General features: G+C 49.5%; 1 protein-coding gene across 1 annotated transcript; it reads left to right on the top strand.

Annotated features, from left to right (window-relative positions):
• The first annotated feature begins 53737 nt into the window (after positions 1-53737).
• On the top strand, positions 53738-133769 carry STK11 (serine/threonine kinase 11). The gene is made up of 10 exons (XM_056844341.1): positions 53738-54033; positions 69693-69776; positions 72803-72892; positions 74736-74868; positions 76484-76620; positions 78003-78130; positions 97112-97169; positions 112332-112525; positions 129624-129856; positions 133656-133769. The coding sequence occupies exons 1-9, from the start codon at positions 53744-53746 to the stop codon at positions 129830-129832; spliced, it is 1323 nt and encodes a 440-aa protein (XP_056700319.1). The 5' UTR covers positions 53738-53743; the 3' UTR covers positions 129833-129856; positions 133656-133769.
• Positions 133770-134430: the final 661 nt, after the last annotated feature.

Here is a 134430-nt window from a genome sequence, read left to right as displayed (position 1 = left end):
AATGAGACAGGAAGCCCAGGTCTCTATTAAATCCAGGAGAATTCTAATGCAGGAGAAGTCTAATTCACTCTTCACTACTTAAGGATAGATGGATTCATATGGATGGACTGCACCTCCGTGGGTGTTAAACTGGGAGGGGGCGTTACTTCTTCTCCCTCCCACCAATTCAGAATTAGCCTACCACCAGCATAATTTCCACCCGCAGGAAGGTTGTACAGCGGGGTTCCAAACCACAATTACCCCACTTGCAGTCCAAACCAGTGCAGTCGATTCCACCCTTTCCACAGTGGGGAGGGCCCACGGCTCAGTGGTAGAGAACCTGCTTGGCATGCAAAAGGTTCGATCCACGGCACCGCCAGTTAAAAGGACCAGGTAGGAGGCGATGGGAAAGACCTCTGCCTGAGACCCTGGTGAGCTGCTGCCGGCCTGAGCAGACAATGCGGAGCTTGAGGGACCAACGATCAGATCCAGTATTAGGTGACTATGTGTGTCTGACCTCACTCTGCTGCCAGTTTTATTTACCCTTCTGCTGAGGAGCTCAGAGTGGTGCAAACGGCTCGCCTCCTTTTTCCACGCCGCAGCCGGCATAGAAAGGGTTCGGAAAAGGGTGGGAAGCCACTGCCGGAGAAACAAGCCCTCAAAGATTTAAGTGACGTTAGGCCTTAAATCTCGTGCTTGGCTCTCTCCCAAAACATTCAACACCGGTTTTTTTCTTTTACGAGCAGAGCAGCCTTTTTTTTTTAATGGCACTATAAAAACGATAATATACTAGCTGTTAAGAGATGTCAGTTTGTCACTTTTAAAGACATCCAGAATCTTTCATGCACCTCTGGAGGTGGCATCATAAATATTTCTGTGTGTGTGCGCGCGCTACTTTTTGGGAAGTGAATGCTTTTCTGAACAGGAGCCCCATGTTCCCCTCCCTGGGCTCCACCAGGCTCCCTAGAGAGCATGCGAAGTGTCCCAGGAGGCAACTGCGTACGTGCGCTCTGTGCAGAATTTGGCATCTCAAGCAGGTTTTGGAAACATGCAGACCCTGCCTGGGGAACTAACCAACGAAGAGCCAGCGTGGTGGAGTGGTTAAGAGCAGTAATTTGGAGCGGTGGAGTCTGATCTGAAGAACCGGGTTCGATTCCCCACTCCTCTACATGAGCAGTGGATGCTAATCTGGTGAACCGGGTTGGTTTCCCCGCTCCTACACACGAAGCCAACTGGGTGACCTTGGGCTAGTCACAGCTCTCTCAGCCCCACCTAACTCACAAGGTGTCTGTTGTGGAGAGGGGAAAGGAAGGTGATTGTAAGCCGGTTTGATTCTCCCTTAAGTGGTAGAGAAAGTTGTCCTATAAAAACCAACTCCTCTTCTTCTAACTCAGGGATGGGGAACCTCAGGCCCGGGGGCCATATGCGGCCCCCGAGGACATTTTTTGTGGCCCTCGGGAGCTCCAGGGCCCCGCCACAGAGGCGCAGCACAGGGCGGCCCTCCCTAAGGGTGTTCCTGGGGCCACGGCTTGCAGGGGCGCTGCAGCAGCCTTTGGACCTCCTCTCACCGACTGACGGCTGTTGGTCGCCGAGAGGAGGGGGAGGGACGCTTCTCCCAGGGCTGCCCTCTATAGCCGCAGCGTGCAGGAACGCCAGGGCACACTGTAAGCCCCTCTTGCTGCCTGTTGGCTGTTGAGCAGCAAGAGGGAGGGGGGGGGAAAGGCCCGCAGCTCCCGGCGGCAGATCATGTGCACAGGAGCCGATCAGGCTTGGGGGGGAGGTTTGTGGACTCTGGGGGTGGGAGGGCAAGGAGCCTGGGGCCAGGTTGCGTGGGGCCGGCGTGTGTGTGTGTGGAGGGGGAAGGCTTTTCTCGCTCCCTCACTTTCTGTCTCTTTCTTTGTCTGTCTCCCTCCGTCCTTTTCTTTCTCCCCCTCTTTCCATTTCTTTCTCCCTTTTCTTCTTTCTCTGTTTTCCTTCCTCCCTCCCTTGCTGATCGACTGCGGGCTGCGCCCCCCTGGCGCCTCGTTTGCTCGGGCCCACCGCTGGCTGCCCTCCTGCCTGGGGGGGAGTGGGGCGGCTTCCAGGCCTTCTTTGCGTGGCCTCCCCTGGGGTTCCAACCTCCAGGTGGTGGCCGGAGACCTGGCAACCCTAGCCTCTCCCCCCCCCACCGGGAGATCTACACCTGGTTTGGCCCCCGAATGATGTTATAAATGTGCAAATGGCCCTCGGCAGGAAAAAGGTTCCCCACCCCTGTTCTAACTGGCAGCCAAAGGAGATCCTTGGCTCTGATCCCGTCCACTAGAAAACAGGACTTGGAGAACTGGCTTCATAGGCCTGGACGTCTAATGCAGGGCCTTCTGTTAACCAGAGGGTAAATCCTTTCTGCACAGCGGCTTAGAAGAATAAATTATGCAAAACGGCTATATATGCAAAAAAAAACTTTGCATAATTTATACAGGCTGCAAAGTAGACGGAGGCGTTTCTCTCCATCCATCTCCCATCATGCTAGAAAGGTAAATCCCGATTTACTGTAAATTCTCTTCCATTGCGATGGGGGGAGGGGGAAGCACAGGGGAGACCTGTTGCTTCCAGGGGAGACGGTTGCCCCCGCCCACTTGAAGCGAGCCTCCCCTTTGCCCCTTGCAAGGTTGTGGGGTCTCCCTGAAGTCCCCCTCCTTGACCCCAAACCCTCCACCTCTCTCTCCCCCTCCCCATGGAGGAGGCTGCCGGAAAACCTCAGGTCTGTTGCTTGTGAGTGACCAAGAATGACTAAAAACACCTCTTTGTCTCACAGTGCCTGTGGAACTCACGGCCACAAAGAGGGGGCAAGGGGCCAGAAAAGACCAAGGAAAATATCTCGGGTGGGCAGGCCTAGCGATAGCTATCAACCAAGACCCAGTGTGTTGTAGAGGTTAACAACGGTGATGGACTCTGATCTGGAGAACCGGGTTTGATTCCCCACTTCTCCACAGGAGCGGCGGATGATAATCTGGTCAACCGGGCTGGTTTCCCCACTCCTCCACATGAAGCCAGCTGGGTGACCTTGGGCTAGTCACATTTTCTCAGCCCCACCTACCTCACAGGGTGTCTGTTGCGGGGAGGGGAAAGGAAGGCAACTATAAGCCTGTTCGGTTCTTCCTTAAGAAGTCGGCATATAAAAACCAACTCTTCTTCTACGGAACCCCCATGTGCAGGTGCAGTCTACCTCTGATGACATGATACCAGGGCCGAACAATAGGAGGTGGGGAGACGCGGACTGCATGACCTTGCTTTGGGCGCTGCTGGCGGGACTCCGCCGAACATGAAGAGCCGGACTCCTGGGTTTAATCCTGTGTCGGAGACGCTCGACTCCAAAATCACTCCAGCCATCTTTTTAAAAACTTCCTTTTTAAAAAAGAAAAAAGGAGGAGCCGCTGTCTGGTCTCTCCCCCCCCCCCCCACTTCCCAAGTTTGAAGCAGCTTTTGATAGGAAATCTAGAGCCAGAGATTCCCGTAAGAGCTACATGCAGGACTTCCCTTACATACGAAGGGTAACTTATTATGAAGGGTATAAAATCAATAGTGGGGGGGTAGAGAAAGAAATCCCTCCGCCTCCTTTCTGCATTATCCATGTTGCCTTCTCCTGCCGAGAATTGCTAAGATTTTGCTGCAGTACAGTCTGATTTTCTTTGGCTTAGTTTGGTTCCTTAGGAGGGGTGGATGAGAAGAAAAAATAAACCCCCTTGAAGAAAGAGAGAGGCAGCCAAGATCAGGCAGCAAAAGCCAGCGTTGTGTAGTGGTTAAGAGCGGTGGACTCTGATCTGGAGAACCGGGTTCGATTCCCCACTCCTCCACGTGAGCGGTGGACTCTGATCTGGAGAACCGGGTTCGATTCCCCAAAAAACCAAAACGCAGAATTTTAATTTTATTTGGGGGGCGGGGAAATAGCCCCGGCACGGCGGCCGACAGGACGAGAGAAGGATTTCCCCCCGTTCAAATCTCAACCGCCCCAAACTCACTAGGCAGTTTCAGGCAAGCGGATATCTCTGCCTTGGTCTTCCCATAGGCAATAGGTGGACAATACTGGTCTACCCCATTAGGCTGTTGTGCGGATTAGCTCAAGATAGGCAAAGCTACTTTCATCACTGCCTAAATAGGAAACTGAGTGCCGAGGTTGAAATCACAGAATTACAGTATACTAAGGTTTTTATTACGTTTCAGAATGTTTTTAAATGTGTTAGATTGTTTTATTTATATTCTAAGTTTATGTACATTTAATTGTGTTGGTAGTCGACCTGAGCCAGGCCTGGCCAGGGTACTGTGGGGTATAAATAAAACCTTCTTTTTATTATTATTATTATCTGAACACACTCAAAACACAATATAAATGCTAAATGTTGCTATTTTACCAGCCCCCATGCTGACACATGCGGCAGATTTACACCCCAGGAGGGCCTCATCTCTTTACAAAGTCCTTTTGGCCCCACCGGCTAAAGAAGACTCGTATTCAGATCACAAGCGGCCAGAAAAGTGGAGACAACCTTGGTTTGAAAGAAGAGCTGTGTGTAGTGTAGTGGTTAAGAGCGGTGGTTTGGAGCGGCAGACTCTGATCTGGAGAACCGGGTTCGATTCCCCACTCCTCCTCATGAGCAGCGGAGGCTAATCTGGTGAGCCGGGTTGGTTTCCCCACTCCTACACATGAAGCCAGCTGGGTGACCTTGGGCTAGTCACAGCTCTCTCAGCCTCACCTACCTCATGGGGTGTCTGTTGTGGGGAGGGGAAGGGAAGGTGATTGTAAGCCGGTTTGATTCTTCCTTAAGTGGTAGAAAGTTGGCATATTAAAATAACCAACTCCCCCCCCCCCAAAAAAACCCAACACTCCTCCACATGAGGCCAGCTGGGTGACCTTGGGCAAGTCACAGCTCTCTCAGCCCCACCGACTTCACAGGGTGTCTGTTGTGGGGAGGGGAAGGGAAGGTGCTTGTAAGCCGGTGTGATTCTTCCTTAAGTGGTAGAGAAAGTCGGCATATAAAAACCAACTCTTCTCCTTCTTTTGAACATGTGAACATGTGCGCATATACACACTTGGAATGGAGCAGACTGACGCATCCCTCCTGTCTCTCTCTGATCTGAAAGCTTCCCAACGATTTCATGGGGATGTCATGTTTTTCAGCCAACCTTCTCAGGAGGCTGAACTCAACCCGAGATGAAATTTTGAGGCGAATGCAGGACACGGACAGCAGCTGACAACCTTCCCCTGCAAAATTTGGAACCACCTCGGATATGGGGGGAGGTTACAGAGGACCAACAGGAGTAGAAAGATGAGGAGTTGGGGGCAGTTGATACAACTCAGCAGAGAGCATCAGATCTGGGAGACCAGTTCTGTGCCTTGTTGGCTCTTGAAAAGCTGAAATGCTTCTCTAGCCTGGACGGGGGTGGGGGAGTTCTCATTTAGGACAGGGGAAGGAGGAGGAGGAGGAGTTGGTTTTTATATGCCGACTTTCTCTACCACTTAAGGGAGAATCAAACCGGCTTATAATGATCTTCCCTTCCCCTCCCCACACCAGACAGGTAGGTCGGGCTGAGAGAGCTGTGACTAGCCCAAGGTCAGTCTGCTGGCTTCATGTAGAGGAGTGGGGAAACAAATCCCATTCAACAGATTAGCCTCCGCCTCTCATGTGGAGGAATGGAGAATCAAACCCGGTTCTCCAGATTAGACTCCAGCGCTCCAAACCACCGCTCAACCACTGCGCCATGCTGGCTCTCCAGAAGCCCCAAAGGCAGCTGGTAGCCCTGCAAACACAACCCAGCTGGCTTGTAGCATTCTAACCACTAACCTGCGCTTCCCTGTTTAAAAAAAAAAAAGGATTCCAAGTCGACACCGAAATATGATTCCCCTGGGGCCGGATCCAATTACTCGCGGCACATTTAACGGGCACCAGTCGGCTTCTAAAGAGGCAGCGTTTAATTATCTGCATTGATAAGCTTCTGGCTGACTCTGATAGATGGGCCCGCCAGCACTACAACGGAGAATTCCTGACCGTAAGGAGAGCCCTGCTACAGGATAGAGCAACCAAAATGATCGGGGGGGGGGGGGGGCTGGAGCAACTGCCCTATGAGGAGCGGTTAAAACGCATAGGACTATTTAGCTTGAAAAGAAGGTGGTTAAGGGGAGACATGATACAGGTCTATAAAATTATGCATGGTGTGGAGAGAGTGGACAGAGAGAAGCTTTTCTCCCTCTCTCATAATACCAGAATACAGGGGTCATCTGCTGAAGCTGGAGGATGAGAGATTCAAAACAGGTAAAAGGAAGTATTTCTTCACACATCACATAGTGAAATTGTGGAACTCCCTGCCCCAGGATGTGGTGATGGCTGCCAACTTGGAAGGTTTTAAGACAGGAGTGGACATGTTCATGGAGGAGAGGGGCTATCCATGGCTACTAGTCAAAATGGATACTAGTCATGCTGCATACCTATTCTCTCCAGTATCAGAGGAGCATGCCTATTATATGAGGTGCTGTTGAACATAGGTAGGATAACGCTGCTGCTGTCGTCTTTTTTGTGGGCTTCCTAGAGGCACCTGGTTGGCCCCTGTGTGAACAGACTGCTGGACTTGAGGGTCCTTGGTCTGATCCAGCAGGGCCTTTCTGATGTAGATAAGCAATCTAACCAACATCTTTGGCACAACCTTCCCCCCTCCCAAACCCTAAATCATAATTATGCACGTTAAGCCTATTTGCCTTCCTGACACTTTCATTGATTCATTGAACGTATAAAGCAGCCTTATACAGAGTTGAAGCATCAGCCCATCTAGCAAAATCCTGTCAACAGCTCTGCAGAATCTTCAGTCAACCGAGACCCCCTTACCTGGACATGCTCAGGATTGAACCTAAGAACATCTGAAGAGCCCTGCTGGATCAGACCGGTGAGGAGTGCGGGGTGTGTGTGTGCATGTTTGCGCATGTGTTCTAGGGTGAACCTTCAGCTTGACACTTATTCTGTCACACATGAAGCTGCCTTCTACTGAATCAGACCCTCGGTCCATCCAAGTCAGTACTGCCTACTCAGACCGGCAGTGGCTCTCAAGGGTCTCAGGCAGGGGTCTTTCACATCACCTACCTGCCTGGTCCCTTTAACTGGAGAAGCTGGGGATTGAACCTGGGACCTTCTGCATGCCAAGCAGAAGCTTTTCTACTGAGCCACAGCCCTGCCCCTGTGGGTGGGAAGACAGCATGTGCAAAGGCAGGCAGGAAGCAGGTGTTCTTGCATTTTACAGTTTTCCAGAACAGCAGCGGCCAATCAGAAGCTAGGCGTCAGAGGCAGCATACAAGTGTGCTGTTAAACAAAAACTCACAGCCCCCACAATCAACAACAACAAAAACACCAAAAAACGAATTCGGAGGGTAAGAAACACACACTTCCCCGCTGGCACTTCTCTCTTTGGCAAACAGAAAGCAGAAGCAAATCTTGTCGGGTAGCAGCCAAGAGCCAGCAAAAGAAGAAGAGTTGATTTTTATATGCCGACTTTCTCTACCACTTATGGGAGACTCAAACCGGCTTACAGTCCCCCCACAACAGACACCCTGTAAGGTAGGTGGGGCTTAGAGTGTGTAACTAGCCCAAGGTCATCCAGCTGGCTTCACATCACCTACCTGCTGGTCCCTTTAACTGGAGATGCCAGGGGTTGAACCTGGGACCTTCTGCATGCCAAGCAGATGCTCTGCTACTGAGCCACAGCCCCTCCCCATGGTTCTCCAGGGTCTCAGGCGGAGGTCTTTCACATCCCCTCCTCGCCTAGTCCCTTTAACTGGAGAAGCCGGGGATTGAACCTATGACCTTCTGCATGGCAAGCAGATGCTCTGCCAGTGAGCCACAGCCCCTTCCCTAGCTACACCCAACGGCCGGCCAGAAGGCATAGTGAGCACTCCTCTCCCAGAGTAGCAAAACCAGAATTGGGCAAAATTGTAAAGAACATAAGAAAAGCCATGCTGGATCAGACCCAGGCCCATCAAGTCCAGCAGTCTGTTCACACAGTGGCCAACCAGGTACCTTTAGGAAGCCCATAAACAAGACAACTGCAGCAGCAGCACCCTGCCTATGTTTCACAGCACTTAATACAATAGGCATGCTCCTCTGATCCTGGAGAGAATAGGTATGCATCATGACTAGCATCCATTTTTACTAGTAGCCATGAATAGCCCCTCTCCTTTATGAACATGTCCACACTCCACTCTTAAAGCCTTCCAAGTTGGCAGCCATCACCACATCCTGGGGCAGGGAGTTCCACAATTTAGCTATGTGTTGTGTGAAGAAATACTTCCTTTTATCAGTTTTGAATCTCTCACCCTCCAGCTTCACCAGATGACCCCGCGTTCTGTTATTAAGAGAGAGGAAGAAAAGCTTCTCTCTGTCCACTCTCTCCAAACCATGCATAATTTTATGGAACTCTATCATGCCTCCCCTAAAAAGCCTTAAGCATCTTAACTACTCCTCATAGGGAAGTTGCTCTAGGCCCGAGCTCCATAATGCAGAGGGAACGCGCAAATTTGGGTACCGTGCATTATTTATACCCGTCAGCTCCCTGGGTTTCCCCTTGCGGTGCAAAGTACACGCTGGCCGTGCTCCTTCCGCATCAACATTAAAGGTGGCAGAAGGAGAACTCGGCTAACCCCTGCCTGGTTCCAGAGGTCAGATCTGGCTCGCAGCATGCCCCTGCGGCTGCCCAGACCAGCCTCAGACCTGCAGAGCCAAGGGAAAAATCCGCAGGCAGACAAGGGCGGGGAGAAATGGAGAGTGGCGTTTGCTCAAAGAGTTTAAGTATTTGTTCGAAGATTTCTAGCTGCCCGGAAGGTGACATCACTATAACGAATTGGGGTATATAACCCTAACACGTGTTTGAGTAGAAGATACTATAGGCCTCGCTGGATTTATTAATATCCCAGCGAGTTCTTTTAACAACTTTGTCAGGCCACAGGGTAACATTAGCAAGGATACATTTTGCCAGATGCTGGAAAGGAACAAACTCTCCAAACTTAAATGGTTGGTTCGACAAAGTAAGGAAGATCTATGTGTTGATTAAATTAGCTGTCTATCAAAATAACAAAAACAAAGAAGAATTAGATGGAATATGGAATCCCACAATATCCAGAATGGAGAACACGCTTAAAAGTCTAGATTCTGTTGGTGGTGGTTCATAGATTATTTAGAATGTTATATGTACTGCAGTCCAAGCTCTGCTCACGACCTCAGTTCAATCCCAACAGAAGTCGGTTTCAGGTAGCCGGCTCAAGGTTGACTCAGCCTTCCATCCTCCCGAGGTCGGTAAAATGAGTACCCAGCTTGCTGGAGGTAAAGGGAAGATGACTGGGGAAGGCACTGGCAAACCACCCCATAAACCAAGTCTGCCTAGTAAACGTTGGGATGTGACATCGCCCCATGGGTCAGAAATGACCCGGTGCTTGCACAGGGGAACTTTACCTTTTATATGTTTTATACGATTTATAAGTACTGGTCGATGTTTGTTCGGAAATAAGTTTGTTTTTAATGCTGTATTATTGTTAATCTTAATAAAAAAAAATTTAATAACTTTGTCAGAGCACATTATCTCAAACCCAGCTGGTGGCTTCAACTTCTCGCCAAAAGGAACTGTTAATTCTGTGTGCAGGGGTAGATTATCACTACCCATTGGCTCTCTCACTTGAAACCTGGTACAAAAGGGTAAAAGTTGTGTGTGTGTGTTAAGTGCCGTAAAGTCACTTCCGACTCATGGCGACCCTATGAATGTCCTCCAAAATGTCCTATCTTTGACAGCCTTGCTCAGGCCTTGGAAACTGAGGGCTGTGGCTTCCTTGATTGAATCCATCCATTTCTTGTTGGGTCTTCCTCTTTTCCTGCTACCCTCGACTTTTCCTAGCATGACTGTCTTTTCCAGTGACTCCTGTCTTCTCATAATGTGACCAAAATACGATAGCCTCAGTTTAGTAATTTTAGCTTCTAGGGTTAGGGGAAGGTTAGGAGAAATCAAACAATAATCAATGACGCTACCTCCATTCTCATTTATACAGGTGAGTCCCAACATTCTTTAAACCCATTCAGGGTAATAAATCCTATTTTAAGTATAGTATGGAAAAAGATCTTACCCCCAGCATTCATTCTGGAGTCTTTAGAACACCTATCTATGATTAAAAGGTTAGGAGCGTCAGCATCCGCCCCACATAAAGAGAATAAGATAGACTCATTAGAGTGGCGTTAGCTTTCCACTCCAGAGTAAAGCTAAGCCAGCAACCGTCGCCAAAACCCCAAGGCAGGTAATCCAAAGGAAATCCAGTTCCTCCAACACAATCCATGGCTACTAATCAAAATGAATACTAGTCATGATGCATACCCATTCTCTCCAGGATCAGAGGAGCATGCCTATTATCTTAGGTGCTGTGGAACACAGGCAGGACAATGCTGCTGCAGCCGTCCTGTTTGTGGGCTTCCTAGAGGAACTTGGTTGGCCACTGTGTGAACAGACTGCTGGACTTGATGGGCCTGGGTCTGATCCAGCAGGGCTTTCCTTGTGTTCCTTATGAGTCGCGGTGGAGTCTGATCTGGAGAACTGGGTTTGATTCCCCACTCCTCCACATGAGCAGCGGAGGCTAATCTGGTGAACCGGATTTGTTTCCACTCCTACACATGAAGCCAGCTGGGTGACCTCAGGCTAGTTAAGCTCTCTCAGCCCCACCTACCTCACAGGGTGTCTATTGTGGGAAGGGGAAGGGAAGGTGATTGTAAGCCGGTTTGATTCTGCCTTAAGTGGTAGAGAAAGTCGCCATATAAAAACCAACCCTTCTTCTTATGGAGGACAGGGTTATCCACGGCTACAAGCCAAAATGGATACTGGTCATGATGCATACCTATTCTCTCCAGGATCAGAGGAGCATGCCAATTATATTAGGTGCTTTGGAAAGCAGGCAGGATAATGCTGCTGCAGTCGTCTTGTTTGTGGGCTTCCTGGAGGCACCTGGTTGGCAGCTGTGTGAACAGACAGCTGGACTTGGTTGGCCTGGGTCTGATTCAGTAGGGCTTTTCTTATGTTTTTATGCTCCGTATGCCAAATAACTTTTGCTGGTCGAAGTGGAACCTGCATCAGGGCACCTGCCTGGCCTCTTCAGATCATTCTTTTTTTCTTCTTTTAAGTGTTTGCATTCCAGGGCTGACCCTTGTAGCCAAACGCTGCCTGAAGGCAAGGCTCCACATGCCTATGCCTTCCGCAGGGGACTCTATTGTGAGAAAAGAAACCCAAGCCTCCGGTACTCAGCGGAGCGTGAGTCGCCCCGGTGTTCTGCTGAAGCAGCGCAAGTCAAGCGCATGAAAAATGAGGAGATAAAACCTGAGCGCCACAAAGCCAACCCTTGGCGACTTTTAATGCCTAGAGTATTGACAGCTTGTGTTAAAAGGTGTGGAAGGGGCCTCGTAGATTTATGCTGCCAATAAAAGGTGCGATTTCCCCCCCTCTTTTTCCCCCCCCCCGCCACAGATGTCACTATCGGTCCTGCTGTCAAACTCCTTCATTAATAGAGAGATTAAGTTTTGCTAATCACAAAGGTTCAAGGAAGCTCTCTGGCTTCCGTGAGCATCACTCAAAGGCCATAGAAGAAGAGGAAGAAGAAAAGGAAGAAGAGGAAGAAGAAGAGTTGGTTTTTATATGCCGACTTTCTCTACCACTTAAGGAACAATCAAACCAGCTTACAATCACCTTCCCTCCCCCTCCCCACACAAGACACCCTGTGAGGCAGGTGGGACTGAGAGAGCTTAAAGAGAGCTGTGACCAGCCCAAGGTCACCCAGCTGGCTTCATGTGGAGGAGTGGGGAAACCAACCCGATTCACCAGATTAGCCTCCGCCACTCATGGGGAGGAGTGGGGAATCAAACCTGGTTCTCCAGATCAGAGTCCACCACTCCAAACCACCACTCTTAACCACTATACCACGCTGGCTCTGATGGATCTGAATACTGTAAAGAGGTACAGGGTTGTTGTTTTTAGCAAGCTAAGCATTCTTCTAAGTCCCTGTTGAGACCCAGGAACCCAAATCGTCTGGGCATAAGCAGGGAACGGAGGCCAAAGCCTCCTGGTTGTTTGGGTTCCCCAGCCCCAACACCAGGCCTGCAGAGGCAGGTTGAACACACGGAGCTGCCCTTCCACTGAATCAGACAGTCGGTCCTTCAAAGTATTGTCTACTCAGACCAGAATCGGCTCTCCAGGGTCTCAGGCAGGGGTATTTCACATCACCTACTTGCCTAGTCCCTTTAACTGGAGATGCCAGGGATTGAACCTGGGACCTTCTGCACACCAAGCAGATGCTCTACCACTGAGCTACGATCCTTCCCTCAAAGGTTGTCTCCAAATACTTGGCCACCTTGGCTTGTATCCACAGATAGACCTCCCCCTCCTCTATGAACATATCTCCTCCACATTTAAGGCCCCCGCGCTAGAAGATATCACTGCACCCTGCAGCGATGAGTTCCACATGGCAATGGATTGTACAAAAAGGTGCTTTTCCCTGTCCACTTCATGGGGTGCTTCCCAAGCTCAAGGACTTTGAGGAGGAGTACAAAAAGCTCCCCGACTCCATCCCCGCCGGTGAGTGGGGGACACAACTGACCCCAAGCAGCCAGGACTGCTGCCAGCGCATCTTCCAAGAAAGAGCCGAGCGCAGGCTTGACGTTCCGATCAAATTAACGGGAACAATCCACATTTATTTAAAAAAAAATATGGCCCTTTTCAGTGCAAAAGCAATTGCAAAAAGTAGCTTTAAAAATGCAACTACAATGTATAATTTAGCATTTCAAAAATATACTCCGAAGGCCATCAGTAGACTACAGCCAAGCTGGCAGAGGGCAAGAAGATACAGCCACAAAAACGAATAAAATCCAGAAGCAACCACCCCCATGCTCCAAACAAAGACCTGAACTAACATCTAGCCTCACAACAAAATCCAAAAGTGGCACTCAGCTTCAGCCAAAAGCTTCATGACGTGGGATGGTTATACAGTAGGCTTTCAAAAGGCGGAATGGGATGGCGATAGGCAGACATCATTGGGAGGGAGTTCCAGTCTCGGTGCACAACAGCAGCAGGATCACACAAGAAAGATGGCGGCTGGCCTATCGGCCTAAACGGAAAACCACGTGTTAAGGCTTTTGACAAGGTTCCCCATGATGTTCTGATGGGTCAGCCAGAGGACTGTGGACTGGACCCTAGGCTAGTTGGCTGGATAGGGAACTGGTTGCAGAACTGCACTCAAAGAGAGGTTGTCAGTGGCATTTAATCTGAATTGAGGGAGGTGTCCAGTGGGGTGTCACAGGGTTCGGTTCTGGTTCCCGGTACTTTTCAATATTTTTATAAATGACCTGGATGAGGGTGTGAAGGGACTACTCATTAAATTTGCAGATGACACCAAACTGGGAGGAGCAGCGAACACATCAGAAGATAAGAGACAGAATTAAATGAGATCTGAACACACTGGGGAGGGGAAGGCGATTGTCAGCCATTTTGATTCTTCCTTAAGTAGTAGACAAAGTCGGCATATAAAAACCAACCCTTCTTCTCTCCCCACAATAGACACCTTGTGAGGTAGGTGGGGCTGAGAGAGTTCTGAGAGAATTGTGACTGGCCCAAGGTCACCCAGCTGGCTTCATGTGGAGGAGTGGGGAAACCAACTCGGTTCACCAGATCAGACACAGCAGCTGTTAACCACTACACCACGCTGTCTCTCAAGAGCAATAAACCAGGAAGGGGGAGTAGCCATAAACCGGGAAGAGGAAGGAGCACACCTGATTCTTTATGGTCAGGGACCCAAAGTGAAATGTTAGCACCTGCCCCACACACACCCTTTACTTCACAAGGTAATAGCTTCTGTGCATTCCCATGTGGGGGGGAGGGGGAGAAAGAGAAGTGGTCCACTTGCAGTAAGAGCAAATCTGAACACAGCCCCTCACATTGGGTGCCCTGATCTCACAGAGAGCGCAGTACATCTCTGCAGAGAGCACACGGGGCAGAGTTCACACACCCTCCTACAAACCATCAGGGTCAAAGAGAAGGGCACAGAGCCAGCGTGGTGTAGTGGTTAAAGTGTCAGACCAGTATCTGGGAGACTCAGGTTCGAATCCCCACTCGTGCCACGGACGCTCCCTGGGTGACCTCAGGCCAGTTACTCTCTCTCTCTCTGCCTAACCTACCTCAAAGGGCCGTTCGTGAAGATAAAATGGAGAAGAGGAGGAGGATGTAAGCGGCTTTGGGTACCCTTGGGGGAGAAAGGTGGGGAATCGATTAAATAAATATGGGTGTCAGCCCCTTCCCAGACTCGGGTGTGACAAAGATGCTGTGAACCCTCAGCTTCTCAGGGGCGCGGCTAAGAAAGAGTGCAAAATCGAGAAAGAACAAAACAAAACCATGTGACTATTTTTAAAAAATGAGGCCTGATGAAGGGTTCCGTGGAACTCAAAAGCCTTGCACAATTATTATGCATCATCTGGGTTGGCCAATACGATTGCATGATCTCCGTCTCTTTTCTAGCTGAGAGAAGGAAAACCTTCTTGCCACAGATCGGGCTATCCACCACCCGTTACCAAGCCGATCACATTTTTCTCCAGGCCTGACAAAGCAAAGCCCTGCCTTTACCAGCCCTCCTGATCCTCCGGTGGAAGAAGAACAAGAAGAGTTGGTTTTTATATGCCGACTTTCTCTACCACTTAAGGAAGAATCTGTGACTAGCCCAAGGTCACCCACCTGTCTTCATGTGGAGGAGTGGGGAATCAAACCCAGTTCACCAGATTTAGAGTCCGCCACTCATGTGGAGGAGCTTCATCAACCCTGGTGAGACACAGTGGCCCTTCAAGGGAAGAAGGGGCTCTGTTGCCATGGCAGGGCTGGGGGCCGCATTGCCCCTTGCCCCAGAGCAACCCCAAAACGCTGCGGCATCGAGGTGAACCCAGGAAAGGGACAGATTCTAGACTCCACTTGGGAACAGGATTTCTGGAACTCACTTGCTACAGACCGGTCCGGTCCCCTTCCTGCCAAAGAGAAAATTCCTCTCCCCCAAAGAAATGCATCTTTACAAATGCGGCCGCTTGCTCACTCTCCGACGTCGTCACTATTCGAGGTTTCACAGAGCGGGAAAATCCAAATATCCTGCGGCACTGAATTTCGCAAGCCAGCTGTGTGGCGTGTGAAGAATAAGTTCCTTCTGGTTCAGCTGGAGTCCGCTGCCAATTAATTTCCTATCCTTCCTAAAGAGCAGGCCAGAACCTCTCCGAAACACTTCAGTGTCTGCTGCGAGTCCAGGTTCATGGGGTTGTTTTTTTTCTTTAGCAAAGAAAGCTGCTTGGTGACTTTTGATGGGCTTTATTAGCAGTTTCCTCCCCCCCACCCCACAGTTCAAATTCCTAACCTATGCAGCATGCAAAAATCCCTTGCAGAGAAGACCTCCCCAGGCAAGCAATCGGTGCCAAGTTGGCTGAAATATCTAGGGTTTCATGCCCTGCCCCACGGCTAAGCAAGATTCACCGGTTTTACTTGTGCTCCCTGGCTGTGAGAACCGCAGAAGTGATTCCTGGATTTCTAAAATGAAGCCCAATGGTTCCAGTCAATGCCCCTTTCCTGCCTCATCACTGGTACATGGCACGCCAAAGCAAAAGCACTCTGCACATGCACTGAAGAGCTGTATTTTTAAATTAATGTTCCAGGGCCAAGGCCTCAAGGTAGCTGCACACATCCCCACGGAAAAAACAGAAACACAAAGAAATCACAGGCAAGAGGAAGGAATTCATAGAATCACAGAGTTGGATGGGACCACCAGGGTCATCTAGTCCAACCCCCTGCACAATACAGGAAATTCACAACTACCTCCCCCCGCACCCCCAGTGTGACCCCTACTCCATGCCCAGAAGATGGCCAAGATGCCCTCCCTCTCATGAACTGCCCAAGGTCATAGAATCAGCATTGCTGACAGATGGCCATCTAGCCTCTGCTTAAAAACCTCCAGGGAAGGAGAGCTCACCACCTCCAGAGGAAGCCTGTTCCACTGAGGAACCGCTCGAACTGTTAGAAAGTTCTTCCTAATGTCTAGGCGGAAACTCTTTCGATTTCAACCCGTTGGTTCTGGTCCGACCTTCTGGGGCAACAGAAAACAACTCGGCACCCTCCTCTATATGACAGCCCTTCAAGTACTTGAAGATGGTTATCATATCACCTCTCAGTCTTCTCCTCTCCAGGCTAAACATACCCAACTCCTTCAACCTTTCCTCATAGGACTTGGTCTCCAGACCCCTCCCCATCTTCTTTGTCCTCCTCTGGACACGGTCCAGCTCTCCATTAAATGAGCAACTGACGGAGCCCACAAGATACAGCAACCACCTCAGCAACAATGACTTTCAAAAACTATCAGACGTTCCCCTCAGGACGACAGATCTGTCACTGGGGTTTTGCTGTAACAGGTAAATGGAACCTCCATGCGTAAAGGTAGTATCCCATGAACACGCACACAAGGCCAACCAGGAAGAGAAGACCACTGCTTTCTGGACAGGTTTTGAAGGTAGCTGCACACATCCTCACAGAAACACAAAGAAATCACAGGCCAAAGGAAGGAATTCTCCACAAAACAAGCAACTGACGGAATCCACTACCACAAAACACAGCGACCGCCACATCAACGATTACTTTCAAAAACTATCAGACGTTCCCCTCAGGATGACAGATCTGTCACTGGGGTTTTGCCGTAACAGGTAAATGGAACTTGCATGCATAAGGGCAGTACACCTCCAACAAACACGCCTACAAGGCCAACCAGGAAGAGAAGACCACTGCTTTCCGGACAGGTTTTGCGGGCTTTCCAAGGCATGGGTAGGAAACTGAACGCTGGACAGTGTAATCCAGCAAAGCCATTCCGACATTCCCTAGACGGGTCTTGCTCCAGGCAAAGGCTATCTAGCAAGGTGGTGAATATGGGGACATTCCCTAGACAGGTCTTGCTCCAGGCAAAGGCTATCTAGCAAGGTGGTGAATATGGGGCGGCGTCGGCAGGTCCCCACCCACGAAAAATACCCCTAGAGGATGGGTGCCAGAGGGTGCCCTCTGCCAATGCCATGCTGCTCCCGGCTCAAACAGCTGGCCCGCTGCACCCCAGAGCTGACAGCCATCAATCGGCAGGTGCTGTCAGGCTCCGCCACGGGCCCCTGGAGTCCAAAGCCGCGCCTCCGGCCCCAGGCAATGGTGTGGCCTTTTTCTTTTTTTGGACCGCACTCCAGGAAGTGACTCAGAATAGCTGCACCTTTCGGGTATTCCCTAGAGAGTTCCACTGACTATGAGTCCAAAGAACGAGCGTGAAAGAGGGCCCGGCCAGGAGGAAGCAGGAGACAAACGGATCCCAGTCCAGGGGGAGAAAAGGGGAAACTGCACAGGAGATAGAAAACGGGGAAAGGTCACAACATTCCCATCGCGGAGGAAATACCCGTTTAGGTGGCTGCCCCTGTGGAGTTCAGAAGCCAGAAAGTGACTCGTAGCCCCTTCCTCAGTCTGCGAGACCCCGGAGTCCGCACGGGGATGAAAGGTTTCGGCCCCCTAAACCTCAAAGGTTTCCCTTGAACGAACGAGGGAGACAAAAGGGGGGGTAACGCGATACCCTTAACTCGGGCAGGCAGTCAGCGCCTTCGAAATGTGAGACCAGCTCCTAATGGTCGCACCTAACCTTATATAAGGTGAGGATCCCACGGATTCCTCTTGCGCCCAATGCACAGGGAAGAGCTCGCTCCAAAACTGGGAGGTCCCCACTGCCAAGGTGTTGAGGACAGCCGGCCCATACCTAACCAAAGATTGCAAAGCCCTCTGGGATCTCACCCTCCCAACCCCACCCTCCCTATCAGTTCCATAAAATGCAACTATTTCTCAGATCAGGGAGAAGCGGGGGGGGGGGGAGCTCTCAAGTCAAAGGGGTTTTGTTTGCCGGATTAAGGCCGGCCCAGCCTCTCCCCACTATAAGAAATAGCTGCATTTTTAGGACTGATAGGCCAGGAGGGAGATCTGAAAAGCACACAGTTTGTTTGCTTGAGCACGTTTCCCGCTGGGCTCCTAGAATGGTCAGTTTGACCAAGGATGACCCAACTTCCTACGGGACCCAGACATCTTGGTGCAGCAAGGGAAGCCGTTGCCCCCCTCCCAAATCTGCCCCACATTCGAGAAAGGGGGTGAGGAACCCCTCAGGATCCTAGGAGATAAGACAGAAATTGTCCCCTTGAAGCATAAACTGCATCCTAAACAAGTTTGAGGTAAGGAATTCCTAAGGAGAAACCAGTGGAGGGAGAAGCCTCTCCCCCCCATTTTAGTTTGTAGCCCCCAATATTTAAATTCTTTCTCTCCCCCCCCCCGCCCTCCCAGAAGACAATCAAGGTAGGGAAAGACAATAGAGGAAACATGAATAGAGCGAGAACTGGAAGGGAAAGAGATAGGAACGGAAGAGGGAGGGATCATCCCTCCACCCCTGACTCTGCAGTGATCAATCCACTAGGAAAATTCACCAAGGAAAAGGAAGAAAAGTTGAAAGAGAAGCCCCCCCCCCCCGCATTGCGAAATCCAAGATAGGGGTGGAAAGCAAATCAGGAGAAGCGGCGCGTAGAGATCTGAACCCAGATCCCCACACTCCAGTCTTACACACTAAGCCCTACACCCTACTCTCCCCGCTTTGAAATTTGGGGGGTAGGGCCTCAATGAGGGGGGAGCACAGAAGATCACCCTGACTGTTCACACCCCCTCCAGAATCCACCTGTACAGCATCTTTATTTTGCCCTCCCTCCAAAGAGATCAACAGCAGCCCCTTTCTTTCTTACCCTCACAACAACCCCGTGAGGTAGGCTTGGCTGGGAAAGTGACTGACCCAACGTCACCCAACAAGCTTCAGGGCAGGGGAGGAAGAGATTTGAACCCAGAGCTCCCTGTTCCTAGCCTAAACCCTGCAGTGGCACTCCCATATCCCCCCCCCCATGTTTGAAAAGCAGAGGAGAGGGCGGAAAATGCAGGAGGGGGGTAGTGCTTTCCCCTATGCCTCTTCCAGGTGGGGGAGGCACCCCAGGGAGACAGAAGTAGAAGCCAGAGAACAACCCCCGCCCCCCAAAAAAACCCTTGTCCATCAAGAAAGTGGAAGGTATTATGTTGGGAGGCAAGAAATTGAGGAGGGGGGACAGGGGATCATACGACCCACTCCCCCCAATACCAGCCTTTTACCCCCCAATGCCATACTTACACTCCCCAATTCCAGCCTTTTACTCCCCCCCTCAATACCAGCCCCAATACCAGGAAATTATGTTTGGAAGCAAGAAATTGGGGGGGCAGGGGATCATACATCCCACTCCCCCCCAATATCAGCCTTTTACCCCCCCCCCAATACCATGATATTATGTTGGAAGGCAATAAATTGGGGAGGGGGGACAGAGGATAACAACCCACTCCCTCCCAATACCAGCCTTTTACCCCCCCCCCCCAATACCAGCCCCTAATACCAGGAAGTTATGTTGGGAGGCAAAACTTGGGAAGGGGGGGGAGAGGATCATACAACCCACTCCCCCCCAATACCAGCCTTTTACCTCCCCCCAATACCAGGAAGTTATGTTGGGAGGCAAAAATTGGGGAAGGGGGGGAAGAGGATCATTCAACCCACTCCCCACCCAATACCAGCCTTGTACCTCCCCCCATACCAGCCCCAAATACCAGGAAGTTATTACGTTGGAAGGCAAGAAATTGGGGAGGGGGGACAAGGGATAATTCAACCCACTCCCCCCCAATACCAGCCTTTTACCTCCCCCCCTCAATACCAGCCTTTTACCTCCCCCCCCCCAATACCAGGAAGTTATGTTGGGAGGCAAAAGTTGGGGAGGGGGGAAGAGGATCATTCAACCCACTCCCCCCCCAATACCAGCCTTTTACCTCCCCCCCAATACCAGCCTTTTACCTCCCCCCCCCCATACTATGAAGTTATGTTGGGACACAACAATTGGGGAGGGAAGAGGATCATTCAACCCCCCCCCAATACCAGCCTTTTACCTCCCCCCATACCAGCCCCAAATACCAGGAAGTTATTACGTTGGAAGGCAAGAAATTGGGGAGGGGGGACAAGGGATCATACAACCCACTCCCCCCAATACCAGCCTTTTACCCCCCCCCTCAATACCAGCCTGTTACCCCCCTACCAATTACAGGAAACACGTAAATAAAACCAGCTCCCATTTCCTATAAGAGAGAACCACAAGCAAAGGGCGAGGAAGAGAAGAAGTCCCACCAAGGACTGGAAAGTTTCTTGGGGGGAGGGGGGGGAGCAGAAGTAATCCCCCCTCCCGCTTTAACACCCACGGGAGGGGCACCTCAGGGCCGCCCCCCCCCACACACCCTCAGGTGTAGGGAGTGGGGGGGAGGGGGGAGGGGGGAGGGGGGAGGGGGGAGGGGGGAGGGGGGAGGCCCCGATTCTTCCTGGGGGGAGCATTCCCTTCCCCCTCCTCCCCCCTCCCTTTCCCCACCGGGGGGGTCTCTCACCTCGTCTCCCCCCGCCGGTGAGAAAGGTCGGGGCTCCGCCGCCTCAAGCCTCCCGGCGTCGCTGGCAGGACTGGCTCTCGCCCACTTCCGGGTTCGCCGCCGCCATCTTGGACTTCCGGCCAGGCCCCGGCCCCCACAGGGGGGCGGGGCCGCGCGCGCGCCCGGCCGGTTCCGGCTTCGCGTTCGGGGGAGCCGCCGGGCACCCGTAGAGGCGCGGGGCGGAAGGCGCAACCAGACACTTCGGGCGTCGGAGCGACCGAGCTTGAGGGGCGGCGGCGAGGGGAAGCGGGCAGCCTCTCAAGCGGCGGATAAATGCAAAAAGGGCGTTGCAAGATTGAGGGGAACAGACATAAGAGAAGCCCCGCTGGATCAGACCCAGCTGCCCATCAAGTCCTGCAGTCTGTTCACACAGGGGCCAACCAGGTGCCTCTAGGAAGCCCACAAGCAAGACGGCTGCAGCAGCATTATCCCACCTGCGTTCCACGGCACCTAAAATAATAGGCAAGCTGCTCTGATCCTGGAGAGAATAGGTCTGCATCATGACTACCATCCATTTTGACTAGTAGCCATGGATAGCCCCGCCCTCCATAAGAACATAAGAAAGGCCCTGCTGGATCAGACCCCGGCCCATCAAGTCTGTTCACACAGGGGCCCAACCAGGTACATCCAGGAAGCCCCCAAACAAGAGGACTGCAGCAGCATTTATCCTGCCTGCGTTCCACAGCACCTCATAGAATAGGCCTGCTCCTCTGATCCTGGAGAGAATAGGGATGCATCATGACTACTATTAAGTTTTAGTAGGAGCCATGAATAGCCCTCTCCTCCATAAGAAATGCCCTGCTGGATCAGACCCAGGCCCATCAAGTCCAGCAGTCTGTTCACACAGTGGCCAACCAGGTGCCTCTAGGAAGCCCTCAAACAAGACAGCTGCAGAAGCATTTTCCTGCCTGGGTTCCACAGCACCTAATAGAATGGGCATGCTCACTTGATCCTGGAGAGAACAGGTATGCATCATGACTAGTATCCATTTTGTCCAGTAGCCTCTATGAACATGTCCACTCCCCTCTTAAAGCCTTCCAAGTTGGTAGCCATCATAAGAACATGAGGAAAGCCCTGCTGGATCAGACCCAGGCCCATCAAGTCCAGCAGTCTGTTCACACAGCGGCCAACCAGGTGCCTCCAGGAAGCTCACAAGCAAGACGACCACAGCAGCATTGTCCTGCCTGGGTTCCACAGCACCTCATAGAATAGGCCTGCTCCTCTGATCCTGGAGAGAATAGGGATGCATCATGACTACTATTAAGTTTTAGTAGGAGCCATAAATAGCCCTCTCCTCCATAAGAAATGCCCTGCTGGATCAGACCCAGGCCATCAAGTCCAGCAGTCTGTTCACACAGTGGCCAACCAGGTGCCTCTAGGAAGCCCTCAGACAAGACAGCTGCAGAAGCATTTTCCTGCCTGGGTTCCACAGCACCTGATATAGTAGGCCTACTCCACTGATCCTGGAGAGGACAGGTATGCATCACGAGTAGTATCCATGTTGACTAGTGGTCACGGATACCCCTCCATGACCTACCTACTCCCATCTTAAAGTTATAAATTCCAGGCATATGTCCTCCTGCCCTTGCCTAGTCAACAAAGCCGTGCCTCCCTCCCGTTGCCCTTCAACTTTTCCATAAGAACATAAGAAAGGCCCCACTGGATCAGACCAAGGTCCATCAAGTCCAGCAGTCCGTTCACACAGCAGCCAACCAGATGCCTCCAGGAAGCCCCACAAACCAAGACGACTGCAGCAGCACCGTCCTGCTTGTGTTTCACAGCACCTAATCGAATAGGCATGCTCCTCTGATCCTGGAGAGGACAGGTATGCAACATGACTAGTAGCCATTTTGACTAGTAGCCATTGATATCCCCTATAAGAACATAAGGAAAGGCTATTCTGGATCAGATCCAGGTCCATCAAGTCCAGCAGTCTTGTTCACACAGTGACCAACCAGGTGCCTCCAGGAAGCTTACAAACAAGACAACCGCGGCAGCATTGTCCTGCCCGCGTTCCACAGCACCTGATATAATAGGCGTGCTCCTCTGATCCTGGATAGAATAGGTGTGTATCGTGTCTAGTATCCATTTTGACTAGTAGCCATGGATAGCCCTCTCCTCCATGAACATGTCCGCTCCCCTCTTCAAAGCCTTCCAACTCAAAAGATCAGAGGCCACCCCTCCAAGCCACTGCTTTTAACAACTACACTATGTTGGCTCCCAAAAACCAACAGCAAACCCAGGGAGAAAAACAACCGGTAGGATACCCCAGGGTTCACGACCTTTAAAATAAATCCTACAATCATATGAGAGATTAATCACAATTTCCTGTGGGGGAAGCCACTGGCAGGCAATTCAGCCACCAGCTGCTGACGACAGTCAAAAACAGAACAAGGCGGGAGTCTGGCGGCACCTTAAAAGATGAGCAAGTTTTTTATTCTAGCAAAGGCTTTCATGAACTAGAGCCCCCTTTATCCATGGGCCACTCACACACACTCAGCCCAGCCTACTGCAAAGGGTTGTTGTGAGGATAAAATAGAGCAGAATATTGTAAGGCAAGTTTGATTCCCACTGGGAAGAAAGAGGGGGGGATAAGAACATAAGAAAAGCCCTGCTAGACCAAACCAAGGCCCATCAAGTCCAGCAGTCTGTTCATACAGAGGCCAACTAGGTGTCTCTAGGAAGCCCCAAAAAAGACGACCGCAGCAGCATTGTCCTGCCTGTGTTCCACAGCACCTAATAGAATAGGCCTGCTCTTCTGATCCTGGAGGGAATAGGGATGCATCATGACTAGCATTCATTTTGACTAGCAGCCATGAATACCCCTCTCCTCAATGAACATGTCCACTCCCCTCTTAAAGCCTTCCAAGTTGGCAGCCATCACCACATCCTGGGGCAGGGAGTTCCACAATTTAAGTATGCGTTGTGTGAAGAAATACTTCCTTTTTTCTGTTTTGAATCTCTCACCCTCCAGCTTCAGCTACAACCCCACGGTCTAGTATTATGAGAGAAAGAGAGAAGCTCACTTGGAGGGGCTTAGATAATTTTTGAAATGCATTGGGTTTCTCATAGGTCAGGATACACTTCCACTCCACAGCTGGCTTCTCTTGGGTAGAACAACGTAGGCTGGCCTATGAGAAACCCAATGCATTTCAAAAATTATCTAAGCCCCTCCAAGTGACATCATAGGAGACGCTAGATTGAAACAAGATTTATGATTTCCACCTGGGTATCTCAGCTACTCTGCTATCTCGGCTCTTTCATGAGAAATACCGAAAGCATACTTGGTGCCTGACCATATTAGAAGACACACGCCATCCCATGTGGAAAAGCAACAGGCATGCCTCTTCCAATCTGCTACCAACCCCTTGCAGTTTTTGCAAGAACTTTTACTAAAGAGTGGTTTCAAAAATAAATTTTGAATATGCTGCTTAATTATCAGGGGTACTTTGTCTAAAAATGTTTTTACTCCATCAATTGATTCAACAGTGCCGTGTAATTCAGCACCAGTACAGAAGTTTCATGTTTGTCTTGTGAGCGGTATCTCCCCCCAGTAGCCCAGACTCACGGCTTGGCAGCTTGGTTTGGAAGATGTCAGCCTCTAACAGACTTCCCAGGGCAAAGGTGGACTTGGCCCATGAATAAAACAGAAGCATTGTTCTGATAGTGGCTGAAAGGAGTAATTGGAAACCCAGCAGCATCAATAACCGGTGAGGTTCAATTACTCTCAATGCTAAATGGTGTGTGGGGGGGGGGAGACCTCTGTGCTTGGACAGAGAAAAGGATTTTTTTTGTTAGGGGCACCTACTCCTAAGTAGCACCTTAGAAAGTCTAAGCTCTTGAGACTCACTAAGGTCGTTTATGAAAGAGCTCCAAGGAAACAGGAAGCATTTGAATCCCCGCCTCTTTGCACGCTGCTTTGTAATTGGCTGTGAGATAAACCAAGCTTGTATGTCCCGCGCTTTGCCTTATGCACGGGAATTTCAACGGGGTTGAGCTCACAGGAGAGGAAAGAATCGGGTTAACAGAGGAACGGGAAGTCCCGGGATTTGCAAGGGCTGGCAGCGAGGTCATCTCTAATGGATGGAAAACTCATGCATGACTCCAAGGAACAACCGAGACAGGCCAGGGATGAACATGAGAGAAAGTACCCATGCATAAACACCGTAAGGAAGATGATGGTTGAAACGCGTTCGGTCTTTTATTTATGCATTGTAAATAAACGAGTATTTTGTATTTACTTAAACATGGATAGTATTTTTACTATTCCCGCTTTTGAAATGCGCAGCAGACATGCAAAGGAGGGATGCTGGTTGCTGTCGTTCTCTGCTCTCTACCCTGGACCTCCAGGAACGCCTGTGGTACTCTAACACTATCGGTGCCTCCAAATCTTGTGCCCTTTTATTTTCTTCTCCCCCCCGCCCCGCCACGTCCCGTCCCATCAAATCACACCTGACTTATAGTGACCCCTGCTCAGGTTTTCAAGGCAAGAGTCTTCAGAACTGGTTTGCCATTGCCTGCCTCCGTGTCACGACTCTGGTATTCCTTGGAGGTCTCCCATCCAAATACTTGCCAGTATCAACCCTGCTTAGCTTCTGAGATCTGACGAGATCAGGCCAGCCTGGCTATCCAGGTCAGGGCCTTTTAGATTACACTTCAAGAATTTTGCTGTGAGAGACAGGATGCTAGACAAGATGGGCCACTGGTCTGATCCAGCAGGGCTCTTCTGATGTTGATATATTCTCTTCTTAAAGTCTTGGCTTCTGTGCCCCATTGCTGGCTCTCCAGAGGAACTGGTTGGCCGCTGTGTGAGACTGGTTGGCCACCGGTCTGATCCACAGGGCTCTTCTGATGTTCTTCTGAAGGCCTCGGCCTCTACGCCCTTTTGTTGGCCCTCCAGAGGAACTGGTTGGCTGCTGTGAGAGACAGGATGCTGGACTGGATGGACCAGCAGGGCTCTTCTGAGGTTCTTACCACTTCATCCACTGACCTGCCTGGGTCAGCTCTGCCCACCTAAGGTTCCCCATCCCCATCTAGGTTTGCCAGCTCCAGGTTGGGAAATACCTGAGAGATTTTGGGGTGGGAGCCGTGTTTGAGGAGGGGAGGGACTTCAACGGGGTATATTGCCATAGAGTCCACCTTCCGAAGCAGCCATTTCCCCCAGGTAAACCAATCTCTGTCACCTGGCGATTGTAATGCCCAGATATAAGGGCTGGTATAAAATGCTATGTACTCATATGCACACACATGGAAGCTTTGGGGAAGTTGGCATCCGGGGCCATGAACCAAGAAATCATGCTCTCTGTGCCTGGTACGGCTTTTCACCAGTAGAAAGCTCTGAATTACCTTCATCCTTAGGAATGTGTTTTCTACTTCCAAGATCACAAGACCTACTTCCAAGATCACTTGCTTAGAGACGCCTTCGGGCAATATCTATAGGCTATGCTAATTAGAGTGGAGTAGACACCTAATGTGCATTGGTGCTTTTGTGTATCAATCTGCTTGTCAGCAGCCATGGGCCTGCCCCATGCGAATGCATAAATGATAGTAAGCTTCCTTTGTTTCTCTGGTGAGTCACTCTGCATCTTATTTGTGGGTTATTTCACCCCAGGGTCTCTGTTTAGCTAAAGAAAGGTTGCTTTTAACCTCCTCCTAGTTGTCTTTATTGGACTCTATAAGACAACCAGGCACTTCACGATCAGTTGTAACAGCAGGACATCTCCACCCACCACCTGGAGGTTGGCAACCCTACCCCTGGCAATTCTGCCCTAATCATGCTTAAGTGGTCTTGCAAAAGAAAAATCCCTTAGCTGCTAAGGCTGCACATAGCAAGGTGTTCCAAGGATGCAATATCTTAAGGAAGTGCCAACTTCCTGAAGGAAGGTAAGTGAGCCAAGAATATACAAAACAATTGTTCTTGTTCAGTTCACAGTTTTTAAGCACTAAGAAAGTGACCCTAAACAGGTCTATTCAATGGGGTTACTCCCAGGATAGTGTTCTTAGGATGGCACTGTAAAATACATGAATACAACAGGCAAAGCACATGCAGAAACATACGGGGAGGAGAGAGACGCATGACAGTCTTTGTCGGGGTGTTCTTAGGGGGCACTAGCGTTGCCAGGAAAGGTTAGGGTTGCCAGGTCCCTCTTCACCACCGGCGGGAGGTTTTTGGGGTGGAGCCTGAGGAGGGCGGGGTTTGGGGAGGGGAGGGACTTCAATGCCATAGAGTCCAATTGCCAAAGCGGCCATTTTTCTCCAGGGGAACTGATCTCTATCAGCTGGAGATCAGTTGTAATAGCAGGAGACCGCCAGCTACTACCTGGCAGTTGGCAACCCTAGGGGCATCCCAGGTTCAACTGTGGTCTTACCTGGTAAGACAGAGGCCCCACCTTTTCCCTGCTGGTGGCTGTTTTCCTTCTCGGTCTCAATCAGCGGGGAACAAACGCAGAATCATCACCTACACCTGGCAGGTTTTTCTTTCTCTTTTCCTTTCCAACTCCCTCCCCACCCCTCCTGGCTTTCACTTTCTTCGTCAGTCCAAAAGCCAGAGAGCAAGTCAGCAATAAAAAAGGTACAGTTACAAGATGATATATATAAAAAAATGGGTAGGGTTGCCAGGTACCTCTTTGCCACCGGCGGGAGGTTTTGGGGGGCGGAGCCTGAGGAGTGCGGGGTTTGGGGAGGGGAGGGGCTTCAACGCCATAGAGTCCAATTGCCAAAGTGGCCATTTTCTCCAGGGCAGTGGTTCCCAACCTTTTTTTGTCCAGGGACCACTAGGACTTTTTTGTTCGGTGCAGGGACCCCAAGGTTCAAAATAAAAATTCCGAGAATTTGAAAATAAACTTTAATCATAACTGTTAAACATTAAACTTAGAATAATATTTGAATATATTTTTATAATAGAGAACTTTTAATTGAAAATATTAATTTATAATGGGTTTATAACTTTGTTTCGCGGACCTTAATTTAGTTCTCACGGACCCCTGGGGGTCCGTGGGCCCCCGGTTGGGAACCAGTGCTCCAGGGGAACTGATCTCTGTCGGCTGGAGATCTGTTGTAATAGCAGGACATCTCCTGCCACCACCTGGTGGTTGTAGTACAAAATTATACACAGACACCAATATGCACAATGAGTATAACGAAATGCACAACGAGTAAAGCAAAATGCCAAAATGTATTGTGACAGTGGCCCAACGGATCTCCCGGTAATAATTGGCATCCAGACTGCTAGGGAAGCTGGGGCAAGGAATGTCTACCTAGCTACAGGCTTGCTCTCTGTGTGCTTTAAGTAAGTGGGTTAAGAGTCATGGAGTGTCAGAGTGAACGATAAACAATGATAGGAGAAACTGGAAGAAACAGCAACTGTACTGAGTCGCCTTTCTGTCTGTAATACAATCAGATACGTACAGAATGTTGATGTGCTGTCATAACTTGAATTTGGATAAATATCCTTTCCTCAGTACAATCGGGACTCAGAGATTTCTGCCCATTAGGGCCTCTGGGTCGCAGCTGCCAGAATAAACTGTTTCCTTGAAATAACGGTTCGGGTCTCTATTTCCCCCACGGACCCCTGTTTACTGCTACATTATTACATGACAAAGGGCAGAAAGGCTGCCAACTATATACAAAAGATAAGTCCCAATAATTATGAAAGTCCCCTGTCTGTTAGTCGCTCTCCAATATTCTTGTTTTGCAGGTGAAGGTTAGAGACTTTTCAATTAGATGTATTCTGATGTGATCCCATAACCAGGGAGGAAGAGGAAGATGGCCGTTTCCAGTTCTTCATCGGTCCCTCTTCATATCCATTTTGTATCTCGTATTACAAATTCTAATCCCTTCTTACGACAACTTGCAAAGATTCTCAGCTGGATACAGTAAAGCTTGCAAAGGTTCCAAGATCGATATTGGTTTCTGTGTATAATTTTGTACTACGTCCTGACACACACAGAAGTGTCACTTTGGATACCACCTGGAGGTTGGCAACCCTAAAAATGGGACAGTTCTGTTACCTAAGAACAATAGTGTGTGCAGTTGTCCTGGCCACCAGGTGGGAAAAGTTTTTATATGCCGATTTTCTCTACCACTTAAGGAAGAATCAAACCGGCTGACAATCGCCTTCCCTTCCCCTTTCCACAACAGACACCCTGTGAGGTAGGTGGGGCTGCGAGTGTGTGACTACCCCAAATTCACCCAGCTGGCTTCACGTGGAGGAGCTGGGAAACCAACCTGCTTCACCAGATTAGAGTATGCCGCACGTAACCACCGCTCTTAACCACTACACCACGCTGGGAGGTCCTGAGACACCAGTCCCACAGGGAGGGTCTGTCTCTGCAGGGCTTGAGGACATATTGTTCTCCTCCTCCTCTTCCGATGAAGACTCTTCCTCCCATGCTAAACTCAGGTGGCCTATGACCCTTGTATTACCTAAGTGGGCATTTCCGGCACTTAAAAGAGCCAGCATGCCGTAGTGGCTAAGAGAAGTGGACTCTAATCTGGAGAACCAGGTTCGATTCCCCACTCCTCCACATGAAGCCTGCTGGGTGACCTTGGGCTAGTCGCTGCTCTCTTAGAGCTCTCTCAGCCCCACCTACCTCACAAGGTGTCGGTTGTGGGGAGAGGAAGGGAAGGATTCTAAACTGGTTTGAGACTCCTTTAAAGGTAGGAAAAAATCGGGGTATAAAAACCAACTCTTCTTCTTCATCGGTCACTTCTGCACTACTCTTACATATGCAAGTAATAGAGAATGAAGTTTCTTACATGTACTAGAGAGCCAGCATGGTGTAGTGGTTAAGAGCGGTGGACTCCGATCTGGAGAACCGGGTTCGATCCCCCACTCCTCCACATGAGCGGCAGACGCTAATCTTCTGAACCAGGTTGGTTTCCCCACTCCTCCACATGAAGCCAGCTGGGTGACCTTGGGCTAGTCACACTTCTCTCAGCCCCACCTACCTCACAGGGTGCCTCTTGTGGGGAGGGGAAGGGAAGGTGATGGTAAGCTAGTTTGATTCCTCATTAAGTGGTAGAGGAAATCAGCATATAAAAAACCAACTCTTCTCCTTCTATTTCTGCTACTATGAAGGTTGGTGCCTCTGAGCTGCCCCATTGCCCTTCACCCGCTTAGTAAAGCAAGGAACACTCAAGAGAAAGACCGCCGAAGTCAGCGGTTCTGCTGCCCACCCAAAGGGAAAGTTTGCCTGCTGAGTTCCTCTGAAGCAGACCTCGCAACGCTACACTCCAAGCACAGTTTTGCCGGTCAACGCCGCTGTTTGCCCAGACCGGGCCAAAGATCAGAGGAGCATCCCCACAACTCTAGGAGCTGCTTCCTGTTTTGCTCCACTTTCGGAAATCCCCGAACTTTCTAGCCCACAAACCAGGGGCGGGGAAGGAGGCGAATATAATTCTGCCTTGCCTGGCTTCGGTGGCAAGGGAGAATTCCTTTACAAAGGCCGCAGAGATTAGATAACTTGACAGGGATTGTTCTGCGTGTATGTATATGCGAGAGGGTGTGTGCCTCTTGCACACATAGGTGTGGGTGTGTACATTTTCCCCTGCATGGCACACCACTTTCTCAAAAAGGAGCCGTTGCTCAATCGCCTGGGGAGGAGGGAGATCCCCAGAGGGGCAGAGCAGACTTTCTGTGACCAAATTCATGTGAACCGCTGCTCTCCAGGTTAGGGTTGCCAACCTCCAGGTAGTAGGAACACGAAAAATATTAGCCTGCTGTAATGGGACTGTATAATCAATAAACAGCTGAAAGGCTATAATTGAAACAGTGATGTATATTATACGCAACAAAATTAATGTATTAATGAGTCTTAACACAATCATATACATACGGTATGTTCATAACGTGTGTATAAAGTGTAAAGTGCCGTCAAGTCACAGCCGACTTATGGCGACCCCTTTTTTTGGGTTTTCATGGCAAGAGCCTAACAGAGGTGGTTTGCCAGTGCCTTCCTCTGCACAGCAACCCTGGTATTCCTTGGTGGTCTCCCATCCAAATACTAACCAGGGCTGACCCTGCTTAGCTTCTGAGATGTGACGAGATCAGGCTAGCCTGGGCCATCTAGGTCAGGGCATGTATATAACATAAACACTAATAAATTTCCAGCAAGGTTCAAAGAAGATATCAGTTCTATAATAGTCCAAATCAGTTCAGCTCTCTCATCAGTGTATATGCCGTCACCATTCAGTTGTAAAACCCAAACATAATGATGATGTTCCACAATGTCCCTTCCAAATAAATCAAGTAAGGGAATAGAACCCGTCAGAAAGATCCTACAGAGATCCAGTACTCTTCTGTTTCAAAATCCTTCTTCAGGGTGCAACACTAGCTGCCTAATAGCCTGGTCCATGTTGCTGGGGTCCAAATCGTCCTCGACTATAATCGACTATTATAGAACTGACATCTTCTTTGAACCTTGCTGGAAATTTATTAGTTTTTATGTTATGTACATATGTATATGATTGTGTTAAGACTCATTAATACATTCATTTTGCTGTGTATAATATACATCACTGTTTCAATTATAGCCTTTCTGCTGTTTATTGATTATACAACCTCCAGGTGGTGGTGTGGGATGTGTAAGATTTTAATTAATTTAATTCTAGCATATTAGAAAAATGTTATTTTTCTATTATATTTGTAAGCTGTGGTTATTTATATAAGTCAGTAGAAAATAGTCCTGTCTAACTTAAACTGAACAAAGCAGGTGATCTTTCGTATCTGGTACAGAATATCACCAAATAACAGATGAGATCATATACATGTGACCACAAAATGAGATCAGAGTTAGGGTGGATTTGAAAGGAGGAGATATTCAAATCCTCTTAGAACAAAGAACTCTGGAAAAGTATAAATATGAGGACTAGGCGGAGTCTGTTAGGAAACTTTCACTTTTGAACCCGAAAAGGGCTGAAATGTTTTCCTCTTTTGCCTGGCAAAATAAAAAAAGCTTTTTTCTCCCTTTGCTTCTTAAACCTGGTGTCGTCTCTACTTTGTGATAATAAATCTGGTCACAGAGGAGAGTGTATATTTACATCCAACAGATTTATGGCACCCCAGATGGGACATCTGGTTGTCAATTGCTCACAGATGACGGGTGTCGAAGTTTTGTAGGACAGGTGCACCCGGCGATTTCGCTGGTCCTCAAGCTTGGCAGACACAGCATCTGGGGGTGAGTGCAATTGCAGAGTCCCACTTTTAAACCGACCCAGGAGAAGCAACGGGCTGGAGGTAAGAAACCGCGGAAAGGAATTACGGGACCTTAATGGTGGGGCAGATCTTAGAGGTAAGCCCTTCTAAGAGGAGAAGGCAGAAGCAACGCCACCATGGATAAGGGGCTCAGTGGGACGCCACTGAGTTGGAATGGTAACGGGGGCTGTAACAGAGGGTTCAGCCAATGGTATTTTATTGTCAGTGTGAAAAGCAAGAGCAGGGATTGTGGAATCCTGTGCTGATCCGGAATTTTTCCAGTTGCCTCCAGGGCACTGGAAGAGGTAAATGCCTAGAAAAGGGAACGTAGTGTCTTGTCTTGTCCAGCGTGATTTATGTTCCCTCTTTCTGTGAAATATTTTATAAAGGGTTATGTAATTATTTGACAAATGTTAACGTGTTTATTTTTTTATGGGGCCAGCCTGAGATACTGGACGGCGTCAGCCAAAAGGAATTTCCCTCCTCCCTTCAAACTGTGTTGCCGAAAGGAAATCAAATTGTTTGAGTAGTCTGGTTTTGTTGTGTGTGTTGTTGTTGTTTTCTGTTGAAAATCTGTTCTTTGCTGGGAGAAAAGTAATCTGGTTGTCTTCTTTCTGAGGAAGAGACTGGAAGAGAAAAGATCCCCCATGCCCCTCCTTTCTCCGCTTTAAAGTGTTTCTTTAAAACTTCTTGCTTCTCTGTTCTTTTTTTCTCTAGGTTTTTTTAACAGACTGGTCGTAAATCAAGGCAGCAATTTTGTTTTGTTAACAAAAGATCCTTTCTTTCTCTGAAGTTTAAAATGTGAAACAAAATTAAAAAAAAAAAAAGGAATTTTAAGTTAACTCTGACTGAACCAGCCCTCTTGCTGAACGCAGGAGGAGGGGTCAAGTCAAAAGTGTTTGGAATTTGGAAAGCAGAGTCTTGTGAACTGTATAAAACTTTATAAGAAAAGAAACAGACTGGAAATGCTTACAAGGTGGAAAGGCAATGTGTATTAATATGAGGGAATAAGTAAGTTATGAGAAAGTTAGAGCATGTTTTGAGTGTGTTGTGAAGGGGCAAGTGTTTTGGCTTAAGAGGGCTGAGGAAAGGTGTTATGTATGGTTGGGAAAGACTTTAAAAGAGGAAAGCAGAAGGGTTTATAAAGAGAGAGGATAGTTATGGTTATTCAATGAGATGGATATTGGTGATGCTAGGTGCCTGTTTTCTCCAGGGACGGAGAAAGCATGTTAATATATTAAGTGTTTTAAAACACAGTCAAATTAAAGCCAGGGTATTATTGAAGGCTTTCACGGTCAAAGTTCATTGGTTCTCATAGGTTATCTGGGCTGTGTAACCGTGGTCTTAGAATTTTATTTCCTGACATTTCGCCAGCGGCTGTGGCCGGCATCTTCAGAGAAGTAACACTGAAGGACAGTGTCTTTTTATTTTATGTTTTTCTGTTTTTATGTTGTTATAACATAAAAGTGGCATCATTAATAAAAAAAAAAGGTATATATATATTATTTGTAAACGAATGCTGTAAGTGCAAGATGACAATGCAGGCCAGTTGAACATTTCACCCATACAGGTAACCTTTGACTGGGAGCGTAAATGCCAGTTAAAATTACCAGTAGTACAGCAGTTGCTGACAAATGGGAGACAACCACCCTATTCTGGCATTGCCAAAGCCAGGTAGAAAAGGAAAGAGAAGAGGATGGAGATTAGTTGAGGATTTAAAGGAAATTAATGAGATTGTTCAACATGGGCATCCAATGGTGTCAGATCCTCACACTTTCCTGTACACCCCATCAGGACACCATGTATGGTTTAGTGTGACAGATTTGAAAAATGCCTTTTTAGCATTCCACTGGATGCCAACTCTAAGGACCTGTTTCTCCTGAGGTGAAAGAATCCAGATAATCTCTGCAAAAACAGAGAAGCTGGTGTTAGAGGGAGCGATCTCATTGCTGAATTTCTTAAGACAGAAAGAATATAGGGTCTCAAAAGAAAAAACTCCAAGTAGCCCAAAGGGAAGTAATTTATTTGGGACACAAAATAACACAGGGAAGACTATTTATCGCATGCCACTCCCTCAAACTAAGAAACAGCTAAAGTCCTTCTTGGAAATATTGAAATTTTGTCGTGAGTAGATAAAAGAGTATAGTAAACTAACCAGAGACTTTATAAAAATATGCCATGATGAGGAACCAGAAGTATTGTAGTGGGAACGTGAAAATGCACATAAGTAAAAAGAGCTGAAGCAAGCTTTGATGACAGCACCAGCTCTGGGTATCCCTGACCTGCAAAAGGAGGGTTGCATGGCGGGGGTCCTCACACAAACTTGTGGGCTAACTGAAAGACCTGTAGCTTATTTATCAAAACAGCTGGATCCAGTGGCACAAGAGTGGCCTCCATGCTTGAGGGCAGTAGCTGCAACTGCCCTGGCTGTGAAGGAAGCAAAGGAATTGACTATTGAACATCCAATCAGAGTGTTTTGCCCTCATGCAGTGACTATTTTGTTACAACGGAAAGGAGCCAAATGACTTACAAAAAATCCTGCTAGTCTGCTGCCTGTAACAACTGACTGTCTACAGACTGTAGATATGTGCACCATGGCACGAGTAGATGAGCCTATCCACAACGCAGATCTCGAAATTTGGATTGATGGATCTTCTCGAGTGGTGAGTGGAAAAAGGCAGAGTGGATACAGCCTGGTGACTGAGTGCAAAGTGCTTGAAGCAAAGCCATTACCAGCGTCATTTTCAGCACAAGCAGCCGAATTATATGCATTGAACCAGGCCTTACTTAAAGCAGCAGGTAAGACTGTGAACATTTATACTGACAGCAAAGATGCTTTTGGAGTTGTACAAGCATATAAATACATCTGAAAAGAACAAAGAGTCCTGACAGCTAGTGGGGAGCTGTAAAGCATGGAAATTTGATTTTACAGGTTTTGGACAATATTTAGTTACAGGTGACAATAACATCAAACTGGACATACCAAGGAGGCCAAAGGAAATTGCAGAGCTGATGAAATGGCAAAAGTGACTACAGCAAAATCAACATCCTGTGATATGGTAATGACTTTAACCCCAGTTTTTACACTACCACCTACAGGGCCCTGCACTGAAGAAGAAAAGGAACTGGATGGCAAAAGTAGGGACTACAGAAACAAGAGGGGGGTGGTTGAAAAAAGCCTAAGGGTACACATCACACACATCCTCACACAATTACACTAGAATAGTCATCTGGGAAACAGGGTTAGCAAAAATATTCTTGCAATCATACAATGGAAAGGGCATCTATCAGAAAACAAAACACATAACAAAAGCATGTAACATATCAAAGGGTATATGTAGACAGAGGGGGTTATTTGTTAGGGAAGTTATAGAACAGTTTAAAAAAAAATGAAAATAAAATATAGTTTTTACATGGCTTGGCGACCCCAGTTATCAGGGACAGTAAAAAAAGAATGAATCAGACCCTAAAAAGAGATGTTAATTAAAATTTGTGTAAAAAAAAAACTAATTTAAAATGGTCAGATGTATTGCCTATCACACTGACACGCATCCGTATATTAGCCCGGGGGCCACACAAGTTGTTGCCCTTTGAGGCTCTGTATGAATGTCTCTTTTAGCATTTTTAAAATCAGGGAACACCCAATAAAGAGGTTGGAAACAGATATATGAAAAACTATATAAAAACTTTAAGTGCAGCTTTGAAGGAAACCCAAAAACTGGCTTGTGTTGTACAACCTCTCCCCCTAAACTCTGTTGTCCATTCTTTTTTTAATAGGAGACTGGGTGTTTGTAAAATCTTAAAAGCATACTACTCTCCAGCTCAGGTAGACGGGTCCGTTCCAAATTCTTTTCACCACAGATGTCGCAGTGAAGGTAAATGGAAAGGAAGGCTGGGTCTATTAATCCAGATGCAAGAAAGTGCTACCACCGTGTGAGGCCGAGATCAGAAGGGCAGTAGATGACGTCGTGGCAGCCAAAGCCACTGCAACTGGAGAGAGAGCTCAAGTGCAAGAGGCTCGAAGTGGTTGGTCGAACCTGCAGGCGAACTTAATTTTTATTCAAAAATCAACAAGACTTATGATTGAAAACTTGGAAACCAGAGCACAATTGTTAGCTAAAGAACAAGAGTAGATGTTTGAAACTCTTTTAGAAAGCCATTTTGATGTATTATTTGGTCCTTTGGGTTAAGAAAAAGTGGCTAGGGAAACATTGTGTCTACATTATTGTTTTAAAATTGCAAGTTAATATAATAGAATGATCAAGATTCAAAATAATTTTGATTTTGATCATGAGGGGGGACTGTGGGATGTGTAAGATTTTAATTAATTTAATTCTAGCATATTAGAAAAATGTTATTTTTCTATTATATTTGTAAGCTGTGGTTATTTATATAAGTCAGTAGAAAATAGTCCTGTCTAACTTAAACTGAACAAAGCAGGTGATCTTTCGTATCTGGTACAGAATATCACCAAATAACAGATGAGATCATATACATGTGACCACAAAATGAGATCAGAGTTAGGGTGGATTTGAAAGGAGGAGATATTCAAATCCTCTTAGAACAAAGAACTCTGGAAAAGTATAAATATGAGGACTAGGCGGAGTCTGTTAGGAAACTTTCACTTTTGAACCCGAAAAGGGCTGAAATGTTTTCCTCTTTTGCCTGGCAAAATAAAAAAAGCTTTTTTCTCCCTTTGCTTCTTAAACCTGGTGTCGTCTCTACTTTGTGATAATAAATCTGGTCACAGAGGAGAGTGTATATTTACATCCAACAGTGGCTGGGGATCTCCTGCTATTACAGATGATAGAGATCAGTTCCCCTGGAGAAAATGGCCGCTTTGGCAATTGGACTCTATGGCATTGAAGTCCCTCCCCAAACCCCGCCCTCCTCAGGCTCCGCCCCAAAAACCTCCCGCCAGTGGCGAAGAGGGGCACATCTCTCTCTCTCTCTCTCTCTCTCTCTCTCTCTCTCTCTCTCTCTCTCTCTCTCTCTCTATCTATCTATCTATCTATCTATCTATCTATCTATCTATCTATCTATCTCTATCTCTCTATCTCTATAGATAGATCTATCTATCTCTCTCTCTATCTCTCTCGATAGATAGATAGATAGATAGATAGATAGATAGATAGATAGATAGATAGATTGATTGATTGATTGATTGATTGATTATTGGCACACGGAAACATTTGAAGTTTGAAAAAAGAATATGAAATGGGGACTTTACCGGAAGCCCATTGCGGTTTATAACTACTCCGTTGCCTGTGCATACTTACCAGTTGGATGTTTGGACTTTTGGCCTATTATAACTCGACTTACCTTTTAGAGAAATTGTATACTTATACTTACCTTTGGGATACTGTAACTGTGAATTTTGTTTGATTTTTGTCTTTTGCTCTTTGAGCACGTATTTATTCTTATAATTAAGGTTGTTCCTTTTAATAGACCTAATTGCATTTCAGTTTGAGTCTGAGCTTTTATTGTTAGCTATACAAGTGCATTATTTTTATTCCTTGCCTTCCTTGTGTACTTGGAGCCAGTTTTTGATTACGGTACTCAGTACCTGGAGGTTGGCAACCCTAAGGAGTATGGCGCACAAAACTGTGATCTTGTGGCCCTGGAGTTTAATTCTCGTCTCGCATGGTAGACAGTGGCAAGCCCGGAGGAGTCTCCAGTATCCCACATTGCCGAGGGCTGCCTGTCAGGCAGGGGGGAGAGGGGGGGATGCTTGAGCTCTGGGAGGGTCTCTGGGAGGGAGGAAACCAGAGGGGAGAGAGGCCAACCCAACCAGTTTTGCTGGTTTCGCTCCCCGCCCTCCTTTTCCACCATAAATAATGGAAACTATTTACAGTTCTGCAAGGTTTCACAGGCAAGCCTGAAGGGCACCTTTAGATGGGGAGGATAAAAATATACTGCAAATCGATGAATGAACAAGGCAGGGGAGCCAGGGAGGCCTCAGGAGGAGACTTGCCAAGTTGTTCCCAACATGAAGAGGGCTCCGTCTCCGAAGGGCAGTGAATAGCAGGCCTCAAAGAGGCATCGAATCATAGACTTGGAAGGGACCACCAGGGTCATCTAGTCCAACCCCCTGCACAATGCAGGAAATTCACAACCACCGCACCCCCAGTGACCCCCACTTAGGGTTGCCAACCTCCAGGTACTAGCTGGAGATCTCCTGCTATTATAACTGATCTCCAGCCGATAGAGACCGGTTCACCTGGAGAAAAATGGCTGCTTTGGCCATTGGACTCTATGGCATTGAAGTCCCTCCCCCCCCCCCAAAAAAAACACCGCCCTCCTCAGGCTCTGCCCCAAAAATCTCCAGGTATTTCCCAACCTAGAGCTGGCAACCCTACCCCCAACTCCATGCCCAGAAGATGGCCAAAAAAAAAAAAAATCCCCCAGGATCACTGGCAAATTTGGCCTGGAGGATAATTGCTTCCTGACCCCAAAGTGGCAGTCAGCATTTCCCTGGGCATCTTCAGGACTGGCTCTGAATGCCACCATCGGCACATGGGAAATTGTGTGGCCGGACATCTTTCCACTGCCCAGTTTTGCAACCGGTCTCTTGCCCGGTCACCTATGATGAGCAAAATAACGTCCCAGCAGGAATGTTTTCGAATTGGAGTGGACATGTTCATGGAGGGCAGGGCTATCCATGGCTACTAGTCAAAATGGATACTAGTCATGATGCAACCCTATTCTCTCCAGGATCAGAGGAGCAGGCCTATTATATCAGGTGCTGTGGAACATAGGCAGGACAATGCTGCTGCAGTTGTCTTGTTTGTGAGCTTCCTAGAAGCACCTGGTTGGCTGCTGTGTGAACAGACTGCTGGACTTGATGGGCCTGGGTCTGGTCCAGCAGGGCTTTCCTGATGTTCTTATGTTCTTAAGGCTGCAAGGTTTCCTCTCCCCGTCCAACCCAACCTTCCGATGCGCCCCACGCAGCCATCTCTGCCGGCCCGCATTCTCTCCATCGCTCCAAAGCAGGGGCTTGTGCCTGGAGACCCATTTTTGGCCCCCCGCCCGGTCCGAGTCTTCTGGAAAGGGCCAGCCCACCGAGTGGGAAGCAATACCTTTCATGGGATGCCGGTTCCCAGAAGTGGGAAGGGCCAGATCGATTGGACATGGCTTGCTTAGCTTAGAAGAAATCTGAGCAGGCAGGAGGCACAGCCTGGGTGAGGGTGAGAGGAGGAGGCAGAAAGCGTCCTGGGGGGTGTTTTGCATCAGCTGCAGCTGAATTCCCCCCCCCCACTCCTCCTTCTCCCCAGAGCCAGCCTGTCTGTCTCTTGCAAAACCTTTGACGGATAGCTGTCTCTGCAGAAGGAAGGCTGAAGGGTGGCGAAATTACTTTCCCAAGCTGCTGGCATTGGATTATCAGGCCCTCACCAGAGCCCAGGCTGGATTAACATGTTGCAATTTATTGTTTTATTATTTACATTATTTACCTCCTGCCTTCTCAGCAGAGACCAAAGTGGCTTATATCCTTCTCGTCTCCTTAGAGTTGCCAACCTCCAGGTGCTAGCTGGAGATCTCCCGCTGTTACGACTGATCTCCAGCTGATGGAACTCGCATCCAGGACAAAGGCTTTTAAGGTGTTTTCCACACGTTTCCTGGACTGGGTGCGATAAGCCTCAGAAATCTGTTCACCTGGAGAAAATGGCTGCTTTGGCAATTGGACTCTATGGCATTGAAGTCCCTCCCCTCCCCAAACCCCACCCTCCTCAGGCTCTGCCTCCAACATCTCCAGGTATTTCCCAACCTGGAGCTGGCAACCCTAATACGCAGACCACATTTAGAGCTGGAGAAAACAGCTGCTTTGGGGGGTGGACTCTACGGCACTGTACCCCATTGAGGCCCCTCCCCAAACTCCACCCTCCCCAGGCTCCACCCCCCAAATCTCCAGGTATTTCCCAACCCAGAGTTGGCAACCCTACCTCTCCTCTGTTTTTATCCTCACAACAACCTGGAAAGGTAGGTTAGGATGAGCGTGTGTGATTGGCCAAAGGTTACCCAGCGAGCTTCCATGGCCGAGTGGGGATTTGAACCTGGGTTTCCCAGACTGTAGTTTGACACTTTAACCACTACGCCAGCTCCACGCTGGCTCTGTATCCCGTCCATCACTCTGTAGTTCACGATCAAGCCTCAAAGTCCGCACTCCCCTCTCTCTATAAATCAGGGGTGGGCAACCTTTTTCCCGCTAAGGGCCATTTGGATATTCACATAATTAGTGGGCCATACAAAATTATCCACTTACAAATTAGCCGACAAAGCCCCGAGCAGGCAGCTGCCCCAGATGACCCCCCCCCGGGGTGCGGGCAAGCAGGCAGGCATCCAACCGGTGGCGTACTCGCCCACCTGGTGGCACAGGATGGTCTGTTGCACCAGCCGGGCGTAGCCGTCCAGCCGCACGCCAGAGTTGCTCCTACTCTGCATGGTCGGGGCCGGATTCTACAGCCGGCTCAGCTACCTCTGCCTGCAGGGATGAAATGAGGACACACTGGCTAAGAATTCCCTCCCCCGCGCAGTCTGCCCCTGCCCCCTTTAATCCCTCCATTGTCACCACTTCTGCCCCCAGCCCTCTTGTAATACAGAGGGAATACGTTTCTCCATGGCCCAGGTGGGAAAGGGTTAACACAGTTTCTTGGGCGGTCCTAGCGGCTCCATAGCTAACGACTCTTCTGCAAGGGAGAAAAAGGTTTCTTTTCTCGGCAAAACAAACTCACATCCGCCTTGAATAGAGGCTATTCCTGTCTGCGGGAGGGGGCGGATCGCCAGTTTTAGAACCTTCCGAACTAGAGATGTGCCAGGACCCACGAAGGGCCAGACCAAATGATTTCGCGGGACTTAAACGGCCCCCGGGCCTGACGTTCCCCACCCCTGCTATAAATGGAAATAATAAAAGCAACCCCAGCCTATTTATAATTTTTATATATTTTACATCATTTATAGCCAGCCTTTCTCACTGAGGCTTAAAGTGGATTACACAATGCGAGTCAAACTTAATCGACAGGATGTGGCATCCAATAAACAAAGGAATGAGGTTTGGATTGCAGAAATCTGACCGCTGAAGTATTAAAATTGCATGTTAAACAATGCCAAAATTACATAGCAGGACCATATTTATCAGCAACAAACAGCACATACTATACACAGTAGTGTGGTTCGCCGTCTCTATACAGCATGGTGTAGTGGTTAAGAGCGTTGGACTCTAATCTGGAGAACCGGGTTCAATTCCTCACTCCTCCACATGAAGCCTGCTGGGTGACCTTGGGCTGGGTGACCTTGGGCTAGTCACAGTTCTCTCAGACATCTGTCAGCCCCACCTGCCTCACAAGGTGTCTGTTGTGGGAAGGTGAAGGGAAGGCGCATGGAAGCCACTTTGAGACTCTTGAAAGGTAGACAAAAGCTGAGTATAAAAACACAACTCTCCTCCTCCTCCTAAGCATCTTTCTGACCTGGCAACCCTACAGAGACCATGAAGGGCTTTGTATGTGACGGCGAGGGAGGCCAGAATGTGGCTCACGACCAGCACGGGGTAGGTGTGACTCTGCAGGGCCCGGTTCAGCGTGCACTTGTAGCCGCACAGATGTGGACATCCCCGTTCGGCTTCAGAGGCGTGATGATCGGGGTTTCCCACTTCATGTTGGGCACCGGAACCAGGACGCCTTGGGCGATCGAGCTCTGTGTCGATCCGGTCCTTGAGCGCGAAGGGAACGTGGCGGGGCTTCAGTCGGATGGGGGTGGTGGCGGGGTTGATGAGGAGGCAGACAGGCGGCCCCTTGTAACAGCCCAAGGGGCCACACCAAACATCCTCGTACTCGGCCCAGACGGACTCGAGGGACGCTCTGTTGAGGTGGTGCAGGCCCGTGATTTGCAGTCCGAGGGCCTTGAACCACTCAAACCCCAGGAGGCTGGCGTGGGGCCCCTCGACGACGAGGTGCAGGTGGCTGGTATGGGACCCGTAGCACACGTTCATGCGAGTGACACCCTCGACCTGAACGCGGCGGCGTTGTAAGTCCATAATGATGAGGCTAGAGGGCTGCAGCTTGGGCATTGGGGCGTGCTCGGCCAGGACCCGGAAGGTGTCTGCAGATATGATGGAGAGGGCGGACCTGGAATCCACTTCCATCTCGCAGGGCGTCCCCTCAATGAAAACGGTGGTTGAGAGCTTGTCAACGCCGTGGACCTTGTGCAGAGCGAGGGTGTGGACGTGGCGGCGGTCGCAGCAGTCACGGCATGGGGACTCAAAGTCGTCGGAGAGAGCGTGGACCGGTCGGGCAGCGCCATCTTTCTTCTCCGGGCGAGATGGTTTCCTCGACGAGCGGCAGACCTTGCCGATGTGGACGGAACGACCGCACGCCCTGCAATGGGCATCGCGGAATCGGCACATGCGGCAGTCGTGGGGGTCGGCGCAGCTGGCGCAGGTCCTTGAAGCCAGGCCCCGTGGCTTGGGCACCCTGGCGGACATTTTGTGGGCATTGTCGCCGGAGTTGCCGTCGCTGGCATGTCCAACATGGACGGGGCGGTCTCTTTCGGGCCCCTGGCAGAGGAGGTGTGCCGGTGTAGGCCAAGGGCTGGGCAGTGCCCACAGTCCTCAGACGTGCGGGAGGTATTTAGCCCCTTTCGGAGCAGGCGACAAAGATTATGCTATCTGCCAGGGTCAGAAGTCAGAGGTGTCGTCAAAGCAGGCAGGAGTCAACGGCCGGAAAGATTAATCAGAGGCAGTAGCAGGAACACAGAGAAACTGCACGGTTGCTTCCGCAAAGTGAAAGCATGCCTGCACTGCCTTTATCAGTCAGTGCACTTCCAAGCTAGGCTTCATCCTGAAAAGATTCAGCACCAGTTCTCTGTCTGTTTAGCCTCTCCAAGCGAGCACTCCTCCTTTTACCCTGCAAAACCACGCGCTGCCGAGTCCTGATATGCCTATCAGGTTCAGGTGAGCTTGGAGGGCTGCCATTCTCAGCTTCTGCTGCAGGGGTTGGGGGAAGAGTAGCGTCTGTCTGCCCTTGTTCCATCTCTCTGCCTAGCTGTGGTTCCTGCTGAGTTGTTTCAGGCTCCTGTGCTACTGACTGCAATGAAGGTACTGGAGGCCCAGAGGCAACCTGTTCCTCCACTTTAGCTTCAGAGTCCTCCGAGTCCTCAGCTCCCAAGGCAGGGCCCATGACAGGAGGTGGCGGTGCGGTCCCCAATATGCTCGTCTCGGTCCTCAGACTCAGCCGTGGTCGCTTCCTCGATGGCCATCGCCAGCGTCGCCTCCTTTTTTCCTTTCATGCGGCGGCGCACCTTCGCGTCCCGGAGGCCAAACACAAACCGGTCCCGGAGCATCTCATCGAGGGCTGAGAATGCGCAGGACCTTGCGATCTGGCGGAGAGCGGCAAGGTACTCGGCGCCGGTCTCCCCAGGCTGTTGGTCGCGGAGGTGGAAGTCGTGGCAGCGGGCCAACACCGTGGGCTGCGGGGTGAAATGGCTGCCCAGCATCGTCATGGTGGAGTCGAAACCGGTATCCTCGAGCTTTGCGGGGGCCACGAGGGTCTGGCCCAGCTGGAACGTTTGGGGCCCGCAGACACTGAGGAAAACTGCCCGCTTCTGCACAGCGTCCGTGAACTTGTTCGCTACCATGAAGAAAACGATGTGGGAAGCGTAGCTCTCCCAGTCGCCGGGGTTGGAGATGTTGAATGCCTCCAACGACCCGGTGGTGGCCATGAGTGCGGTGTGTTCGTCTCTCCCGAGAATCCAAGTGAATCAGCAATCGGGCTGGGCTGCCTACCGGACACAGAGAGGTCGCGGAGCGAGGCGGTAGCTGTGGGACAGCCGGCGTGTGATTCAGCAATGCGGACCGGGCTGCCTACTGGTCACTGTGAAACGGCGGAGTGGGAGTGATTCAGCAGGTCAGCCGGGTCGCTCTCCAGTCTTTGTCGCCACAGTTAAGTCCGCGTGGGAAGGATTCAAGAGGTCAGAGACAGAGTTCAAACAACAACCGCGTTTATTGATCACAGGAACAGAACTGGTTAACCCAACGAGCAAACCCTGTTTATATGCCCCCTTGGCCGCCTGCGGCCACTCCCCCCTTGATCTGTGATAGGGGGATGTAACCTCTTGGTGACCAATGGTACATGTTGGCTTAGAGCCAATGGGGTCCGTTTGCTTGACCAATAGGGTGAGCAGGGTTTAGGATCCTTCGTGCAGAACTCAAGCTCCTAGGTCTCCCCTTGCTTACTCCCCAACTATGTACATACACAACAGATGCGCTGCTTAAAAAGGTAAGGTAAAGGTCCCCTGTGCAAGCACCAGGTCATTCCTGACCCATGGGGTGACTTCACATCCCGACGTTTACTAGGCAGACTTTGTTTATGGGGTGGTTTGCCAGTGCCTTCCTCAGCCATCTTCCCTTTACCCCCAGTAAGCTGGGTACTCATTTAACCGACCTCGGAAGGATGGAAGGCTGACTCAACCTTGAGCCGGCTACCTGAAACCAACTTCCGTCGGGATTGAACTCAGGTCGTGAGCAGAGCTTGGACTGCAGTACTGCAGCTTACCACTCTGTGCCACGGGGCTCTTGGATGTTCTGCTTAGGTCCTGATAATTGTTGAGCTGCAGCAAACTGCTCCAACTGAGGTCTCTGGATTGACTCCAAGGGGAGACCTATGTAGAGTGCATTACAGTAGTCTAGTCATGTTACTGTGGCATGGATGCTGGTGGCCAGATAGTCCGTAGCAAGGTAGAGGACAATCTTCAGGGCTAGGCTGAGTTGGAAGAAGGCTCAGAGGAGCATGCCTATTATCTTAGGTGCTGTGGAACACAGGCAGGACGGTGCTGCTGCAGTCGTCTTGTTTGTGGGCTTCCTAGAGGCACCTGGTTGGCCACTGTGTGAACAGACTGCTGGACTTGATGGGCCTTGGTCTGCTCTAGCAGGGCTTTTCTTATGTTCTTATGTTCTCCCCTCCCCCCACGGCTATATTAATTTATTTCTCCAGCGGTAATGTTAGATTCAGTATTCACCCAAGGCTGTTAACGGAGTCAGTGAGGGTCAGTTGAAACCCACAGAAAGTGTAAAGCAAGATATCCCTCAAGGTTTCCCCGTTTCCAGCCAGCATCTCAGCTTAACACTTTCATCCCTCCACTGCCAACACCTTCCTAACAGGCAAGGAGAAATGCAACAGATGCAGATAGGGTTGCGAGGTCCCTCTTCAAATTCTTAATTATAAATTCTTAATCATTTCTTACCCTCCATGGGATTTGTAACCTGCAATAATACACTGTTTCAGTATGGATTAATACACACTTCTTACCCTTTGTGGGATTTGTAACCTGCAACTCCTTGATGGTGAATATGTAGAGTTATAGGAAGATTACTGGTTGAAGGACTGATGAAGAATTTATAATTAAGAATTTGAAACGGCCGTATCCTCGCTGAGACTTGGGCTTCTTTGAAAAAACTTCATGGCATTAACTTACTCCATCACATATGTATGTTACCATTGAGACCTTTTCTGAGACTTTCCTTGAAACTCTTCGTGATCTTGATATCATTGTACATATTTTCACCTTGTTTGTTGTATTTGTCTTGTTATGTGTTTACTTGTTGTACATATGAGTGTGTTAATACTTGTAGCTTATAGATAAACGTTTTGCACTTTGTTAATATATCTCGCTCCTGTACTGATTTTCTGATCTCTTGATATTAGTCCAGTAGTGCCTTATTCTCTTCCAGTACCTGTGTACAGATTTCCCCATTACGGTATCCTGCATGCTGGGGAAAGCTTGCCCTGTTGAAATGCAGCCTTCTGTTAAAAGCACAGGCAGCCAGTCGGGTGGGAAGAAAAAAGCGGACACCTCTCAAATGTCATTTCAACAAGGTCGAGGGCTGAACTGAACGCCTGCCTGGAAGTCTGACCCAATTATCGGGAAACCTTTCCCCTAATCCCAGTTTGCACTGTGTGTGTGTGTGGTTACTCAGTAAGATGAGCTGGCTTGCAAACTAATTCACCAAAGTTAAGAGATTGCACAAACGTTCAAATGTTTGCCAGCTCAGCCACGCCTCTCTGAGTCATTTGGAGCAACCCCAAAAAACAAAAAACAAACACCAAAAACCTGAAGAATGAAATCTCTTGAACACAGATGAAAAAAGTACTACATATTTCAGGGTGGGGGTAGGGTGCTAGCCTTAGGGTTGCCAGCCTCCAGGTAGTAGCTGGAGATTTCCCGCTATTACAACTGATCTCCACCCAATAGAGATCAGTTCACCTGGAGAAAATGGCCACTTTGGCCATTGGACTCTATGGCATCGAAGTCCCTCCCCTCCCCAAACCCCGTCCTCCTCAGGCTCTGCCTCCAACATCTCCAGGTATTCCCCAACCCAGAGCTGTCCTCCTGGAGAAAACAGCTGCTTTGGAAGTTGGTCTCTATGGCATTATACCCAGTTGAGGTCCCTCCCTCTCCAAACCCCACCCTTATGGTTGCCAGCCTCCAGGTGGTGGCTGGAGATTTCCCGCTATTACAACTGATCTCCAGCCGATAAGAGATCAGTTGCCCTGGAGAAAAATGGCAGCTTCGGAAGGTTGACTCTGGCATTATACCCCATGGAAGTCCCTCCCCTCTCCAAAACCTGCCCTCCTCAGATGCCACCCCCAAAATCTCCAGGTATTTCCCAACCCAGAGCTAGCAACCCCCCCTCCCCAGTAGGGTTGCCAACTGCCAGGCAGTAGCAGGAGATCTGCTAATACAACTGATCTCCAGCCAATAGAGATCAGATCACCTGGAGAAAAATGGCCGCTTTGGCAATTGGACTCTATGACATTGAAGTCCCTCCCCAAACCCCGCCCTCCTCAGGCTCCACCCCAAAAACCTCCCACCGGTGGCGAAGAGGGACCTGGCAACCCTAATGAGTAGGGTTGCCAGCTCTGGGATGGGAAATACCTGGATATTTTGGGGGTGGAGCCTGAGGAGGGCGAAGTTTGGGGAGGGGCTTCAATGGGGGTACAATGCCATAGAGTTCACCCTCCAAAGCAGCCATTTTCTCCGGGGGAATTGATCTCTGTCGCCTGGAGATGAGTTGTAATCAGGAGCTCTCCGGCTTCTACCTGGAGGTTGGCAACCCTACGGATGGGTCACATAGCCAAGTGGGAACAATCTCCTTCTATCTGAAAAGATAGGTGCAGAACATGCCAATGGCCTAGATTGCTCTTGCATTGGATTCGAGGGGCTGTGGCTCGGTGGTAGAGCATCTGCTTGGCACGCAGAAGGTCCCAGGTTCAATCCCCGGCATCTCCAGTTAAAGGGACTAGGCAGGTAGGTGATGTGAAAGACCCCTGCCTGAGACCCTGGAGAGCCGCTGCCGGTCTGAGTAGACAAGACTGACTTTGATGGACCCAGGGTCTGATTCAGTCTAAGGCAGCTTCATGTGTTCATATATTTTGGGGAGGGGCCGTGGCTCCGTGGTAGAGCATCTCTTTGTCATGCAGAGGGTCCCAGGTTCAATCCCCGGCATCTCCAGTTAAAGGGACTAGGCAGGTAGGTGATGGGAAAGACCTCTCTACCCGAGACCCTGTGTGTTCATGTGTGAGTCCAGCAGCGCCATACAGACCAACAAGATGTTCAGGGTATACACTTTTGAGAGTCACAGCTCTCACAAAGGGATACTTGCGTACTGTGTGAAAGCTGCTGAGAAATGCTGGCCGCAGAAAACAATGCCTGCATGTTCCTCTACTGCTCCCTGATGGACTAACCCTGACACAAACAGGGAACGGCTGGCCTTCCCCATTCCAAGCCTGGCAAGCGTGGGAACCCTTTCACTGTTTACAAAAGAGCGCTTGGTCGCTCACAGGGGATAGGGTTGCCAGCTCCAGATTGGGAAATACCTGGTGATTTTAGGGGTGGAGCTTGAGGAGGGCTGGGTTTGGGGAGAGGAGGGACTTCAGTGGGGTATAATGCCATAGAGACCCCCTTCCAAAGCAGCCATTGTGTCCAGCGGAACTGATCTCTGTCGCCTGGAGATCAGTTGTAATCCCAGGAGGTAGAGCCACAGGATGCAAAATGTCAACTCTCAGCAAAGTAGCCCAAACCGCTGCAGGTCTCAGATGATTTATCAGTGGGAGAGCATCTGCTTGGCATGCTGAAGGTCCCAGGTTCAATCCCCGGCATCTCCAGTTAAAGGGAATAGGCAAGTAGGTGATGTGAAAGACCTCTGCCTGAGACCCTGGAGAGCCATGGGGAGGGGCTGTGGCTCAGTGGTAGAGCCTCTGCTTGGCATGCAGAAGTGTTCCCAGGTTCAATCCCCGGCATCTCCAGTTAAAGGGACTAGGCAGGTAGGTGATGTGAAAGATCTCTGCCTGAGGCCCTGGAGAGCCGCTGGCGGTCTGAGTAAATACTGACTTTGATGAACCGAGGGTCTGATTCAGTCTAAGGCAGCTTCATGTGTTCATATATTTTGGGGAGGGGCCGTGGCTCCGTGGTAGAGCATCTCTTTGTCATGCAGAAGGTCCCAGGTTCAATCCCCGGCATCTCCAGTTGAAGGGACTAGGCAGGTAGGTGATGTGAAAGACCTCTCTACCCGAGACCCTGGAGAGCCCCTGCCAGTCTGAGTAGACAATCCTGGCTTTGATGCACCAAGAGTCTGATTCAGTATAAGGCAGCTTCAAGTGTCATGTGAGATCTCCAGCCACCACCTGGAAGCTGGCAACCCTAACAGGGGAAAAGAGCAAGACTCCAGTAGCACCTTAAAGACTAACAACATTTCTGGCAGGGTATGAGCTTTTATGAGTCACAGTCCACTTCTTCAGATACAGCTAGATACTTCTTTTCCAAGTGTACCTTACCACTGGGGCGAGGAGCAGAAACCGGATCTGACTGTGTGCATTGCTGGGGCTTTGCGCCTGCTAAAAATAGTGCTACAGATCAGCAGAACAGGCCAGGGAGGGAGAGAGGGAGAAGATGGCCTGGGAAATACCAGCCAGTGGCAAATTGTCTTGATGGCGGAAATGGGCGGCAGAAGCCTTTGCGTCCCATCGTGCTTTTTGAGTGGGACAGGGACGGGTGGATACACCAGCAGTGACAGAGCAAGTACAGGTTGAGCATCACTTATCCGGACTGCTTGGGAGCAGAAGTGGTCTGTATTTTGGACCTTTCCGTATTTTGGATTTTTTTTTGAATTTTTGCACACACATAATGAGATATCTTAGGGATGGGACCCAAATGCATTTATGTTTTGCGTACACTTGATACACATAGCCTTTGAAAGTAGATTCCTCTGAAATGTGGTGTTGGAGGAGAGTGTCACGGATATTGTGGACTGCCAAAAAACAAAACAAATCAGTGGGTTGTAGATCAAATCAAGCCTGAACTGACCCTAGAAGTTGAAATGACTAAACTGAGGCTGTTGAACTTTGGTCACATTATGAAAAGACAAGAGTCACTGGAAAAGACATTCATGCTAGGAAAAGTTGAGGGCAGCAGGAAAAGAGGAAGGCCCAACAAGAGATGGATTGGCTCTGTAAAGGAAGCCATGGCCCTCAATTTGCAAGACCTGAGCAAGGCTGTTAAGGATAGGACATTTTGGAGGACGTTGATTCATAGGGTCGCCATGAGTCGGAAACGACTCACTGCACTTAACACAACACACACATATAGCCTGAATGTAATTTTAAACAACATTTTAATACAGTGAACCATCAGAAAGCCAAGGTATAACAATCTCACCAGAATACCTGGATCAGCTGTTAAACAAGAGCAACAACAAACAAAATAACAACGGCAGGCTTTCAGACCCTATGAATCAATGTCCTCCAAAACGTCCCGTTCAGGTCTTGCAAATTGAGGGCCGTGGCTTCCTTTATTGAGTCCATCCATCTCTTGTTGGTTCCTCTTTCCCTGCTGCCCTACACTTTTCCTAGCATGATTGTCTTTTCCAGTGACTCGTCTTCTATTTACACAGCCCAAATAATGCACTTTCAATCCACTTTCACTGCACCTTAACGGTCGTTTGCAAGTGGATTTTGCCAGTTCACACAGGAAAATCCACCTTCAAAGTGCATTGAAAGGGGATTGAAAGTGCATTATTTGGACTGTGTAAATATAATGTGACCAAAGTATGACATCCTCAGGAGTCCTTTTAGCTTCTAGGGTCAGTTCAGGCTTGATTTGATATAGAACCCACTGATTTGTCTTCTCCTCCCTCTTCTGCTCCCAATTATGGAATCCATTTGATTTCTACCTTGGCCGTCCGGTGATGTCCACGAATACAATTATAATATCAACTTTGTTATATTTCTGTATTTTTTTAACTTGATTTTTAAACAGCTTCACAAGTTATAATTTTTTCTCCTCGTTTTAAAAACAATTTAATTAAAAATTTTAATATACATTTTAAATAAAGATATGGAATCCATTTGATTTCTACCTTGGCCGTCCGGTGATGTCCACGAATACAATTATAATATCACCTTTGTTATATTTCTGTATTTTTTTAACTTGATTTTTAAACAGCTTCACAAGTTATAATTTCCCCCCCTCGTTTTAAAAACAATTTAATTAAAAAAAAACAATTTAATATACATTTTTAATAAAGATGAAAACATGTATATTAAAAATTAGCGACAGCAGATAATCCAGGGAGATTTTTTACAAATGTGTTTCTTTCCTCTTTATCTTAAAAACAAACATGTATATTAAAAATTAAATTATTTTTAAAACGAGGGAAATAAATATTTATTTATTTTTTAAAAAGATCAAGAGGGAAATAAATAAACATATTTGTAAAAATCTCCCTGGATTAAAAAAACGTATAGTAAAAATTAAATTATAAAATTATAAAAATTAATTTATAAATTATAAAATTATTTATGTCCCTCGTTTTAAAAATAATTTAATTAAAAAAAGATCAAGGGGAAAATAAGTAAACATATTTGTAAAAATCTCCCTGGATTAAAAAAAACGTATAGTAAAAATTAAATTATAAAATTATAAAAATTAATTTATAAATTATAAAATTATTTCTTTCCCTCGTTTTAAAAATAATTTAATTAAAAAAAAAAAAGATCAAGAAGGAAACAAATATGCATATTTGTAAATGTCTCCCTGGATTATCTACTGGCGCTAGGCCAGCGCCTCCCTGCCTTTACACGTCACCATGGCAACATCTCCTCCTCATTCCTCACCTCATGACCTCCACTCCCTTCGCCCCGCCTCCCCGCGGGGGCCGCGCCCCTTTCCCCTCTCCCACCCAATCAGCTTCCTTCACACCGGCTCCCTCCCCTCTCCCTCTCTCCCTCTCTCCCTCTCTCTCTCTCTCTGAGTAGTTAACCCCGAGTCAAAGTGTCCAATAAGGATACCCGGGAGAGGCCAGTTGAGCCAATCGCAACCCGAGGAGGCGGAGTTAGGAGGGAAACGAAAGGCGACCGGGAGGGGCGGGGGAAGGAGGAACAACAACAACAAACTTAAAAAAAACAATAATACCCAAACACGACCGGGGCGCGTTTGAGCCAATAGGATCGTGCGCATGCGCCGCGGCGAGAGGGGGCGGTGCTAGCGAAGCGTCAGTGAGGGAGGGCGAGGAAAGGGGGGGGCGAACAAAATGGCGGCGGCGTGTTAGCTGCGGCGGCAGGAAAGCGAGGGGAGGGCGAGGCGGCTTGACGTAGTCGTCGCAGCCGGAAAGGGGGGGCGTCCAGGCCGCCCCGCAGCCGGCCCCGGGGCAGCCCCGGGGTGGTCCTCGCATCCCCCCCCGCCAGGCCCAGCGGGGAGGGCCCCAAGGGAAGCAGCCCCCTCGCCTCAGCCCAGGGCTCGGGCCTGCCTTTAAAAAGGGGGGCGGGGAATGTGTAGCTGAGGCAAGAAGCAGCAGGGGGGCATATTTATTTTTTTGAGTCGGGGGGGGGGTCTCGCACTTTGGAGAGGTGGGGTCCCTTTCAACGTGTGTTGAGCAGGGGGCATATTTATTTATTTTTTTAGTCGGGGGGGGGCTCCCACTTTGGAGAGGGTGGGGGTCCCTTTCAGCGTGTGTTGAGCAGGGGGGCCATAACTTCTCTGTGTGGGGGTCTTAGGTAAGGATATTGGTGTTAATGGGCGTTCAAAGCTGTGTGGGGGGGGGGCTGAGGAAAGGATATTGGTGTTAATAGGGGTTTAAAGCTTCTGTGTGGGGAGGGGTGAAGCTCTTCGGGGTGTCCAGCTAGGGCCTTGGTAGCAGAGGGAGTATTGGGGGCTCTTATTACCTGAGCCCCCCACCCTTTAAAAAACAACAACAGTGTGCCAGTAAGTGATTCTTTGAGGGAAGGTCCTTCCTGTCCTCAGTGGTGGTGGTGGTTTTTTCCCCATCCTGCCCCCTGGGGTACTGCCACTGCCCTTCCGCCTCCCACATCTGGAGTGGTAGCACAACCACTGTTTATCTCCCCCCCCCCAGTTGTTAAAGGCCTCCTTCACTTTGGTGGGGAAGAGGTTGGCACCTTTATGGTTGCTCAATAGGATCCGCAGGTGCGCTTGTGGGTTTGGCGAACAGGCACCTTGCAGTATTGCTGAGGTTCTCCATCCCAAATAGTCGAGGAAGGGGCGTGATGCCATGGGGCGGTAAGGGCATCCCTTGCTGAGTTGAGGTGTGTGAAGTTGCCAAAGGTTGAGGTTGCCTCCTCCTCATAACGTTGGAGAGAGAGAGCCCAATTCAGTCCCTTTTTTTTTGTGGATGCTGAGGAAAATAATCGTGACTCAGGAAGAGGAGGGGGCCGAGAGGGAAAGAAAGGGTCAGTTCTTTTCTCCAGGTTTTTCATTCTTCTTGGGCATTGTTCCTTGAATACCAGGTTGAAGAGCAGCACTGTTGCCTGTCTAAGAAAGAGTCCAGTTTCTTTGATTCTTTCCCACTCTTTTGCTAGGAATAATTTTGCTTTGGGTTTTGTGTCTTTTGGAACGCCGTGTTGTCTTCCTCTATTGAAGTGGTAAGGAATTACATGTGGAGGGAGGGGTGTGTTTAGAAACGGGCTTTACTTTCATTAGCCGGCCTTATTGGGTGAGTCCTTTCCTGGAGATACCTGGAGTTGCTGAAAGTTGAGATCCCCCCTCCCCCCCAGAGTGGTAGGTAGTCTGTGACTTTTTCAAGGTAGTTAGGTACTTTTGGAGGTTCGACGTAAATCATTCAAGTGTGCCTTGAGAGAAGTTTGTTTGTGCCTGTTCCGATTTCTGGTGTTTAGTTGTGGGAGGCTCAAGTAGGGTTTACACTGCCTACCTGCCTGCCTTGATACCTGAAGCGGCGGGGTGACACATCATGTGTCAGGTAGACCCCAGGTGGTTGAAGGATGCCCCTGGAAGTGCTTACTAGACACAGTAGGCCTCGGACCTTTGTGAAAGGTGAAAGAGAAGCAGCTAAAATCAGTACTGAAAATTCCTTCAAAGAGACTTGGTTCCAGCTTCCCAACGGCTGAGAGGACCTGTGGCGGAAGGCATACCTGGGTGGTTAGAGTGGCGGAGAGTGGCCTGGATCCTGCAGTTCACAGTTTGGAATTGGGATCCGCTGTGACCTGCTAGTAATGGAAAGTCCCTAAAGAGACCCCGGATGCTGTTTTGATTTCAAACCCTGGAAGTCTTTTGAAGATGACTTAGACCTTGAGGAAGCCAGAAAGTTTGGACTTGCTTAGGAGAACAGAAGCTGGTCAGAAAGACTCGAAGCGGCGGGAGAAGACCAAAGAATTGGAAGCAGCTTGGGTGATTCTCCTTCCTCCCCTCCCCTTTTACAAGAGGCACTATAGAATCGGGCGGACGGGCTCGGGTTGACGGAAACATCTGATAGGTTTTTATTTTACATCTTAAGTTAAACGTTCGTACAATCTTCTGGAAAATTCCCTCTGCTGATCCTCATTCTCCCCGCCTACCCCAAATAATTTGGAATAAAGGGAGCGTTTTGAAAAAACAAAAAAACCAGAAACTGGATTTACAAGCCTTTGGTGCACCCTTGTTGGAGGTGCTGGTTGTGCGGTGGGTGGAAAACAACGGGCTTGCGTAGTTGATTCCAGGATGGATCTGGAGGAGCCCCAACAGTTGGGCATGTTCGTCGAGAGCGAACTGATGTCGGTGGGGATGGACACTTTCATCCACCGCATTGACTCGACGGAAGTGATTTATCAGCCCCGCCGGAAACGGGCCAAGCTGATAGGGAAATACTTGATGGGGGACTTGCTTGGCGAAGGATCGTATGGCAAGGTCAAGGAGATGCTGGACTCTGAAACCCTCTGCAGGAGAGCAGTCAAGATCCTGAAGAAGAAGAAGCTGCGTCGGATCCCCAATGGGGAAGCAAATGTTAAAAAGTAAGTGGGGTGGGTGGGCAGAGTCCGCACAGGGAAAATGGGGCTAGGTCAGGGCCAGCATGGTATAATGGTTAAGAGCGGTGGTTTGGAGCGGTGGACTCTGATCTGGAGAACCGGGTTTGATTCCCCACTCCTCCACGTTAGCGGCGGAGGCTAATATGGTGAACCGGGTTGGTTTCCCCACTCCTCCACACGAAGCCAGCTGGGTGACCTTGGGCTAGTCACAGCTCTCTCAGCTCCACCAGCCTCACAGGGTGTCTGTTGTTGGGAAGGGAAGGTGGATAGTGAGCCTGTTTGATTCTTCCTGAAGTGGTAGAGAAAGTCGGCATTTAAAAACCAACTCTTCTTAAAAGTGTAACTGTGTCAAAATTTCAGTCAGCTTCTTTGAGAGTGTTCCATCATAAAATTCTGCTCACTGAAGAGCCAGTCTTGGCTGTGGCCGTCTGTTGCGCCTTCTCAGTGCAAACTCCGGTTTGTTGTGGTAACCTTGGTTGTCCGTACTGTTCAGCTGTGAACATCCTGGGTGACCTTGGTTGTTAGGGCATCTCAGTCTCAAGTCCCCAGTCTGTAAAATGGGAGGAGTCTCGGTGGGTTGCCTCCCTGGACGCTTTTCACAGCAGGATGCGGAAAGAATTAGATGGGGAGAAAAAACCCAGAATGCTTTCTCTGCTTAGGAATAATACCCACTCAGGGCTGCAGATGTTGTAAGTGCCTGGTTATCTGCGTGCCAAAAATATTTAATGCTGTGCTGTGGGAATATTCTTCTGGTGCTGTACCTGGCTGGCTCCGTTCAGGCTCTGTAGTTAGCCTGATCTGGTCAGTCTTGGAAGCTAAGCAGGGTCAACCCTGGTTAGTAATTGGATGGGAGACCACCAAGGAAGCTATGCAGAGGCAGGCAATGGCAAAGCACCTCTGTTCATCTCTTGCCTTGACCTGCATGGCCCAGGCTAGCCTGATCTCAGAAGCTAAGCAGGGTTGAACCTGGTTAGTATTTGGATGGGAGACCACCAAGGAAGCCCAGGGTTGCTACGCAGAGGCAGGTGATGGCCAACCACCTCTGTTTGTCTCTTGCCTTGAAAACCCAGCAGGGTTACCATATGTCGGCTGCACCTTGACAGCTCGTTCCCCCCACCGCCATTACCTTCTGTGGCTTCTGCTGCACAGGAACAAGGGCACAAGGAAAACCTTGTTCTGTTATCATAGAAAGAGACTGAGTGCCCTTGGCTCCAGTTCCTTCCCCAGGGCCACTTTCTGGACTGGTCATCCTCATGGCTGTTGGGTTGGGAGCAACGTAGAATGAGAACACTTCCAACATCTGTTGGGGAGCATCCAGAAGCGGCCAGGGGAGACACAAGTCAGAAGCGTTTATTTGACTGCAGTTAAGTAACTTGTTTGCGAAGGGTTCTTTTTTTAAAGTGTGGTTTTCTGCCAGAGCTTGGATGTATGATGAAGCAGTTAGATGTGTTCTAAAGATGTCTTTAGGCAGAGGTTAGGAGTCTTCTAAGCAGTGCTGCCTCTATCTCCCCCCCCCCAATCAAAACACTGGGTCTTTTAGAATTATAGAATCATAGAGTTGGAAGGGACCACCAGGGTCATCTAGTCCAACCCCCTGCACAACACAGGAAATTCACAATTACCTCCCCCCATACCCCCAGTGACCCCTACTCCATGCCCAGAAGATGACCAAGATGCCCTCCCTCTCATGATCTGCCTAAGGTCACAGAATCAGCATTGCTGACAGATGGCCATCTAGTCTCTGCTTAAAAACCACCAGGGAAGGAGAGCTCACCACCTCCCAAGGAAGCCTGTTCCACTGAGGAGCTGCTCTGTTAGAAAATTATTCCTAATGTCTACACGGAAACTCTTGTGATTTAATTTCAACCCATTGGTTCTGGTCCGACCTTCTGGGGCAACAGAAAACAACTTGGCACCATCCTCTATATAACAGCCGTTCAAGTACTTGAAGATGGTTATCCTATCCCCTCTCAGTCTTCTCCTCCTCAGGCTAAACATACCCAGCTCCTTCAACCTTTCCTCATAGGACTTGGTCTCCAGACCCCTCACCATCTTTGTTGCCCTCCTTTTTGGAGAGTCTGAGGCTGGAACCCAAAACCTCCTGGCCTAAAGTGAAGACTTCTGTGAGTAAGTTACTCGGGCTTGTGCTGTACGTGTGCATACGTGCTCAGGCCTCCAGGAAATGCAGTTGTGCAACGTTTGCCTCAGTGGTTGGCAGGCAGCACGAAGCCTCTGGATAGGGGCAGACCCGTTATAAATTCCAGGCGCACGTCCTCCTGGCCTGGTCAACCCAGGTGTGCGTCCCTCCTGTTGTCCTTCAACTTTTTCATAAGAACATAAGAAAAGCCCAGCTGGATCAGACCCAGGCCCATCAAGTCCAGCAGTCTGTTCACATAGTGGCCAACCAGGTGCCTCTAGGAAGCCCTCAAACAAGACATCTGCAGCAGCATTATCCTGTCTGTGTTCCACAACACCTATTATAATAGGCATTCTTCTCTGATACTAGCCACTAATAGCCCTCTCCTCCATGAACATGTCCACCTCCCTCTGAAAGCCTTTCAAGTTGGCAGCCATCACCACATCCTGGTCAGGGAGTTCCACAATTTTAACTATGGGTTGTGTTAAGAAATATTTTCTTTTATCTGTTTTGAATCTCTCACCCTCCAGCTTCAGCAGATGACCCCGTGTTCTAGTATTATGAGAAAGCTTCTCCCTGTACACTCTCTCCATACCATGTATAATTTTATAGACCTCTATCATGTCTCCCTTTAACCTCCTTCTTTCCAAGCTAAACAGCCCTAAGCGTTTTAACTGCTCCTCATAGGGCCGTTGCTCTAGCCCCCTGATCATGTTGGTTGCTCTTTTCTGCATCTTCTCAAGCTCTGCAATACCCTTTTGGAGGTGTGGCGACCAGAACTGTACACAGTATTCCAAGTGTGGTCTCACCATAGACTTTGCTCCTGATGTAGCTCAGAACCCCAACTGAGCCACTGACTGGGGGAGGGGGAGCTTTGGTTGGGTAGTGTATGATGTTGGTCTGGGCTGGACTGTCCATGGCCCCTACCAGGGCTTTCCTATCCAAAATGCATCTCTCGGTTCTTTTGCAGTCTGGGAAGTACGTGCAACATACCTGTGCTCACCTGGGACGTACACTCCTTCCAGCCTAGGGAAGTGTTGAAGTACAAATGGGGCTACCTGGAAGGGTCCTTACAGGTCATCTAGTCCAACCCTCTCCTAGATGCAGGATCAGCCTCTAGAGCATCCCTGACAAGTGCTTGTCCAGCCTCTGTTTAAAGACTGCCAGTGAGGGAGAGGTCACCACCTCCCTAGGTAGCTGACTCCAGTGTCGAAGAATTCTTACTGTAAAAACCTTTTTGTAATATCCAACCGGTACCTCTCCGCCTGCAATTTAAACCCATTCTTGCAAGTCCTATCTTCTGCTGCCAACAGGAACAGCTCCCTGCCCTCCTCTAAGTGACAGCCCTTCAGATCCTTCAAGAGACCAATCATGTCCCCCCTCAGCCCCCTCTTCTCCAGTCTGAACATTCCCAAGTCCCTCAGCTTTTCCTCGCAGGGCTTGGTCTCCAGGCCCCTGGTCATCCTCATTGCTCTCCTCTGCACCCTCTCGATTCTGCTCACATACTTTTTGAAGTGAGGCCTCCAGAACTGCACCCAGGTGCGGCCTGATCAACGCAGTGTACAGCGGAACTATGACATCTTGCGATTTGGATGTTATGCCTCTGCTGATGCACCCCAAGATCGCATTAGCTTTTTTTGTCGCTCACACTGGCAACTGTTTTTTCTCGGGCTTGGAAGAACACTGGAGCATTGCTCTGTAAATGCAGAACGTGTAGTTGGGGCAGGTCAGGAGGATTCTCTTGGGTTCTGTAGTGGTGCTAACGGTGGAGGAGAGGGGTGAAGAAGCAGGACAGGGAAGCTTCAAGGCAAGAAGGGGAAGAGCAGGCTGGCTTTGCACACGGCTGCTTTGGCAGCCCTCCTTTTATGGCCGGGGCTCTCGGACTGTTGTCGTGGATCTCGAAAGTGCTCTGAGCCCTGCAGTGTCCTGGTTTTGCCTCAAGCTCTGGGCGACATGAGAATCCAGCCTTTATCTCTTCTTGGAGTAACTTTCAAGAGCTTGGGGAGGGGCTGTGGCTCAGTGATAGAGCATCTGTTTGGCATGCACAAAGTCCCAGGTTCAATTCCCGGCCTCTCCAGTTAAAGGGACCAGGCAGGCAGGTGATATGAAAGACCTCTGCCTGAGACCCTGGAGAGCCGCTGCTGGTCTGAGTAGACAATACTGACTTTGATGGACCCAGGGTCTGATTCAGTATAAGGCAGCTTTGTGTGTTCATGTGATCGGGGAAAGGCTCAGAGTTTGGGAACCTCTAATCTGAAGGCACTTCTTATTTTTTCCTTTTTGAGCCAGGCAGCTGCTTATGAGTAGAAAGATGTGTTCACATGCCTCCAGCGGAATTAAGCGTAGTGTTCACACCCAGGGAAACAGCTTGGCATTTTTAGTTGGTTAGGACCAAGGCGGTTAACTGACAGGCCCTTAATCTGCCCGCCTGGCTAGTGACAGCACTCATCTGTGGACTCTGATCTGGAGAACTGGTTTGATTTCCCACTGTTTCACATGAGCGGCGGACTCTAATCTAGGGAACCGGGCTGGTTTCCCCCCTCCTCCACATGAAGCCAGCTGGGTGACCTTGGACTAGTCACAGCTCTCTCCGAACTCTCAGCTCCGCCTACCTCACAGGGTGTCTGTTGTGGGGGTGGGGGAAGGGAAGGTGATTGTAAACTGGTTTGATTCCTCCTTAAGTGGTAGAGAAAGTTGGCATATAAAAACCAATTCTTCTTCTAATGCTCCAATTGCACCTATCAGGGCTGATGTACAGTGGGCTCTTAGTGGGGTGGTCCTGTCTCCTGCCTTTGGCTGCATGGCTTGGGGCCCTCCCAAACACTCTGGATTCTGGAGGCCATGACCCAGGCCTGCCTTTTGTGGCATGATAATGGGCAAACCCTGGCTGTGCTTGACTACTGCCTAGGCCCAGACTCCTGCTCAGATTTATTTGGAAGCTCACTTCTGAGGAGAGACTCTTAGAAGAAGAAGAGTTGGTTTTTAGATGCCGACTTCCTCTACCACTTAAGAGACTCAAACCGGCTTACAATTACAATTACCTTCTCCTCCCCACAACAGACACCCTCTGCCGCTCATGTGGAGGAGTGGGGAATCGAACCCGGTTCTCCAGATCAGACTCCACAGCTCCAAACCACCGCTCTTAAACACTGCATCACGCTGGCTCTCAGTGGGATGCAACTGTGCCATTACGTGTCTAGCCCAGGGGTCTCAAAACTGCGGCTCCAGAGCCGCATGCGGCTCCTTGGCCCATTGAGTGCGGCTCTCCGAACTTGGTTCAGAGCCCCTGCTCTTGCGCACACTCGCGCCGGCAGCCGGGCTGCGGAGCCGGTGCGCCTGAGAGAGAGAGAGAGCGGGGGAGTGGGCACGCTTTCTTTCCCCCACACACACTGTGGAGAATGGCCGGGTCCCCCTTTCCCTTGCCCTCAATGGTTGGGAGGCTAAAGCCTCCCCTCCCCTCTAGCCGCGCGATTGCTGGGCGGCTGGGTGGTTCCTGCCCCCCCAGCCTATCAGCTGTTGGGCGGGGCGGGCTTCCTTTGGTAGACCTGGCCTCCGGCTGAGTCCCATTGGGAGGCCATGTCTACCCACTGGCTTTCTTGGCAGTAGACCTGGACTCCAAGGAGGGGAAAGTCCCCCTTCAGAGGCCAGGTCTACCAGTTGGCTTCTATGGGCCTCTGGAGGCCAGGTCTACTGCCAAGAAAGCCAATGGGTAGACCTGGCCTCCCAATGGGACTCAGCCGGAGGCCAGGTCTACCAATAGGCTTTTTTGGCGATAGACCAGGCCTCCAGACGAGGCCTCCAGACGGGGAGGGGGAAATGGCAGGGACTTACAATTTAATTTTTATCAATAAATAAGATCACTATTAAGTATGATATCAAGTTTTATTCAGTGTACCTATAGTTTAATTAAGACAAAACTTTATTTAAAGTTTATTAAGTTAATAAACAGTGTACCTACCTATATAGTTTAAGTTTAAGAAATTTGGCTCTCAAAAGAAATCTCAATCGTACTGTTGATATTTGGCTCTTTTGACTAATGGGTTTGCCGACCCCTGGTCTAGCCTGTCATCCTGCCTTCCCTTTCCTGCCTTTTTCAGCTGCTATTCATGCTCCTTAAGTACATTTGGTAAATTTGGGTGGCTTGTTCCTATGTGCCGCTTTAGTCAGCAAGAGAAGGAGGATGCAAATGACTTAAGCAGATCCACTGGTTCTCAAGTTTCCGTGTTAGTGCGCTTCCCTAAATTGGGAAAAAGCGAGCCCGTTTTGTGTTTTACTGAAGCTGCTGAGCCAGGTATTTGCCACCCAGTTTGCTGACAAAATGGAGTGAATCTTACAGAAGCAAAACTGGTATCCCAATAACTTCATGAGTTGGGGGTGGATTTTTTGGTGGAAAGGGCCTCCTCTGCTACTGAAGTGAAGTTTTGGGTGGCATTATCAATCTCCGGTTCGTGGGGGTGGGGGAGTTGATGGCTGGAGAGCCAGCATGGTATAGTGGTTAAGAGCGGTGGTTTAGAGTGGTGGAGTCTGATCTGGAGAACCAGGTTTGATTCCCCTTTCCTCCACATGAGCGGCAGACGCTAATCTGGTGAACCAGGTTGGTTTCCCCACTCCTACACATGAAGCCAGCAGGGTGACCTTGGGCTAGTCACAGTTCTCTCTGAGCTCTCTCAGCCCCACCTACCTCACAGGGTGTCTGTCTGTTGTGGGGAAGGGAAGGTGATTGTAAGCCGGTTTGATTCTTAAGTGGGAGAGAAAGTCGGAATATAAAAACCAACTCTTCTTCTCCTGTGACATTGGTTTGTGTTGGGGGCCGTCACCTCTTCTCTTCTTTCTCCCCCCCCCCCATGTTATGCGCTATAAAGCAAGGAATCTCAACCTGCTTCTCTTGAGAACACAGAAATGAAATCCTCAGCTTCTGTTTCTTCTTCCAGTAGCTCACAGATCTGTGGCAGAGCAGGCTTATCAAACCCCAGTACTCTGACATAAGAAGTGTGGAAAGATATAGACTTCCCCCCACTACCACCCCTGACTCTCAGGTTCATTCCAAAAGTAAACTGTTGGTTAATGTGTAATGAAGTTCAGTGTGCACGATTCTCCCCTCAGAGCCCCGGGCATGCCCCTCTGTCCTGTTCTCCCCCACTCCAGCGCAACCTGGCTGCATCAAGGGCTTCTTCCTAGGGGCAAAAGGTTGTGCTGCCCCTTCCCCATTAGAATGCAACTTAAAATCATTCCTCATGAAATTGGGGAGGGGAGGTCGGATCTTGCAACGCAAGTGTCTGGGCCCCAAAAGAGATAAATATTGCTGATCGTTATTACGCGGTGTCTTTGGTGCTGGTTCCATCACTGGCTTAGCAGAAGACCTAATCCGGCCACCGGGTTTTGCCACACAGCTACCCTGGCGAGTCGCAAATGAGAGCATCCTGGCCTACTCGCCCTACCTGTTTGCATTTCTGTTGCTAAGCTGGAGCTGGCTGTGAATTCCCCGTAGGCATCAAGTTTTCAATCTGGGCATGAAGCTATGCCAATAAAGGCAAGCTCTCTTTCCCCCTTTTCCTTAATGAGCCAAAATCCATTTAAAGCAGTGATTTCTCTCCCCGCCCCCACCCCCCAAAAAAATCTGCTGGAAGAGTTCTTTTTGTCTGTCCTTGGCAGCCTGTGTGGTTTTGCCTCTTGGAGCAATCTAAATATCCACATGGTGATGTCCACCTCTTTTTGCTTGGGGGGCGGGGGCAGCAAGCAGCGCTCATGTGGTTGCTGGTATTCGTTTTGCTTTCTGAAGACTTGAACCATGTTTCTTTCCACCTCTTCAGAGGATTTATTTTAAATGATAGGGAAAGGCTGTAGATTTCAGTTTTTCCACACCAGACTTTATAGTTTTAGCCTGAAGTAGAGAAGAAGCAGAGTTGGTTTTTATATGCCGACTTTCTCTACCACTTAAGGGAGAATCAAACCGGCTTACCATCGCCTTTGCTTCCCCTCCCCACAACAGACACCCTGTGAGGTAGGTGGGGCTGAGAGAGCTCTAAGGAAATGTGACTTGCCCAAGGTTACCCAGCTGGTTTCGTGTGTAGGAGTGGGGAAACACATCCAGTTCACCAGATTAGCCTCCACCGCTCATGAGGAGCAGTGGGGAATCAAACCCACTTCTCCAGACTCCACCGTCCCAAACCTCCGCTCTTAACCACTACACCATGCTGGCTCTCAGAGCTCCTCACATGTTCCTAAATCCTAGGGTCCAGTGCCAGATTCCTAGACTTTGAGCTGGTGTTTAGTGAAGGAAATTAAAATGTTAATTTTACATGCCACATAGATATTTTTGTCAAAAATAGCTGATGGGACAAGACAGCGTGGTGTAGTAGTTAAGAGTGGTGGACTGTAATCTGAAGAACCAGGTTTGATTCCCCACACCTCCACATGAGCGGCAGACTCTAATCTGGAGAACTGGGTTTGTTTCCTCACTCCCTGCCCCAGGATGTGGTGATGGCTGCCAACTTGGGAAGCTTTAAGAGGGGAGTGGACATGTTTATGGAGGAGAGGGGTATTCATGGCTACTAGTCCAAATGGCTACTAGTCACAATGCATACCTATTCTCTCCAGTCTCAGAAGAGCAAGCCTATTAGGTGCTTTGGAACACAGGTAGGACAAATGCTGCTGCAGTGGGCTTGTTTGTGGGCTTCCTGGAGGAACCTGGTTGGCTGCTGCTGGACTTGATGGGACTTAGTCTGATCCAGCATGGCCTTTCTTATGTTGTTATGGCTACAATAATTGCATAGGATTGTACTGTAAAGAGTTCTTTTTTTTTTTTTTTTTACTTTAAGCCAAAGTAACTGTTAATGTGTAAAGTGGCTTATGGCTTTTCTCCCTTAGAAGAAGCCAGTGGAAACCGTGGCCTCGGGTAGTGCAATTTTAATAGAACAAAATGTTAATAGGGTTTCACTTGATTAAATATTACCGGCTTGTCCCCAGGCGAGTCAAACTGTACTTACCGCTTTTGACATGGCACTTCACTAGCTTGTGTTTGGGAGGGGAACGAAAGAAAGAAAAAGAAAGATGTTTGTTTGGATGCCTGAACTTTTTGTACGAGGCGCACAGCAGATTGTTCAGGAAGGAGGAGGCATTCTGCTTTCTCAACGGAGAGATGAGATCATGGGCTCTCCGCGTCCTTCCCAGACGTTCCAGTTAATTCATCGGGCTAGGACCAGGATTCACATCCTCTCTTTGCCGTGAAGGTTGCTGGGTATCATTTGGCCAATCACTGTCTCTTATCATCAGCCCACCTTACAGGGTTGTGGTGAGGATAAGCTTGGAAGAAGAGAGTCATGTACACCAGCCTGAGCACCACCTCAGATCTGGAGAACCGGGTCTGATTCCCCATTCCTCCACGTGACTGGCGGAGGCTAATCTGGTGAACTGGATTTGTTTCCCCACTCCTCCACATGAAGCCAGCTGGGTGACCTTGGGCTAGTCACAGCTCTCTTGGAGCTCTCTCAGCCCCACCTACCTCACAGGGTGTCTGTTGTGGGGAGGGGAAGAGAAGGTGATTGTAAACCGGTTTGATTCTTCCTTAAGTGGTAGCGAAAGTCAGCATAGAAAAACCAACTCTTCTTCTTCTTCTTCTTGCTGGGTGACCTTGGGCCAGTCACACATCCTCAGCCTAACCTACCTCGCAGGGTTGCTGTTAGGATTAAATAGTGAGGGGGAGCATGATGTAAGCTGTTTTTGACCCCACTGGGGGGAAGGTGGAGTATGAATGAAGTAAATATGTAATTACTTCCAGTAGCCAGATTTTGTTGTGCAGTTTATCGTGATGTCCAAACGCAACCTGCGATTGCGGGGGGGCGCCCAACCCCAGTGGACGGCCCTCGTGGCGATTAATGCTTTGGCATGGCCATTTTTGTTGACGCTGGCGTATTGCGGGCTGATACTTGATATAAGAGGAATGCATAGTTTTTCCAGTACAGAAAAAAGTGTGTGTGTGTGTGGGGGGGATTCTGCTAACCAGTTGGTTGACAGGCTGAGTTTCGGCCTGTGCATCTGTGGCATCGCACCTTGCTCCTGCCTGATGCCATTTAGTGACCAGCTGTGCCCTTTTGCTGTCCTAGGAAGCTTTTCCTGTATCCTCATTGCGGCCAAGTTCCTATTATATTAGTGCCAATTGTATTAGGTGCTGTGGAACACGGGCAGGAGAATGCTGCTGCAGTCGTCTTTGTTTGTGGGCTTTCCAGAGGCACCTGGTTGGCTGCTGTGTGAACAGACTGCTGGACTTGATGGACCCTGGTCCGATGCAGCGCGGCCTTATGTTCTTATGTCCCTTTCCAAGTCTCCCTTCTCTAGCTGATTTGGCCATCTGGCAACCGTCCAGATTCCTGTAACCTGCCTCTTCACAGTGATGGTGCGCAGAGGGGATCCTTGCGTGAACTTCTGGCTCCTTGCCGTGTGTGACTTTTCCTAACAAACACAGAGGCAGGGCATGAAATCTTAACTAAGACTCAAAACTGGACTTTCCTACAGAGAGGAATTGTGCGGGGGGGGGGGGGGAGAGTCATGTGGAGGGTCTTGTAGGTCAGTCCCCCCTCCCCCACTTACTTGGCAAACACCTCCGAGCTGTTATGGCGTCTAGCAAAAACAGCCTGTCTCTTTGTTCCAACCTGGCTTGTTCCATAAAGAATGCTGCAATTGATTTTTGCTTGTATCGGCTCTCTGTTCATGCGGCAACGGGAGGAAATAAGTAAGAGTGTCATAGAGACGTGAAAGGGGCAGGAGAGATGGAAAACATTTGTCAGGAGAAAAAACTCCCTCCCCCCAAGAACTTAAAAAAAATTCAACGTAAGAATTAGAAATTTGAGGGGAGCATCACGGGGAGGGAGGCAGTCTACCAAAACGTTTTTTGAAAGAGTGAAAAGTAGTGTGTTCTGCAGTCGCCTTTGGATGCTCGAGATCGCTGCAGAAGCAAACCTGCATTTTAACCGTTAGTGATCGTCGTGCTTCTAAACGTTCCTTGGAGCGGCGGAGGGCTGGAGGTCAGTTCGTTCTGCCGTTGCTGTTCACGTCAGTCTTTCTGTGCCAGCAGCCAATGGCTTTGTCTCCTTGGTTTGCTATCCGCAGTCGTTGAAGTCTCTGCACTCTGAAGCCACCAAGGCAGCTCTTCTGGCGTGAATAAGAGGGTCAGCCTCTACTCCTGCAAAGGTGGTCGGACAACTTGTTCAGGAGCCAGATGCCTCCTAAGGCCAGATCTCCACTGGACTCTCCCCCCCCCCATTTTTTAAATGAGTGCTAGAGAGTTTTTAAAAAAGAGATTTTCAGAGACTCCTGAGTTTCCTGCTTCAAAAGAACATAAGAAAGGCCCTGCTGGATCAGACCAGGGCCCATCAAGTCCAGCAGTCTGTTCACACAGTGGCCAACCAGGTGCCTCTAGGAAGCCCACAAACAAGACGACTGCAGCAGCATTATTCTGCCTGTGTTCTACAGCACCTAATATAGTAGGCATGCTCCTCTGATCCTGGAGAGAATAGGTCTGCATCATGCCTAGTATCCATTTTTCCTAGTAGCCATGGATAGCCCTCTCCTCCATGAACATGTCCACTCCCCTCTTAAAACCTTCCAAGTTAGCAGCCATGACCATCTCCTGGGGCAGGGAGTTCCACAGTTTAACTGTGCGTTGTGTGTAGAAATACCTCCTTTTATCTGTCTTGCATCTCTCGCCCTCCAGCTTCAGCAGATGATCCCGCGTTCTAGTATTATGAGAGAGGGAAGAAAGCTTCTCACTCTCTCCATACCACGCAGAATTTTGTAGACTTCTATCATGTCTGCCCTTAACCGCCTTCTTTCCAAGCCAAACAGCCCTAAGCGTTTTAACTGGGGCAAATAGTGGTAACAAGGCAGGAAGTCCTATAGGCCAGATTGCTGGCCAGACCCCTCGTGTCCCTTTTAGTTTTGAGGCCGGGAGCTGTCCAACGTCATACACTGAGGGATTGGTGTGTGCGTTTTTTAATCTCTCACTTTCCAATTCACCAGTCCCTGGGAAGTCGGAGAGTCCCCTGCCGTCATGAGGCCTTTGCAGTGCCATCCTTGGTTGATCAGGGAGCTTCAAAGGTTGAGCTAGAAACTATAAAATATAACAAAATAATTATATTTATTACAAAGTGTACGCTATAAATTTGTTAAAAACACAGGGCCTGGAATGCAGGCTACGTATAAAAACATCAGTTACAAAAATCGCATACACAGTTGATATACATTCATTATAAACGACCAATACTGGACCATATACTTTTTGGCCTGAATAGGCCTTCCTCAGCGGTCATAAATACAAACACTGATCATTAAAAACAAATCCGGAAATGAACCTTGCGAGGTATTTTTATCTGAAAATAGAAAACCCTAAGAGAAGGGAGACAAAAAGAGCCAAATTAATATAACTAATATCTATACTGTAACTAGAATTTTTTGAAGAATCATTAAGTGGAAGAGGTCATATATATGCCCTTAGGAGCCCCATGGTGCAGAGTGGTAAGCTGCAGTACTTCAGTCCAAGCTCTGCTCACGACCTGAGTTCGATCCCAACGGGAGTCAGTTTCAGGTAGCTGGCTCAAGGTCGACTCAGCCTTCCATCCTTCCGAGGTCGGTCAAATGAGTACCCAGCTTGCTGGGGGTAAAGGGAAGATGACTGGGGAAGGCACTGGCAAACCACCCCTAAACAAAGTCTGCCTAAGAAACGTCGGGATGTGGCGTTACCCCATGGGTCAGGAATGACCCGGTGCTTGCACAGGGGACCTTTACCTTTTTATATATGCCTTCTATCTGGTGTTGCCTGATGTAAACTATTAACCCAAATGGGTCTTGCCACATGAACAGTTGCTAACACTATTTAGATGACAAATAAATAAGTGTATATATGTATGTATATCTGTAAGAAGGTATACTATACTAGAGTTTCCTGCTAAACATTAGGAAGAACTTTCTAACAGTTTGAGCGGTTCCTCAGTGAACAGGCTTCCTTGGGAGGTGGTGAGCTCTCCTTCCCTGGAGGGTTTTAAGAAAAGGCTTGATGGCCATCTGTCAGCAATGCTGATTCTATGACCTGAAGCAGAGCATGAGAGGAAGGGCATCTTGGCCATTTTCTGGGCATGGAGTAGGGGTCACTGTGGGTGTGGGAGGGGAAGTAGTTGTGAATTTCCTGCATCGTGTAAGGGGTTGGACTAGATGACCCTGGTGGTCCCTTCCAATTCTATGTTTCTATTCTATTACTATAAACTTTAAGAAACCTTTAAAAATACCCATAGCAAAAGTATGCATAAATAACCAATTAGAACCAACCTTGTATGGAATTATCTGCCCTTGGTTGATCTCCAGACTGCAGAGGTCAGTTCCACCTGGGCCAGGTCAGCCTGCCTCTTGCTCTTTACCACCCTCTCCCTTTATTGAGGAGTCCAAGTCAAATGGCAATTTCGGCATCCACTCATCTCCCCACCTCCCCACCCCGTTCCCAGTTGCCAAAGGCCTGAGGACACCTTGCATCAGTTGCGGCATCTAAAAAGCGATTCGCTGCTCAGCGGGCTCAGCTCCCCTCGCACGGCCACTATTTTGACCTCTTCCGTTTTAGCACAATGCTCTTGGGCACCGCCGGTGCTGCCGGAACATCCAGCCATGCCATTGAGGTTTATTTGATGCTACAGAATGACCTAAGAGGAGGGAGGGGGCAAATTGAGGGGGCAATCCACTATGGTGGCTGTGTGTTTTCAATGGAGAGTCTGGAGACTGTAGAATGGGTCCCCTTTTGCCTGAGTAGTTAGTATCCTTTTTAGAGAGCCGGCATGGTATAGTGGTTAACAGCGGTGGTTTGGACCATTGGACTCTGATCTGGAGAACTGGGTTTGATTCCCCACTTTGGATCATTGTTCAGCATCCACACTTACCTGGCCACCAGTATTTTTCACGTCTTGTTGGATTTTTCTGTCTTATTTACCCCCACGTGAGGTTGGATTGTAATGTTTGTTTACACGTGCGCTTAGACACTATATAGATTGCTATACTGTGTAGTATTTCATATATGTTTCTTGTCTATTTCATTACATATTGTTCCATTTTTTTTAGCCTGGTGGTGTTGTTTTCGTTCAAATGTTGCTTTTTACAACACTATCGTTTTTTGAAGTTTTTACTGCCTGCCATAGGCTCCGGAAGTCATTCGGAAGCACATGCCCTCAATCTTTGGCTTGGGAAGAGGGTCCGGGGGTGTGAAGGGGCGGGGACCGACGTGTCCCAAAACGGCTGTGAGCCATCCAAGGTACAAGATGTCCCCTCCAGCAGCATGGCTGTCTCCCTTTGGCAGCTTGGTTGCTTTCTCTGTCCCCCTCTTGACATGCCAGTGGAGTCCTGCTCAGCTGCGGTCCTCCTCTAACTGACATAGCGCCGAGCCGTTCTTCCTGTTGGGGAGCTTGCGGAACAATACAGGGAGGGAGCATTTGTAGTAAGAGGAACTGCCAAGAACCGGTGTCGTGAGTGTCAGCAAACCACCACAGCGAACCACATTCAGAAACCAGTGGGGGAACATTTTAACCTTCCAGGACATTCAGTTGCTGATTTAAGAGTAGCAATTCTCTTACAAAGGGATTTGAAAGGGAGATTAGAAAGAGGCTGCTGAATTACAACTAGTAATGAAGCTCAAGACTGTGCATTCTCCGGGACTTAATAGAGATCTGGGATTCCTGTCTCATTGTGTGTGTTAAGTGCTGTCAAGTCGCTTCCGACTCATGGCGACCCTATGAATCAATGCCTCCAAAATGTCCTGTCTTTGACAGCCTTGCTCAGATCTTGCAAATTGAGGGCTGTGGCTTCCTTTATTGACTTAATCCATCTCTTGTTGGGCCTTCCTCTTTTCCTGCTGCCTTCAACTTTTCCTAGCATGACTGTCTTTTCCAGTGATTCTTGTCTTATAATGTGACCAAAATACAATCGCCTGTCTCATTACCAGTGCTAATTTCTCCACGCCTCCCATCCCTCTGCTTATCTCACCTGATCCAATCGCGCCCGGTAATGTCATTTACTTGCTTTTGACATTTACATTCCCACTTGGTGTCTAAAGTTCACTCCTCTCTACTTAAGGACAGATGGGCTCACATTCTAGCTGTTATCTGAAGAAGTGAGCTGTGGCTCAGGAACACTCACACCCTGCCAGAAATGTTGTTAGTCCTTCAAGGTGCTACTGGACCCTTGCTCTTTTCTACTGCTAGTGACAGACTAACACGGCTACCCATCGTGATCCATCTCCCAGGGCCTGTCAGTGGTTGCTTCCCGGCCTGGCCCCAACGAATCCCCCCCAAAGGCCAAAACAGGCCTGGAAAGGGCAGGGCCAGATCTAGGGGGCTGGGGGGGCACCTGCCCCAGGCAGCAAGCCGAGGGGGCGGTGGCAGCAGCAGGTTATATAAAGAAAACTGTGTATATGAGGCATCAGTTTGTACTTTTGTACCCCTGTACCGCCACCTTTACATTCTTTCTTCTCTTCCTCCAGGGAAATACAGCTCCTACGGCGGTTGCGGCACAAAAACGTCATCCAGCTCGTCGATGTGTTGTACAACGAAGAGAAGCAGAAGATATATCCTTTCTCTGGTGTCTTCAGGGTGGAGAGGCAACTTCTTTGTACAGAAATCAGCATCCTGCATGGTTTTTTTTGGGGTGGTGGTGGTTTGCTTTTAATGTTGTGATCTTCCAAAGAGCAGTGTGTCTCCCTGAACCAGCCAAGGTTCTCCAGCAGGCTGCAAAAGGATTTTGGTAAGGTGCTGTGCGTAGATTGTTCCCGTCTCACGTATGCAGGGAGGGGTGGAGCTGGTTGGTTAAACCCCATCAGCTCCTCTGCAGGGGGTATATTTGTCTCTCTCTGTGTGTGGGGGGGTATTTAAACTCAGTCATGTTGCATAGGAGGCACTCTTATACTGAGTCATGACGTTGGAGCCACCTAACTTGGTGCTGTCCTCTGACGGACAATGGCCAGTGCAGGCTCTCGGGCAGAGGGAGCTATTTGCCAATATCCTGCTGTCCTTTAACCGGAAAGCGAACTTGGGTCCTTCTGTGTGGCTCCACCACTGAGCTGCAGGCCCCTTTCCCTCCAGCAGCTGGATTGCCTTCTTGTGGGGAGGGAAAGGGAAGGGTAAGCCAGTCTGATTCTTCCTTAAGTAGGAGAGAAAGTCGGCATATAAAAACCAACTCCTCCTCCTTCTTCCCCTTTCTTACATGGCCATGGTAATGCTGATTGCCACTTTGGGCTCAGGAAGCAATTTTTCTCCAGGCCAGATTGGCCAGGGATCCTGCAGCGCTTCCCCCCCCGACTTCTGGGTATGGAGTAGGGGTCATTGGAGGTGTGGGGGGGTAGATGTGAATTTCCTGCATTGAGCATGGGGTTGGACTAAATGACCCTGGTAGTCCCTTCCAACTCTATGAATCTGTGAACCTTGCAAGAATAACATAGGGATGAAAATTCCCCCTGACTTCTAGTTCTACCTTTTAAAGTAAGCAGATAATTTGCGGGGGCGGGGGGGCTCAACGTTGGGATGTTGCTTTGGTTTTTTATACAAAGCACAAAGAAGAATCCCCCCCCCCAGTTGTCTTAATGAAATCAGGACCATTTGGTGACTGTGCTTCTCCATCTTGGGGGAAGTCTCAAAGCATGTTGTGAAATATTGTATTGGTCTCGTACAGAACTTGTGGGTTTACATTTTTTTAAATAATAAAAAACAACATATACAAACAATAATAAAAGCTGAGATCACTACAAATTATATAGAAGGAATCAAGCCATGGTCTCCTTTTCAAATAAAACAGTAAACATATTAATGCCCAAGAAAAGGAAAAAGATCTCAGTAATAAATATAAGTAGGAGCCCCGTGGCGCAGAGCGGTAAGCTGCAGTACTGCAGTCCAAGCTCTGCTCACAACCTGAATTTGATCCCGATGGAAGTTGGTTTCAGGTAGCTGGCTCAAGGTGGACTCAGCCTTCCATCCTTCCGAGGTCGGTAAAATGAGTACCCAGCTTGCTGGGGGTAAAGGGAAGATGACTGGGGAAGGCACTGGCAAACCACCCCATAAACAAAAGTCTGCCTAGTAAACATTGGGATGTGATGTCACCCCATGGGTCAGGAATGACCTGGTGCTTGCACAGGGGACCTTTACCTTTTAAATAAATATAAGTAATGTATAGTAAGTATGGAGCATATAGTAAGTATGGAGCATTAATTAATGATTATCTTAACATTTCTTGTCTAAAGTCTTAAAATTCTTTAATTAACCACAATATTTATATTAAAATGAGTTCTAACACAATATGATTAAATAGGCATGATGTTAATTGTTAAGATTATGTTTCTACCAGAACTTTGTTTGTTTTTATTTCCTTTAAGTGCAGAGTGTAGCCAGGCCACGTGCTGTAGTTCCACACCAGCCACAGAGGTCAAAACCTGGGCATGTTTGGCTTTCAGAAGCTGTTAGCCTTAAGGAAATGAAGAACCATGGAGCAGATCAAGGGGGGAAATCCTTGATAATCTTTAAAACCTGTGTGTGTTTGTGCTTCTGAACAGAAATCCGGGAGACCTCCATGCCGAGGCTTTCAGTGCTATTCGCAGCTCCCACCCCTGCCTTGACCAGCACATACAAAACAGGCAGGTTTATTTGTGTTTACGTGATTTTCTCAGGTTGGGACACTTTGCTGCAGAATTTTGGGGACTGCTGGCCCCACGTCGCTGTCTCGGCAGTGTTCTCCCGTGGCTCAGTGGTAGAGCATCTGCTCAGCGTGCAGAAGGTCCCAGGTTCAATCCCCGGCATCTCCAGTTAAAGGGACTAGGCAAGTAGGTGATGGGAAAGATCTCTGCCTGAGACCCTGGAGATTCATGGAGAGGGGCTGGGGCTCAGTGGTAGAACATCTGCTTGGCAAGCAGAAGGTCCCAGGTTCAATCTCTGGCATCTCCAGTTAAAGAGACTAGGCAAGTAGGTGATGTGAAAGACCCTTGCCTGAGACCCTGGAGAGCCGCTGCCGGTCTGAGTAGACAATACTGACTTTGATGGACCAAGGGTCTAGGAGAGGGGCTGTGGCTCAGTGGTAGAGCACCTGCTTAGCATGCAGAAGGTCCCAGGTTCAATCCCCGGCATCTCCAGTTAAAGAGACTAGGCAAGTAGGTGATGTGAAAGACCCTTGCCTGAGACCCTGGAGAGCCGCTGCCGGTCTGAGTAGACAATACTGACTTTGATGGACCAAGGGTCTAGGAGAGGGGCTGTGGCTCAGTGGTAGAGCACCTGCTTAGCATGCAGAAGGTCCCAGGTTCAATCCCCAGCACCTCCAGTTAAAGGGACCAGGCAAGTAGGTGATGTGAAAGACCCCTGCCTGAGACCCTGGAGAGCCGCTGCCGTTCTGAGTAGACAGTACTGACTTTGATGGACCAAGGGTCTGATTCAGTGGAAGGCGGCTTCATGTGTTTATGTGTCCTTTGGCAGTCGCATTGCAGGGAGATGCAGAGCGAAGACCTTGCGAGGCCAGCCCCCCCCCCCCCGCGGCAACAGGCTTGGGCCTGGAACTGACTGTGCTCGCTTGAATATTCAGCCTAACCATTTGTGATTCCTTAATTCTGCCTTTCACGTATATGGTGATGGAGTACTGTGTATGTGGCATGCAGGAGATGTTGGACAGCGTCTTGGATAAAAAGTTTCCAGTCTTTCAAGCACACGGGTAAGTAAGGGAGGGGAGGCTCCTCTTGACGTGCCGGTCATCCTTGCTGGGCTTTTGGCTTTTGGCAATGTCCTTCCATGTTCTCTTCCCCAGACCACTGCCAAATAAACTTTTATGTAAATCTTTATGGAACATTTCTGTGTAAGACCTGGAGACCAAGCCCTGCGAGGAAAGGCTGAGGGAGCTGGGAATTTTGTAGAACATCTGCTTGGCATGCAGAAGGTCCCAGGATCAATCCCCAGCATCTCCAGTTAAAGGGACTAGGCAAGAATGTGAAAGACCCCTGCCTGAGACCCTTGGAGAGCCGCTGCCGGTCTGAGTAGACAATACTGACTTTGATGGATCAAGGGTCTGATTCAGTAGGGGAAGGGCCATAGCTCTGTGGTAGAGCATCTGCTGGACATGCAGAAGGTCCCAGGTTCAATCCCTGGCATCTCCAGTTAAAGGTACCAGGCAAGTAGTGGTGTGAAAGACCTCTGCCTGAGACCCTGGAGAGATGCTGCCGGTTTGAATAGACAATACTGACTTTGATGGACCAAGGGTCTGATTCAGTACAAGGCAGCTTCATGTGTTCATGTGAATGTTTAGTCTGGAGAAGAGGAGGTTGAGGGGGGACAGGATTGCTCTCTTTCAGTATTTGAAGGGCTGTCACTTGGAGGAGGGCAGGGAGCTTTTTCTTGTTGGCAGTAGAGGACAGGACTTGCAATAATGGGTTTAAATTGCGGGCTGAGAGGTACCGGATGGATATTAGGAAAAAGTTTTTTACAGTAAGAGTTTTTCGACAGTGGAATTGGCTACCTAGGGAGGTGGTGAGCTCCCCCTCACAGGCAGTCTTTAAGCAGAGGCTAGACAAGCACTTGTCAGGGATGCTCTAGTCTGACTCTGCATTAAGCAGGGGGTTGGACTAGATGGCCTTTATGGACCCTTCCAGCTCTGTGATTCTTAGACAGTAAAGAGCAGCAGCTTGAACAGGGTTGGGGGGGCCGGGGGGGCCCATCGTTTGCAACAAGGCTGAAGGTGGGAACAGTTCCCGAGCTCCTGAGAGGTAGCTATTGATGTATCGGGACAAGGCTTTTCCCTGCTTCTGGCCTGTGCAGACCGGGGCCTTGATGGATAGGAATATTTTATAAAGGAGCTGCTCAAAGCAATGCACGTGAGGCGTTTGTTTATAATTATTTATTTTGAAAAATGTTCGTCCCATGCCCTGCCTTCCCAAGGGCCATCCAGGCAGCCAGCAAATTAAAACATACTTAATAAAAGCACAATTTAAATAAGTCAGCTTAATTAATATGTATGTTTGTTTAACTTTCTCTATCCAATTGTTTATATCCGGGAATTTGTTTCCTTTCCAATATCTTGCAAAGTTAATTATTATAAAAATGATAAAGATATGGAAGATCTAGATGCTGTCTGGATCCCAATAATCTCCAGAATGGAAAAAAATACTTTCAAAAATCTAGAACGTGGAGAGGAAGACGAGTAATGATTTTGCTGGCTTTAATATGCCTAGCTGAGTTTGTTACCCTTTATTATTATTACTTTTATCTGTAACAGTATGTAAATTTGTTTGATATTTTTTGTTTCTTTTTATTCCCCCCAATTTTATGTATTTCTCATTTTTGTATTCAGTGTTTTTGCTATCATGCCAATAAATAAGGTTATGGAAGTTGTATGTATGCAATAAAGTTTATTATTTTTTTAAAACAACAACAACACAATTTAAAACCAGCCCCCCAAATATCAGTTATACAATTAAAACCAGAGTTGAAGAAGAGTTGGTTATGTGATTTGTTTCCCCCCAATTAATTCTGGCGTCTCTTCTTCTCTCCCCCGCCCCGGGCAGGTACTTTTGTCAGCTAATAGATGGCTTGGAGTACCTGCACAGCCAAGGGATCGTCCACAAAGACATCAAACCAGGGAATCTCCTGCTAACAACTGATGGGACGCTGAAGATATCCGATCTGGGTGTGGCAGAGGTATGCTCAGGTTCTCAGACTGCGCACGCGAGCACTCCCCATGTGCTTTGAGCATGTTGCATGGCTGCTGGTGTTCCGATTGCTGCTGGTCCGGTTATCACAGCAGTCCGGCAAGCCGCCAGCCCCATGCTGCCTGCAAAATATTTTTTGAGTTGCGTATGCTCGAGGATGGCAGGAGCGGTGTAATAGCCTAAACTGGTTGGTTCCCAAAGTGGGTGGTGGGATTAGCTAGGGTGGCACTAAGAAGAAAGGTGGGGCAGCAGGGGGGGCGCTAGAGGCAGAAGAAGAGGAGTTGGTTTTTATATGCCGACTTTCTCTGCCACTTAAGGAAGACTCAAACCGGCTCACAATCACCTTCCCTTCCCCTGCCCACAAAAGACACCCTGTGAGGTATGTGGGGCTGAGAGAGCTCTAAGAGAGCTGTGACTAGTCCAAGGTCACCCAGCTGGCTTCGTGTTAGCCTCCGCCACTCGTGGTGGAGTGGGGAATCAAACCCGGTTCTCCAGATCAGAGTCCACCGCTCCAAACCACCGCTTTTAACCACTACACTACGCTGGTCCCCTTCAACTGTGTTGTTCACTTATTTACCGTAGATCAAGTTATGGCACCATGCTGCCAAATCTGGTGGAAACAATCAGAATTGTTTTCCAGACTTTGAAAAAGCTGGTATCACTGGATCAAATCCATCAATTTTGTTGAATAAACTAAAATACAAAAAAAAAGTTTTAATTTGATTTTTTGAATAGAGGTACAATTGTTACTGTTTTGAATTTTATTGTTGTTCCTTAGAGAGTCATGCAAACCACTAATTTTTAGTATTTGACCAGGAGAGTGTCCAAGTGCCAATTTGTTATCAGACATGTGTAGTTTTAGCTGGTATCCATTAGGACTATCCTGTGTTTATTAATTAATGTTTGTATGTTACTTTTATCCCTTTTGTAATTAATGTTTCCTTTATATACTGGTCGTGGACTATAATAATAAAGAACTGAACTATTCTGAATATTGCTTTTTAATAGGGTAGGATATAAGTTTATGGAACCAAGGGGGCGGTGGCCCGAAAAAGCTTGGGAACCCCTGGCCTTAACAAAGCAAGGAGGTGACCACACATGTCCACTGAAGGGCCCATGGTGTGCCCCTCTCTGGGCCCCCGTGGTACGAGAGAGAGAGTCTGCTTCTGACTTGCGCATTGAACGTTCCATGAAACTAAACAATATGACTCTTGGCATACGTAAAGCTGGTTTCAAAGGGGGCGTCTCTCATTATTATTATTACTATTGTGTTTGTTGTTATTTGGGAATACATGAGAAAACTCTGCCTGGGGATTTCATATCTTGGGGTAATAGAACTATGTATGTAGGGGGCTCTTTTAAAAAGTTAGGGGGGGATCAGAAGGGGAGAAACCTCAGATTGATCGTTGGATCTCCCGGAGTCTAGATTTCAATCCAAAAGCAGTCCGGGGTGGGGGGAGGCCAGGAAGCCTTTCCTTGACTCTTCATTGCCCCTCGGGGCTGGGTGCAGGGAGGAAACCTGGGCGTCATCCGTTCCTCCCGCACACTGGCATACCCACATGCTTGACCAGTCTGATCGCTCTGCCTTATCCCTTTTGCAACAGGCATTGCATCCGTTTGCCGAGGACGACGTGTGCAGGACCAGTCAGGGGTCGCCAGCTTTCCAGCCTCCAGAAATCGCCAATGGCCTTGATACCTTCTCTGGCTTCAAAGTGGACATTTGGTCAGCAGGGGTCACTCTGTAAGTGTGGGAGCAGAAGACAAAAAACAGCAGCAGGAAAGGCTCGTTTTGACACAGTTTCCCCCCCTCCCCCCCAAGTTTTTGGCGTGTTATATATCGAATTCTGAACCGGGCCCTAGAGTGTGGATCAAAAAATCCACACATTGGGACTTGTGCAGGCAGGGAACGTTTCCTCCAAACTGAAGGGAAGCCCCAATGCGAGCATTAAAGTCACCTAACAATATTATTTGTGCCAGGAGATATTTAACTTCACGTTCATGGATGTAATTTTCCAAGTCAGGCCCACAGTTCTCACAACAAAAGGATGAGGAATGGGGAGGAATATATACATCCACTGTCAAAATGACCTGATCTTTAAGAGTCGAAAGAAGCCATTGCTAAAGATCTTAAGGGGGGGGAAGCAATTCTACCCCACACTTCACTGACGTGGAGATCAAACATGTCAGCCCCCTGCTAGGGCGTCCTTTAGTAGTTGGGGTGGTGGTGGCATTGAGTGTGTAAGTGAGGAATCCATTTAATGTCAATTTTGATGTTAACCCGGTCTCTTGGATAAAGATTATATCATAATATTTTATAAGCTGTAAGAATGTAGGGCCCTGGATAGGGAAGTCCTAAGTTTGCAGAAAAGTCTGAAACCTTAAAATATTGGTGGTTGAAAAAACCCAAATAATAGAAGGAACATCTGTAGCTTTAAGAGATGAATGCTTTCAGGATCTCATGCGGCTGTGTTCTCACATCTTGCTAGATACCTAGGCAACCATGACAATATGGTAGAGCCTTTCCAGCTTTGGTTTTTCTCAATCAAAGGTGTGGCCGAGGTGGGGGGATAAAAAGGTGAAAGGAGGGAAGGGGGGAGAGCAAGAAAATGGATGGGTGAATGGAAGAGAAGCAAAAGGGAAACACTGTCAGGAGGGAGGAGGACGGGAAAACCCGAAGAGTGAGGGGGTACATAAAGGTGGGTTGGTGTGTGGAAGAAAGAGAAAGAAGCAGGGAAAGGAGAGAGGATATGGGGACTGCCAGAAAGAGAAGGAAGGGGAAATGGTGTCGAGAAGGGGGATCCAAGAGAAAGTGAAATGACCACCACCCCCGCTTGTTCAGTTCTAATTGCAAGGTGGTGGGATGGCCAGACTCGATGAGCATGGTGTTGGGGTGGGACTCTGGTTAGCAAAGAGTGTTCCCTTCCCTGCGTGTTTTTCTTTCGCCAATTTGGCCCTCACTCTCCCTCCTTCAATCGGGAGGAAAATATAGAGATGAGCAGTGGGACTCCAAGACTTCTCCATCTCTCTCAGAAAGAACGTGGGAAGCACAAACAAAACGGGAAGACCTCCGCAAACCTCTGCGTTCTTTTCTCAGTGCCCTGTCGCCTTCTTTGCTCTCCGCAGATACAACATTACAACCGGCCTTTATCCCTTCGAGGGGGATAATATTTATAAGTTATTTGAAAACATCGGGAAAGGGGACTACACGATTCCCGAGGATTGTGGTCCTCCGCTGTCGGATCTACTTAGAGGTGAGTACCTCTTGACTGGACCAAAGGAGACTCTGCCCTTTCCCCCCCTCCCTTTCCCCTTTGAATGAAAGGTTTTCCCCACCCCTGAAGTACAAATGCACTCTGCCCCAAAGCATGTAATAAAGCCAGAGATGAATTTGTGGGTGTTTCAGGTCTTCTGAATAGTTACATGGTGTCGGCTTTCAGGTTTTTTGAATAGTTACACGGTGTAGGCTTTCAGGATTTTTGAATAGTTACACAGTGCAGGCTTTTAAGGATTCTCAGATACCAGTCTCCCGAAGTTACTTAAGATTCTGAGTTAATGTGCAGGTAGTTTTTCATCTTAATAAATAGCTGGGGTTAGGTACCCACATGCAAGGGAGGGGTTACTATGTATTTGGGGCGATCCCTCAGTTTAAGTGTCATTGGCAGCAGAGGATAGGACTCGCAAGAATAGGTATAAATTGCGGGCGAACAGGTATTAGGGGAAAATCTTTTTATGGTAAGAGTTGTTCAGCAGTGGAATCGGCTGTCTGGGGAGGTGGTGAGCTCCCTGTCTCTGGCAGTCTTTAAACAGAGGCTGGACAAACACTTGTCAGGGATGCTCTAGGCCAGGGCTTCTTAAACTTTTCCCACTCGTGACCCCTTTTCGCCCGAGAATTTTTTATGCAACCCCGGGTATAACGCTGTATAAAATAGGTATACAAACATTTACTGATAATAAATCATAAAGAAAGCTTTTACTGTTGCCAAATTTTTCGCGACCCCCACATTCAGTTACGCGGCCCCATATTGGGTCAAGACAATGTTTGACACCCCTGGCCTAACATATACCACCCAGGCTGGTGGTAAGGAGAGAATGAGAAGGGGGAAACCAACTATTCTACTCTGAGCTCTGTAGAGGAATCATAGAGTTGGAAGGGACCACTAGGGTCATCTAGTCCAACCCCCTGCACAATGCAGGAAATTCACAACTACCTCCCCCCTCACACCCCCAGTGACCCCTATTCCATGCCCAGAAGATGGCCAAGATGCCCTCCCTCTCATGATTTGCCTAAAGTCATAGAATCAGCATTGCTGACAGATGGCCATCTAGCCTCTGCTTAAATGCTTAAAAACCTCCAGGGAATGAGAGCTTACCACCTCCCAAGGAAGCCTGTTCCACTGAGGAACCGCTCTAACTGTTAGAAAGTTCTTCCTAATGTTTAGACAGAAACTTTTTTTATTTAATTATAACCCGGCAGTTCTGGTCCGACCTTCCTGGGGCAACAGAAAACATCTTGGCACCCTCCTCCATATGACAGCCCTTCAAGTACTTGAAGATGGTTATCATATCCCCTCTCAGTCTTCTCCTTTTCAGGCTAAACATACCCAGCTCCTTCAACCTTTCCTCATAGGACTTGGTCTCCAGACCCCTCACCATCTTTGTTGCCCTCCTCTGGACACGTTCCAGCTTGTCTGCATCCTTCTTTAACTGTGGTGCCCAAAAGTGAACACAGTACTCTAGGTGAGGAAGGGGAAGGTAAAAACGTACTGGATAACCAATAGTGGGCGAGCTGCATTCTGCAGCTGTTAACCGTAGCAAAGGATGGAGTCTCTGAGTTTGGAGTCTTGTTGGGTGGCAGCAAACTGGAAGAGGCAGCAAATGGGAAGAGGAGCAGCAATCCCTTTTATGCCCTGTCTGTGGACTTCCACGAGGCCTCTGCTGAGCAGTTGTTGGGGACAGAACTCTGGAATAGATGGGCCTTTGGACTGGCCCGTACGTGGGGTCCTCCTTCCATCTGGCTACGCCAGCGTGGTGTAGCGGTTAAGAGCAATGGTTTGGAGCGGTGGAGTCTGATCTGGAGAACCGGGTTTGATTCCCCTCTCCTCCACATGAGTGGCAGAGGCTAATCTGGTGAACGGGATTTGTTTAACTGCTCCTACACACGAAGCCAGCTGGGTGAACTTGGGCTAGTCACAGCTCTCTCAGCCCCACCTACCTCCCAGGATGTCTGTTGTGGGGAGGGGAAGGGAAGGTGATTGTATGCCGGTTTGATTCTGCCTTAAGTGGGAGAGAGAGTCGGCATATAAAAACCAACTCTTCTTCTTCTGAAATGGGAAGACACAGTTGCTGTAGCTTTGCCTTCATAAAGTAGCGTGTTCTGCTTCCGATCAGGTGCGCTTTCGGAGAGGAGGTTTCCCAGAATACTAAAGGAACGGCTGTGGTGTCAGAGTTTAGCAGTGAAGGTGTTCTTTGGGTGTGTGTGTGTGTGTGTGTGTGTGTGTGTGTTTTTTAATGAGGATGATCGTTTGAAGCTCAGATCCCCAACAGAGCCTTATGTAAGGCAAAGACGCAAGCCCTGAAATGACTGTGCTTTTGAGGACACGGCTTGGCTTCCTTTCCAGCCTCCGCGCGCTGGATTTCTATCATTTGGTGCCTGAGCCAGAGTGTTAATAATCAGCCTTCTGCCTTACAAAAAAAAAAAGCAACCTAGACACTTATGTTAGTGTTAAGCAAGTTTGGTCAGCAGAGCAACAACTGGATGCTTCTTGCGGTAGCCTTTTGAGGTTGCCTGGGGAAGGGACTGGGGATTTTAAAAATAAGCAGATACTTTGCACTGCAGAAATTTAACACATCGAGGCCACTTGACGCATAGTTAAATTGTGGAACTCCCTGCCCCAGGACGTGGTGATGTCTGCCAATTTGGAAGGCTTGAATAGGGGAATGTACGTGTTCATGGAGGAGAGGGGCTATCCATGGCTACTAGTCAAAATGAACACTTGTCATGATGCACACCTATTCTCTCCAGGAACAGAAGAGCAGGCCTATTCTACAAGGTGCTTTGGAACACAGGCAGGACAATGTTGCTGCAGTCGTCTTGGTTGTGGGCTTCCTAGAGGCACCTGGTTGGCCTCTGTGTGAACAGACTGCTGGACTTATGGGCCTTGGTCTGATCCAGCAGGGCTTTTCTTATGTTCTCAAGACCGTCTTGCTTCAGCCAAACCCGCTCCCGCACTGTCTTCCTTCACAACCCCCTCAGCAGCAGTAGATCCCGTGTGTTTGAAGCTGAAAAGCCTCTGGACTTCAGTTTTAAAAGAAAGGCAAGCAGGTTCCTCCTTTGAACAAAACTTTGGTGGAAGCAAACATACCTCGTTCGGGAAGAAGAGACCTTCCTTGGGCTCTATAGAAGCAAAATGGGTATCTGTTCTCCTCCCCACCATCTCAGACCAAGACACCGAAAGGGTCCATCTGATCGGACATCCTTTATCACGCGCGCCCCTCTCCACAGGGACCGAGAAGTCTGCTGGCAGGTCAGGGAGGCAGCAGCTATCTTCTGCCCCCCTCCTCCCCACAGCAACTGGTACTCAGAAGTTCACAGCCTGTGAACCTGGAATTACCATTTAGCTGTTCTACCTAATCGCTTTTAGCTGGAGGTTTCCCTCCCTTGAATTTGTCTAACCTTATTTATAAAGCTTCCCCTGTCCTGCGTGGCTAGCCTGATCTCATAAGATCACAGAAGCTAAGCAGGGTCGGTCCTGGTTAGTACTTGGGTGGGAGACCAAGGAAATCCAGGATTGCTCTGCAGAGGCAGGTGATGGCAAAACTACCTCTGAACGTCTCCTTCCCTGACCTGGATGGCCCAGGCTAGCCTGATCTCGTCAGATCTTGGAAGCTAAGCAGGGTTGGCCCTGGTTAGTACATGGGTGGGAGACTACCAAGGAAGTCCATGGTCACTATGCAGAGGCCGGCAATGGCAAACCACCTCTGTTTGTCTCTTGCCCTGACCTAGATGGCCCAGGCTAGCCTGATCTCGTTCAATCTCGGAAGCTAAGCAGGGTTAGCCCTGGTTAGTACTTGGATGGGAGGCCACCAAGGAAGTCCAGGGTTGCTCTGCAGAGGCAGGCAGCGGCAAACCACCTCTGTTAGTCTTTCCTTGAAAACCCTATGGGTTCTCCATAAGTCGGCTGCGACTTGACGGCTCTTGACAACACATTGATAAAGGGCTCCCAGGCTGGTGTCCACGTGCATTTCCAGAGTTGCACTGTAGGTGGTGGTACTTGTACGGGTAATTTATATTGCCGGCCCTGAAAATCCAAATCTTTTGCTTTAGCATGCTTTACATCAAACCTTATTAAGAGGTCCTCCCCTTCTCCCCGGTGTGCCTGACAACCAACCAACCACCACCACCCTCAGCCTCATCGGAGCCATCTGTAAGGTTATTTTGGGTTTTTTGAAAATAGCTGCGCCTGCTTTTCTCTCTCTTACTTTTTTGGGTAGGTTCAATATCTTCCGGAGATCATTACATAAAAACGTAGTTCAGAACTGTTCTCCGGGCCAGCTGGCGCCGGCTCTCCTTGCCAGACGGCTGTGCGCGTTTCATTTTTAGATTTTTTTGAAACCGCCTCATCTGAAACGCTGGGGGTAATGGTATGTAAAAAACACAGGTGTGCATGCACCAAGACGGGCCAGATCTTTCCCCTGAATAACATATGTTTTTAAAGTATTGCTGTTAACTGGGCTGGCCCTTGTTTGGATGATAAAAGGTACCGGGGGGGGGGCTGCCCACAGGCACAGAGGATTCCCCCAGGGCTTCAGAAAATTGTGACTTTGTAATATGACCAAAAGAAAGAGGGGCAGGCCCTCCCCAGTGGCTGAATATGCTCCAGGAGAATGTCAAGAGGAGCTAAGTCAAGAAGGGGGGGGGTATAATTCTGCTCAACCCCTTAAAGGCTTAGAGAATCCTGGAAGTGGGGGGTGGGGAGACTTAGAAGAAGAGTTGGTTTTTATATGCCGACTTTCTCTACCACTTAAGGAAGAATCAAACTGGCTTACAATCACCTTCCCGTCCCCACAACAGACACCCTGTGAGGTAAATGGGGCTGAGAGATCTCTAAGAGAGCTGTGACTAGCCCAAGGTCATGTAGCAGGCTTCATGTGGAGGAGCGGGGAATCAAACCCAGTTCTCCAGATTTGAGTCCACTGCTCATGTGTAGGAGTGGGGAATCGAACCCGGTTCTCCAGATTAGAGTCCACTGCTCCTAACCACCACACCACACTGGTAGAGAAAAGGGTTTGAGAGGCAGGGTAGGATTTCTGATTTGTCATCCTGTCCCCCGTGTAATTCTGTGCCAATTGCCAGCTCATAAATACAGCACTGAATGAAAATGATCCCTGTACCGGCTTCATGTCCTGAACTGGATCGCTGAGGCTAGCCCAATCTTGTCATATCCCAGAAGTTAAGCAGGGTCGGCCTGTATTTGAATGGGAGACCACCCAGGAAGTCCTGGGTTGCTACGCAGAAGCAGGCAGTGGCAAAACCACCTCTGTTCATCTCTTGCCTTAAAAACCCCTCAGGGAGGGGGTCGCCATGGGTCAGCTGCAACTTGGCGGCAGTTTCTACCCCCCCCCCCCACCAAATGCCAGCGGGAACAGAAAGGAGTTTATCCTATTTCCAGGGAAAGCCTCCTACAATTTGCTACCAGCGTGGTGGTGTAGCTAAGAGCGGTGGTTTGGAGTGGTGGACTCTAATCAGGAGAACCAGGTTTGATTTCCCCACTCCTCCACATGAGTGGCAGATGCCAATCTGGTGAACTGGATTTGTTTCCCCACTCCTCCACATGAGCAGCAGATGCTAATCTGGGGAAGTGGGTTGGTTTCCCCACTCCTGCACATGAATCCTGCTGGGTGACCTTGGGCTAGTCACAGCTCCCTTAGAGCTCTCTCAGTCCCACCTGCCTCATTGGGTGTCTGTTGTGGGGAGAGGGAGGGAAGGTGATTGTAAGTCAGTATGAGTCTTCCTTAAGTGGTAGAGAAAGTCAGCATATAAATCCCATCACCTCTTCCTCTTCTTTCTCTTCTTCCTCCTCCTCCTCCTCCTCCTCCTTCTTTTGGGGGCCTATAGGACTTAGTGTTAGGCAACATCTGGGGGGTGTCTCTTGTGAAGCCCTTTCTCAGTGGTGCCCTGAATCTGATTCTGGTTAGACCTCACCTAGAGTACTTGTTCAGTTTTGGGCACCACGATTTAAGAAAGATGTAGGCAAGCTGGAACGTGTCCAGAGGAGGGCAACAAAGATGGTGAGGGGTCTGGAGACCAAGTCCTGTGAGGAAAGGTTGAAGGAGCTGGGTATGTTTAGCCTGAAGAGAAGACTGAGTTGGGATATGATAACCATGTTCAAGTATTTGAGGGGCTGTCATATAGAGGATGGTGCTGAGTTGTTTTCTGTTGCACAAGAAGGCCAGACCAGAACCAACAAGTTGAAATTAAATCAAAAGAGTTTCCATGTAGACATTAGGAAGAATTTTCTAACAGTTAGAGTGGTTCCTCAGTGGAGCAGGCTTCCTCGGGAGGTGGTGTGCGCTCCTTCCATGGAGGTTTTTAAGGTTAGATGGCCATCTGTCAGCAATGCTGATTCTGTGACCTTAGGCAGATGATGAGAGGGAGGGCATCTTGGCCATCTTCTGGTCACTAGGGGTGTGTGTGTGGGGGGGGAGGTAGTTGTGAATTTCCTGCATTGTGCAAGGGGTTGGACTTGATGACCCTGGTGGTCCCTTCCAACTATGATTCTATGAAGCAGCAGCAGAGGTCCCTGTAAACCGCAGATCCCAGCCCAGGCTGGTTGCTGTGAGAAATTAACTTGCTCAGGAATTCCTCTTGTCACGCCCGAAGGACCCACCCACAGAAACGTCCCCCGGCATTTCTGCATAATTCTCCAGCTCTGGGCCTGCCTCCTCCCGCCCACTCCTTTCATTGGGGAGAGGCGATTGCTCTGCGTCCCTGCGTCGGGGTGTGACGGGAGCCTTCAATTACTCTGGCTGCAGAGATCTGGCTGCATTACTCATGCTCCAGGAGGGGGAGGCTGCCCGGTGCCTCTGCCCATGAGTCACCGTTCCGGGCTTGCCTTCTTTCCAATCAGGAAGCATGCCCAGTGATTCATGCAGGTGGCAGAAGGGATGATAGGGTACTGGAGGGAGGGGCAATAATTCTTACACCCTGTCGCATGCTAAAAGTAAACTTTTTTTTTTTTTTTTTTTTGGCTGTAGGAGGAAATTGTGCCTCCAGTTTTAATTCAGAAAAAAAAAGAATGTGCTTTGGATACCAAAAGTTTGGGGAAATGCCACCTTCCAGTTTATACAACAGCCTTTGGTGTCGCTGTCTAATCCTCTTTTCTAACAGCCAGCATGGCGTAGTGGTTAAGAGCGGCGGACTCTAATCTAAAGAACCGGGTTTGATTCCCCACTCCTCCACATGAGCAGCAGACTCTAATCTGGAGAACCGGGTTTGATTCCCCACTCCTCCACATGAGCAGAGGACTCTAATCTGGAGAACCAGGTTGGTTTCCCCACTCCTCCCCATGAGCAGATGACTAATCTGGAGACCGGGGTTGATTCTTCTCCTCCATATTAGCGGAGGACTCTAATCTGGAGAAGCGGGTTGGCTTCCCCACTCCTCCACATGAGCAGCAGACTCTAATCTGGAGAACCAAACATTGGTGCCCCAGTCTTCTGTCCCCTGTGTAAAATTTGCCCAGATCTCATCAGGTCAAGTATTTTAAATGTTTTTTTGTTAGAGAAGAGAGAACCTGAATGGCCCAGGCTAGCCTGATCTCATCAGGTCTCAGAAGCTAAGCAGGGTCAGCCCTGGTTAGTACTTGGATGGGAGACCACCAAGGAAGTCCAGGGATGCTACATAGCAGCCAATCACCTGTTTCAACAGTAGAATCGGCTACCTAGGGAGGTGGTGAGCTCCCCCTCAGTAGCAGTCTATAAGCAGAGGCTAGACAAGCACTTGTCAGGGATGCTCTAGGGCAGTTTCCCAAACGTTTTGAGTCGTGGAGCACTTTTCAGGAGAGTAATTTGTCACAGAACACTAATTTTCACCTAGCACCTATATACTCAACCAAATGACCATCGTATTTTTCTTTCCAGTCTCTTCATGGAGCACTAGGAGATGTTTCGTGGAACACCAAGTGCTCCTTGGAGCACAGTTTGGGAACCTCTGCTCTAGGCTGATCCTGCGTTAAGCAGGGGGTTGGACTAGATTACAACTATACTAGAAGTATAGTGTCCAGATTACTCTGCTCTGGTTAGACTTCACCTAGAGTATTGTGTTCAGTTTTGGGTACCACAATTTAAGAAATATGTAGACAAGCTGGAATGTGTCCAGAGGAGGGCAATAAAGATGGTGAGGGGTCTGGAGACCAAGTCCTATGAGGAAAGGTTGAAGGAGCTGGGTATGTTTAGCCTGAAGAGGAGAAGGCTGAGAGGGGATATGATAACCATCTTCAAGTACTTGAAGGGCTGTGTTGCGGCAAAACGGGGGTTCGTGGAGGAGAGAGACCTGAGACCGTTAGTTGAGAAAACAGTTTTATTGCAGCTGTGGCTCAGCCGCCTTACAAGCATAAAGACTGAGCCCCGATTGTACTGGGGAATGAACTTTTATCCTAGTTCCACGCTAAGACATGACACGTCAACATTGGGTGCTTATCTGGTAGTTTCACATAGTCAGGAACACAGGAGCACAGCGGTTGCATCCAATCCCCTTTATCATTCACCATGACTTTTCCCCCACTGACTCAACACACAGTCTTGTACTGCAGCAGACTTTCCCCTGTTGTCTCAGCTGTCATAGAGAGGAGGGTGCTGAGTTGTTTTCTGTTGCCCCAGAAGGTCGGACCAGAACCAATGGGTTGAAACTAAATCAAAAGAGTTTCCGTCTAGACATTAGGAAGAATTTTCTAACAGAGTGGTTCCTTAGTGGAACAGGCTTCCTCAGGAGGTGGTGAGCTCCCCTTCCCTGGAGGTTTTTAGGCAGAGGCTAGATGGCCATCTGTCAGCAATGCTGATTCTATGACCTTAGGCAAACCATGAGGGGGAGGGCACCTTGGCCATCTTCTGGGCATGGAGTGGGGGGGACACTGTGTGTGTTTGGGGGGGAGGTACTTGTGAATTTCCTGCATTGTGCAGGGTTTTGGACTAGATGACCCTTGTAGTCTCTTCCAATTCTGTGATTCTATGCCTGTATGGCCCCTTCCAACTCTATGATTCTATGAACTGCTCATTGGGGGGGGGAAACACCCCCAAACACCTTTCCCTTTCCTCCAGAAGCTTTGCACATAAAGCAGAGGGATTTCTGCCCACAGCAAATGTTGTTCCTGAACATCCACCCCTGCTGGTGCACCTAGCACATGCCACTCACGTCACTGCTGGCACACATTGGACCTTGGGGTACGGCTCACTACTGCTTTGTGTGCAAAATGACCCGGGTTTGACCCCCGACATGTCTTGCTAACGGTGTTCAGAAAGACCTGTCTCCGCCGGAGACCTGGGAGAGTCGCTGCCAGGTGTTTTTTCTAAATTTTATATAAGAGGGATACAGAAAGGAAAAAAAGGAGGGGGAAAAATAAGATAAAAGATACGTCATCCTCCAAGCTTCCACATGCGTGTTAAGTGCCGTCAAGTCGTTTCTGACCCCTGGCAACCCTATGAATCAAAGCCCTCCAAAATGTCCTGTCTTTGACAGCCTTGCTCAGGTCTTGCAATCTGAGGGCCAAGGCTTCCTTGGTTGAGTCCATCCATCTCTTGTTGGGTCTTCCTCTCTTCCTTCCAACTTTTCCTAGCATGACTGTCTTTTCCAGTGACTCCTGTCTTCTCATAATGTGACCAAAATACTGTATAAATTCTCTCAAGTTTCATTCAACCTTATTGAATAATTTATTTACCACTTAAATAATAATCGTCAAGAGGCTGCCATCTCAGCATAAATTCATCTGTTGATTTCATATTAGCTAGTTGCGTTAGTTGAGAGCCGCTGCCAGTTGAGTCGTGCGTGTGTGTAAAGCCCCAAGTCGCAGCGGACTTATGGCCACCCCTTCTGGGTTTTTCAAGGCAAGAGATTGACAGAGGTGAATATGAAATGTTTAATACGGTCCCAGACCAACAATAAAAAACTTTGACATAATAAAAATAGTAGCTATATACATCAATACATCAATAAATATATAATCAAACATTCGTAGGGGAACTATTAAAAACATAAGCGTAACTAGAACACATTAAAACTCATTCGTTGGGTTCGACCCATGCTCGTCTAGTCTTCATAATTCGCCATCCAAATTTGGCCATTTTAAAAGATAGCTCGGTGTCTTTAACTGAGAGCAAATTAGAAAGGCGAGTCGCTCTAGTGCTCCCTGAGTGGTCAGCTATTACAAGGGAAATGTCTTCTCTTATAATTGACAGAGGTGCTTTGCCACTGCCTGCCTCTGCACAGCAACCCTGGACTTCCTTGGTGGTCTCCCATCCAAATACTAGCCAGGGCTGACCCTGCTTAGCTTCTGAGATCTGACGAGATCAGGCTAGCCTGGGTCATCTAGGTCAGGGCGCCAGTTGAGTTAAGACAGTATTATTTTCTTTTCTTCCATTTATACCCAGCATAGTACAGATAACCCCATAAGGAATATAACACTATATCCAATAATTAATGCACTGTAGCTAAATTAATAAAATCACGGTTAATTAAAATTCGAGCATTTGATTCTTTATAACTGTAGTGACCCCCCAATGCTGTGTTCAATATGGACTTCAGGAGGGGAAACCAAAGGGGTTGAGCTAAACCAGGGTTGAGCAAGCGTGGTGTAGTGGTTAAGAGCAGTGATTTGGAGCGGTTCAATTCCCCACTCCTCCACATGAGGAGCGGACTCTAATCTGGAGGACCGGGTTGGATTCCCCACTCTTCCACATGAGTGGGCGGAAGCTAATCTGGTGAACTGCATTTGTTTCCCCACGCCTCCACATGAAGCCAGCTGGGTGACCTTGGGCTAGTCACACTCAGCCCCACCTACCTCACAGGGTGTCTGTTGTGGGGAGGGGAAGGGGTGATGGTAAGCTGTCGATTTCCCTTAAGTGGTAGAGAAAGTCGGCATATAAAAACTCAACTCTTCTTCTTCTATCTAGTGTAACAACAAATAAACATACGTTTATTGTCTAGTGTGCACAGTTGCATTTGAAAACAGGGCCTAAAATACAGGCTTCCTAAAAAGCACAAAGAATAATTGGTTGCAAATATTACAAACACGTACTCAGTTGAGGCTAATACATAACGTGACCAAAATCTGACCAGACGTGTTTCGGCCTTTTGGAGGGCTTTCTCAGTGGTCACGTATACACAATTGCACCATACGCATCCTGACATATATACAAACCTTGTTCAAGATAAGAAAAAGATAAAAGCCTTTTATTCTATGTGGCTTTGTGTAAAATATAGTTAGTCCATTTTTCTTATAACATGGCTTTCGGCCCACATCTTGTATACAATGTCCAGCGTCTCTGGATGTGTATTCAACTAACGTGAAGATAAGAAATGGCCTTTCAGGAAGGGTGTAAGGATGGGAGGGCAAGCTGATGTATATTTCGGAGCTAGCTGCCCCAGTGAGTTTCCTTCTGTCCTGAGCCCTCCCGTGTCCCGTCGTTAAACTGTGGAACTCTCTGCCACAGGATGGTTCTCCAGATTACAACTTGGAATCTAGTTAACCAACTCTAGTTCACCAACTAGATTTGTTCACCCAACTTGGAAGCCTTTAAAAGGGGAGTGGAGAAATTCGTGGAGGATGAGGCTGAAGAGGGCTTCTAGTCATGATGGATATCTGTGTATGCTTGTTAAGTGCTGTCAAGTCATCTGTCAGCAGTGCCGATTCTGTGAGCTTAGGCAGATCATGAGAAGGAGGGCAGGAAGGGGGTTGTGTCAGTGTTTGGCTCTCGTGGCCCTTTCTTGTATGATCAGGGTAATGCCGATCGCACTTTGGGGTCAGGAAGCAATTTTCCTCCAGGCCAGATTGGCCAGGGATCTTGGAGGGGTTTTTTTATGCCATCTTCGGGGCATGGATTAGGGGTCATTGAGGGCGTTCGTGGGGGAGGTAGTTGTGAATTTCCTGCATTGTGCAGGGGGTTCGACTAGATGACCCTGGTGGTCCCTTCCAACTCTAGGGAAGGGGCCATGGCTCAGTGGTAGAGCATCTGCTTGGCATGCAGAAGGACCCAGGTTCAATCCCCGGCATCTCCAATTAAGACTAGGCAAGTAGGTGATGTGAAAGACCTGTGTCCGAGAGCCTGGAGAGCCACTGCTGGTCTGAGTAGACAATACTGACTTTGATGGACCAAGAGTCTGATTCAGTAGAAGGCAGCTTCATGTGTTCATGTGTATGATCCTGAGTCACTTCCGACTCATGGCGACCCCGTGAATCAGCTTCCTCCCAAATGGATATCTGCTCCCATATCAGAGGCAGCAGCATGCCTCTTTATATTGGTTGTTGGGAATTGTGGGCGGAAAGATGCCGTTGCAGTCGTCCTGCTTGCGGGCTTCCTAGAGGCATCCTGCCGGACACTTTGTGAACAGAATGCCGGACTTGGTGGGCGTTCGGTCTGATCCAGCAGTGCTCTTTGCAGGTTTCCATGTCCCCGTTGGAGAGGCTAGATGTTGAAGTGGGCAGAAACTCTCCAGAAAACGAGTTGTTGGCATATGTTTCAAGCCGCCCTGTGCCTGTCTTGGTCGGGAAAGGGCGGGGGTAGAAGTTGAAAGAATAAATGGAATGTGCATTGGGAAGGGGGTGTTGCAAAGGCAAAAGCCAGCGTGGTGTAGTGGTTAAGAGCAGTGGTTTGGAGCTGTGGACTCTGATCTGGAGAACCGGGTTTGATTCCGCACTCCTCCACGTGAGGGGCGGAGGCAAATCTGGCGAACTGGATTAGTTTCCCCATGCCTATGCACGAAGCCAGCTGGGTGACCTTGGGCTAGTCACAGCTCTCTCAGCCCCACCTACCTGTCTGCTGTGGGGAGGGGAAGGGAAGGTGATTGTAAGCCAGTTTGAGTCACCCTTAAGTGTTAGAGAAAGTCGGCTTATAAAAACCAACTCTTCTTCTGCTTCTGCTTCTTCTGTCACCGCTTTTATTGCTCTCTGGCCACCCCTGCCCACATGCATTCAAAGGAAAGAGAGTTTGCCTTGCCTTAGAATATGCCTCAATATTTGCCTGATGCAAAGTCACAGGCCGTCAGCTGACAGCGTCCAAATCAGAGACCTGACTGCGCATGCCCGGAAAAGCATGTGCCTGCTCACGCTATCTGTCTTGTCAGTCTTTTTTGCTTCTGAATCAAATCACTGGCATATTATAACGTCCTTTCTTTCCAGGAAAAAGGGCCTTAGCTGCCAAAGCAGACGCAGCACGTAGCGTTTCTGCTAAAGCCTTCTTCCTTTGCAGTCGAGCTTGTTTCGTTTTTTAGCTTGCAGACTCTTGGGATGGCTTTTTTTCTCTCCCCCTAAACATGTCCGCCCCCACTCAGCCCTCACACCAAACTACCAGTGGCTGCCAACATGGAAGGCTTGAAGAGGGGAGTGGACATGTTCATGGAGGAGAGGGCTATTCGTGGCTACTAGTCAAAATGGATACTAGTCATGATGCACTCCTATTCTCTCCAGGATCAGAGGAGCAGGCCTATTCTATTAGGTGCTGTGGAACACAGGCAGGATAATGCTGCTGCAGTCCTCTTGTTTCGGGGCTTCCTGGAGGCACCTGGTTGGCCACTGTGTGAACAGACTGCTGGACTTGATGGGCCTTGGTCTGATCTAGCAGGGCTTTCCTTATGTTCTTATGGAGGACGGGGATATCCATAGCTACTGGTCAAAATTGATGCTAGTCATGATGCAAACCTATTATCTACAGTATCAGAAGAGCATGCCTATTAGGTGCTCTGGAAAGCAGGCAGGATAATGCTGCTGCAGTCGTCTTGATGGGCCTGGGTCTGATCCAGCAGGGCTTTTTTATGTTCAGTCGTGGCCTCTGGCCACTCCGTTTTACTTGTACCCTTGAAGGCCTTTAAACCCCCTGGCCATCTCCATGGAAACACGAGAGACAGGAAAGAGCGGAGTCGAACGAAACCCTGCTCTTCGGTTCCCAGTTGAAATCTGCCCATGTGTGACTCGGAAGCACTCTTCCGGTGGGCAGGGAGGGCCTCTTTCGAGCCCCTTCTCTCCACCTTTTCCCATCCATCCACTGCTAGCTGCCCTGCACGCTCCATGGGCAGTCGTCCAATGGCACTGCAGCCGTTCGAATGTGCCATTCTATCTTTTCCCCTCATTGTTCTAGGCGACGCAGCCAGCAAAACAGACACAGGACGAGCCGCCCCCACATTTCCTGCAGCGCGCCAGACCAGAGCCTCCAGCCTTGGTGATAGCGATTTGGGGGGGGACCCAGAGTCGTGCCACCACCCACCCACTCACCCACCCCTGACTTCTGCCAGGCAAGCTGTTCTCCCTGCCGGGAGTATGACCTTGTCCCCGTTTCTCTGCCCCAGCGCTATATTTAAAGGCATCTGTTCACAGAAATCCAAAATTGGCTAGGCCCGGGAAACAGGCAACCTGTTTTCTTTTTTTTGGCCTGGGTCCCTGCAGAGACCTTGGTGTGCTGGCAGACAAATGGGGCTGTAGGGATGAGGGGGTTTTATTTATTTGTTTATTTGTTTGTTTAAAGCAGCGGTTCCCAAACTTTTCGGGCCACCGCCCCCTTGGTTCCACAAACTCGACCCCAGCACCCCCTTACCCTGTCCTGTAAAAAGCATTATTCAAAACGGGTTTGCATGACGCACTAAAGAAGATGAGAACAATAAAATTTCAAAACAGTAGCAATTAATTGCACATCTATTCAAAATAAAATTAAAACTTTTCACCTGAAATTTATCCGACAAAACTGGTGAACTTGATCCATCGGTAGCAGCTCTTCAAAATCTGGGGGGGGGGGAATTCTGATAGTTTCCGCCAAATTTGCCAGCATGGTGCTGTAGCATGATCTATTGTGAATTAGTGAACAACACAGTTGAAGGGGCCCCACCTCTAGCGCCCTCTAGATGCCCCCTTGTCTCTTAGTGCCCCCTAGGTAATCCCACCGCCGCCCCCCAGCAGGTGGCGCTGCCCACTTGAGGAACCACTGATTTAAAGCATTTATCAGCCGCCTTTCTTCCCTTCGGAGCTCAAGACAGCTTACGATAAAGATAAAACACACAAAGCCAAAAAGTTGAAAACCGTAGTTTAGGACTGCTGGTTACCTTAATCAAATGTGGTCCTAAATGAAGCCATCTTCAGCTGCCTCCTGATGGGGGGTGGCGAAAGCGAGGGGGCCAGGAACGCTTCCCCAAGCAGGTTGTTCCGCAGTCGTGGGCCGGCCACCAAAATGGCCTTCTTTCGTGCGCCCACCAAACAAGTTTTTCAGGCTGATGGGGCAGTCAAGGAGGGCCTCTCTCCTGTGTTCTTAATTCCTGGGCAGGTTGTGTCAAAGGGCCCCATGACTCTGCACCACCCAAAGCTGCCAATGCAGATCAAATATTGAATGCTTTGTTTATTTGGGGAGGGGCCGTGGCTCAGTGGTAAAGCATCTGCTTGGCATTCAGAAGGTCCCAGGTTCAATCCCCGGCATCTCCAGTTGAAGGGACCAGCAAGTAGGTGATGTGAAAGACCCCTGCCTGAGACCCTGGAGAGCTGCCGCCGGTCTGAGTAGACGATACTGAATGTGATGGACCGAGGGTCTGATTCAGTATAAGGCAGCTTCATGTGTTCGTGTGATCTTTCATTTAGGCGAGACATTTCTGTCCCAATGAGGTTTTTTATTATTATTATTATTTGTGGTTTTTCCGAGCAGCTGCTGCCTGCCTTGGCTGTCCCTTGCGGCGCCTCCAAATAATCTGAGGCTCTCTGAAGATGGCTCCTTTTTCAGTTGCCAGATGAAGCTGGCCAGGGAGGGGTAGAGCTTTACAGTAAACGGTGAAGACAAGACTCATCAACGTGATGTCTGCGGGCAGCCGCTCGATTGCACCTGAGGCTCCCACTTGGCTGTGGCTTCCTCTCGGTTCGCAACAGCTTTTATGCTCAAAAGGGGCCAGGAGACCAGTCCTGTGTGTGGACAGACGCCTGCCGTCTTTTCCCGAAAAACCCGTATCAGCCTTCTTCCTAGGGGGAGGGGCCATGGCTCAGTGGTAGAGCGTCCGCTTGGCATGCAGAAGGTCCCAGGTTCAATCCCCAGCATATCCAGTTAAAGGGGCTAGGCAGGAAGGTGAGGTGAAAGACCTCTACCTGAGACCTTGGAGAGCTGGGGAGAAGGGCTGTGGCTCAGTGGTAGAGCATCCGCTTGGCATGTAGAAGGTCCCAGGTTCAGTCTCCAGCACCTCCAGTTAAAGGGACTAGACAGGCAGATGATGTGAAAGACCCCTGCCTGAGACCCCGGAGAGCCACTGCTGTTCTGAGTAGACAGTACTGATTTTGATGCACCAAGGGTCTGATTCAGTATAAGGCAGCTTCATGTGTGTTCATGTGTTCCTTCCAAGGTATTTAGAACCTGGTTTGCCGCTCTTTTTAATCATTACGGGAAAGTTCAAGGCCGTTACGCTCCCATTTGTGTAGGCCCCACCTCGTCCTTCCCGTCACCTGCAACCCAGGGCTAGTGACCCAAGTTCCCTGGGTCATGGGGCAGAAAGGCCAGCGTCAAGCGGAGGCAGTGGTTCTGGCCAACTGCGTATCCTGTAGCATCAAAAGAAGGCAGGAAATTTCTGGCCTCTTCTCTGCCTCCACCAGTGCTACATGGTAGTCAAGGTGGAAGCCCTGGTGGAACGGGTTCTTCCTACGTATGTCCTTGTAGTGGAGGGGTCCCCGACCTTTTCAAGCCTGCAGGCACTTTTGGAATTCTGGCTTGGGATGGTGGCTACAACCCCAAAATGGCTGCTGCAGGAGGCGGGGCCAACCACGAAATGTCAGCAAGTGAGATCAGGCATAACTTGTAATAGTGGTTAAGAGCGGTGGTTTGGAGTGGAGGACTCTCATCTGTACAACCGGGTTTGATTCCCCATTCCTCCACATGTGCAGCAGACTCTAATCTGGAGATCTAGGTTTGATTCCCCATTCCTCCACAGGAGAGTCGGACTCTAATCTGGAGAACCGGGTTTGATTCCCCGCTCCTCCATGTGAGTGGCGGACACTAATCTGGTGAACCGGGTTGGTTTCCCTACTCTTCCACATGAAGCCAGCTGGGTGACCTCAGGCCAGTCACAGCTCTCTCAGCCCCACCTCCCTCCCAGGGTGTCTGTTGTGGGGAGGGGAAGGGAAGGCGACGGTAAGCCGGTTTGATTCTTCCTTAAGTGGTAGAGAAAGTTGCCATATAAAAACCAACTCTTCTTCTTCTAATAACTGTTCAGCATTTCAGGAAGAAACTGTTGAAAAGGGTGCCTTTTAAAATGAGCATATTGTTTTAAAGGGTTTTGGGTTTTTTTGCATGCACACAGCTTACATTCAGTCACACTGTGAAGATCCCTGTGCTACGGCAACAGCTGCTGCCAAAGCAACATTTTTAAAAATCTGCACAGCCAATCAGATCTCCAGTGGCCAAGTAGAAACCCAGGTGTACGAAAGCTCTGTCTGGCTTCATCCACTTCCTAAAAATACCAGGTGGGCACCAGGAAACGTGCCGCTGGGTTCCGTGGTGACCATGGGCAGCCACATTAGGGAAACCCCTGTTGTAGCGGAAAGGGCGTGATGGAGCTTCCAGCTCCCTTGTGGAGTTCGAAGCATGCTTCAGGCCTCAGGTGTTCTCAAATGTGAGAGAAAACCAAAGGAGGAGGAAGAAGAAGAGCTGGTTTTTATATGCTGACTTTCTCCACCACTTAAGGGAGAATCAAACCGATTTACAATCACCTTCCCTTCCCCTCCCCACAACAGACACACTGTGAGGCGGGTGGGGCTGAGAGAGCTCGAAGAGAGCTGTGACTAGCCCAAGGTCACCCAGCAGGCTTCATGTGGAGGAGTGGGGAGACCAATCCGAGTCACCAGATTAGCCTCCGCCGCTCATGTGAGGAGTGGGGGATCAAACCCGGTTCTCTGGATCAGAGTCCACCGCTCCAAATCCACCGCTCTTAACCACTACACCACGCTGGCTTTCGATGGCTGTCCATCTTTTTAGTGGTTTCTTCTTGTCTGTTCGTTAGCCGAAGGTGCTGCAGCGGAAGTGTGAGAGAGGGGTGTTGGGTGCTGCATCCCACAACCTGTCTTTGACTGACGGTGTCTTTGACGGTGGTCGGGTTGAATGGCAAAGCAGCTTTTCAAGTGCGGGGTGGTGGTGGTTGGCATATATAGTGCTGCAGTGGGGGGAGACACAAAGCTGTCTGTTTTCGTTGCATGGGGAAGGCCAAGGGATTTGGGATTTCGTGTGTCTCTTTCTTCTCCTTCCCTGCCCCGCCCAAACGGTCAGTGCTACTGTTGGGCTGGAGCCAGCGCGGTATGGTGGTTAAGGGCACCGGAGAACCAAGTTTGATTCCCCGCTCCTCCACATGAAGCCTGCCGGGTGATCTTGGGCTAGTCGCAGTTCTCTCCGAACTCTCTCAGCCCCACCTACCTCACAGGCTGTCTGTTGTGGGGAGGGGGAAGGGAAGGCGATGGTAAGCCGTTTTGAGACACCTTACGGTAGAGAAAAGCGAGGTACAAAGACCAACTCTTCTTTGAGGCTTTTTGTTAAAGTGGGCTTCCCAGCGACCATGTTTCATAGCTGCACTTGGTGTTCTAGGCCATCTAGGCCCGGGTTTGATTCCCCACTCCTCCACATGAGCTGCGGACTCTAATCTGGAGAACCAGTTCAATTCCACACTCCTTCACATGGCGGACACTAATCTGGAGAGCCAGCTGGGTGACCTTGGGCTAGTCACAGGCCAGAGCTCTCTCAGCCCCACCTATCTCACAGGGTGTGTCCATTATGGGGAGGGGGAGGGAAGGCGCTTGTAAGTCGGTTTGATTCTTAAGTGGTAGAGAAAGTCGGCATATAAAAACCAACTCTTATTTTTCTTCTTCATCATCTTGACTTTCAATAACAGCCTCCTCCTGGCATGGGCTTTTGTATTCCACTTGGCAGGAGAAATGGGCGGCCCTGTACCCTTCTCTCCCCCCCCCCATAGCAGCCTACACCTCGCCTACCTTAAGTTTCCCCCCCTTTTTTTTCTTTTTTAGGAATGCTTGAATACGATCCAGCCAAGAGGTTTTCAATACAACAGATAAGACACCACAAGTGAGTGTTTGTTTTCTTCCTTCTCTTTTCATGATTTCCCCCCCTTTAACGCTTTTTTCTGCTTTGTAAGGTTGGGGACAAAGTTCCAACTAACTTATTTAAAATCCTTCTAGCCTGACTTTCTCCTAGGAAAGTGGCTTGTGTCCAAAAAAATAATAATAATTCAAACCACAGTTCAGAAACAGAAACCATATAAAACCATTCTGCAAGAGCCGCACACAGCAGACGAGCATCTAGCCTGCTGAAATGCTGTCAAATACTCTTTCAGATCATTCGGTCTTGCTCTGGTTCCTGGAAACAGAGGGCACTGTGCCGCCCTCCCTGGGAGGCCGTACCTTGAGTGAAATGTGGTCAGTAAAAAGGGCTCAGCCGTTGCTTGCTCATACACAGTCAAGGGAGGGAACTGATAAAAGGGCCTACAGGAATGAGCAGAGTTGCCACAGACGGTCGACGCAGTGTAGTGGCTAAGAGCAGCGGACTCTAATCTGGAGAACCGGGTTTGAGTCCCCAGTGAGCGGCAGACTCTAATCTGGAGAGCCGGGTTCGATTCCCCACTCCTACTCATGAAGCCTGCTGGATGACCTTGGGCTCCTCACAGTTCTCTCCAAACTCTCTCAGCCCCACCTACCTCACAAGGTGCCTGTTCGGAGAGAGGAAGGGAAGGCAATCGTAAACCAGTATGAGTCTCCTTAAAGGTAGAGAAAATTGGGGTATAAAAACGTACTCCTCTTCATCTGTGCAGAGGATCCCATAGATCGTGATGAGCTTTCAGTGTTGAAAGCATTACTTTGAAGTAAACGCAGAAGCCAAAACCTGGACGGCTGAGGGTTAGACGAGATAACGTATAAAGCCATCAGTCCCGATTGGGCTGCCACATTTTGGACCAGTTGCTGTTTTCACATTGACTTCAAGGGCAGCCCCATGGCAACCATGTTACAGTAGTCTAATTTTCCCGCACCAGCTGAATCCCAGGATTGGCAATGACCTCTGTGCTAGACGTAACAGAAATAAAATAATCGTGATGGGTGGCTTGCCCCCAGGGCCCCTGTGTGGGCTCAAGGCAGAGGCAAGTTGTGGGTATGGATGTCAGTCTCAGCTGCTATTAGGTTTTCCAGAGAGTAGTGTTGGGGGGGGGGGGATGTAAGTAGGAAGTAACACATTTTATATTGTACCTGGCCATGTAGCTTTTAACAGCCCTCAGGGCAGCTTTACCAAGGCCGTTTATGAATGGGTACTTTCGCTCACGTTCGCCCCCGGTCTGTCTTGGTTGTTCCTTGGAGTTATGCATGAGTTTTCCGTCCATTAGAGATGGCCTCGCTGCCAGCCCTGGCAAATCCTGGGGCTTCCTGTTCCTCTGTTAACCCAATTCTTCCCTCTCCCCTGAGTTCAGCCCGGGTCAAATCCCCGTGCATGAGGCAAAGCGCTGGACACACAAGCATGGTTTTACTCTCAGCCAGTTACAAAGCAGCGTGTAAAGAGGCAGGGTTTCAAAGGCTTCCTGCTTCCTGGGAGCTCTTTCTAAGCAGAAGAAATGCTTTTTAAAAATGAGGCTTGGATTTCTCCCCCCCCCCTTTCAGATTGCTCCGTTTTTTGTTTTTAAAATGCTTCTTTATGCAGCCATTGGGTTCAGGAGAGGAGAGGGCTTTTCTCTCACAGTAAGCTCTACAAAGTAAGCCAATTACAAAGCAGCCTTTAAAGGGGCAAGGACTTGATTTGAGCTTGGAGACTATGCTGGTGCATAGATTCCCAACAAGAAAGTGTGGGTCCAGCAAGCTACGAACCTCAGGTAAAACTCCCATGCATAAACGACCCAAGACATAAAACTAACCGAATATGTGAGTGAGTCAAGAAAAACGCCCTTTTGGGGGGAAGGGGGGCAGCATTGCTCATGACAACCAGGGCAAGTGCTGAGTTCCAGTGAGCTTTCGTGCATGGCTTGGCAATGTTCTTGTAAGGTAGAACAGTATTGCCGACCCCTGGTTGCAGTGCCCCCAGGAATGCCACCAATCGCTTCTTTGGCCAACGAAACCCGCACTTCTGGCTGACTATGGGAGCAGGCAGCAGTTACCCAGCTTGCTTCTGAGATACACCAGGGTGGGGAAAATCGGTCCTTCACCTCCTCCCCCCCCTTCTCTAACACCCTATCCTGGTTTTGCCTACATCCTACAGATGGATTAGACCCCGTGCTTCCCGCTAGCTGTGCAGTTAAGAGCTTGCTGTGGTTATATGTACTTACTGTGGTAATGAGAGCCAGCAGGGTGTAGTGGTTAAGAGCAGTGGTTTGGAGCTGTGGACTCTGGAGAACTGAGTTTGATTCCCTGCTCCTCACATGAGCGGCGGAGGCTAATCTGGTGAACATGGGTTGGTTTCCCCACTCCTCCACATGAAGCCAGCTGGGTGACCTTGGGCTAGTCACAGCTCTCTTTGAACTCTGTCAGCCCCACCTACCTCACAAGGTATCTGTTGTGGGGAGGAGAAGGGAAGGGGATTGTAAACCTGTCTGAACAAGGAGTACCCGCAGACCAAAACCTTGCCCTTTTAGAAATCAACTATCTCCACGGGCAAGTGGGAATCGGTACGCCAAGGCCAGTCCACAGATAGAAGGGGGTGGTGGTGGTGGAGGGGCCCGCTTTGGGCAGGCTGGGGCGGACCTTGAGGTGCCGAGGGTCTGCTGGGACCTCTCCTCTATTAATTGGGAGTGTGCCCTGTGTTCATAAGAAGATAAGAAAGGTCATGCTGGATCAGACCAAGTCCGGCAGTCTGTTCTCACAGTGGCCAACCAGGTGCCTCTAGGAAGCCCACAAACAAGACAACTGCAGCAGCATTGTCCTTCCTGTGTTCCACAGCACCTAACATAATAGGCCTGCTCCTCTGATCCTGGAGAGAATAGGTATGCATCATGGCTAGTATTCATTTTGACTGGTAGCCATTAATACCCTCTCCTCCATGAACATGTCCACTCCCCTCTTAAAGCCTTCCAAGTTGGCAGCCATCACCACATCCTGGGGCAGGGAGTTCCACAGTTTAACTATGCATTGTGTGAAGAAATACTTATTTTTATCGGTTTTGAATCCCTCACCCTCCAGCTTCCGCAAATGACCCTGCGTTCTGGCATTATGAGCGAGAGAAAAGCTTCTCCTGTCCACTCTCTCCATACCATGCATAATTTTATAGACCTCTGTCATGCCTCCCCTTAACCGCCTTCTTTCCAAGCTAAACAGCGCTAAGCGTTTTATCCGCTCCTCATAGGGCCGTTGCTCTAGTCCCCTGATCATTTTGGTTGCTCTTTTCTTCACCTTCTCAAGCTCTGCAATATCATTGGTTCTTGTAGGTTATCCGGGCTGTGTAACCGTGGTCTTGGTATTTTGTTTCCTAACGTTTCGCCAGCAGCTGTGGCAGGCATCTTCAGAGGAGTAACACTGAAAGACAGTGTCTCTCAGTGTCAAGTGTGTAGGAAGAGTAATATATAGTCAGAAAGGGATTGGGTTGAGCTGAATCATTGTCCTGCAAAAAGTATCAAAGGTAATGTGCTAATTGCAGGGCAATGATTCAGCTCAACCCAACCCCTTTCTGACTATATATTACTCTTCCTACACACTTGACAATGAGAGACACTGTCCTTCAGTGTTACTCCTCTGAAGATGCCTGCCACAGCTGCTGGCGAAACGTTAGGAAACAAAATACCAAGACCACAGTTACACAGCCCGGATAACCTACAAGAACCAATGAACTCTGACCATGAAAGCCTTCGGCAATACTCTGCAATATCCTTTTTGAGGTGTGAGGACCAGAACTGTACACAGTATCCCAAGTGTGGTCTCACCACAGGTTTGTACAAGGGCAGTACGATAGCAGCAGTTTTATTCTCTATTCCTTGTCTAATTATGGCCAGCATGGAATTTGTTTCCCGGGGGGTGGGGGAGCAGGGCATGTTCGCAAGCCGGGGCCAGCCTCCAGGGCTCTGCTCAGTTGAGAAAGGATGAAGACGACGAAGCGGCTGCGGATCATGCACCCTCTGTCTCTCTCTCTCTCCCTTTCCCCTGCGCGTCTCCAAGGCAACTCACCTTGCCTGCCTCCCCCCCCCCCAAGGCATTGTATTTAATTCATTCAGGCACACATTTGCCCAGCTGCCCTGGTTTTCTGCTGAGCGGAAGCGCAAGGGGTGGGCTGGCATCCTAGCCAAGGAGGGTTGGCGCAGCGTCGGGCGAAGCCAGGGCATGTCCGGTGATGGCCGGCACGTCATCCAAGCAGCACACTGGGGTAGCCTGGGGGCCTCTCCCTGGACCCTCACATCTTGAGAGCCAGCATGGTGTAGTGGTTAACAGTGGTGGTTTGGAGCTGATCTGGAGAACTGGGTTTGATTCCCCTCTCCTCCACATGAGCGGCAAACTCTAATCTGGAGAACAGGGTTGGTTTCCCCAATCCTCTGCATGAAGCCAGCTGGGTTACCTTGGGCTAGTCACAGCTCTCTTAGAGCTCTCTCAGCCCCCACCTACCTCACAGGGTGTCTGTTGTGGGGAGGGGAAGGGATTGTAAGCTGGTTTGATTCTTTCTTAAGTCAGCATATAAAAACCAACTCCTCTTCTATTTCTTCTTCTTAACCTGCGCTACAAATCCGCCAGGCAGCCATAGGCCAGGCTGCGTCCCGCCCCCCCCCTTCTCGTGTAGGATCAAGAACAGTGTACCTTATCACAGGGTTGTTGTGTCATCGATAGCGTAACCTGACCACTGAATGTTTGATAGGGGGAGGGTATCATCCCAACAAAGCATGCCGATCGCCTCGTCGTTCAGTGGTAGAGCATCTGCTTGGCTTGCAGAAGATCCCAGGTTCAATCCCCTGCATCTCCAGTTAAAGGGACCAGGCAAGTAGGTGATGTGAAAGACCCCTGCCTGAGACCCTGGATAGCCGTGGAGACGGGCCGTGGCTCAGTGGTAGAACATCTGCTTGGCATGCAGAAGGCCCCAGGTTCAATCCACGGCATCTCCAGTTAAAGGGACTAGGCAAGCAGGTATTTTGTGAAAGACCCCTGCCTGAGACCCTGGATAGCCGCTGCTGGTCTGAGTAGACAATACCGACTTCGATGGACCAAGGGTCTGATTCAGTACAAGGCAACTTCATGTGTTCATGTACGTGTCCATGTGTGCATGGTGTGGGGGGATTTCCTTCTCAACAGCTCAAGACCCTGAATGGGTTAGGCTAGACTAGGGATGCCAGGTCCCTCTTCGCCACCGGTGGGAGGTTTTTGTTTTGGAGCCTGAGGAGGGTGGGGTTTGGGAGGGACTTCAATGCCATAGAGTCCAATGGCCATAGCAGCCATTTTCTCCATGGGAACTGATCTCTTATTGGCTGAAGATCAGTTATAATAGCAGGAGATCTCCCTCTAGTACCTGGAGGCTGGCAACCCTATTCGGGAGCCAAGACCAAGAAGGCCCTCTCCCAAGTTGCCTCTGCCTTAGACCCTGGAGAGCCATGGAGAGGGGCTGTGGCTCAGTGGCAGAGCCTCTGCTTGGCATGCAGAAGGTCCCAGGTTCAATCCTCGACATCTCCTCGTTAAAAGGATCGAGCAGCAGGTGATGCAAAATACCTCTGCTTGAGACCCTGGAAAGCCACTGTCGGTCTGATTAGACAATGCTCACCTTGATGGACCACAGGTCTGATTCAGTATGAGGCAGCTTCGTGTATGTTCATGTATGTTCAATCACAAATGCACATGCATTGTAAGCTACAGGAGGCTGCACTTTCAAGTGTTGTTTGTTTTTTACTGGAGGCGAGGCAATAACTCTCTGGGGCAAAGACCCAGGTCTGCAGTGATCCTCTTCCAATGGTGAGGCGGCTGTGGCCTGGCTGTGTAAAGGGTGTGTGCAAGACAACCCCCCCTCCCCAAGTGCCAGGAAGGAAATCAGCAAGGAATTGCCTGCAGCTTGCTTCAGCTGGTCTCTGTGTGTACCACGGCCCTCTGGGGTTAAATTGTTAACTTGGAGTTAAAATGGCCTCTTGGAGTTAAACTGTTGGACTCCCTGCCCCAGGATGTGGTGATGGCTGCCAACTTGGAAGGCTTTAAAGATGGGAGTGGACATGTACATGGAGGAGAGGGCTATCCATGGCTACTAGTAAAAATGGATGCTAGTCATGATGCACACCTGTTCTCTCCAGGATCAGAGGAGCAGGCGTATTATATTGGATCACGTGGAACGCAGGCAGGACAATGCTACTGCAGTCATCTTGTTTGTGGGCTTCCTGGAGGCACCTGGTTGGTGTGCTAACAGACTGCTGGACTTGATGGGCCTTGGTCTGATCCAGCAGGGCTTTCTTATATTCTTATGGAGGATGGGCTAACCATGGCTACTAGTCAAAATGGATACTAGTCATGATGCATACCTATTCTCAGTTCTGGGTGGAAGGGCATTTTGCATTCGTGGGTATTACCATCATGTGCCCAGGGAGGCAGGACGAAAACTTTTTCTTCAGCTTCCTGTCTCCCTGGGCGGGAAACCCAGTTTCCGTCCTGCCTTGTGTAGGGTGGCAGCGTTTTTTTGTGAGCTCCGTGTGCGTTCCAGCAATCCGTACCTTGTGTGTTCTTTCTCCTTGTCTGCTTCTCCTCTTGTGTTTGTAACCTGTTCCCCACCTTCCTCCTCCAATTTGGACGCTGTTGCGTCTAATTCCCTCCGCTTCCCCCCCTCTCTCTATTTCCCCCCCTGTCTCCGCTTCGCCCTCCGGGCAAGATGGCAGACAGCAGGAGGGATTCGGACTCAGACGTTCTGTCCAAGGGAGACCAAGACCCGGCCCTCGTGGTCTCCACAGGGCGGAGGCGCAAAGAGTTTTCTGGCGGCCGGAGCGGCAGCCGCGGCGCTCAGCTCCGATGGTGCGGCCGCGGCGAAAAGGGCGCGCTCTGAGGAGCCGTTCCAAAATGGCGCCAAAACCGGAGAAGCGCGCGAATGGGCACAAACCTCGGGCCTGGCCCCGGGGAGCCTGCCCATGAAAGGCGCTTCGATCAACCTCGATTCTCAAAGTGGGGGTAATGTTTCTGGCGATGAGCCTGAGGCTCCGGTTACTAGACGGGAAATGTTAAACTTGTTTAATGGGGTCCTGGATAGACAAGCCCAAATGATGAATGCTTTTAGGGATTCCATGGCCCCCTTAATGCAGGGTTTCGATCCTTCCCAAGCTCGTTCCTCCAATCTCCAAAACCAGGGAAGAGGGGAACAGGAGGCGCGCAATGGCGCACTAAAGCAGCCCTAAAGTCGCAACCCACTGTCCAACCCTATCAAGTCTCGGATGACTACCTCTCGGTGGCTTCAGACCCTTAAACCAGAGAGGAAGGAGAATTTGACTCAGACGAGGACACGCCAGTCCTCTTAGAGGAACAGCATCCTCGACTGTTCCTGGCAGAGGATTTCCAGGCTCTCCTGACTAAAGCATTAATTGCACTAGATCTCAATGAGGATCCAGATCCCGTTTCTGATCCAAAACCTAAGTCCAAGAAGAAGGGGGCTAGGGAGTTCTTCCCCAGCACCAAACCCCGGACTTGGGAGATTCCCTTTCCTGAATTCTTTGAGACCCAAGTCCAAACGGAATTTGATAAGCCCCTCGCAAACAGGCAGTTTTCTGCCAACATCAAAAAGCTTTACACTATGGTGCCGCAGGCCATGTCTATGTTCCAGCTTCCACTTATAGATGCCCCCGTGGCAGCGGTTCATTCTCAGGATTTGCCCTCTGAGGATGGGATGGGAAGCATCAGGGATCCTCTAGATAGGAAGGCTGAAATTTTATCCAAAAAAGTGCACGAGGCCTCCACCCTGGCTATTCAAGCCTCTGCGGCAACCTCAATCATGGCAAGAGCCTCTATAGTTTGGCTCAGGAAGATCATTCAGCTATGCACTGGGGACAATCGTAAACTGACTGAAGGGCTCAATAGGCTCCTCAAAGCCTCAGCCTTTATGGCGGACGCATCCTTGGACGCTATGTCCTTCGCGGCAGAGCTACATCTTCCAACGTAGCAATCAGGCGGGCCCTGTGGATCCGACTTTGGCAAAACGAATTGAAGAACAAGACACTAACTATGTCTTACCCTTATACAGGGCGGAAGCTCTTCGGTGAGAGGCTAGAAAAAGTTCTAGTCGAAAATAAAGATAAAAAGAAGGTCCTCCCCAGATCTTACAAAAGAGATGGGAGGTCCTCATCATCCTTCCCCAGCTTCAGATCATCCCATACTCTTGCTCCCTTTAGATCAGATAAAAGAAGGGGTACATGGAGCAACAACAGCAACTTCAGGGGATCATCTCGCAGGGGGGGGGGCCAACAATTTTTTCGTCCCCCCCAGGGGCACCAACAATTCTCCAACAACAAAGGAGACAAGTTCCCCAAGAACCCCAAACAGTGACGCCAGCCTCCCGGAGATAGGGGGCAGGCTCCTTCTTTTCCACGAAGCATGGAAAAGCTCTTACACAGACGCCTGGGTATCTCAGGTCATTCAATCGGGATATCTCATAGATTTCATCAGCATTCCCTGGGACAAATTAGTAAATTCCCCAAGATCAGTGCGAGTAGAGAAACACCAGAGAACTCTGGAGGCAATTGTGCATCTCCTGCAAATCCAGGCCATAGAACCAGTCCCTCAAAACGATCAGGGCAGTGGGCTATATTCAATTTTCTTTACAGTCCCCAAGAAAAATGGGGACTGGAGAGCTATTTTAGACCTAAAACACCTGAACAGGAGTGTTCGTTACAGAAAGTTCCGCATGGAGACACTCCGGTCCATACTAGAAGCCCTTCAATTAGATCAGTACCTCACCTCCCTGGATCTGAAGGAGGCATACCTCCATGTCCCCATCCATCAATCCCATCGCAGGTTTCTCCACTTCTGCTACAGCGGAAAGCACTATCAGTTCAGGGCCCTCCCATTCGGGTTGACGTCCGCCCCCCGGGTCTTCACCAAAATTTTGGTGACGCTGGTAGCACTGCTCCGCCAGGAGGGGATTGTTGTGTTTCCATATCTAGACGACCTCCTGATCTGCTCAAGATCCAAAGAACAGTCCTTAGCTCACACTGCCAGAGTGATCAGTGTTCTCACTAGAAAGCAAGGCTTTCTAGTAAATATGGAGAAAAGCCATCTGATCCCCTCACAAAGGATGGAACACCTGGGGGTCATCATAGACACCCACAGGAACTTAGTGTTTCTGCCCCAGGACAAGATAACCAAACTGCAGGCTCTAGTCAAAGCCACCATCTGTTCGGGGCAGAATCATGAACCTAGCCAAGTTGCTAGGGAGCATGGTAGCATGTATCAGTTCGGTTCCGTGGGCCAGGTTGCATTCAAGGGAACTTCAGAAGTTGCTTCAGCAATTTCAGGATCTGATTACTCAGAGCAGGGACAAGACTATCCCTCTGCCTCTAGCCTTCCGACAATCCCTGATCTGGTGGCTCAGAAGCAGCAACCTCAACAGAAGATTACACTTCCTAGTGGAGGATCAAATCCAGGTGTTCACGGATGCCAGTCTGGAAGGGAGGGGGGCCACCTGTCAGTCCCTTGTGTCTCAGGGGTCCTGGTCCGAAAAGGAAAGAAAGCTACACATAAACAGACTAGAGCTGAGGGCGATTCAGTTAGCCTTACTTCACTTCCAACACACTCTCCGACACAAACATGTATTGGTCCGAACGGACAACATCTCGGCCAAAGCTTATGTCAACAAGCAGGGGTGGTGGTCGAGGTCTCCCAGCCTCCACAAGGAGGCAAAAGCGATTCTTCTTTGGGCAGAGTCAAACCTGTTATCTCTCTCCGCAGAGCATATCAGCTGCGCTCTAAATTGCCAGGCCGACTGGTTGAGTCGACAAGTCCTGGACGAGGGGGAATGGTCCCTCAACGAGTCCATCTTCAGCCTGATTCAGGAGAGGTTCGGCCAACCCCAGGTGGATCTCTTTGCCTCGGCGAACAACCATCTCCTTCCCAGGTTTTTCACCCGGTACTTTCACCCGGAGACAGAGGACATGGACGCTCTGGTGGCTCCGTGGCCACAGGAGCTCCTATTCGCATTCCCACCCATTCCCGTACTTCCGAGGGTTGTGCGGAAAATCAGGAAGGAGAGAGCCACAGTTATTCTCATAGCTCCTTTATGGCCGAGGAGACCGTGGTTTCCCAGCCTACAGAGAATGTCCATTCAATCCCCCTGGGAACTCCCACCCATTCCGGAGTTGCTGCATCAGGGGCCCCTGTATCACCAAGAACCTCAATGGCTGCGCTTAACCGCGTGGAAATTGAGCGGGGATCTCTCTTAAAGATGGGCTACTCGCCTGCAGTGGTGGGCACAATGCTAGAGGCTAGAAAGCCATCGACCAGGAGGATCTATAACACCTCCTGGAGGGCCTTTGTGCTCTGGTGCAAAAGAAAGTCGATTGATCCACTTTCCCCAGGGAATCCCAAAATCCTTGAATTCCTTCACGAGGGTCTAGAACTGGGCTTCAAAGCATCCACCTTACGTAGGCAAGTGGCAGCCCTGTCTACTATTCTCACTGAGGTTGAAGGGTTCCCTCTGGCTCGACATCCGCATATAATAGCCTTCCTAAGGGGTGTCACACAAACCAGACCACCAGTTGTGCACCGTTTTCCCACCTGGCGCCTCAATATGGTCCTCACGGCACTGACTCGACCACCCTTTGAGCCTATCAAGGAAGTTCCCTTGAGAGTTCTGAGGATGAAAACTATTTTCCTCACCGCGGTGACTTCTGCTCAACGCGTTTCCGAGCTCAGAGCCCTTTCCTCCAGAGAGGGCTTCTGCGTTTTTCATAGGGACAAGGTGGTGTTGAGAACGGATCCCACCTTTATACCAAAGGTAAATTCCTTGTTTCACAGGTCACAAGAGCTTCACTTACCTTCCTTTTGCCCTCATCTGGTTCATCCCAGGGAAAAGGAATGGCACAAGCTGGATCTGCGCAGATTACTAAAAGTGTACCTTAATCGCACAGCCTCCATTAGGAAATCCGATGCCCTCTTCATCTCCTTAACTAATCCCAACAAAGGGGGGGAAATGTCCAGCTCCGCCATCAGTGCGGCAGTCAAACAATGTATTGTTGAGGCTTATAAGGCCAGTAAAATAACTCCCCCCACAGGCATTACCGCACACTCAGTGCGTAGTGCGGCCACATCGGCAGCCTTCGATAGGCAAGCCTCATTGGAAGAAATATGTAGAGCGGCCACCTGGTCAACGGTCTCTACGTTTATCAAGCATTATAAAATTGACTCCAGGGCCTCTGCTGACGCCGCCTTCAGTAGGAGGGTTTTGCAGCAGGTCTTGGATTAATCCTGATTCCCACCCCGGGACATAGCTCTTGGATATCCCACAAATGCAAGATGCCCTTCCACCCAGAACTGAGAACGTAGCCTTGTTTATTCACCATGACGGCTCCTTCTGTTCTGGGTTGAAGGGCATCTTGCCCGCCCTTCTCAGGTCCAAGACACCGCTGTTCTCTATGTTTAGAATGTTTAGGACTGGGGGGTCTCAATAGTCTGCAATTCTATTTAGAATACTCCCTATGTCCACCATTTCATTGGGTCTTTCCCTTACTGTTCCTCACATGTTATTGTTCTTTTTGAAGGAGCTCACTGTTTGTTATGTGTGCAGTGTTGTTGTTTTTTGCCTTCTGTGCACCTACCTGTCTCCTTAGCTCGGCGAGTCCGAAAACTGGGTTTCCCGCCCAGGGAGACAGGAAGCTGAAGAAAAAGTTTTGGTCCTGCCTCCCTGGGCACGTGATGGTAATACCCACGAGTGCAGAACAACCCAGAACAGAAGGAGCCGTCACGGTGAGTAAACAAGGCTCCGTTCTCTCCAGGATCAGAGGAGCAGGCCTGTTATATTAGGTGCTTTGGAAAGCAGGCAGGATAATGCTGCTGCAGTCGTCTTGTTTGTGGGCTTCCTGGAGGCACCTGGTCAGCCACTGTGTGAACAGACTGCTGGACTGGGCCTGGGTCTGGTCCAGCAGGGCTTTTCTTACGTTCTTATGGATAGTCCCCAGAATCGGGTTTGTGACCGGAGCATTTCCGGCTGCCTTTGTTTTCCCTTCTGCTTACTTGCCTCAATGTCAGTTTCTTTCGTTCTCTCCACTTTCTTCTCCACATCCTCCTTAGCTTGCATACATATGCAGATGTTTAAATTTAATCTCCCAGAGGGCTGGAATCGATATCACTCTGCAGGTTTCCTCTGTTATCCAAAACCTATTTTTACTCTTCAATAAGTAGGACAAGGAGGAGAGCGGGAGATGGGTTGAAACAGAGAAGAAGAAGAAGGAAAAAAGAACTCCAGTGTTTTGGCCATTCCCTTTTTCCCAGGCTCTCTTTTCTGCAAATTCTCAGAAGGTGTCCAACGAGGCTGTGAGCGTTACAGGTTTTTTATGGATTTGTTAAAAACCAGAGAGAGAACGTTGAGTTTTAAACTTAACTCATGATTGGGGTCAAACTGACTGAGTAGTAGTAGAAAAAGAAGAGTTGGTTTTTATATGCCAGCTTTCTCTACCACTTCAGGAAGAATCAAACCGGCTTACAATCGCCTTCCCTTCCCCTCCCCACAACAGACACCCTGTGAGGTAGGTGGGGCTGAGAGAGCTCTAAGAGAGCTGTGACTAGCCCAAGGTCACCCAGCTGGCTTCACGTGGAGGAGTGGGGACACAAATTCAATTCACCAGATTAGCCTCTGCCGCTCATGTGGAGGAGTGGAGAATCAAACCTGGTTCTCCAGATCAGAGTCCACCAGATCGGAGTCCACCTCTCCAAACCACCGCTCTTAACCACTGCACCACTACACCACATGGGGGGGGGGGGGAAAGGAAACAACTTAGGGTGTGTTTAATTTTAAACTCCATTGACACTGAACAGGAAATTGACGAATAGGGTAAAGTTGACAAAATTCCATATTCTTAACGTTCTGGTTTCCTTCCTTCCCTTGTGTCTTTGCCGCCGTTCTGCTCCTGTGCTGTCAAAAGAAAATACTTAATGAAATATAGATTTTCCCCCTCTCTTTCTTTGCAACTGTTCTCCTAGGTATTAAATCGATGGTATACTGCCCCTGAACATGAAGGTTCTGCTTAAATGTCATAGCTAACTGCCGTGGTCTACTCCTTTTTGTTGAGGTAGAGGGGCCAGTGGTCCAACTTTGTACAAGGCAGCTTAACATAAGAACGTAAGAAAAGCCCTGCTGGATCAGACCCAGGTCCATCAAGTCCAGCAGTTAAGGGCTTTTCTTATGTTCTTATTATAATTATATAAAATAATATTTGGTGCTTTAGAACACAGGCAGGATAACGCTGCTGCAGTCGTCTTGTTTGTGGGCTTCCTAGAGGCACCTGGTTGGCTGCTGTATGAACAGACTGCTGGACTTGATGGGCCTTGGTCTGATCCAGCAGGGCTTTCTTATGTTCTTATGGAGGACAGGGCTATCCACGGCTACTAGTCAAAATGGATACTATTCATGATGCATACCCATTCTCTCCAGGATCAGAGGAGCATGCCTATTGTATTAAGTGCTGTGGAACACAGGCAGGATGGTGCTGCTGCAGTCGTCTTGTTTGGGGGCTTCCAAGAGGTACCTGGTTGGCCACTATGTAAACAGACCGCTGGACTTGATGTAGTGGTGTAGTGGTTAAGAGCGGTGGTTTGGAGTGGTGGAGGCTACATGAGTGGTGGAGGCTAATCTGGTGAACTGGATTTGTTTCCCCACTCCTCCACACGAAGCCAGCTAGGTAACCTTGGGCTAGTCACAGCTCTCTTAGAGCTCTCTCAGCCCCACCTACCTCACAGAGTGTCTGTTGTAGGGAGGGGAAGGGAAGGAGATTGTAAGCTGGTTTGATTCTTCCTTAAGTGGTAGAGAAAGTCGGCATATAAAAACCAACTCTTCTTCTATTCTGGCATGTTAATAATATATACTCTTAATTTTTGCTTGCTCATTAATTCCCTAATTGTTGATACTTTTGCAGTTACATAATAAAGCTTGCCATCACTGAATATTCAACTCATTTTAACATTGCTGCTACCTTATCATTATTATTTTTGAATTCATTTCTGCTGTTTACTTCCCTAAACTAAACTAATATCCAACCATATTCAATTTTATTTATACAGCATTTTACAAAACATATGAGTAATACAATTTCTAATTCTTTTGGAACTCTTCACTGGGTCTTTTATTCCATTACTTGATCAATGGGGTCGAGCTGGGGAATGGGCTGCTAGCAAGGACAGCTATTTTAAAAAGGAGCAAACAAGCTGATAACAGGGACAGAGATAGTGGGAAACAGTTCCAGACTAGCTATAGTTCTGGGAAGGGAGTTTGCCCAGAGGTAGTGGTATAACCATCTTTGAGACACTTTAGAAGAAGAGTTGGTTTTTACATGCTGACTTTCTCTACCATTTAAGAGAGTATCAAACCGGCTTCCAATCACCTTCCCTTCCCACAACAGACACCCTGTGAGGTAGGGGGGCTGAGAGAACTCTAAGAGAGCTGTGACTAGCCCAAGGTCACCCAGCAGGCTTCATATGTAGGAGTGAGGAAACCAACCTGGTTCTCCAGATTAGAGTCCGCCGCTCATGTGGAGGAGTGGGGGAATCAAACCCGGTTCTCCAGATCAGAGTCCACCGCTCCAAACCACCACTCTTAACACTAAACCACACTGGCTCTCGCCAGAAAGGTGCTGAAGAACTAGCAGTCTGAGATCTTGGGGTGAGGGAGGGGCATTTCCCCCCTGGGATTATAGTGTTCCCCCTCCAGAAGGCTGGAGGGGCTGTAGCTCAGTGGTTAGAGCAGAAGGTCCCAGTTTCAGACTCCAGCATCTCCAGGTAGTGGTTGATGTGCAAGACCACCACCTGAGACCCCGGAGAGCCGCTGCCAATCTGAGTAGACTGGCCTTGGCGAACCAGGGTTCCGGTTTACTATAAGGCAGCTTCATGCGTTTGCAGCTCTGCCCAGAGATGACCAAGCAGAATGGGTGGGTGGGCTAGGATGAAATAAAGGAACCTTCAGCAAGGATCTCTCCAATGAGTGAGTATAAGAAACCCCTTCAACCCACCCAGCGCCGTTGGTCGGAGTGTGTCGGGGCTGCCCTGAGGACCGGTGGAAAAGCAGGCTGGTGACAGCCCCTCCCTTGAAGATCTGTTACCTTTCCTCGTTTCCCCTTTGTAGCTGGTTTAGAAAAAAACACCCGCAGTCTGAGCCTCTGGTCCCCATCCCCCCCAGCCCGGAGACCAAGGACAGGTGGAGGAGCATGACGGTGGTCCCTTACCTGGAAGACCTGCACGGCTACAACGAGGAGGAGGACTTGAAAGAGGACTACTTGGAGGATGAGATCATCTATACTCAGGACTTCCCAGTGCCAGGTAAGAGTGCTACCAGGGACGGGTCACTGGCAGAGTGTCAATATTATTGGTGGCTCAGTGTGATTGAGTGTGTGTGGGGGGGTAGACTTTGGATAGTAATGTATGGTCATTTATGCATGGGTACTATTACTCATGTTTGTCCCCGGCCTGTCTTGGTTGTTCCTTGGAGATATGTGTGAGTTTTCCATCCCTTAGAGATGACCTCGCTGCCAGCCCTCACAAATCCTGGACCTTCCCAGTCCTTTGTTAACCCGATTCTTCCCTCTCCCCTGAGCTCAGCCCGGGTGAAATCCCCACACATAAGGCAAAGTGTGGGACACGCAGGCTTGGTTTCTCTCACAGCCAATTACAAAGCAGCGTGTAAAGAGGCGGGGATTCAGATGCTTCCTGGGAGCTCTTTCTGAGCAGAAGAAAGGCTTTTTAAAACTGAGGCTTGTATTTCTTTCCCTCCCCCCCTTCAGATTGCTCCGTTTTTGTTTTTTTGTTCTTAAAATTCTTTTAAGCCAGAATGGTGTAGTGGTTAAGAGCGGGGGACTCTGATCTGGAGAACCAGGTTTGATTCCCCGCTCCTCCACATGCGCGGCTGAGGCTAATCTGGTGAACTGGATTTGTTTCCCCACTCCTCCACATGAAGCCAGCTGGGTGACCTTGGGCCAGTCATGCTCTCTCAGCCCTGCCTACCTCACCGGGTGTCTGTTGTGGGGAGGGGAAGGGAAGGTGATTGTAAGCTGGTTTGATTCTGCCTTAAGTGGTGGAGAAAGTTGGCATATAAAAACCAACTCTTTCTTTTATACAGCAGTTGGGTTTGGGGGAGGAATTTTCTCTCACAGTAAGCACTACAAAGTTAGCCAATTACAAAGCAGTATTTCAAGGGGTGGGGACTTGAGCTTGGAGACGGCCGGTGCATTGATTCCTGACAGGAAAGTGTGGGTCCAGCGAGCAAGGAACCTCAGGTAAAACACCCATGCATAAACAACCTGTACGTCCCTCAAATGACTGCCTGGAGGTGCACAGCTCTGCCTTGCTCAGATAGCTGGGTGGCAAAGCAGGCCCTCTCAAGGCTAGCTGCCTGTTACCCTGCCGAACCCCTGTGGGCTCCCGTGGCATCAGGCAACTATGCCGTCCATCCGTTGCACAAATCCCGGAGACTGCCAGCACCACGCCGAAGAGGTTACAGAGTTCAGGCACAGCTGTAGGGTTTAGCGCTTGCTGTTTGAGGCTGGCGGCAACAGGGCCGCGTTCTTTAAGCCCGTCGTATGCTGGAGTAAACTTTCCCGCCCACGCTGGGTCGGACCGGCAGCTGTGCTGCGTGAGCCCGGAGGTGAAGTGATTGGTAGGCAGTCCCCTGTTTTACTTCCCCCCCAAAGAAGGTTTTGAAAACAAACCCTGGCGCTCGGGCAACACGGAGGCTGCCAGCTTCTCCGAGAGAGGAGCCAGCCTCCGCCGCTGCCATAGAAACCCAGCTGTAGGAGAACAGAGAAGAGCCTTGGTGCGCTGCCAGGGCCAAGGAGGCACGAATGCGGCTGGCCGCGTGCGCGCCCAAATCCAGTCGCTCGCTTCCACGTCCTTGTGTAAATGCCCTCAATCGTATAAAACAGAACAGCGCGACGGCGTCGACAGCTAAATACCTCCAAATAAATAAACATATCATAACTCCTACATTCAAATTACAGGATTTATTTTCATTTATTTTTATTTTATTACATTTCTGCCCTGCTCTCCCCAACCTGAAGGTTAAGCTCAGAGCAGCTTGCCCAATCTAAAATGTAATAAAAACAATAACACAATTAAAGATACAATTTAAAATAGCCCAGTAATGCCCCTCAATGATGCTAAAAGCCCCCGAAATAGCAATCTGCAGGCGGCAGATGAATCTAACCACCCCCCAAGGTGGTATAGAAGGAGTGGTATATTTAATAACATGAATAGAAGACGGCCCGCACTCTAAATACTCTGAGCTTCAAAGTTCGTGAGTGTCTATCACAACACGCTGAAACAAAGCTAGGTAAATGTAAAGGTCCCCTGTGCAAGCACCAGGTCATTCCTGACCCATGGGGTGATGTCACATCCCGACATTTACTAGGCAGACTTTGTTTGGGAGGTAGTTTGCCAGTGCCTTCCCCAGTCATCTTCCCTTTACCCCCAGAAATCTGGGTACTCATTTGACCGACCTCGGAAGGATGGAAGGCTGAGTCAACCTTGAGCCGGCGACCTGAAACTGACTTCCGTCGGGATCGAACTCAGGTCATGAGCAGAGCTTGGACTGCAGTACTGCAGCATTACCACTCTGCGCCACAGGGCTCCTGAAACAAAACTAGGGCAGCTGAAAACTGCCCAAATCCAAGGTTTTAGATGCTGCTATAGCCCACTCAGAAGAGGAAGAATTCAGGGTTGTTGTGAACTTGCCCAGAAGTGCAGGAACGAGACCTCAGGATACATTACTCCTCGTTTCAAAATATTGCTTCCTCAGCCTACACGCAAGAATGATGTGCAGTTTCAAAGTAGATAGACCACAGAGGGTTCAATTAGACACTCTCAAATGATGCGTACAGTGACCGTCATTGTACATGCGGGCTGAGGAAGCAATGGATCGAAACGAGGAATAACATATCCAGAGTTCTCGTTCCTGCACTTCCGGGCAAGTTCACAACCCTGAATTCTTCCTCATCTGAGCAAGCTATAACAGCATCTACACCCTCTGATTTGGGCAGTTTTCAGCTGCCCTAGCTTTGTTTCAGCGTGTTGTGATAGACACGAACTTTGAAGCTCAGAGTATTTAGAGTGTGGACTGTCTTCTACTCATGTTATTAAATTCCAAAATTTGAATGTATGAGTTATAATAACGTTTATTGATTTTGAGATACTTAGTTGTTGATGGCATCGTGCTGTTCAGTTTTGTACTTGTGTAAATGCTGGCAGGCGAGAAAGCTTGGATTTCGGACAAAAGGTATGCCAGCGAGGGGTCACCCTCTAAATCCTTCAGCCCGGCACTGCCCCGTGACTTTTTAGGAGCGGCTACATCCCCCACCCCCCCAGTGGATCTCCTCCTGCCGCATCCCTTTATATCTTCAGCGGAGGGTTCTCCCAGGCTGTGTCCTCTCTCTTCCCTGAGTTATTTTTAAAAGACGGGCTTTTAAAATAGCTGCGTTCACAGTGGGCCGAGCATCCGTCATGCCCAATTCACGTGGCTCGCGCTTCTCCCGTTAAGGCTATTTTTCCATTCCGTTGAGTGCGTTCTTTCCTCCGCCCCAGCACCGATGGGATCTTTGCTGAAGTCAGGGCTGCCCTAAAAATGAACTGGTCTTGGGATGGGGGCTTCTGTCCTAAGTCTTGTTTGGTGTCAAGAGGAGAGATGGAAGGTGAGGTGGAACCGGACTTCTCTGCAGTTTTTCTATGCTGACTCCAGTTAGCTTGTTAGGTCTTTATAAGATGACTCTACTACTAGTTCTCTTGCTAAAAAATTTATTGCCTCTCTTTAGAGTTCAATCCCAGCAGAAGTCGGTTTCAGGTAGCCGGCTCAAGGTTGACTTCCAAGGTCGGTCAAATGAGTACCCACCTCGCTGGGGGTAAAGTGTAGACGACTGGGGAAGGCGATGGCAAACCACCCTGTAAACAAAGTCTGCCAAGTAAACGTTGGGATGTGATGTGGCCCGTGGGTCAGTAATGGCCGGTGCTTGCACAGGGGACTACCTTTACCTTTTTTTTACCTTTAGCATTGGTCAAAGCTGTGTGCGCCCTGCCCCAAAAAAGGTTAACGCTTTGTGCCAAAGAAAGTCAAGGCGAGCAAGCAAGCGTGTGTTTCCGTGTGTGTGTAAAGTGCCGTCAAGTTGCAGCTGGCTTACGGCAACCCCAGAAAGGGGCTTTCAAGGCAAGCAAGAAGCAGAGGGGGTTTTGCCATCGCCTTCCTCTGCCCGAGTCTTCCTTGGCGGTCTCCCATCCAAGTGCTGACCCTGCTTAGCTTCTGAGATCTGGTGAGATAGGGCCATGCCACGCTGCCTTTTATCCTGTGTGTTTCTCTGGTTGGGCTTAATTCTGATTTTGCCAGCAGAGGGCTGAAACTCAAAGGTATACTGAAGCCTGCCCTGGCCATCAGAAGTCTTACTGAGCTTTAAAAGGTTTCGACAGATGTTGGCTGCTCATTTAAAGCATATTTTCCCCCTCAGCCAGAAGGGCTAGAAAACATGGCTTCTTCTTTGACAGAAGCGAGGTTCTCAAGAAGCAGGAAGGGGAGGCATTGGCATAGCCCCTGCCTGTGTCTTTTCCTGCCCACCCCCCTCACCATAAGAGGCCTGGTGTTGAAGAAAGGATTTGCCCCTCTGCCTTTTGGGTCTCAGTTGCAAAGGAGCCCGGGAAATTCCCCGGGCCACCAGATGTCTCCACCTGCTCTGATCAGTGTTTCCCCCTAACTGCTCCCCTGTTGCATCCCTCAGGTGCATTCGAGGCAGGGCTTAGAGAGGAGGAGAGCGCAGATCAGGAGGGACTGCTTGCGTACCTGTTCGGAGATGCAGAATTGACGACCAGCACCGAGGAGGAAGGAGCCGGGAGCTTAGTTTAGGAAGCCAGAGAGTATCAGGGACTTGCTGGTTCAGGTGCCGGCTAGAATGGTCTTAATCTCGGGCAGGGGGAGGGCAGTGGGCGGGGTGGGGTGGGGGAGAAACCTGCCAGGGAGACTCCAGCCAGACATAACTTTTGAACGGAAAAACAACCCAGAGCTCCAAGTTTTGATCCTTAAGATCTTAAAGCTGTCATTGGGATGTCACCCCAAAGGCACAACTGCAGATCCAGGAAAGCACCCGATAAGCCTTTTTAAATAAGTTTTCCACCAGGATTTGCACCATTTTCTTACCCGTCCCAAGCACTCTGGAGTTAAGCAAGCAAATGTGTGTGTGTGTGTGGGGGGAAGGTTTCCTCTCCCCCTTTACTCTTTGCTTCCATGCCAGGGGAAGCACCCCCGCTTAACTCCAGCGTGTTTGGCAGAGGAGGCCAAGGAGCGGCAGAGCCAGGGGGAAAGGTGTGGGGAGCCCCCTGCCCCATGTTTTCATGGTCTTGGGGGGCGAGGAGCCAAAAATGGGCACCGCCAAGCAATGGCTGCACCGTTGGCAGCTGGCGTCCTTTTCAGCAGCCTGCCCCGAGCTTAGGACAAGCTATAGGACAAGCAGCCACACTAAGCAGCTCTCTGAAGTTGATTAGTCTTCCCTGAGCCTGACCTGTGCATGGCCCCGAGGCAGCAGCAGTGGCTCCCTCGTGCCCTGTCGGTTGCTTGAACTCCTTGGTCACGGGTCCCCTGCGTTTGGCACAGGGGAGCAGGGGCCCCCTCTGAGAACCCCCCCTTCTCTAGTACTCCCGCTCCTCTGTTCTCCTCGAGGCCCCCACCCCAGCGCTGGTCCAGCCTCCCTCCACCCCCCCTTCTTGTTCCCCGCTGCATCTGTCGTGGGAAGGCAGGCGAGAAACTGCCCCCTCCCCAATGCTCCCCCAAATTCAGCTTACACCTGTGGGTATCGTGGCCCTGCACTGTGTATGGCAGACCCCGCACGGGACTGCGGAAATCAGAGGGGCAGTCGAACACCAAGCAGTCCCCCCACCGTGCGGCTGCCAAGTGACATTTTGACCGGGGAGGGGAGTGGCTCACAAGCCTAGAGGCCGGCCTGCCGACCGGTGTTATGATCCTGAGGGTCCGAGACCCCCCTCCCTGCCGTGGGCGCGTCGGCCCCTCCGTGGGTACGACAGATAGTCCGTCCCCCCACAGCCTCGTTTGCTCGCTGTTCTCTGTTGCTTATGCAAACGGCAGCGTTTGAGAGCCGGCGGAGGGCTTGTCAGTCAGTGGGTTTGACGCGCAATTACGGGAAAGAGGTTTCGATAGTCTTTCTCTCTCCCGCGCCGTTTTTCTTGCCTTGTTCTGCCACCTCTCCCGGGTAACAGAAAGCTCTTTATCTCCACTCCCCCACAGCAAGTGTGTACGTCCTTTTTAAAATATATATCGTTATTGCGTCCCCATTTTTTGTTGCGTTAAGCTGTTCTTTGCAACCTTTCGTAGCCTAGTAAGTAAGTGTTCTTTTTTTTAAAAAAATGTTAAGTTTGAATAGCAAAATAAAACCTTTAAAAAAAAACAACCAACCCTAATCTTGACTCCTCACGTTTTAGAAGGTTTGCAGTTCGTTTCATAGTAGACTGGTTATTTGTCAAGCAGGGCGCATAAACCCACCGACAGCGGGCGGTGGAATTCGGCTCACCAGAACAAGCTTTTTTGTTTGGCTAAGGTGGGGGCCCCCCACCCCTTCGAGAAGCTTAGATCGAGTAGCAAAAAGATTTAAAATGCCAGCTTTTAAATCCATCTGGAAAGGGCTCAGAAAAAGAATGATTCAAGTCCCCCCCCCCAGCCCGAAACTTCTCACCAGCAGTGAGAAGGATCTTGAGGAAGACCTTTCTCTGCCAGAGACCCTGGAGATACGATTGCCAGCCTCGAGGTGGGACCTGGAGCTCTCCTTGGGTTACAACTGATTGCCAGACTACAAAGATGAGGAAAAGGCTGCTTTGGAAGGTGGGCTCAACCATTATGCCCCCTGCTCTAATGGACTCTGATCCGGAGAACCGGGTTTGATTCCCCACTCCTCCGCATGAGCAGCGGAGGGTAACCTGGTGAACTGGATTTGTTTCCCCACTCCTACTCACGAAGCCAGCTGAGTGACCTTGGGCAAGCAAGTCACACTCACACTCTCTCAGGCTCACCTACCTCACAGGGTGTCTGTTGTGGGAAGGGAAGGTGATTGTAAGCTGGTGTGAATCTTCCTTAAGTGGTAGAGAAAGTCGGCATATAAAAACCAACTCCTCCTCTTCCTTCTTCTTCCCCTTTCTTACACGGCCAGGATAATGCTGATCGCTACTTTGGGCCCAGGAAGCAATTTTCCTACAGGCCAGATTGGCCAGGGATTCTGCGGGGTTCCCCCCCCCCATCTTCTGGGCAGGAGTAGGAGTCATTGGGGGTGTGGGGGGGTAGTGAATTTCCTGCATAGTGCAGGGGGTTGGACTAGATGACCGGTTTGATTCTCCCTTAAGTGGTAGAGAAAGTTGGCAAATAAAAACCAACTCTTCTTCTCCTCCTCCTCCCCCCTCCTCTTCCTCTTCCACCTACTCTTCCTCCACCTCTTCCTCTTCTTTTTCCTCTTCTTCTTCTTCCTCCTCCTCTGTTGGCAACCCTATAGAGAGAGCTGCTGCCAGTCACAGTAGGCAATAGAAGGTTTGATCCACAGTAAGGCAGATCATGTTTCCAGCATCAGGGGACGGGACGGGGCTTAGTGGAAGGTGGGGGTCTGCTTTGCAGGCTGAAAAGCCCAATTCAGTCATTTTCACTTGGTGGATCTCGTTTTGCCAGAGCTGGGAATTGCTTTTCACTCCCCAAGACCTTGGAGGAGCCGTGGCAGTCAAAGGTGATGATGCTGGACTCTGCGTAAGGCAGCCACCAGTGTTCGTAGCAGCCACCTCCCTTGGGGGCTGGGCAAGGAAAGGCCCCGTGCCTCATGCGTAGGGCGCTTGCAGAAGGGCCCCTGTTCAGTCTCCAGAGCCACCCCACCCCTCGGGATGAGAGTTTCTTCAAAAGCAGCCTGGGTTGTGTCTTTGAGCCTCGATGTGGGGGCTCTGCAGTTGTGGGGAAGCCCCAGGCAGGGCCTCTCTCCGGGCCTGAATTCGAGTCCTGCAACACCTGTAATGACCAGCGACATTTTCTAGAGGATAAGGTTTTGCGAGTCAAAGCTCACTTGTCAGGTATCTTTTTCAGAGAGCCAGCATGGTGTAGTGGTTAACAGCGGTGGTTTGGAGTGGTGGACTCTGATCTGGACAACCAGGTTTGATTCCCCACTCCTCCACATGAGCTGCGGAGGCTAATCTGGCGAACTGGATTTGTTTCCCCACTCCTGCACACGAAGCCAGCTGGGTGACCTTGGGCTAGTCACAGCTCTCTTAGAGCTCTCTCAGCCCCACCTACCTCACAGGGTGTCTGTTGTGGGGAGGGGAAGGGAAGGTGATTCTAAGCCAGTTTGATTCTTCCTTAAGTGGTAGAGAAAGTCGGCATATAAAACCAACTCTTCTTCTTCCGACGAAGGGAGCATCGACTTGCAAAACCTTATCCCCTGGAATATTTTTGTTGGTCTTTTAAGGACTTACAGGGCTTGAAGTATGTAGTGACAGAACAAAATATCTCCAGACCTGGGCTCTCTCAACTTGGCACGTAGGTTCCAGTAAGAAGGCCAAAGAGTTCTGTGTTCGGCGCTGGGGGAGGGGGGGGACAGTAATCCAGGGACGGGCAACTTCTTAGTTATGTTTGCGAATACATCGGCATTCATCAGATTTCAAGGATCTCTGCTTTTGCTACGAAAAGAAAAGGTTTCAAGCTCTTGTGTTTTTTTTAGAGACGCTTATAAAAGAAATTAATGCTGTGGAGGAATGTATGAAGGACATAGGAGGTACTAGGAACTCATTTTCTTTCTCCCCACGGGTGTCAGAAGCCTCAAAGGATCTGAAGTAAACACACAACATGCCCACCGTGAAATTCCTGGGCTAGGACCAGAGCTAACATGAGCGGTTTTTGCTTCTCTGTCCTAAACCTCTTGCCAGCCAAGAGAGGGGTTGAATCCAATTCCCCCCCCCCAAGCAAAAGTGATGCGGTAGATTTTACCCCCGACCCATTAGGACACGTCCCAGGTACCCAGGGTTTGGCGAGTAAATTATCCAGTGAGCTTGAGTTCTGGATGCTACCCCAGGGAAGTTGTTTCTACTGCTGAGAGAAAGAGTAAGGACGGGTGTATTAACACAGCTTTTGGGGAGGGGGTAGGTTCATCCCATCACTCCCCGTAGGTAAAGGTTCCAGGAAAGGAGCGGTTCATCTGGAGGACAAAAGCCACAATCCAAAATGGAACTGGAGGCTTGGTTTGGGGAGCTGGGTTTGCATAACCTGCCCAGTCCTGGACACTCTTGATTGGCATTTGGATAGTCAAACGTCTCTGTTCTGGGTTGTCCCCATCTGCCTTTCTTTGAGGATGGCAAAGCAGAGCCCATTTAAGAACGTAGGAAAAGCCCTGCTGGATCGGACCAAGGCCCATCAAGTCCAGCAGTCTGTTCACACGGCGGCCAACCAGGTGCCCCTAGGAAGCCCACAAACAAGACAACTGCAGCAGCATTATTCTGCCTGCGTCCCCCAGCACCTCATAAATAGGCCTGCTCCTCTGATCATGGAGAGAATAGGGATGCATCATGACTAGTAGCCACTTTGACTAATAGCCACTGATAGCCCCGTCCTCCATAAGAACATAAGAAAGCCCTGCTGGATCAGATCAAGGTCCATCAAGTCCAGCAGTCCGTTCACACAGTGGCCAACAAGGTGCCTCCAGGAAGCCCACAAACAAGACGGCTGCAGCAGCATTTATCCTGCCTGTGTTCCACAGCACCTAATATAATAGGCCTGCTCCTCTGATCCTGGAGAGAATAGGTATGCATCATGAGTAGTATCCATTTTGACAAGTAGCCATGGATAGTCCTCCATGAACATGTCCACTCCTCTCTTGAAGCCTTCCAAGTTGGCAGCCATCGCCACATCCTGGGGCAGGGAGTCCCACAATTTAATGCTGGTAAAAGGTTGGTATTGCCTGCGATTCTGGCTACAGTTTGTGTTGCACACACCGCTACTTAACTTGCGTCTGACAAAGCGAGCTCTTACTCGCACAAGGCTCTGAGGCGCTACCGGACTCCACGTCTGTTCTGCTGCGACAGGCAATCACAGATACCCACATGATATGAATGGGCTGCTTTTTGGAATTGTGGCCTTTCGAGGGGTGAAGTTCAAAAAGGGGTTTTAGCTGACAGTGGCTCGGGCGAGCTGGATTCAGTCCTTGGCCGTTGGCTTTGGATCAAAAGAAGGGGGTCCTTTTCTCCCAACCCCACCCCAAGTAATTTGTGCACTTCCCTCTGCCTCTTAGTCCACCTTCTTGCCCTTCCGGTTTCTCGTGCCCTGCCAGTTTGCACGTGCCCTTGCCAACCGAGAGCTGCTGAGAGTCGCTCTGCCCTGCCGCTCCCCCCAATCATCCAGACCCCACCCAGAGTTCATATGAAAACCAGCTGCGTAACTCAGCAACTCCAGGGTGTCCAGGGCCCTCCTAGACTACAGCGACTGCCCAATGAGGAGTGGTTAAAACGCTTAGGGCTGTTCAGCTTGGAAAGAAGGCTGTTAAAGGGAGACATGATAGAGGTCAGTAAAATTATGCATTATCCATGAAGGAGCTAGAAAAGATTCTGAAGTGTAAGGATGTGTCACTGCCCGCCAAGATTGAGTTAATTCATGCCATCGTATTCCCCATTACTATGTAGGGGTGTGAAAGCTGGACAATGAAGAAAGCTGATAGGAAGAAAGTAGATTCCTTTGAAATGTGGTGTTGGAGGAGAGGGTTACGGATACCACGGACCGCCAAAAAAACAAACCTGTGGGTTATAGAGCAAATCAAGCCTGAACTGACCCTAGAAGCTAAAACGACTAAACTGAGGCTATCATATTTTGATCACATTATGAGAAGACAAGAGTCATTGGAGAAGAAAAGAGTCATGCTAGGAAAAGTGGAAGGCAGCAGGAAAAGAGGAAGACCCAATAAGAGATGGATGGGCTCAATAAAGGCAGCCACAGCCCTCAGTTTGCAAGATCTGAGCAAGGCTGTTAAGGATAGAACATTTTGGAGGACATTGATTCATAGGGTCGCCATGAGTTGAAAGAGACTTGACAGCAGTTAACACACATATAGATGGAGAGTGGACAGGGAGAAGCTTTTCTCTCCCTCTCTCATCATACCAGAACGCGAGGTCATCTGATGAAGCTGGAGGGTGAGAGATTCAAAACGGATAAAAGGAAGTATTTCTTCACACAAAGCGTAGTTAAATGGTGGAACTCCCTGCCCCAGGATGTGGTATTAGATGCCAGCTTGGAAGGCTTTAAGAGGGGAGTGGTCATGTTCATGGAGGAGAGGGGTATCCATTGCTACTAGTCAAAATGGCTACTAGTCATGATGCATGCCTATTCTCTCCAGGATTAGAGGAGCATGCATATTACATTAGGTGCTGTGGAACGCAGGCAGGATAACGCTGCTGCAGCCGTCTTGTTTGTGGGCTTGCTGGAGGCTCCTGGTTGGCCACTGTGTGAACAGACTGCTGGACTTGATGGACGTGGGTCTGGTCCAGCATGGCCTTTATTGTGTTCTTATGTTCTCCAAAATTTGTCCTCTGGTCTCCTCTCCTTCCCCTCCCCCCACAAAGGCTCTGCAGGTAGAATCACATGGTAGCGTGGTCTTTGCAGGTGAAACCCTGCCGGTTAATTGTCCCACGCAAGTCTTCCTCACGATCTGGTCTGTGCATCTCAGTGGAACCCATCTGTTGGGGATGCTCTCAGTTTGGAGTTCCTGTGGTTGGCCTAGGTGGCCTGGAAGGCCCCTTCTAATTTGGTTCACCTGAGACGACATTGAGTGTCGAGTTTGAGAGTTGCCCGCCAGCGCCAGGACTTCTCTACAGTGCTGACCTCAGTGCCCAATTCGATTCCTGGGCCAGTTTTAAACACTGGCAAACACGGGAGGGGCTGTGGCTCAGTGGTAGAGCATCTGCTTGGCATGCAGAAGGTCCCAGGTTCAATCCCCGGCATCTCCCGTTAAAGGGACCAGGCAAGAAGGTGATGTGAAAGACCTCTGCCTGAGACCCTGGAGAGCCGTGGAGATGGGCTGTGGCTCAGAGGTAGAGCATCTGTTTGGCATGCAGAAGGTCCCAGGTTTACTCCCCGGCATCTCTAGTTAAAAGGACTAAGCAAGTAGGTGATGTAAAAGACCTTTGCCTGAGGCCTTGGAGAGCCGCTGTCGGTCTGAGTAGACAATACTGACTTTGATGAACCAAGGGTCTGACTCAGTAGAAGGCAGCTTCATATGTTCATGTGTCTGCTGCATCTTTTGAAACCTGAACTCCGGAAAAGGGGTGCTCTTGTGCCCTGAATGTATTTCGCAAATGAAACTGTTTGCATGTATCCTGCTTTCTTGTGTTTGGGAGCCATGCCCCCTGCAAAGCATGAAAAAAATCCTAAAATTTCAGTTTATAGGCATAGGGGCTAGAAGCTTGAGATTTCAGAGAGAGGGAGAAAGCCAGCGCTTGTATCTTTGTTCTTAGTAGGGTGATACATTGGAGGGGGAGAAGAAAGAGAGGATCCCTTCTCTCCCCCCCCTGCCCCCCTCCGGCCACTCAGTTCAGAAAGAGAACGGGTTTCCAGACTTCTATGACCAATTCCCTTGCAGATTGTACCAGGCAGCTGCAGAGAGGGGGAACATCGGGAAGAACAAGTGAGTCACTGGCGGGGGTGGATGCTCAGTTGGGGGGGGGGAGAGAGAGGGAAACTCATTAAGCCTTTCATTGATCAGAGGAGGAAGAGGCTTCAAGCAGAAAGCTTTTCTTCCCCCCCTCCCCACTACTCCCCTTCTCTTTCCCTTCCTCTGAAACACTTGCTTAAAAATTTATACCGCTTGGCTGAGCCTTCAGATGCTTTTCTCTTTCGTCTCGAAGGGCACTAAAAGGCTCCTTTGAACGAAGAGGCAAGGAAGAGCGTAGAATCGTAGACTTGGAAGGGCCATAGAGGCCATCTGGTCCCACCCCCTGCTTAATGCAGGATCAGCCTAGAGCTTCCCTGACAAGTGCTTGTCCAGCCTCTGCTGTAAGACCGCCAGCAAGGGGGAGCTCACCACCTCCCTAGGTAGCCAATTCCACTGTCGAACAACTCCTACTGTAAAAAATTTTTTTACTGATATCCAGCCGGTACCTTCCCACCTGTAATTTAAACCAATTATTGCGAGCCCCTATCCTCTGCTGCCAACAGGAACAGCTCCCTGCCCTCCTCTAAGTGACAGCCCTTCAAACACTTGAAGAGAGCAATCATGTCGTCCCCCCTCAACCTCTTCTCCAGACTGGACATTCCCCAACTCCCTCAGCCTTCCTCGCAGGGCTCGGTCTCCAGGCCCCTGATCATCCTTGTCGGTCTCCTCTGCACCCGCTCCATTCTGTCCACATCCTTTTTGAAGTGAGGACTCCAGGTGCAGCCTGACCAATGCAGTGTACAGCGGTTGAATCTGGGATGCTTTTCTTTCTCCCCCTCCCCCATGAAAATATGCAGGATGCTAATCAGTAAAAGATTTCACCGGGGACAGCAGTGCAAGATTCTTCCAAGTCCCTGCTAGCTCTTGAATCTCTCAGGGTTAAATTGTCAGGGTAGGGGGAAGTATATTAATTCCCTGGCCCCATTTTTTTTTTAATTCACCTCCCCACCGTTCCTCTGGGAGTTTCAGTCCTGCCTTAGCCTCTAAGGCAAGGGTGTCGAACTCATTTGTTACAAGGGCCGGATACGACATAAATGGGCGAAAACGCATGGTCGCTTTATCCTGCGTCAGCCAGGATTCAGCCTGGATCGAACGCATGCGTTTCGCCTAATGTGAGTTCGATCCTGGCTAAAACAGGGATTAAAGGAGGGTAAAGCGACCATGCGTTTTCACCCAATGTCACTTGGTTAGGCTGGGCCACGCCTCGCCAGCCCAGATCGAGAGTGAGGGGGTAGCTGGCTCGCAGGCCGGATAAAAGCTCTCAAGGGGCCAGATCCGTCCCGCGGGCCGTATCTTTGACACCTCTGCTTTAAGGGTAAGGTTGCCAACCTCCAGGTAGTAGCTGGCGATCTCCTGCTATTTCAGCCGATAGAGATCTATGGCATTGAAGTCCCTCCCCAAACCCTGCCCTTTTTAGGCTCCATCCCCAAAAACCTCCTGCCGGTGGCGAAGAGGGACCTGGCAACCCTATCTAAGGGGAAGATAGAAAGATCATCTACTCGGGTGAAAGATGTTTATAAAATCAAAGATGGTATAAATTCTGCCACATCTGCTGTCCTTGTAGAAAATGGCAGCTTCCCCTCCCCCCCCCCGAGCTGCAAAATTGGAAAGAGAAGCTCAAACACCCCCCACCCAACCTTAAAATTGTACGCCGTACACTACAGAATAAGATGAAACCCATTAAGGCTTTTGTGTGTGTGTCATAAAGCAATTTGGGGTTTGGCGCTTTCCAGGAAGAGAATCAGGATGCTGATCTGCCTCTCGGTCACGTTCTGTTTTCCTCCCACCCTGCCGTCCCCCCAGACGGATGGGTATGACGGTGGGCATGAGCAGGGAAATGCCATGACGTTGGGCATCTCGGCGTGCCAAGCGAAAGGAGTCGTGCGTCTGTTGGCGAGATTAGGCATCATCCCCTCGCATCCCTTTCACCGCTGTTTCCCTGAGTCATCCGGCTTCAAAAGCCTGCCTGCCCTGTCGTGTTTTCTTCTCTGCGTGAAAATTACCTCTCGGCAGAATTTCCTGGGGAGGGGGGAGCCAAGACGCCGGCTCGGAGGGGCGATGCCCTCGCAGTTTCTCTGTTTTCTTCGCTGCTGAGCTCAGCAGCTCCTCTCGGCCTTGAAGGGAGCGCTGTGCTCTCTCTCTCTCTCTCGGGTAAAAAACGGAAGCGGCCTTTGGCTACCTATAGAAGAATTCATAGAATAGAATCATAGAGTTGGAAGGGACCACCAGGGTCATCTAGTCCAACCCACTGCACAATGTAGGAAATTCACAACTATCTCCTCCCCCACCCCTAGTAACCCCCACTCCATGCCCAGAAGATGGCCAAGATGCCCTCCCTCTCATCATCTGCCTAAGGTCATAGAATCAGCATTGCTGACAGATGGCCATCTAGCCTCTTCTTAACCTCTTTTACCTATTCTGCACCATTGGTCTTGGCCTAATTATTATCACACAGTGGCCAGCCAGGCCCTCCGGACATCCAGCATAGAGGCCGAGGCCTTCCCCTGATGTTGCCTCCTGGCGCTGGGATTCGGAGGTTGACTGTTTCTGAATGTGGAGGTTCCATTTAGTCCCCATGGCTAGTAGCCACTGATAGATCTCTTCTCCGTGAATCATGGTTACTAGTAAAAATGGATATTAGCCGTGATACATACCTATTCTCTCCAGGATCAGAGGAGCATGCCTGTTATATGAGGTGCTTTGGAACGCAGGCAGGATGGTGCTGCTGCAGTTGTCTTGTTTGTGGGCTTCCTGGAGGCACCAGGGCCTTTCTTATGTTCTTATCTGTCTACATCTTTATACCCCACTCTTTCTTCCCAGTGGGGCCCAAACTTGGCTTACAATATTCTTCTCTATTTTATCCTCACAACAGCCCTTTGGTGGTGTAGTGGTTAAGGGTGGTGGTTTGGAGTGGCGGACTCTGATCTGGAGAACCGAGTTTGATTCCCCACTCCTCCACGTGAGCAGCGGAGGCTAATCTGGTGAACTGTGTTGGTTTCCCCACTCCTCCACATGAAGCCAGCTGGGTGACCTTGGGCTAGTCACAGCTCTCTTAGAGCTCTCTCAACCTCACCTACCTAGAATCATAGAATCCTAGAGTTGGAAGGGATCACCAGGGTCATCTAGTCCAACCCCCTGCACAATGCAGGAAATTCCCAACTACCTCCCCCCCACACACACCCCAGTGCCCAGAAGATGGCCAAGATGCCCTCCCTCTCATGAACTGCCTATGGTCATAGAATCAGCATTGCTGACAGGTGGCCATCTAGTCTCTGCTTAAAAACCTCCATGGAAGGAGAGCTCACCACCTCCCGAGGAAGCCTGTTCCGCTGAGGAACCGCTCTAACTGTTAGGAAAACCTTTTTTCATAGGACGGTCTCCAGACCCCTCACCTCACAGGGTGTCTGTTGTGGGGAGGAGAAGGGGAGGTGGTTGTAAGCCGGTTTGATTCTGCCTTAAGTGGTAGAGAAAGTCGGCATATAAAAACCAACTCCTTCTTCTTCTTCTTTGCGGTAGGTTGGGATGTGTGTGTGTGAGTGGCCCACGCATAAAGAGGACTCTAGTCCACGAAAGTCTTTGCTAGAATTTTTAAAAAAGTGCTCATATTTAAGGTACCGCCAGACTCCTGTCTTGCTCTGTTTTTGACTGTCGTCAGCAGCTGGTGGTTCAATTGCCTGCCAAAGGCAGTTGGAAACCAATTTAAATTGTTTTGGCTTCCCCACAGGAAATTTTGATTAATTTCTCATATGATTGTAGGATTTATTTTAAAAGTTGTGAACCCCGGGGTATCCCACCTGTTGGTTTTTGCCTGTGGTTTGCTCTCGGGTCTTTTGTCTGGAGTAAATGGGGTATTTTTGAGGTCAGAGAGTTTCCCACGACCGTTTGGCTCCCGGTCCCAACCCTTCAAAATCCAACCACCAGATCTAGCATTTTTAAATCACCCTGGCCTGGGGAGAATCCAGTCTGTGTGTGTTGTCCAGTGTGAAGGAGGTCTCTTGTCCTGGGACGTCTTGAAGGAGACGCCCTAACCAGTGTGACCTGTGACTCACAAAACAAGAGAGGTTGGGTTGTTCTAAGTCATACGTTGGACAGGCCATATTGTGTGCAGTTCTGGAGGCCCCACTTCAAAAAGGATGTGGACAGAATGGAGCGGGTGCACAGGAGAGCGAGGAGGAGGATCCAGGGGCCTTGGAGACCCAGCCCTACAAGGAAAGGCTGAGGGAGATGGGAATGTTCAGTCTGGAGAATAGGAGACTGAAGGGGGACATGATTGCTCTCTTGAAGTATCTGAAGGGTTGCACGTAGAGGAGGGCAGGGAGCTGTTCCTGTTGGCAGCAGAGGATCGGACTTGCAATAATGGGTTTAAATTGCGAGTGGAAAGGTAGCAGCTGGATATCAGGGAAAAATTTTTTACAGTAAGAGTTGTTCGACAGTGGAATCTGCTTCCTAGGGAGGTGGTGAGCTCCCCCCCACTGGCAGTCTTTAAGCAGAGGCTGGACAAGCACTTGTCAGGGATGCTCTAGGCGGATCCTGCGTTAAGCAGGGGGTTGGACTACATGGCCTGTGTGGCCCCTTCCAACTCTATGATTTTATGATTCTATGAAATCAGTGCAGTGAGTTCCCGTGCCCAACAATTGCAAACGCTTGTTTTGAGGGCACTCCGTCCATTCTCGAGAGCAGAGGACCCTCCCTGCACCCTTTTCCCTTTGCACTTTGCCTTCCAGGACAGGTGCCCGAGGAAGACGCCAGGCAAAATGGGCAGAGTCGCAGCAGAGGGCTACCCAAGCCGGTGTGCATGAACGGGACAGAGCCCGGGCAGCTGAGCGGTAAGACGAAAGTCGAGAGGCGGGCCAGCGCCTCCTCCAACCCCTCCCGCAAGGCCGCCTCCGCCAGCAGCAAGATCCGCAAACTTTCGACCTGCAAACAGCAGTGACCCCAGGGTGTTCGCCCACCGCAGGTGCGTCTGCTCACCTTGACTCGATGTTTCTCTCCTGAAAAGTTTGGGTAGGTGGAGGAAGTAATCAGAGTGGTGCGAGGGTGCAGAGAGGAATGTCCCGGAAGCTAGGGACACCAGAATCTTGGGCTCTGCAGATACAGGGAGGGGCCGTGGCTCAGTGGTAGAGCGTCTGCTTGGCATGCAGAAGATCCCAGGCTCAATCCGTGGCATCTCCAGTTAAAAGGACCAGGAAAGTGGGTGATGTGAAAGACCTCTGCCTGAGACCCTGGAGAGCCATAGAGAGGGGCTGTGGCTCAGTGGTAAAGCATCTGCTTGGCATGCAGAAGGTCCCAGGCTCAATCCGCGGCATCTCCAGTTAAAAGGACCAGGCAAGTGGGTGATGTGAAAGACCTCGGCCTGAGACCCTGGAGAGCTGCTGCCAGTCTGAGTAGGCAGTACTGACTTTGATGGACCAAGGGTCTGATTCAGTATCAGGCAGCTTCATGTGTTCATAAAACCCCATGTGTCAGTTCTGTAGCATATAAATCCCCATATTAATTCTTGGAACTGTCATAAGAACATAAGAAAGGCCCTGCTGGACCAGACCCACGTCCATCAAGTCCAGCAGTCTGTTCACACAGTGGCCAACCAGGTGCCTCTAGGAAGCCCACAAATAAGGTTACTGCAGCAGTATTATCTTGCCTGTGTTCCTCAGTACCTGATATAAAAGGCATGCTCCTCTGGTCCTGGAGAGATTAGGTATGCATCATGACTAGTAGCCATGGCCAAACAAAAGATCTTGGGTTTAAATCCTTTTTTACAAAGTAAATAAAAAAGGAAAGCTTCTAGCCCCGGCGGGGAGTGCTGATGGGGGCACGTTACCCAATATAAATTTTGAAAATGCGTGGGTTGTGACTCCACTCGGGGAGGGCAGCCATGTGTCTGAACTTTTTTGGGGAAGTGGGAAGGACAGCTGTTGCTCATAATGATAAATCGGGGAGTGGGGGAGGCCGCTCATCGTCTCTGTGTGCGCATGGCGTGTGCGCATGGCATGTGCCTCCGCCGGCTGACGCGAGCCGCTTCCTCTCTTCCTCCATCCCTGCAGTAGCTGGCTGTTTGTCATCCTTCCCCACCCCTTGCTTTTGGTACCGAAATCTCCTGATTCATAAACTCGTCCCCAAAATTATTCGCTGCTCCTACGGCCTTCCCGCCCCCGCCCTGCCTGCTCTCCCACACACACACTCTACCGCTGCCTCATCACCCTTGTGATGCTCGATGTTTCTCTTTCCCCTCCCCCTTTTTATCTGCTTGGCTTGCAAGCAGCCTTTCCTTTCTGCGTCTGCCCTCCCCCCCCCCCCCAACAAATCTCCAGCAGCCGGGCCGTGATTCCCCTCTGGCGCTTGGACATCTTTGCAAAGAAGAGCGTGCCCCTTCGTTGGGGCGGGAAACTGCTTGCACACCCCGTTGTTGCTGGGCAAGCAAACTGGGAGCATTTCCTTGGCATGCAGATGGTCCCAGGCTCAATCCCCGGCATCTCCAGTTAAAGGGACTAGGCAAGGAGGTGATGTGAAAGACCTCCGCCTGAGACCCTGGAGAGCCGCTGCCGGCCTGAGCAGACAATACTGACTTTGATGGACCAAGGGCCTGATTCAGTATAAGGCAGCTTCATGTGTTCATGTATCCCCTCTTCCTTGAGAGCCAGCGTGGTGTAGTGGTTGAGAGCGGTGGTTTGGAGCTGCGGAGTCTGATCTGGAGAACCGGGTTTGATTCCCCATTCCTCCATATGAGCGGCAGACGCTAATCTAGAGAACTGGATTTGTTTCCTCACTCCTACACATGAAGCCAGCTGGGTGACCTTGGGCTAGTCACACTATGTCATCCCCACCAACCTCACAGGGTGTCACTTGTGGGGAGGGGAAGGTGATTGTAAGCCGGTTTGATTCTCCCTTAAGTGGTAGAGAAAGTCGGCATACAAAAACCAACCTTCTTCTCAACCTGATCCACCATACAGGGTTGTTGTGAGGATAAAATGGAAGGTTTGGCTACTACACCAGTGTAGTGGTTAGAAGCGGTGGACTCTTTTAATCTGGAGAACCAGGTTTGATTCCCCGCTCCTCCGCATGAACGGCAGACGCTAATCTAGTGAACTGGGTTGGTTTCCCCACTCCTCCACATGAAGCCAGCTGGGTGACCTTGGGCTAGTCACAACTCTCTCAGCCCCATCTACCTCACAGGGTAGGTCTGTTGTGGAGAGGGGAAGGTGATTGTAAGCCGGTTTGATTCTTCCTTAAGTGGTAGTAAAAGTAGGCATATAAAAACCAACTCTTCTTCTTTTATTTCCTACCCTGGCTCAGTTGCATGTAAAGAATGGATAAACCATGGACGAGAAGATCTCTCTGATCACCTTTTTCCCCTTCAGTGTTTCTCTCCCCCCCCCCCAAAAAAATAAGAGGCCTTCATGGGATTTCCCCAGTGAGCATTGTCATAGAGTTTGGATTTGAATGGGGTCTCCTTTGACTAGGAATTGGGTTTTTTAAAGCTGGGTCTCTCTCCTCAGCTTCTGATCCAAGTGGCGCTTTATGGGGGCGGGGAATGCCGCTTGTCCTCCGTCCATTAGGTCACATTACCCAATTTGGCTCCTCCGTCTGCCTTGTGCATCGCCTGAAATTACTCTCTAGCTTCCTTGACTGCAGGCCCTCTCTGTTCTCTTGCTTCTCTCTGCCTTACAAGGGACCTTTATTTGCATTCTGATTAGAGGCGCATTCTGATTAAAGCCTGGCTTTTATATTCTCCGAGGGAGCACGGTTGGATTTTTAACTGTTGCTTCTGTGTCCTGGCATCCTTTGGTGTGTCTAAAGCACCTCCCGTGCTCAGGGCTGCCCCGCCCCCCAGATTTTACAGGTTGCCAGCAATGAACACCTGAGAATTTTGCTCTCTCCCCCCCCCCAAATGCCCTGACCTGGATAGCCCAGGCTAGCCTGATCTCATCAGGTCTCAGAAGCTAAGCAGGGTCGGCCCTGGTTAGTACTTGGATGGGAGACCACCAAGGAAATCCAGGGTTGCTACGCAGAGGCAGGCAGTGGCAATCCACCCCAGAACATCTCTTTCCTTGACCTGGATGGCCCAGGATAGCCCTGTCTTGGAAGCTAAGCAGGGTTGGCCCTGATCAGTATTTGGATGGGAGACCACTAAGGAAGTCCAGGGTTGCTACACAGAGGCAGGCAATGGCAAACCCCCCCCCCCCCCCGTTTATCTGCCCTGACCTAGATATCTTAAGCTAGCCTGACCTTCTAGACCTCAGACGCTAAGCAGGGCTGGCCCTGGTTAGTACTTGGATGGGAGACCACCAAGGAATTCCAGGGTTGTTGTGCAGAGGCAGGCAATAGCAAACTACCCCCACACGTCTTGCCCTGACCTGGATGGGCCAGGCTAGCCTGATCTTGTCATATCTCAGAGGCTAAGCAGGGTCGGCCCTGGTTAGTACTTGGATGGGAAACTTCCAAGGAAGTCCGGGGTCACTATGCAGAGGCAGGCAATGGCAACCCGCCTTTGAACGTCTCTTTCCCTGACCTGGATGGCCCGATCTCGTCATATCTCAGAAGCTAAGCAGGGTCTGCCCTGGTTAGTACTTGGATGGGAAGCCAGATCTCAGAAGCTAAGCAAGGAGTACCACCAAGGAAGTCTAGGGTCGCTACGTAGAGGCAGGCCATGGCAAAACCACCTCTGAACATCCGCTTTGCAGCTTACAGCTTCGCCTAAAGCAGCCTCGCTACCACACCTCTGGTTCTAAATGCAGGTGTTTTATTCTTCTTGTTCGCAGCTGGCCCCGCACCGTCTGCTGTCCTCGGCTGCCACCGTCCTCGCCTCCGTCTCTCTGCCGGTAGGGGATGATCAGTAGAACACGCTTACAATCAAAAGTTCAAAAGAAAACCAACCAAGGGAAATCAGATGTTGGCTCCGCGCACCTCCTTCGCTGCCTTCAGCAAATCTGGCTCCCGCGGGAGGATCCGATCCTCCTCTCGGGTGGAAACCCCTCCCCTTCCCATGGCATCATTCGGCCAGCCAGTACCTGGACTTGTTCTACGGGGCCGCAGCGGGCAAGGGGCAGAGGGATTGTCCCATGGGCGAGGGTGAAGTGTTGGGGGGTGCGAGGGCCCTTCCCCCCCTCCACGTCCCATCTTCCCCCCCCCCAGTGTGTTAGAAGTATTTTCGCAAGCCATCGCCAAGCACTTTACGTAGTAGACTACTGTTATATATTATATATTATATATATTTTTTCCCCTTTCTCTCCCCTTCCCCTCTTTTGTTGTTGTTTATATTTGCGGTATATTTAGAGATTTCCTTACACATTTGTGATGTGTTTGAGATTAAAAAAAGAAAAGAAATTGATAGAGGGGGTTTTAAGGAATAAAACAGGTATTAAAAACAAACGAACCCACGGCGCTCTGTTAAAACAAAATCTGCATGCTGTTCTAAGGGCTGGAGAAAAGGGAAATGGGTGCTTTTTTTTCTTTTTCTTTTTTTTTAAAGGAAAATAAACTTCAAACGGACTTGGGCTTCTGCCTGGTTTGTGGAGCCGCAGCAGGAACCCGCAA

Source organism: Euleptes europaea, chromosome 2, assembly GCF_029931775.1.
Source record: "Euleptes europaea isolate rEulEur1 chromosome 2, rEulEur1.hap1, whole genome shotgun sequence".
Classification (NCBI taxonomy): domain Eukaryota; kingdom Metazoa; phylum Chordata; class Lepidosauria; order Squamata; family Sphaerodactylidae; genus Euleptes; species Euleptes europaea.
The sequence above is the reverse complement of the archived record's forward strand: the minus strand, read 5'-3'. Positions and strand labels throughout refer to the sequence as shown.

Excerpts from the sequence above, each read along its gene's own strand:
- STK11 (XM_056844341.1), top strand. The coding sequence starts at position 53,744 with ATGGATCTGGAGGAGCCCCAACAGTTGGGCATGTTCGTCGAGAGCGAA. Across the intron at positions 76,621-78,002 it reads TGGTCAGCAGGGGTCACTCT|ATACAACATTACAACCGGCC; the intron begins GTAAGTGTGGGA and ends TGCTCTCCGCAG. Across the intron at positions 97,170-112,331 it reads CAACAGATAAGACACCACAA|CTGGTTTAGAAAAAAACACC; the intron begins GTGAGTGTTTGT and ends TCCCCTTTGTAG.